The following is a 144,179-nucleotide window of genomic DNA, read 5'->3' as shown; positions in this document are numbered from 1 at the left end:
ATCTTAAATAATTAAACTGCATCAGAATAAACAGTTTAATGCAGTCAGCCTTGTAAATCTCTTCTAGCCTAAATATAAATAGCAGGCAAATCCATCCTGCAGTCATTACACCACTGTTGGGATGTAACATTTGTAACTGAACACTTAGTATATAAGCAACATAATAGGTAAAATTCAAGACACATAATACAGGAACTGAAGGTTAATTAATAACCCCAACAAATAACATACTTTACACTCACAGACAAATGTGCTTTCCATAATGTAAGTAATAGTTGTAGTGTTTTTCTAAATAGTGTTTAAAAATACTGATCTGTAAATTAAACTGTAGTGGTCCAGGACTGCAAGGCTTGAAGTAGTTCCATGGCTTTCCGACCAGGCTGGGTCAGACAGAGTAATGTCTCTCTCTCTCTCTCTCTCTCTCTCTCTCTCTCTCTCTCTCTCTCTCTCTCTCTCTCTCCCCCTCCCTCTCCCCTCTCTCTCTCCCCCTCCTCCCTCTCCCCAAGTCATTCCTATCATCTATCATCACATCTTTTTAATATTTGAATATTTTTTGTGTTTTTTTTCCAATTTCTAACGTATTTTTAATGCATTATTACTTCCATTGTAATTGTGAAAAATTGGTGTTTGTAATGTGGAATATGTTTTGTAATCTACATGAAAAACTGTAAAATGAATGACCTGTTATAAAATGTAAGGCAACAGGTATCTAAATGAGAAAAAAAATCAAATCAAATCTTGTTAAATCTCTTACTGAATGCAGTTTACAGGAGAACTGCTCAGATCCATGTATGTCCTATGGTGAAAACCTGGTAGTGCTGTTTTACATTGACGATAGACTGGCTATCGGCTCTATTGATGCAACAGCTAAATTTATTGAACTGTTGGGTAAAGATTTTCTGATCATTGTAGAAAAGGTTTGTTATTTCCTAGGCTTACAAATGAAGAAATCTGACAACTGCATTCAATTAACTTAGTCTGTAGATGTGAAGAGAATTTTAGAGAAATATGGTATGATGAATGCAAACCAATTATCCACACTGGTTAAGCCAGGATGCATACCAGTTGGCATGAAGTTTGAGAAGAATGAAGACTCTAATATTGAAGCATATAGTGATAATTGTCATGGTAGGGATACATGTATAATACAATCAACAAGTGGCACTCTACACAAGTATCACGGAGATTCAGTTACGTGGAAAAATAAATTACAGCTCGTTCTCCAATTGGGTGGCTGCAGGTAAAGCTTTCAAATCATTTGTGTGGTAAGATTGAGTTCTAAAATGAATTACAGCTGTCGACTTAGTCTCAGTTCTTATTTTACAAAGAAACAGATGGTGGAGTTAGTTTGTGTTGTGTCTACCTCACGATGTATATATAACATTATGGGAGATTGCAGTGTGCAGTTTTTCCTTTTAGCATTGGATAGGATGCCCTAGTGATATGTATGTGGCAGTTTACCTGTATGTAATTTCTGATTACCTCCTTGATGTATCTTAAAAGCAAATTAGAGATAGAGTGTATTTACAGAATAATACTACTGCATATACTTGCATTTCAGCTTATAGCATTTGGTTGAATACACAGTACAGATGATACTGCTCCTGCTGCTGAGACTTGATCCATTTATCTGCATTGAAGCAATAGGTCCATCTATTGAAATAAAAAGTAGGTTTGAAAGTGTCGCAATCTCTAAATGATTTCTCTGATCAGTCAGTGTTAAAGTCATAGAACATTCATGTTCATCCATAGATATAGGTATAATATAGACTGCTTTTACAATTTGTTTCACAGAAGTGGGAATGTATTCCGGATTTTCTTTACAGATTTGAAAATCTTCAACTAGTCATGCATATACGCTTGTACTGAAATTAAAATCCACTGATCCATGGGGGAGTTGCTGCGCCAGTGATTCTCTTATATAGCAGGGGCAGTAATCCCATTCATTCTGGCATGCACATTTTCTCGTTGGTTTTCCTCTTCTGGCCACTATTTAAGTGTGGTGCTTCTGGCAATGATTCGATTGATTTTCCTCTCTGGGGCCCTAGTGATCATGCTTGCCCGTTGCTTAAGCATATGTTGTGTTGGCGAGTCATGGAGTGAGCGTTACAGAGGAGCATTGGTTGCTTGCGGCACTGTGCTATGATATGTGGAGTGTGTCGGCAACGGGCTGGTGGTGATGGCCTCCAATGCACTAGCAAGTGTGTATATTGTAGTACCTGATGCTGGATGCCTATGTATGCTATGTGGATTCTCGTTGTTTGCTGCTACTAACGGTGGCCATCTGCTATTTCTTTGAAGTTGTGTATTGTGATAATCTGATTGTAATTTGTGTTCACAGCCAGAAACAGTAATTTGTATGTGGTTATCCCTGCCTTGGCGGGAATAAGGAATTCACCCTTGGTTCCGGTGTATGTCAAGTACCGGTGTTAAGAGTGTAAAACGCTGCTCAGTGATGGGAGCACTAAGCATGAGTAGCATGAAGGCTGCACGAGCCATTCTAGGACAGCATGCCAGATATGTTTAGTGTTAAGACAGTGTGCTTTTAATGTTACTTGAATAACTTATGATTTATTCTGTGGTCTTCATTTGAAGGGGCCATGACTTTGGTGTCTTGTATTACGAGTTTTTATGCTCTTGATTCAGCAGACCATTAACTTCTCCAGACTTTATACTTGTTATTGGGGTCTACCTGTAAGCGTAAAGAATTATGAGCTGTAAGAAGTGAATAATTTTCTATTCTAATGCTTTGAGGTCTTGCATGTATTAAGTATATTAAATTTAAGGAGGGGGGTGGGGTGGGGGAGGCATAACTCTGAAATACGAGGGTTTGAGGTGTGTCCTTTGGTTTCATTGTCTGTAATTTGTCTTTTTTTAAATGTTACAGTGTACTACAAGTTGTGGGCACAGTCATTTCCAGATTGACCAATACAAGGGGCGGAGCCTTGATTGAAATATGTTTGGACACCTTTAGCTCATCCCACTACATTCTGGTGATGCTCATCACTACTTGGCTGTATCCCTTCAGAGTTGCTGCTCGCCCCAGTAGTTGACAGAAGTTGAGTATTCTCTCTTGTAATTATTTTGAGATTCCTCTCGTTAATGTGTTCGGGCTGCGCCAAGGTGCGTCCCCTGTTCCAAGTACTTTGATCATTCTTGTATTAGGGTGGGTCATCCGTTGGGGTGTGCCTGCTGTTGCATGGAACTTAAACTGACTATTAAGATAAGTGTCTTTTCTGCCTAAATATTGTTGTTATACTTGAAAGGGATTTCACGAGTAAGTTAAGTGGAATAACTCACTACATAATTGGTGGAATTTCATTGTTCTGTTATCTGTTTATTGGTCCAAGGTTCCCGTTGGAGAATTTGCTCTTTTACTTAAAATTTGTTATTTAATATTCTGTACTGTTGCTTGTTTTACTAATGGGAATTTAGTCCCGGTAAATTCCTGTTAATTTTTTGGGCTATTATGCTTGTCATCTATATTTATCTTGGGCTGTTTGTTATACAGTTAAAAGGAAGGATCTTAACTTGTTTCATTCCATATATTCTTGTAAAGACTGTGTAAGGTTTTTAATTATATTTGTAATTGGTGGCTATTGGAAGGCTGGTTTTGTAAAAGATTTTGTAGAACTGTTTTTGGGGATATGTGAAATAAATCTTTGTAAACTACAAGCCTGTGTTTGTATTTTCTTGAGGTTGCCCTTTGTGACCAGTTTCAGGATTGTAAATTTCATGTCCCATCCACCTTTCACATAAATAAGAAATTCACAAGTCACCATAAAATACAGGTTGATACTTGTCTCAAGGCCTTGTGTCTGAATTTGATACAGCTGTATTAAAAAAAAGTCTTTGAAGTCTTTTTATATTATGTACCGAAGACTGGAAAAGTTTGAAATTTGTTATACTCATTGTAAGATGGTTCTTTAATTGTGACTCGTCTGACTATGCATTCTTCCTCCAACTGATGTACTGTGATCCTGCTGTGTGACAAGTCATTTGTTTACAGTGTTTCAAGAGGTTTTACAGCCGTGTCAATTTCTTGCTTTGTTTTAGGGCTGGAGAGTTACTGTTTTGCATTAAAAATAATAATACCCACAGAATGTGTGGGCCCTCATGATGAACAACTAATTCCAATATAAGCAACAACTTTGTGAGATATTTTAGCAGCCCTTCAAATTTAGATTTCTCAAGAGTTGACTGGGAACCATCATGACTAAGTCATTCAAAAAGATAGATAAAAGTACGGGGACTCTCAAGAAGAGGCCAAGCAGCATTAAATGATGATACACTCAATGGCATGGGCTAGTTTTAATAGCTGAGAGGAGAATTACTGTGAAATGTCTTGCAATTGTCTTTGCTTTTTGGGACTTTGAGAAAACACAGAATACAAGGACTCTAAAACAAGTCTGCCACGTCATTCAGAACATTATGGACAGTTAGATCCATTTTGTGGTTCATGCAATGCACAGCAATTAAATCCTTCTATGAGTAATTATGCAGTAGAGTGGATATGCCTTTGTAAAGTGCAACAATGTTGATGCACCATCTGTTACGATACATACAAGGTGGTTTTTTTAGTGCATTGTATCTAACACTATACTTTTCAAGAGCAGCTAACAGTGTACTGCAAATATCTTCTCCTCCCTGCATTCTAACTCAACTATATCAAAAAAAATTGCAAACAACTGTATCAAAGGACAAATTACATGTTTTCTCATTGTCATTATTGTTGTTGTGGTCTTCAGTCCAAAGACTGGTTTGATGCTACTCTCCATGCTTCTCTATCCTGTGCAAGCCTCTTCATCTCCTAGTAAATACTGCAACCTTCTGAATCTGCTTAGTGTACCCTTATCTTGGTCTCCCTATATGATTTTTACCCTGAGCGCCTTCCTCCAGTACTAACTTTGTGATTCCTTGATGCCTTTGAATGTGTCCTACCAACCGATCTCTTCTTCTAGTCAAGTTGGGCCACAAATTCCTCTTCTCCCCAATTCTATTCAGTACCTCCTCATTAGTTACATGATCTACCCTTCTAAATGTCAGCATTCTTCTGTAGCATCACATTTCAAAGGCTTCTTTTCTCTTCAAGTATAAACTGTTTATCATCCATGTTTCACTTCCACACATGGCTACACTACATACAAATACTTTCAGAAAAGACTTCTTGACACTTAAATCTATACCCAATCTTAACAAATTTCTCCTCTTTTGAAACACTTTTCTTGCCATCAGCAGTCCACTTTTTATATCCTCTGTACTTCGACTATCATCAGTTATTTTGCTGCACAAATAGCAAAACTCATCTGCTACTTTAAATGTCTCATTTCCTAATCTGATTACCTCAGAATCACCTTATTTAATTTGAGTCCATTCCATTACTCTTATTTTGCTTTTGTTGATGTTCATCTTATATCCTCCTTGCAAGGCACTGTCCATTTCATTCAACTGTTATTCGAAGTGCTTTGCTGTCTTTGACAGAATTACAATGTAATTGGCAAATCTCAAGGTTCTTTATTTCTTTTCCTTGGATTTAAATTCCTACTCCAAATTTTTATTTTGTTTCCTTTACTGCTTGCTCAATATACAGATTGAATAACATCGGGGAGAGGCTGCAAGTCTGTCTTACTCCCTTCTCAACCACTACTGTCCTTCCGTGCCCCTCAACTCTTTTAACTACCATCTGGTTTCTGTAAAAATTGTAAATAACCTTTTACTCCCTGTATTTTACACCTGCCATCTTCAGAATTTCAAAGTGAGTATTCCAGTTACCATTGTCAAAACTTTTCTCTTAGTGTACAAATGCTATCAACATAGGTTTGCCTTTCTTTAACCAATCTTCTAAGATAAGTCATAGGGGCAGTATTGCCTTGTGTGTTCTTACATTGCTACAGAATTCAAACTGATCTTTCCTAAGGTTGGCTGCTACCAGTTTTTCCAGTCATCTGTAAAGAATTCGTGTCAGTATTTTGTAAATGTGACTTATTAAACTGTTAATTCGTTAATTTTCACAGCATCTGCTTTCTTTGAAATTGGATGTCTGAAGGTAATTTCACTTGTCTCGTACATCTTGTTCATCAGATGAAGGAGTTTTGTCATGGCTGTCTCTCACAAAGGTATCAGTAGTTACAGCGGAATGTTTTCTACTCCCACTGACTTACTTTGACTTAGGTCTTTCATTGCTCTGTCAAATTCTGCACGCAGTATCATATGCCATCTCATATTTATCTATGTCCTCTTCCAATTTCATAATATTGCCCTCAAGTACATCACACTTGTATAGAGACACTATATACTCCTTCCACCTTTCTGCTTTCCCTTTTATGCTTAGGACTGGTTTTCCATCTGAGCTCTTGATGTTTATACAGGTGGTCTCTTTCATTTTCTGTAGGCAGCATCTATCTTACTCCTAGTGATATATGCTTCTACATTCTTACATTTGCACTCTAACCATTCCTGCTTAGACCTTTCGCACTACCTGTCAATCTCATTTTTGAGATATTTTTGTTCCTTTTCGCTTGCATCATTTACTGCATTTTTATATTTTCTCCTTTCATCAATTAAATTCAGCATGCCTTGTGTTGCCCAATGTTTTCTACTAGCCCTCATCTTTTTTATTTACTTGATCCTCTGCTACCTTCACTATGTCATCTCTCAAAGCTATCCATTCTTCTTCTACTGTATTCCTTTCCCCTATTCTTGCCAGTAGTTCCCTAATGCTCTCTCTGAAACTCTCTACAACCTCTGGTTCTTTCAGTTTATCCAGATTCCATATCCCTAAATTCCTACGTTTTAGGGAGTTTCTTCAGTTTTAATCTACAGTTCATAACAAATAAATTCCGGTCAGAGTCCACATCTGCCCCTGGAAATGTCTTACAATTTAAAACCTGGTTCCTAAAACTCTGTCTTACCATTATATAATGAATCTCAAATCTTTCAATGTCTCCAGGTCTCCTCCACTTACACAACCTTCTTTCATGATTCTTAAACCAAGTGTTAGCTATGATTAAGTTATGCTCTGTGCAAAATTCTACCAGGCAGCTTCCTCTTTCATTCTTTACCCCCAGTCCATATTCACCTACTACTTTACCTTCTCTTCCTTTCCCTACTATCAAATTCCAGTCCTCAATGACTACTAAATTTTTGTCTCCCTTAACTGCCTGAATAATTTCTTGTATCTTATCATACATGTATTGTTAAACAGATTTTATAGGAAATTATTGCACTTTTATCCATCATGATACTAAAGTTCGTATCCTATTCCATAAGGAAATGAGCAACACTCTTTTTCATTTTTTCTCTCATAAACACAATATATATCAGTGTGCATGTCCAGAATGATGCATATTAATGCTTATAAACCATTAAATTTTTCCAGTTTGATTACTGCAGGATATGATTTGAATGATAATTTCTGATCAGCTGTTACATATGCACATCTGAACAACAAAACAGTTGTGATTACTTTTTCTGACATCACTTTCCCCACAACATTACACTTTCACTCACACATTTTTTTATACTTTGCTTTTATTTGCAACATATTGTTATGCCCCATGATACTATCGATGGCGGTCACTAAAAATTTGTGCAAGTTCTACCACGGCAGCTCTCAGATGGTGACCAGCAGACTGCCAGCTATGGGGAAATGCTGACTGAGTTGCTGCAACACAGAAGCTATCACAACAAGGGGGAATGACTGAGTGTTGGTCTGCAAGGGTAGCTTAATAAAATCACGGAAGCTGAGAGATACCATCGTACTGGAGACAAAACAGAGTCTCGTAAGGAAGGCTAGATGTAATGCAACACTAAGTTGAAAAGAGCCTCTGAAAGATGAATTTGCGAAAGTTTGAAGTCATTAGGAGAACTGACAGCAAGGGAAAACCAGGACACATGACGTCTGGCCATCCCCACTGCTGCAGAGTGCGCAGAAAGCACCAACATAAATACCCCACTCATCTTAACAAATGTCTGATTGCTGAGTGCTGAGCATATTCTCAGCACTTGAGTCAGTGCCCGGTATCCAGTGAGAGGGAGGCTATGGAGGTTGACCCTAGGCACACCTAGCTATCTTTGATCACCTATGGAACCATGAGCCCAGCTGGAAGGACACTGCTGCTGCCAGCTGCACTACCAACTTCCAGGGCAATACTGATAGGGTGCAGAGGCCACTGTCACTCTACAGGCCTACAGTAGGTTTGACATGCTTGACCTGGATGCTGCCCATCATCCATCTTTGAGAGGGGGGAGCACTGTAACTGCTCATCCCATTCCTGTGGCAGATGCTGATGCTGCTAGCTCGCGTCTCCTAAATTTGGGCTGAGAGCTGACACCTGTGAGCCAGTGAGTGCTTCAGGTGGACCTGGGATGACACTCCTGAGTGCAAATCTTTGACATCAATGAGTCCACTTTGAAGATTGATATATAGAACTGGAGGCTGCTGGAGTCTGCTGGAGTCTGCGGGTCGGTGGCTGCCCCCTGAGGTAACAGCTATCACCAGACGCTTTGCTGCCCTGGTGGTACTAAAAGTTGAGTGCGTGCCAGCATTCTATTGCTGATGAGGTGCTGCTCCAACAGCCCGGCGGCGCAGTGCTTTCTCAGACAGTCCTGTATTATTGCCTAATAAATGTGTTATTGTCAATTTTTTCTCGGCGCTCTCAAGTGTAACAAGGTCCTTACTACTGCATTCCGCCTGGCTCTCTCCTCACGAGGAGTCTGGGACTGGACTCCTATAGTATGATTTTTTGAACTTCATGTGTGATTTGCACTTTGCATTATCGCCAATTTTATAATTTAGTTATTTTTGGTGTATGCAGCAGAAACGCCAGCTATAAATGCGTTAGCGATAAGCAAAGATCCCATGCTTTCCACATTAGTTCATGAACTTTTGAGCATACTATGTGTATCACAACAGTTTTGTAATCCACAGACAGTTATGGTTCAGTCTTCTGTCAGTTTTGAAAACGTGGTAACTCAGTACAATGTTGTTGTGGTCTTCAGTCCAGAGACTTATTTGATGCAGCTCTCCATGCAACTCTATGCTGTGAAAGCTTCTTTACCTCCCAGTTCCTACTGCAACCTACATCCTTCTGTATGTGCTTAGATTATTCATCTCTTGGTCTCCCTCTACGATTTTTATCCTCCACGCTTCCCTCCAAAACTAGATTGGTGATCACTTCTTCTAGTCAAGTTGTGCCACAAATTTTTCCCCAGTTCTACCGTATTCTGCACCTCCTCATTAGTTATGTGGTCTATCCATTTAATCTTCAGCATTCTTCCGTAGCACCACACTTCGAAAGCTTCTATTCTCTTCTTGTCCAAACTATTTATCGTCCATCTTTCACTTCCATACATGGCTACACTCCATACAAATACTTTCAGAAACGACTTCCTGACACTTAAATCTATACTCGATGTTAACAAATTTCTCTTCTTCAGAAATGCTTTCCTTGCCATTGCCAGTCTACATTTTATATCCTTTCTACTTCGACCATCATCAGTTATTTTGCTCCCTAAATAGCAAAACTCATTTACTACTTTAAGCGTCTCATTTCCTAATCTAATTCCGTCAGGATCACCCGATTTAATTCGACTACATCCCATTATCCTAGTTTTGCTTTTGTTGATGTTCATCTTATATCCGCCTTTCAAGACACTGTCCATTCCGTTCAACTGCTCTTCCAGGTCCTGTGCTGTCTCTGAAAGAATTACAATGTCATCGGCGAACCTCAAAGTTTTTATTTCTTCTCCGTGGATTTTAATTCCTACTCCAAATTTTTCTTTTGTTTCCTTTACTGCTTGCTCAATATACAGATTGAATAACAACGGGGATAAGCTACAACCCTGTCTCACTCCCTTCCCCACTACTGCTTCCCTCTCTTGGCTCTCGACTCTTATAACTACCATCTGTTGTCTGTACAAATTGTAAATAGCCTTTCGGTCCCTGTATTTTACCCCTGCCACCTTCAGAATTTGAAAGAGAGTATTCCAGTCAACATTGTCAAAAGCTTTTTCTAAGCCTACAAAAGTTAGAAACGTAGGTTTGCCTTTCCTTAATCTATTTTCTAAGATAAGTCGTAGGGTCAGTATTGCCTTACATGTTCCAACATTTCTACGGAATCCAAACTGATCTTCTCAGAGGTTGGCTTCTACTAGTTTTTCCATTCGTCTGTAAAGAATTCGTGTTAGTATTTTGCAGCTGTGGATTATTAAACTGATAATTCGGTAATTTTCACATCTGTCAACACCTGCTTTCTTTGGGATTGGAATCATTGTATTCTTCTTGAAGTCTGAGGGTATTTCGCCGTCTCATACATGCTTCGTTAGGGCAGGCTCTCCCAAAGCTATCAGTAGTTCTAATGGAATGTTGTCTACTCCCGGGGCCTTGTTTCGACTTAGGTGTTTCAGTGCTCTGTCAAACTCTTCACGCAGTATCATATCTCCCATTTCATCTTCATCTACACCCTCTTCCATTTCCATAATATTGTCCTCAAGAACGTCACCATTGTATAGGCCCTCTATATACTCCTTCCACCTTTCTACTTTCCCTTCTTTGCTTAGAACTGGGTTTCCATCTGAACTCTTGATATTCGTGCAAGTGGTCCCCTATTCTCCAAAGGTCTCTTTAATTTTCCTGTAGGCAGTATCTATCTTACCCCTAGTGATATATGCCTCTACATCCTTACATTTGTCCTCTAGCCATCCCTGCTTAGCCACTTTGCACTTCCTGTCGATCTCATTTTTGAGAGGTTTGTATTCCATTTTGCCTGCTTCATTTACTGCATTTTTATATATTCTTCTTTCATCAATTCAATTCAATATCTCTTCTGTTGCCATAGGATTTCTACTAGCCCTCGTCTTTTTACCTACTTGATCATCTGCTGCCTTCATTATTTCGTCTCTGAAAGCTACCCATTCTTCTTCTACTGTATTTCTTTCCCTCCTTCTAGTCAATCGTTCCCTAATGCTCTTCCTGAAACTCTCTACAACCTCTGGTTCTGTCAGTTTATCCAAGCCCCATCTCCTTGAATTCCCACCTTTTTGCAGTTTCTTCGGTTTTAATTTACAGTTCATAACCAATAGATTGTGGTCAGAGTCCACATCTGCCCCTGGAAATGTCTTACAATTTAAAACCTGGTTCCTGAATCTAATATAATTTCAATCCTAATGTTTCTCCCATTCCTACCCTGAGACTTCTCACAATATTTAGTACCCGAAGATTTATCTTTTTTAGCACCATTGTTACCATTTTCGTTTTTAGACTCAACGTCTACAGAGGGGTCCAAAAAAATGTACCCACTGTTTAAGAGTCCATAACTTGCAAATTGACGTAGTTGACTCATTTTTGGTGAAAGCGTAGCTTAGAGTCCAACTTAAAGATAAGACTGTATGTGTTCGAAATGGTCACCATTAACATCAACACACAAACGATGCCGCCGAACTGCAGCACGAACTACTGACTGCAACGTGCTGAGTTGGATATTTGCACATGAATGTACGATGGATTCTCGAAGTTTATCCAATGTGCGTGGCTTTTGTCGATAAACGACGTCCCTTAGTGTTCCCCACACGTAAAAGTCCAGAGGAGTTAGGTCTGGGGAACGTGGTGGATACCCCACAGCACCTCTACAGCATATCCATCTTCCTGGTAGATTTTCGTCGAGATACGCCCTAACACGATTTTGGTCATAGGCTGGGGCACCATCTTGTTGAAAGCAAACTCTTCCGCCTCCATACAAGTCTCGGATGGCAGGTAAATGGATGTCTGAAGCTTCTGAAGCTACACCTCACCAGTAACAGTGCCGTCAAAGAAGAATGGCCCAACCAAGCCCGGGTAAGACAACCCACACCACACACATTTTACAGCACTAGGACAAACAGCTCTATCTATACGCCACAAATTATTTAACAAACTTCCACAAGCTATACAAAATTTACCAGAGCAACAATACAAACAAATACTTTATGACTGGTTAGTTGTAAACCCATTCTACAATATAAAGGATTTCATGGCCTGTGATATTAAACTGTAAAGTTCTTAACGATTCTGTTCTTTTATAGCATGTACTGTACTGTATTGTATTATGTGTATGACTTTGTTGATTGCTGTAATGGCTTAAAGACAATAAAATTATTATTATTATTATCATTTACTTCTGGCAAATTCATGGCCTTGTCTACATGGACGTTCGGATTTTCGGCGGCCCAGTAGATGAAATTGTGGCGATTTACTGTACCATTGAGTTTGAACTGTGCCTCATCAGACCAAACAATCATCTCTGCAAACTCTTCATCATTGCACACCATGTTAGTAAACCATTCGCAGTACTCCATTCTACGATCTGGGTCGTCCTCGTTCATTGCGTGTAGCAATTGTGGGATGTACAACGCTTGTGTGGTGATTGCCGGAACTACAAACTATTACACTGCCAAAGATGAGACAACTCCGTCAATTAGTTTGCCAGTTATGGACTTTTAAACAGTGGATACATTTTTTTGGACCCCTCAGTATGTTAACTCTTGTACCATCACTGTTAGTATTGTGACTGTTAATATTTACATACATTTCTGGGAGTGAACTGCTCTTAAGGAATGGAGAAATTGACTTTTGCAAACAGACAATAATTACATTCTTCGACAAGAATAATATTATTTCTGGATGTCAACATGGCTTCAGACCACAGAGATCAATTGAAACTGCCACTTTCAATCTGATAAACCATGTCTTAAATGCAGTGGACAACCACAGAAATATCTCAGGTTTATTCTTGGACCTAACAAAAGCTTTTGATGTGATTGATAATTCTATACTCCTGAAGAAGTTCGAATGGTATGGTGTAAGAGGTGTGCCAAATCAGTGGATCAAATCATATTTGGAATATCGCTCTCAGGTAACTGAAATTAAGTACTCGGAAGGAAATGAACTCCAGGTACACCTTTCAGAACCGTGTGGACTAACTCATGGTGTTCCACAGGGCTCCATTTTAGGTCCCTTTCTTTTTTTGTCTACATTAATGATTTCCCATCACACGTTATGGATTCTGAATCAGTACTGTTTGCAGATGACACCAGTCTATTGATTGAAGGGAATAATGAAGAAAATCTTACTGCATCTGCAAAAGATATTACAAAAGGAGTGTCTGAATGGTTTACCAGAAATAGGCTAATAGTTAATCCCCAAAAAACGGTACTCATGAATTTCCACACTGATCAAAATAAAAATCCGGCACAACCTGTAATATGTATAGATAACCAAAACATTAGTTCTGTCAATGAAACTAAATTTCTTGGGATTCAAATCCAGGGAAATCTTAAATGGAACACTCATACCACAGCCTTAAGTTCAAAACTAGCAAAAATGAGCTATGTGGTAAGAATTCTCTGCAACAGTACTAGTGCAGAAACAGTTAGGGCTGTATACTTTGCTCGTGTACATTCAATACTGAAGTAAGGTATCATTTTCTGGGGAAATGTACATCAGGCCATAACAGTTTTCAGGAAACAAAAGGCAATTATAAGAATAATGAAACAGGTGAGCAGCAGAAAATCATGCAATCCTTTCTTTAAAGATCTAAAGATCCTACCCCTTTCCTGCATTTATATACTGGAAGTAGTCATGCATGTCAAAAAAAGCATACTGAGAAAAGAAAACCTTTTTCCTCAAAACAAAAGTGTCCATGATTACAGTACTAGGTCAGACAGTGGCATACATGTCAATCATTGTAACACCACATTATGCCAAAAAGGTGTATATCATGCAGGAACAAAACTTTACAACAGATTACCAAGACATATAAAATCTCTTACTCAACTACAAAGCTTTAAAAAGTCTGTGACATCCTACCTTCTGAAAAACTGCTACTATTCAATCTCACAGTATCTTATGCCAGAAAAAATGTAATTTGTATCTTTAATTGTAGAAATAATTTATAAATATACAGTATTTCAAAAATTTGTAATTATTAACTGTATAGATCCAATTTGTCATAAAAATTTATAAAATTTATGTTTGACATTTGAAAATCCAGTAGCTAAAAAGGTTTTCTGTCCAATATCCTGTGTACAATATATGTACTTAAAAAGAGATTTATGTGGACAAATAAATAAATAAAGACATGCTGAAATTCCGTAGTTCCTGCATGCCTGTGCAAGTCCAATTAATAATGCTACTTACCTCGCAATTAATGGATGTTGGAACTTACGTTGGATTAAAACAACAATGACAACACGAGAAATGATGGTGCCCTTTGAAATGCTTTTAGATGTGTAGTTATGAGGGTCATTCCAAATGTCCTGCATACTGCGTATGCGCAACCATTCCGGTGGCATGATCAAGTTGGAATTCATGTCAGTTGTCAGCGAGACTTTAGGCAAGACGCTTTTATATGTGTTTATTGGTTTGCATGGCCACGCCGTGATAAATTAAGTTTTAAAATGGAAACTGAAATCGAGTTACGTAGTGACAAGCATTCCTACATCAATGTCGAATCCCCATGTGGAAAGAATCCATGCACTTCTGATATGAGCCCACCAGACATTGATTTGTTTCTCAAATGAAGGAACAAGTCAGTGGAAAACAACTGATGTAACTACTTTGTGAGGTCATTCAAGTAATGAGACAGCTCAACAGTGAAGGAGCCCTATTTGGAATATGGAAATTGCCAAAATGTTGGGAAGCTGTTATACAGCAAGAATAGAGTTTCTACTGAAGGCCTGTTAAGGTATTTTGAAAAATAAACTATTTTATTCTGTTCTGTCTCACAGAATTTTTGTAATGACCCTGATACACAATGAATTTTCCGAAACTCACAAGCAAATGTATTAATGTTTAAGCAGTAATAGTAAGGTTCATGCTGTAAATTTCAGTAGCTATATTAGCACGCTGGGCAATATCTTAGGATCTAATCTAATGTGAGAACTTTCCAGTTAACGTTAATTTCATTTTGATAACCACAGCTTTATGGGAAGAACATTGTTAGTTGCTGGAGGAGTTGCTCACAGCTTTAAGAAGGGTATATTGATGTTGAAGTTAGAAAAGTTTGAATTCATAATGGCCAAGAATCCATTCCTCGGGCACAAACTTAACGCAGAATGGAATACTAACAATGACGAGAATTTTAGAGCAATAATAGAATGCAGATAACCTCTACATGAAAGCAGTTTAGGTCATTCATGGGCTTACGCAGGTTCCTACGCAAAATCCTTAACTCTAGTAATCTCTGCGAGACGTTTAAAAATGTGTATTATGGGAGTGGGCCAGTGAATGTGAATGAGATTTCAGGATAATAGATGACGTCTGTGCAACAGTCCACTATTGTACTACCCTGATACATCTTGACATTCTGTCTCAGTTCTGGCTTGGAGCTGCAGCCGAATTTTTACAAAAGAAAATTGTGGGTAAGAGAATAGAGTGCCAAAGTGTGGCATTTGCTAGCCACATGTATCTAAATATGAGTTCTGTTATGGTATTTCAGAGAGGAAGCTGCTGGTTGTCATCTTTAGTTCTGAAAAGCTTCAAATTTATTTTAAGGGGAGTTGTACCGCCAAAAATGACAAAATTTGACAGTTTTACTTTTATGGAAATTATGAAAATATGGATGTTTATGCTTAATTTGGTGTTGGTTTTATTGAAATATTCGATTATTTACTATTTTAAATAAATATTTGAAAATAATCATGCAATGACATTTCCGAGAATTTTGTTTTTTACCATTTTGCATATTGGCATTTTTCTCTCTGGAACTATATAGTCTAGAAGGCTGTGGTTTCTTTGTAGACTCAAACAACAGTTGGGAAGTACCACGTTATCTGATGGTCTAAGACGTCGACTGACTGATAAACAAATTGATCAGATTACACAATATTATGGTATGGCTATTAGAAGTAACAGAGATAATCTAGATGGTATGAGGACAGCTGTTTGAGTAATTTATTTTCACAAGCTGTCTACAGATGCTGAACCAAAACACAACCTGTGTTCCACTGAATGGTGTAAATACTTGAAGGCAAAAGAGGAGGGTAAAGTAGACACTTTCTTGCACAAAATTAATATACCAAATGCTGTTATGCTTGCCATGAAACCTGTGTTTCAGGATCTTGCCCAACCAGGGCTGTTGTAGAAACGTCTCAAAGGCAAAACACAAAATACGAATGAATCATTTAACAATGTTGTATGGTCAAGGATACCAAAAAATGTGTTTGTTGGAAGGTCAGTCTTTGAACTTGGTGTTTTGGATGTTGTTCTTACTTTTAATGATCGGTATTCTGGAAGACTACATGTTTTGGAATATCTTGGCATTCATAAAGGTTGCAACACCACTAAAAGTGTGATGGACTTGGACCAACTTCGAATCATTGCAACAAACAATATGTTAAAAGAAGCCAGATCCAAGAGAAGGAGGGCAGCACTGGGTGAGGAAGATGAAGGAGGAGATGAAGACTACCATCCAGGAGGATTCTAACATATTTTTTATGTATCAGTTGGCTGCATATTAAAATTTTTTCTTTAAACGCAATTTTCTCAACATGACATTTTTCAGTATAAAAGCCCCTTTTTCTCAGAAACTTCTGAATCTACATCAATGAATTATTTACCACATAACATAGATAGTACAATGATGTTGTAGCTCTACTTTAATAGTATTTACTGTAATTAAAATTCAAGAAATTAAAATTGTGAAAATTTACACCAAAAAATTGGATGTTTAGGGAAAAAATCATAACTTTTTTCCAGTTGTCATTTTAAGGTGATCATGAGATAAAAACGCCACATTTATATAGTCAACAGTTCCTGAGAAAACGGGGCATTTATATAGCTAATTTAACATTGTCGAGATAGGGTGGTACGACTCCCCTTAAGTGGCAAAAGATATTGGTGATCTCCGACCGCAAAATTCTCGGCTAGCTATGTGCTGCTGAAGTAAATCATAGTCGCCTTCATGGATGTCAATTGCGTCGGCAGTATCACAGTGCAGACGTAGCTCAGATCAAGGAAAAAGTGGCGGAAGTAAAAGAAGGGTGGCGAGACTTCCGGAAGTTGGATAGGTGCTGAGAAAGAGTGTGGTGCAAGGGTCACCAGCAATAGGCTGGTAAGGCACCTGGGACTACGGCGCCACAACGTCATGTTAGAGTCAATGAATGAAGAGGGCTACTGCTCTGTCAGGCAAATGATACAGGCCTAAACCGCCTCTGCACCGCGGGAGAGTGAGGGTTCGTACCTCATCTTGAACAGCATGCTGTGGCAAATAAACGAGCCCAGTGCCGCTCGTATGCGCTGGACCATTGATGGCGGAATAGGAAGTGTCAGTGCCACGTGGGGGATATGTGACGCCAAATATACATTTACGTATTGTGTGCGTTGCAGAAGATCGAGTGCTCGTAAACGGTGATTTAAGAGCCCAGCTCGTAGGTGGGAAAGTAGACGTCGGCAGTTGAGGGCAATTGTCCGCCTCAGACCACTTAAGAAGTCGAGTCCTAAGCATGGGAGAGTATCAGCTACACGCAAAGGAGCAGCACTGTCCACAGGAAGTCCCGCACCTATAGTCATGGCGCTCAATTTGCGGACGTTAAGGCAGATACCACAAGCTTCGCCGTAATTAGTGACCCATGCCAGTGAATCCCTGACTTCAGCACCGCTACGAAGAACGATGACAAGATCGTCTGCATATGCAGTGCAGCTGAGTACATGGTCACCGAGAGACATCTGAAAGAGGCGTTGACAGAGGCCGCATAGCAACGGTTCTGTGGCGAATGCATAGAACAGTGGAGAGAGTGGACAGCCTTGACGCACTGAGCAACAGATCGAGATGGATGGGAGGAGTAAGGCGGCCATTGTAGAGTACACGAGACGTAGCTCCAAGTAGGAGATACATTCCGATGGCGACGGTAGCCCGTATGGAGGAGCGTCCCTTCCAGGAAGTCGTGATCGACTTGATCGAATGCCTGGCTGAAGTCAAGAGCTGCCAAAAGTAGATGTTATTGGTAACACCCAGAGATTTTTGATCGGTGGATACCACGTACTGAGCTGTCCGTTTAAGCCATGCAGCCAACAACGGTGTAAAATCACTGCTGAGTAATATCAAGGGGCGGTAATCGCGTATCTGTGAGGTACTCCAGGGCTTCTGGATGAGAATGAGGAAACCATCGAGGAAACTGTCTGAAATCAACACGAAAGGTGACATAAGATCTTGACAAATTTTCGTCCACACTGGCGCCAGAATGCGACGAAATGTCTGATGAAACTCCGGTGGGAGGCCATCAGGGCCAGGCGACCTGTTCGTAGAATCCACTTGGATAGCGTCATGGGCTTTGTCCTCTGTGACGTTAGCAATCAGATCCATCGTCGCATCCGCGGGAACCAAGCCTGAGGAGAGTCTGGAGGCCGCCATAATGTTAGTAGTGCAGTAACGTTGTTCAGAGCACAGCGTAATGTATTGTGCATGGAGGGCAGACCCAAAATCCTGTTGGGCATCAAAACGCTGCCCATCATCAGTAGTATGAACGTTAATCACATTCCTCCGACAGTGGCGACGTTCTGCTGTAACGTGATACATAGATGGACGCTCTTCCACTAACTCATTGTGTGTGCGCACACTGAACATAGCTCCTTCAAGGTGGCGGCGAGAGTGGGATGGGAGCTGTGACTTGGCACGATTCGCCATCGCCCGGCGCTCTGGCGGATGAGGCATAATAGTATATTCCCGGAAAATGGTGAAACAGAATTCCTGAGTCCGTCGCCGCCACGCCGCAACCTCCCTTCCGTAATCAATCAAGGTCTTGCGGAGAGCAGGCTTTGCACAGAGCATTCACCAAGACAGGGCAAACTGAAAGGTGTCATTCCGTCGACTACAAGCTGTTCACGTAGTCTCGATGAGCTGCCGGCGCAGATTGATGGCGAAGACATGTCATGGTCAGAGAACGCAGTGGGCCAGACTTCAGCAGCCTGCACCCCATTGACAATGTCGGAGGTTCGAGTCCTCCCTCGGGCATGGGTGTGTGTGTTTGTCCTTAGGATAATTTAGGTTAAGTACTGTGTAAGCTTAGGGACTGATGGCCTTAGCAGTTAAGTTCCATAAGATTTCACACACATTTGAATATTTTTGAACATATGACAACGTCGAGGAAATGCAAACACGATTGAGTCAGCTGGAAGAACGTCTAGTGAAATGTGTAAGCCCCGGGAATTGCTCCCAAGAATCCTCTAGTCTGAAGTGCTGGAGAATTGTCGCTAGCGCCGTGAACGGAGAGTGATCTGGTAGTTGGTCTTTGGGTGCCTGGATACAGTTGAAATCGCGTCTCATGATCAATGCATCCTGCCGACCGAGGAAAAGAGGCGTGACTGTCTCGGAGAAGAAGGTGGAATTCTCACGGCGGCTACACGAACCAGATGGTGCATAGACATTGACGATCCTGGCGCCACTGAACGTGAAAGACGTACCTCTGGCGTTAGGGAGATGGGCAACTGGATCAGTGAGATTACAGCCACGTAAGAGGATCGCCACTCCACTACCAGGATGGAAGTATGAGAGACATGGGCTGTAAAACCATGGGGAGCACAGAAAGTTGCAACATGCACCTCCTCAAGGGAAGCTACGTCAACGTCACTATGGAGCAGCAGTACATCCGTGGACTGTTTGAGCAGTGTTGACATTGACCGTGGCTATGCGATAAGTCTGGAAAACTGCCATCGCCGGGGAACTCCCTGTTAGACCCCCACAGAAGGGCACATCAAGTGGGGTCCATCGTTGTGTACACGTCCAGAATGTTCATCCTCAGCAGTGACGTCATCCGCCCAGGAGACAGGCGTGCCACCGGGCCAGTTCAGCGGAACATTATCAGAGGTGCGCTCACGGGTGGCGTCAGACGCAGAATGGGAGGAGACCGCATCATACACAGGGGGGGGGGGGGGGGAGGTCGGTGTCTGGAGGTGGATGTTGACTGGAAATGGAGGCATGGATGGACGTCGCGTCGTCAAGTGTCAGGGCATCAGAGGACAATGCACCATCAGTAGTAGGGTCGTCACCCTGTGCAGACTTCCGATAGACGCAGTCATCAGAAGGGGTACGGCGTTGTCTCTACCGTTTCCTCGGCGACCGTTGCTTCCTAACATGCTGTTCCCTGTCGGATGGCGGGCAGCTGTCATCCGACATGTGACCAGATGACAGACCGGTGGAGGTAGGTACAGCTCCATGATCAACAACCATGGGGTCGGGACAGACAGCTTGTGCCTGCAGACAGTCGTCGTTCATTTGTATTGCTTCCGGCAGGGGTGTAGGAGAGACAGACGGAACGTCCATTGCATCGTCGATGGTTCAAATGGCTCTAAGCACATCTGAAGTGATCAGTCCCCTAGACTTAGAACCACTTAAACCTAACTAACTTAAGGACATCACACACATCCACGCCCAAGGCAGGATTCGAACCTGCGACCGTAGCAGTCGCGCGGTTCAGGACTAAAGCGCCTAGAACCGCTCGGCCACCGCGGCCGGAACGGTTTTGGTCTTCTGACCATATGCAATTTGCACATTCATCGTCAGGAGCTGAGAATTATGGATGGTTAGGTTCTGGTAGCGGAGCGTTCTTAGTATCAAAGGGGATAGATTCGTGCATGTGCTTTCTAACTTCCAGGAGGCAGGGAAGACAGGAGTAAAAGAACGGAAGTTCAAAAAAAAAAAAAAAAAAAAAAAAAAAAAAGAAAAAATCTGAACAGTTACTTGCTCAGACTAGTTAATTTGAAACTAGTTCGTTCATTAACTACACGTCTTTAGTGTTATTGATCCAGATGAAGAAAACTGAATAGCAGCAATAGAAAAAAAGAAGTCATCTGAACAAAATGACACATGGTAGTTGATGAATCCAAAGAAGGCAAAACGGAAAGAGTTGTTTTCAAGTCAATGGATTTTGAAGTCAGAGAAGATGGTGAACATAAGGCCAGGCTGGATGTCATGAAAAGTTTATATATTTCAAGGAATTATTCAGCCCAATATTAGATATCTGTTGAAAGAGTGCTGTCTCAGTTGAGATACCTGAAGCATACAAAGCTGGAAAAAGTTGAGTTTTGAAGAAAACACTGTATGGCCTTAGACAGACTCCACCCACATGGAATAAAACTGTGACTGATGTCCTAAAAAACAAAAGGACTAATCCAGCTGAAGGCAGATGAATGCACATATAAATGTGTAACCGAAGAAATGTTCAAGACTGTACATGTTGTCACGCGTAGTGGCTGCGCGGTTAGAGGCGCCATGTCACTAATCGTGCGGCCCCTCCCGCCGGTGGTTCGAGTCGTCCCTCGGGCATAGGTGTGTGTTTTGTCCTTAGCTTAAGTTAGTGTAAGTAGTGTGTAAGTCCAGGGACCGATGACCTCAGCAGTGTGGACCCTTAGGAATTCACACATATTTTGACTTATACATGTTGACAAAGTAATAAGTATAGGAAAAGACCTGGAGAAAATTGAAAACATGCTGTAGAAACCTGAGAAGATTTCTGAGATGCCTGTGGCAGAAAATCCAGATACGTACCTAGCGACACAAATAATGAAAACAGAGAATGGACTATTTCTATGTCAGGAACAGTATGTGAGGGAAGTGCTGGAAAAATTCAGTATGACAGACTGTAAGGCCTAGACACATTATCATGAAGCTGTAGGAATTTTTCTTTATTTTCATGTGACACCAGATCAGATCATAGACTCACAGTCAAGTGTCAGAAGTGGTTCACAGAAGATAAAAAAATTGTTACCAAAGTATTAGAAGAACTCTTAGACGACCTTTTCTATAAGACTGCACATTGTTTTGGTGAATGGGGAAGCCATGCTGGCGGACCTCGTCAACCAATCCACCGCCCTTGAAGTCATACAGTGAGGTACTGTCGCGTGATCGTAGAAAATGGGGTGGCGCCCCATCGCTTATAAACAACAGCCATTGTCTTTATGCAAGAGTAACGTTTTGCAAAAGCACTGATAATTCATCCCGCAGAAATCTGTTAATATCTTTGGTAAAATGTCTGACCCTACGAGTTTGTCACTGACAATTCCTGCCCATACATTGATAGTGAAGAGATTCTGATGCCTCACCAACTTGTTTGCTTGAGTATTTGCGTCTGTCACATGTGAATAATGTGGTCATTTACTGTGCCATCTCTTGTGAATCCTGCCTACAGCATCGAATACTACATATTACTCCTCACAAGTAAACCAGCCCATATCTTAACAGACATTAGTTTCCGAACACACATTTCTAGGAACTTTTCTCCTAGATTTGACCAATGTTACCTCTTACAGCAATACATGGTACATTTTTGTAAACACAATGTATGCGGTGTAGCGGCTCCGGTCACAGAAAACCATCATTACGGCCGGGAGTGCGGTGTGCTGACCACACGCCCCTCCTATCTGCATCCTCACCTTACGATGACACGACAGTCGGATGGTCCCGATGGGCAACTTGTGGCCTGAAGACGGAGTAAACGTATGCCGTAAGCATGGGAGGCAACTACCTGTTAGCTTGGTGTCAGCGAGATGTGCGTTTCGGCCTAAGTGTCTATCATTTGTATAGTACTGTATAAAACGAGAAAACTAAGTACTCTGCACAGCAATAAAATTGACAAACATTATCAGAAATCTAAACAATAGAAAGTCCAGGTCAATTAATATACAATAATAGTTACAGTTTATGTCTGCTTTTTTCAAAATTCAATTTCTGTTAAGGTACTTGTTAAGTTTTCTGAATTAAATTTCACTGCCACGCTTAATTCTTACAGTTGAGAAATTTATTCAGAATAATTTCCAACAAATCTAACTTATGCTAATCGTTCTTTTAGTTTCCACCGGGGAGGACAATTGATCCGTAACTAAGGGGACGCGAATTCGTTTGTACTTCAGCTAGTAAAATACTGTCATAGTTTGACAACTAAGTCTGTACACATTACCATCCTGCGCAAAATCTGGAGATGCATAGACTCCGAAGTGAGGTACTTGGGTGTACTGATGGGCAGTTGAGGTTTTCAGCAGCCCGCGAAAGGCAAAGGTCCCGATTTCGAGTCTCGGTCCGGCACACAGTTTTAATCTGCCAGGAAGTTTCATATCAGCGCACGCTCCGCTGCAGAGTGAAAATCTCATTCTAGGTCAAATACGATAGCGTATATAATACAGTTTCTACGATTCACAGGCATGGCGTACACGTTTTTTCTCCATTAGAGCGTCAAAGTAATAGGGGTAAACGCCAGAAACTAGGCCAACCCTTCGCCAGTAATCGTGAGTTTGTACTCCTGAATCCAATAGAATACCTTCTGAGTGAGTTAGAACGCCGACTTTGTTCCTGATCCCAGCATAAGACATCACTATTGTCTTCTCCAGTTTGAACTCTTGAAGAAGATGATTGGGCTGCCATTCCTCCACAGACATTCAGACACCTTACCGAAAGTGTCCCCAGCAGAGTCCACACCGCCATAAAGGCGAAGGCTGGGTATACCTCATATCAATGTCCACTAATAGGTGTCCAGATACTTTTTTGATCAGATAGCGTCTAGCGATCCATGCACACTTGCTGATAAAATATTGATCCATCGATATTTTCTGCAAGGGATGAAGGTATGTATCGGCGATATTAATTACACTTGCGTATGGATAAATCGAATTCGAAAGGGCAATTTATGGCGTCGATATTTTCGCAAGTCGCCGAAGTGGCGTCAAAAAAAAAAGACTTGCAACACGGCGGCCGAACTTCCCCGTGTGGGGCCTCCCGGCCAACAATGCCATACGATCATTTCATTTTTTTTATTTTACATTATATTTTTTTCGCAATTGTTGTTAAATATTTGAAGCTGTTCTTTTGAAATTGTAGTAGAGCGTAATTTTACATATGCTTGTCTTACTACTTTTTTTAGCTTTCATCACTTCCAGTCTTTCTCTTTGACTGTGTGAAGCAGTCCGTTTGCACTGGGGGGTTGGAAGTGTGAATGGAATAACAAGACATCCGATGTGAAGAAACAGCACATAAGCTGCGTGAAAAAAAAAAAAAAAAAAAAAACTTATAATGCAAGTAACGTTCCACTTCTCATCACCATTCTTCAAAAATAGGAAAATGACGAATAAAAGTGTAAATGACAAGACTGGTCTTTGCGGTGGTCGGAGACGTGTGAGGGGAAATGCCGACGTAATCGGCGCTCGGTGCTACCAACAGAAACTGCAACGTTCAACTACAAATGGTTCAAATGGCTCTGAGCACTATGGGACTTAACATCTGAGGTCATCAGTCCCCTAGAACTTAGAACTACTTGAACCTAACTAAACTAAGGACAGTACACACATCCATGCCCGAGGCAGGAATCGAACCTGCGACCGTAGCAGTCGCGCGGTTCCAGACTGAAGCGCCTAGAACCGCTCGTCCACCGCGGCTGGGTGTTCAACTTCGCTACGCAATTTGGACACAACAGCTGTTACGTCGCTGGTGTCTGCAAAAATTAAAAAAAAAAAAAAAAAAAAAACAAGGAAGTCGACTTTCCAGATAAATCAGATATATGACGAAACCGAACGATGGACCCATCGGAAAGCTTTTATTGTACCATTTAGCTCCAGTTAGCATTGTTGGGGAAGTGGTTATCGACAAGCGTGAATCTGCATCATTTTCCTTTCAGTTCTTGCTCTAAGCAGGCTGCTAGCTTCTTGATGTACAGAATATCCAATAATAAATCAATACTTAAATATACAGCTCTAAATTGGCAATATATGTACAATGAGCAGCCGATATTTTTTTGGGCGATACATCGATATTTTTCCCGTCGATATATCAATAAATTTCTTTGGAATGTCGAAGACCTATAATGATCCTTTTACATATTGATATATCGTATGCCCGATATTTTTATAAATATCAACAGTCCTAATCTAGACGCTTTAAACTGAAGTATTTACGAGAGTCTTTGATCGCAAGTTCCTTCGGTTTGCTCGTGTCTTAGCTTAAGTGCAGTACACCAACAATGGTCCCACCGTACGGCTCACGCATAATATTCATCATCACTGATACGCAAGTCGCCGAAGCGGCGTGAACTAAAAAGACTTGCAATACGGCGGCCGAACCCCGAAGGGGATATCCCGGCCAATAAATGCCATACGATCATTTCATTTTACCCTTCAGTTTGATAGTCCTTTTTACGTTCTGAAGGTGACAATTTTGCCGTGAATTTTATGATTTTTAAAATTACCATCCCATTAACACCAGTTTTTGTCATACGACAATATTATTCTGTTTGTCTCCTTGTAGTCCTTTCAGGCTGTTGATAGCTGCGATTGTTAACAATTATTAGTCACTGTGATCTGCTTTCACTTCCATTTTGTGTTTCCTTGACTGACTTGAAGAAGTTCGCTTTTGATCGAAACTGACTAGCAACCAAATCATGAAAAAGCTCTTGTGGTCATTGTCTAGGATATATTACAAAAAATAATCTCAAGTACCACGAAAAGCCGAAAATAAAAGTACAATGCCTAGAGTATGAGGGGTGAGATTGGTTATGGGCTGCTGTGTTGATTGACTGCGTAGACTGGCGCCTTAACTGAAAGGTGCGGACTTCCATATTGACATTTACGTCTATCCTCCGCAAGATCCTTTACAACGCATGGCGGAGGGTACTTTGCACCATTGCTAGTTATGTCCTCTCCTCTCCCACCCGTGAATGAAGCAATGGAAAAACGTTTGCGTGTATGACTCTGTATGGGCTCTGAGCTCACGCTCTCCTTACGATTCGTCGCTCTGCTGTCTGTCGCAAAACCTGGTTCTCTAGAGTTCCTCTAGATTCTCTACTTACCATCTAGGCTCACGGGGCATTTTCGCAACCATCTAGTATGGTTCGAAACGACCAGTAACAAATATAGCAGCACGTCTCTGAACTGATTCATTATCTTCTCGTAATACGACGTGGTAGGTATCCCAGTACGCAAGAGCTGGTTGCACACTCGATCTGTACGTGATCTGCCTTATATGTGCGGTAAATTTACCGAAAATCCTTCCAATGATCCGTATTCGACCATTCGTCCTCCCTAGCTCGTTCCATTTCGTATCCTTTCTCAAAGTTACACTCTTGACGTGACTCAGTCAAGCATCATACTTTAATAATGTGTTCTAACATTATGCAATATTCCTCTACTCATCTGCATTAACTTACATTTTTTAATTTTAACGTAAGTTTCAGACATCGGAACCAATAGAAATTTTGTGTATTATGTAACCATGTAAAAACAAATATTTTGATTTACCCTGCAATATTTTGTTCAGCTGACATGTTCTACAACTGCTGAACACAGAGCTAACTAATCAACTAACTGTCCAACTCATTCTCACTCTCTCACCAGTCACTCAACGACGACACATTCCTATATACAACAGCGTCGCCAGTAAAACCTACCGTCTCATACCGCTTTCCAACCTATCTGATAGTTCGTTTATGTACACGGAGAACAGAAGCGGTCCTGTCACGCTTCCCCGGTGCACTTTCTCTTTCTTCAAAACGTCTTAGAGCCAGGTACCTACTTGAGAACCTGTTCCTCACCTTTTTTAACTATCTACTGCAGTAATGCGCAGAGTCGAAAGCATTCAGGGCATCTAGGAACATAGAGACTGTTGAAGGATTGAGTATTAATCAGCCGAAGCATAAAAAAGTGCGAGTACTAGACGTGTATATCTGACTTTCGACATCGTATTTCAACATCAACGACCTCGGGGAAGATCAGTTTGGATTCCATAGAAATGTTGGAACACGTGAGGCAATACTGACCCTACGACTTATCTTAGAAGAAAGATTAAGGAAAGGCAAACCTACGTTTCTAGCTTTTGTAGACTTAGAGAAAGCTTTTGACAATGTTGACTGGAATACTCTCTTTCAATTCTGAAGGTGGCAGGGGTAAAATACAGGGAGCGACAGGCTATTTACAGTTTGTACAGAAACCAGATGGCAGTTATAAGAGTCGAGGGACATGAAAGGGAAGCAGTGGTTGGGAAGGGAGCGAGACTGGGTTGTAGCCTCTCCCCGATGTTATTCAATCTGTATATTGAGCAAGCAGTAAAGGAAACAAAAGAAAAATTTGGAGTAGGTATTAAAATCCAGGAAGAAGAAATAAAAACTTTGAGGTTCGCCGATGACATTGTAATTCTGTCAGAGACAGCAAAGGACTTGCAAGAGCAGTTGAACGGAATGGACAGTGTCTTGAAAGGCGGGTGTAAGATGAACATCAACAAAAGCAAAACGAGGATACTGGACTGTAGTCGAATTAAGTCGGGTGATGCTGAGGGAATTAGATAAGGAAATGAGACACTTAAAGTAGTAAAGGAGTTTTGCTATTTGGGGAGCAAAATAACTGATGATGGTCGAAGTAGAGAGGATATAAAATGTAGACTGGCAATGGCAAGGAAAGCGTTTCTGAGGAAGAGAAATTTGTTAACATCGAGTATTGATTTAAGTGTAAGGAAGTCGTTTCTGAAAGTATTTGTATGGAGTGTAGCCATGTATGGAAGTGAAACATGGACGATAAATAGTTTAGACAAGAAGAGAATAGAAACATTCGAAATTTTGTGCTATAGAAGAATGCTGAAGATTAGATCGGTAAATCACATAACTAATGATGAGGTATTGAATAGAATTGGGGAGAAGAGGAGTTTGTGGTACAACTTGACTAGAAGAAGGGATCGGTTGGTAGAACATGTTCTGAGGCAGCAAGGGATCACCAATTTAGTACTGGAGGGCAGCGTGGAGGATAAAAATCGTAGAGGGAGACCAAGAGATGAATACACTAAGCAGATTCAGAAGGATGTAGGCTGCAGTAGGTACTGGAAGATGAAGAAGCTTGCACAGGATAGAGTAGCATGGAGAGCTGCATCAAACCAGTCTCAGGACTGAAGACCACAACAATTTCAACATCACATTCATCTGAAGCGTAGTGAGGGTTTACAACTAATTGTACTAGGAATCGCACTAGAACTACTGCGATGGTCTCATGTCACATCTTGATCGTAGATCTGCACATAGAGCCATCTTGCCACCAGCCAGTGCAACAAATACTACTACTGGGATTAGGAAATTTAGTTGCATTTCCCCTTATTATCAATTTTGCAAATTAGATTAGATAAATTTTTTGTTCAATAGATCCATAGTGAGGAGATCCTCGAGGGTGTAGAACGTGTTATAAAATGGCGATACACAATAAATTTTTACAGAGGAAAAGATGTACTAACTTACCTTCTACAGAAGCCTAATGAGATGGTCATCGTGGATGTGGAATAAGTCAAAAATCTTAAACTTATTCCCATTTCAAAGGTAATAAGAGACTTGTCAGAAAACATGCAATCGTACAATATATTGAGCTGCATCATTAAAGAGAAAATCAGCTTATAACACGTATTTACAGTTGTACAGAAGTCAGATTTTACGTTGTACATTATCTGATGTTAAAAATACATGCACGTCAATTGGTTCTACTAAGAAATTCGTCAATGGAGTAGAAGGAGTTGGAGAGTAGGAGAAGTTGGAATCCTTTAGGCTTCACTTCAGATGAACTTTATTGGTAGCTGATCTTTTTACGGCTGCTGGAAAGTTATTGAAAATACGTTTTCCTGAAAATGTACACTTTCTGGGCCAAAATAAATACTTAAAATCTTTGTGAAAATTGATCTTACTTCTAGCATTGATTTGATGAACTGAGCTGAGGAACAATAATACTCTTATTGATGGGTCCTGTAAACCAGAATGCACTCGCCGTTATTGAAGTGAACTAAATCTGACATGCGGCTCTGGGCCCTCAAAAATCTGTCATGTTTGTTGTGATTATTGATAACTCCCTCCAAGATTCAAGTATAGATGTCACGTTGTTCTGAAATTTGCTTCTAGGGAGCAATAAATCTGATCTTTATGTTCTTTCTGTGGACTGGCTGTACATAGTCATTCCGAGATGAAATAATAGTAGGTACCATGTGGTTTCACTTTACCATGAAAACCTGTTACATGGGTAGCTTAAAAAATCACAATAAGATGTTTGTATTCGATATAATATAAAAATTCTTGCTACACTTTTATTATACGTATAAAATTAATGCATTAGCTGCATATATACAAAAATTGTTATGGGACATAGTTGTTATCCGCATAAACATTGAAAAATGCTATTGCTACCATTTACAATGAACAATAAATATTACACTTTTTTACAATACTTCACTTATTGTTAGGCGTGCCAGTGGTTTATAACATATGTTATCTCCCTGACATTACTTCCATCGCCTGTTACAGGGGAAACAACTGCTGATTTAAGGTGGTTACACTAGTAATTGTAAGGTAGATTACCAAGAATGATAAAACATACCACACACGCAAATCTTTCACCTCGTCACAGTCCAAGCGTGCTTCTTTAAAGACCAATTTATGACTGAGGTACGTAGAGCTGTAAAGACAACTGTGCACATGCTTTGCTCTTGTGATGCAAAAAAAAAAAAAAAAAAAAGAAGAAACTGGACACATATGCTGTAAGAAATACTTAATGAAGAGAAGAACTTATTCCCTATTAACTTTATGAGTTGAAAATATATCCACGTGACTGGCGTAATTACCCAGGGACTAATAAAAAAAAGTATCTGACTCTGTTCTATAACTCCTTCGAGTACAGAGGAGGATACAATTACGAATCTATAACACCACCAGTCACCAATTATTGTTACCAGAAAGTCCTATGAAGATTTCAAACGTAAGGCTGCCGGAGTCATGGCTTGTATAGGTGCATCTTTCTTTATGTTATCGCTTTCGAATTAGTGCTCAGGAGACTAAACTGAATTTTACACTTTCGAATAAATTCTTCCAGCAACTTTTCTGCATATCTTTCCACGCGATACTGCTGCTGCTGCTGCTGCGAATAATGCCCCACAATTGACGTTTGTGACTACAAGCCTACAAAGAATTGGTTTCCGGGTGCAAACATGTGCTTGTCGGCAAGCTTTCACAAATTTTCATAACGGAATATCAAGCACGCGTTCAGATAATTGTGTAAGATTACCTGTATCGACTCAAGCATGCTTGCACCAAATACATTAAGAAGTACGCTTGTGAAGTCTGAAATTGCATGTGTGTCCACCTTTACACGCTACACTGCTACAGTACACGTCCCCATAACATGTGGCAGCTTAGCTTAGGCACGACCACCCATTCACAACGAATTAGTTGTTGTCACATAGAAGATGTTTTCCTTATGAGATTTTCAATTCTGAAAAGCGCTGATTTGCTGAATTGGCCAGAGGTGGGGCTGCTCGCTTCATCCTTCTGCAACTGGTCGTGGGGACTGTTGATTGCCTGTAAAAGAATTTGTCAGTGTTACTTCCTGAAAATTTCTAAGAAAGTTATTAGTAGTGTCAGACACTGAACAAGTTTTTTTCAGACTCTATATGCAAAAGGAAAGTAAGGTAATTTAAAGCACACCTTTCTGTTTTTAAGCATAAACTCTGTGTTTCACATCGTATTTTGTGTGTATGTGATTTAAAAAATGACTATCTCTGGTTATAGTACGTTAGTTTTACGTATTTTCTGCTTAAAAAGGCGAAAAACTTACTACCACAGAACGAGAGAAGTTTTCGTTAAGCAAGACAAATCCCGTTTTTATGTTATTGAGGAATCATTAACAGTGTAGTCCGCCAAAAGGAAATTCGCTGAGGGCATGAAAATAATATAACTGCAGCAGACGCCTTTCTGAAAAGTATGTTCTTAGCCTTTTTTAATTTGAAATATGTTGGTGTGGGTGAATTAACGCTTTCCCATGTAAATAATGGCATCGTTTATTGTGTTTGGTTACATTGTATCTAACTGTCTTCGATGTTTGTTTTACTTTGTAAAGCTATCTTGAAAGAGTCATACGCACTTCAGAAGTAAGTTACTCGAAAATTTTCGTTCATTATTTTTAGAAATCATTTTACGTATAGCAACGAAACTGTTGATTCTGAACACCGAGAAAACAATAACTGAGACTAATACCGTCATTTTAAAGCATTGAAACTACCACAAGTAAGGAGACAAGCGATCTCTATGAGAGTCTTTTTCAATGTCCTGGCGTCTGTAAGTGAGAGAGATTTGTATGAAAAGTGGAGAAACACTCAGTTTTCCCGAATAGTCATTTTATTTGGGATTTTAAATGTTTATAGACATACAACTATTGATGTACCCTTCTGAATTTGGATGAACCGAAAATTCGATTGTTGAAAATAAAGTTGTTGTTGTTGTGGTCTTCAGTCCTGAGACTGGTTTGATGCAGCTTTCCATGCTGCTCTATCCTGTGCAAGCTTCTTCATCTCCCAGTACCTACTGCAACCTGCATCCTTCTGAATCTGCTTGGTGTATTCATCTCTTGGTCTCCCATTACGATTTTTACCCTCCACGCTGGCCTCCAATACTAAATTGGTGATCCCTTGATGCCTCAGAACATGTCCTACCAACCGATCCCTTCTTCTAGTCAAGTTGTGCCAGAAACTTCTCTTCTTCCCAATCCTATTCAATACTTCCTCATTAGTTATGTGATCGAAAATAAAGTGCACTGAAAAAAACATAAATAAAGAACCTGCAAAAACAAAAAATACATAAAATAAGGAATAACCATTTATATGAAAATGAAGTAACCGGAGTAAAATTTCTGTATAAAATAAACTACCTGGAAATTAAAGTGCGTTGTGAGTTTTGTCACAAGTACACTGATAATTTTTGTTGCTAAGTACCAAAGATGAGTTAGTTGAATGACTATCACTGGCACAGTCTACAATGTTTTAAATGTTTAAAGGTGACTGGTCAATCAGTTTTTGATAATCTGTGAGCTTGAAATAGATGGTCAGAAGACCAAAATGTAGAAACTAAGAACGAATTGTTTGACAACTGATGAACTCTGAGACAATCCAAACACATTTTTAATTATAAATGGATGCTGATCACTTAATTTTTCATAAGTTATGAAAGCTTGAAAAACATCTTCAGATTACCAAAACGGAAAAAACAATGGTAGTTCAGATAAATCTTTACTTACATGTATAATTGCACGCAATCCTTTTTTTTACATAATATTTTTTAACTTCTCGCCCATTTCTTTTCCCCTCTTTTCTTATACTGAGGTGAGAGAAGTCATGGGATAGCGATTTGCACATATACAGGTGGCGATAGTATCGTGTACACAAGATGTAAAACGGCAATGTGTTGGCGGAGCTGTCACTTAGGCGATTCATGAGAAGAGGATGTGGCCGCATGACGGGAATTAACATACTCTGAACGTGGAATGGTATTTGGGACATGGGACGTTCCACTTGGGAAGTCGGTGGGGAATTCAATATTCCGAGATCCACAGTATCAAGAATATGCAGAGAATATCACATCTGAGGCATTACCTCTCACTACACAGTGGCCACGGTCTTCACTTAACGACCAAGAGCAGTGATGTTTGCATACATCTGTCAATGCCAACAGACAAGCAACACTGCGCGAAATAACCGCAGAACGTGGGACGTACGATGAACCTATTCGTTAGGACAGAGCGGCGAAATCTGGCGTTAATGAAATGGGAGTGCCTTTGCTAACAGTACGACATCGACAGCTCCACCTCTTCTGGGCTCCGAACCGTATCAGTTGGATCTTAGACGACTGGAAAACCATTACCTGGTCAGATGAGTCCCGATTTCCGTTGCAAGAGCTGATGTTAGGGTTCGAGTGTGGCGCAGACCCCGCGAAGCCATGGATGCAAGTTGTGACAAAAAATAAAAACACCTACGCTTCATTGCGTTGAAGCTGGTAGCGACAAAATAAAATAAAATCACAAGGATGGCTGTAGGTTTTTTATTTTTTGTCTCGATAGTAAACGGCCGTCGTCCCAGAGACCTCCTGCTTAAAGGATGGACGTACAAAAATGGATGCAAGTTGTCAACAAGCCAAAATGCAAGCTGCTGGTGGCTCCATAATGATGTGGGCCATATTTACCTAGAATGGCTAGGGTCCTCTGGTCCAACTGAATCGATCCATGGTTATGTTCTGCTACTTGCAGACCATTTGCAGCCATTCACTGATTTCATGTTCCCAAACAACAATGGAATTTTTATGGACGGCAATCTCCTATGCCAACAGGCCACAATTTTTCGCCATTGGTTTGAAGAACATTCTGGACAATTGTCGCGACAGATATGGCCAGCCAGATCGCCCGACATCAATCTCATCGAACATTCATGGGACGTAATCGAGAAGTCAGGTCGTGCATAAAATCTTGCACTGGCAACAGTTTCGAAATTATGGACGGCTATAGAGGCAGCATTACTCAATATTTCTGCAGGGGGACTTAACAGCCACTTGTTGAGTCCATGCCACGTCGAGCTGCTTCACTACTCCGGGCAAAAGGATGTCTCACATGATATTAATAGGTATCCCATGACTTTTGTCACCTCACTGTGAAGTTTCCAATGTGAAGGACGTGACTACAAATTCTGGGTTAAATTAAACTTACGCATTGAGAAACCGGGTAAGTGAGAATCCTCTGTAGGCGAGAAAAATTTCTTGACAGTATTATATCGATAATTCTTGCATTCATGTACTTAAGTTTAACGAAGGGAAGTACAGTTATAGCTGCTACTGATGTACTTGAAAACGAAAAGGGCGATAAATGTGGGTTCAGTTTGAGTGGTGTCCAGATCAAAGCAGGAGAGAAAGAAAGCTAGTATGAAGAATCAGTCACTAGAAGCTAGTAATTTCTCCAAATGCCTGGCAGTCCATAACTAGGAGCATTAACGCCATAGAAGCCCAGCGGACCTGTGATTCGCCCGCGGCATTGTGTGCACTGGACGCCGCAGACCGGGATCTCCTGGTGCGTCTCCTGCGATAATTGCCTTGCTCGAACATGTCGGCCGCCGCTGGGTCCAGCGTCCAGTAGCTGCCTGCGGGAGAAAAATTTGGAAATCTGTGGTAAGTTCCTTTAGGACCAAACTGCTGAGGTCTTTGGTCCCTACGCTTACAAACTACTTAATCTAACTTAAACTAACTTACGCTAAGGACAATACACACACACACACACACACACACACACACACACACACACACACACATACACACCATGCCCAAGGGAGGACTCGGACCTCTGACGGGGGAGCCGCGCGAACCATGGCATGGCAAGGCCGCGTGGCTGCCCAGTGCGACTTCCGCGCGCGGCTCTGCGTCAGTTTCGGAGCCACAATCTCACCTCTATTTGCACCGCTCCGACGCTGTCAAAGTGAAGTCCTCGACTGTGTTTTTTAAGTTTTGGAAACAGATGAAAAGCGGATGGAGCAAAGTCGGCACTGTATGGAGGATGATCGACGACAGTAAACACAAGGCGTAGGATTTTTGCAGATGCCGCAGAGGTCGTGTGATGGTGTGGCATTGTCATGCCAAAGGAGAAGGTGCTCTCTGTGTGGGCGAACTCTTAGAATTCGGAACTCGATTACAGTACGCTATGTCTCACGCACCGACATACCGTACACACCGCCATGTTACACACTACAATTCGGAGCCCTCTTGCGGCCGAAGGCTGCAAAAATGTAGACTTGAATAACAAAGATGTTTTATTTAAAAAGAATTAAGAGTTTTCACATAAAAAGTTGGAGGCATTACTTTTTAGTAAGCCCTCGTATTTACGCTTGCCAACGGTCTTGCCGCAGTGGTAACAGCGGTTTCCGCCAAATCACCGAAGTTAAGCGCTGTCGAGCTTGGAAGAGTCACCGTCCGGATCTGCTAAGTGCTGTTGGCAAGCGGGGTGCACGTAGCCCTTGTGAGGCCAAATGAGGAGCTACTTGATTGGGAAGTAGCGGCACCGGTCACGGAAACTGACAACGGCCGCGAGAGCGATGTGCTGACCACATGCTCGTCCGCATCCGGTGTCGCCTTAGGTGTGACGATGACATGGCGGTCGGTCAGACCGTTGGGCCTTCAACATCCGTTTGGACGGTGTCTGTCTGTTTATTCATATTTAGGCTCAAGTCAGTTAAATTGTGGGTCATAAAGTCATAAAGTATCAATTATTACCCAGAAAAAATAAATTTAAGTGATTAAGTTTTTGTTTGTGTGTAGTCTTGGTACAAATTGAAATCAACGCCTCACAGTACAGTAGCATGCCGCCAGATGTGCAGTCCATCTCCTCTAGCGGCGTACTACGGTTCCCAGGCACGGGCATTTCAGCGTGCACCAGGATTGCAGAGATATAGCTACAAACAAACAAATGATAACGTACGTAACTTTATTCTTTTGAGATGATGGTTATAACTTTACGAATGTCCCTCATACTGTAGGGAGAATACAGGAAGTTTAGACCGAAATGGCTGCTACAGCGTAAGATATATTCGTTGTTAGAGTATGCAGTCAATTACTGTGAGAAGCGTACGGAACCCTGGATTGTTTCCTGGTCTGTAATGTCTCATTTGCCCATAAAGGTTTTGGAACAGCCGACAAAAATATCATTATTTTCTAAAAAGAACGCAGTAATAAAAAGGGTAAGTGAAAATCACTGTATCTTCCCAACAGAGAGATATTTGATCTGCTGACGCGCTAAGGTAATTAATTTGCAACAAAACTGCCACAGAATAGTATCAGCAAATTATCTGGGATAATTTAATATAAATTGTGTACTGGAATATCATACAGTCCGGAATTACCGCAACGTGTTGTAGTAGAGAGGCAGTTGATTGAGAGAAATTTAATTTTATCCGTTTTTCAAAGCCATTCTGCTTGAAATAATGAACGAAACTAAGAAAATGACGATAACAAAATTTTGTCTTCTACGTTCATACGGACACAGTCGATCATTTTCTGAACTAACGTGAATTCCAGCAGCGGGACTTCGGCCTATAATGAAGAGAGTGTTTAATTCCAGCAGATTGCAACAGACGTAATTAAATATACTTCTCATAATATTTGTACAGCATCAGTACATCCACTGTATGTCTGAATGTGCGGTCTGTTGGCTTGACTGTGTGGAGGATCTATGTAATTTAAAGTGAAAGCTGTAACGGAGTTATATTGTGCGAACGCATCCTTACGGTAGTTCATGTATAACTTCAGTGTTTCCGGGCAGCTCAAATTAATTTATACACTCAAAGAAATGTAATAGTAATACAAGACAGGACATAAAATGATAGAAACCGGTGTTAATCAATGTAGACATTAACACTGATGTACGTTATCTTTTTCTCCCATAAATAATTACGGAGAGTACAGGATGATTACGAACGGATCGTGTTCGATTTAGTTTTATACTCACTATTTACAGAATTTAGACTTTGTAATCTATCTGGAACACTGTTTTAGTCTGCCCGGAACTCTGTTGTACGGTGTATCGACCAACAGCGTTCAAGTTGGCGATAACTTTGTTGGGGCATTGTTTAGTGTTTATTCTGTGAAGTAACACTGGCATTAGCGATTCATTTTTTCAGATCAGGCTATGGGTGAAATACACTTCTGGTCATCAAAATTCCAACTGCTTATGGCACGTATACAGTATAGCAGAAGAATAAATGATTAAATTTGTAAGTGATCGTACGATACACATTGCGCGCAATTTAGTATGTAGACTTTTAAATGAACACATCGCCATTCGAATGTTTTGTTGCTTATTTAATTTATAACTAAGGTTTCGGCATTTTATGCAATTTTCAAGTGATTGAGATAATGTCATTAACATATAATGCACAACCCAAGCTCAAAATTGGCCACAAATTAAGAAAAATATTGGTTCTTCATGAAATATGGGGAGCCAATATTGTTCTTAATTTATGGCCAATTTTGTGTTTGATGTCCTGCATATATGTTAATGACACAAACTCAGTCGCTTGAAAATGGCATAAAAGGCCGAAACCCGGGTCGTAATTAAATAAACAAGAAAACAGTCAAATGGCGGTGCGTTCATTAAAAAAAATGGTTCAAATGGCTCTGAGCACTATGGGACTTAACATCTATGGTCATCAGTCCCCTAGAACTTAGAACTACTTAAATCTTACTAACCTAAGGACAGCACACAACACCCAGCCATCACGAGGCAGAGAAAATTCCTGACCCCGGTTCATTAAAAAATTATTGCACGACTGTTGCTCAGTAAGATCAAAAACTGTTTAGTACCTACAGCTGGCCCTCCTCCCGGCAAGCACAACGCCTCTAACCCAGCTAGGCATCGGGTCGAAAGGCGGCTGGATGACAGATACGGGTTCATCACTCCATGCTGTTTCCGCTCTATGCCAGTTTACATCAATCATTGTGCCTTATGAATGGTGGCATACAACTCTCTCGACAACCCATGACCACATGCTTTCCATGGGTGAGACATCTACAGAAGGTGCTGGCCATGACAAAAGTCGAAACCTTGTGTATTAAGCTAGGACTGGACAGTACGGGGAAAATGCGGTCTCGTGCTGTCTTCTTGAAAGATGTCAAGGAGACAGGAAAAAAAGGGTGCAGCCACTGGCCTTAACACGCCAGAAAAAAGGCTGAAAAGACGATGTGGTGACACTCATTTTTTTAGCGTTGTCGTTGGGCGTGCTTGTCTGCTGCTGCGTCGACGGTAGCTGTACCGATGGTTAATGTAGTGCTCCGGACATTGTCTTATGTTTTCTGTGTATGCTTGTCGTGCTGTAGACAAGACCGTTTCCTGACGCAAGATACGTGACGTGCCTGTACAAGCTGCACGCATGGCTGAGTGAGCAATGTGTCCTCTCGAGTGATAGTCGCTTGGGGTCCTCAACTATGGCGCTCCTCAAACCATCGGTTCCATATTGGCATGACATTTACTGGTCCCCCAACCACATATTGGGATAACATTTACGGGTCCCCCAACCAACACGAGAAACAATATCGCAGAATGATAAAAAACAGCAGTCTCGGTAAGACACGCTCCAGCCATTGTTGGATTACGACATGTACTGGGACGTTTCTCCTTCTTACTCGGGGCGCGAAATGATACTGTTACATTCAAACAACATTCAAATTTGATTTCCGAAAGAGAAATGTTCTGCGTAATCTTTAGCAATGTACGAAATGTAGATGCTGCTATTCCTGCTTGCTTTAAGGTGTTATGCTGAAATGCTACTCATTTGCATACCTATAATACACTACTAGTCCACCTTTGTAGCCGACAAGGAGACACACGGCTGTCGGATTTTTGTAATTTTTTATATTTATGGTACGTAAAAATCAGAATTCAAATAAAGGTGCAGAAAATTAGTTCGATGAGACTCTCAAAAATTCTGGAGAAAAGTGACTTATAAGTTCCGCGACCATGCTTAATATGCTAAAATGAGATGGATTTTTTCGACAAGCAGTGTGGCTTTGTGGTAGAGTGCTGCGTGGAGGGCCGGAGTTCGATTCCAGGCGGTATCAAATTTTTAAACAAAGGCGCATGTTCAACGAGCATTTCCGTGAAGCGTAGAATACATAAGACGCAGGAGACTGGTATTTGCTAAATCGACGCTCATTGCGGTCATTTTTTTTGTTTTTTTTTTGTTTCGGTTCGAATACCTACACAATTAAAATGTAAAATTCATCAATACATGCTAATTGACAGATCCAACTCTCATTTCTATGAAAAATTCACATCTTCTTATTTCTAATTATCCACTGCATCCAAATTTCAGCCCTTATTGCAAACAGAAATTCTTAATAGCGCAACTTTTATAAAAGATTGATGACTTAAAAAATTATAAATTACATTTTGTTTATATCTTACGCTTGAGATAAATGCTCATTGAACGTGTACCTTCGGTCAACAATTTGATTCTACATGGACTCGAACCCTGGCTCCTCCTCTCAGCGACCAAGCACTATATCACAGAGCCACACTGCATCTTGAATAAAAATTTACCTTATATTGGCATGTTAATCATGACTGGAAAACTTTACAGTCTTTCTTTTTAAAGAATTTTTTGGAGTTACATCGATCTGCTTTGGGGGAGATGTGTTTGAGTTCTGAACTTCACTTACCCTAAGTATAAAGAACTACAAAAATCCAGTTACGGTGTGATCCCCTTGTGAGAGTCAGCGCGGCTGCCTGCCTTGCGGAGGATCCGTCTTCGATTTCCGATACTGCCAGGGATTTTTCCTCACTCGGCGTTGTGGTGCTAACTGAGGAGCTACTCGACAGATTAGCAGCGGTCCCAAGCTCAAGAAACCCAACTACGACAGGGAGAGCGGTGTGGTGACCACTGCCCCTCCATACCGCATCAAATGGTGCCTTGCCCAGGATGACACGGCGGCCGGTCGGACCGATCGGCCCGTACAGGGCTTAAACTCAGATTTTTTTTACTTTTTAGTACACTTCATATCAGTTTACGTTTGTTGCATTCCGTTTTCCTAGTGTTACAATTATAACGGTCAGCAGTGTAAGTTCCACCGATGAGATCTATTAGGTAATACCCTTGGCTGCTCATTTATAGAACATGAATAAATCTAAATGATTTTTCAGAAGCCATTACGTCAGTGTGTGAAGCGATACTCCCATTGCATAGCAAACATGAACAAATGCTAATACGCACCTTTGCCACTGCTTGCACCCGCCTCCATGTCCCGGTCGCGTGGAACCTTGATGAAGCAGTCGTTTAGGCTTAAATTATGACGGATGGAGTTCTGCCAGCCTTGTCGGTTGTCCCGGTAGTACGGAAATCGCTCCATGATGAAGCGGTAAATGCCGCTCAAAGTGAGTTTTCGGCCCGGGGAAGAACTGATGGCCATAGCTATGAGTGCGATGTACGAGTATGGCGGCTTCTCTGGCTTTGGTTGTCGGCTTTCCGCTCTTGGCACAACGGGAAGACAGCTCCACTGCAACAGCAAGTGACGTGCATGAATATTTGCTGGATTTCGATATGTTTCTTACTTTGACATTAAACAAGACTCTACAGGAACAAAAAATTAAAAAATACTCCATGATTACGTGTGAGCAATAATGAAATATAGTTACATTTTGGCTTAAAAAAGGGCCATTCTACTGTGAGAGCTACTTATCCGTTCACAGGACACAAGATGAAAACGTTCTACATGATACAATGTCGCCAGTTTCGCTTACCAGCAAGTTATCCAAGATACCTAATTGTGACTCAAGCTTAGCATTCTCTGAGATCCTTCATGTTTCCGTAGAAAATATGGACCATCTCTTGCATGGTTTACTTTAAGCGGCGTCTTTCAGCCATATGAATATATGCCAACTTTAAAGGAAATAAAAATCAATAGTGCACACATATTGATGCTCGTAGCGATAGCAACAAACAGAAATCATGCACTCAATGAATCTAAACATGGTGGATATATAGTGTATCCCAGGAGGAACGATCAGTACAGGGATATGACAGGAACGCCCTTTTGAAGCAAGAAACGTCATGAGGACATAAGCCCATTCTGAGCGGTTTCAGAAATAGAAAACGTTTAATGTATATTTATTATATGTGGCGCCCACGCGTGTGTGTTATCCACCCAACCTCTCTGACGTTTTATTCTAGCCCAACCTACCTCGTTGCTTTCAACCTCTTTGCTCAGAATGTCTTTCTGCCATTAACTAGCCCGATGAACGTGCAGTTGTCCATGGTGTGTTAGTAGGGCGAGGAACTGAGAGTGTATCAGAGAGAAGCAGCAGTTATCTGTGTTTATATATGAGCTGGCTAAAATACCAGACTTCTATACTTTTGAAAAATATGCAAATATTTTCGGCTTCTGCGATGTTATTGTTCCTGCTGCTGCCGAATAATACCGGGACGATTTCTGACAGGTCGAATTCCTTATCGTAGAGTGTGTACCAAAGTTTACAGCACATTGATTGAAACAGGTATTCTTACAAGATGACATTTTTCTTCTGAATGTGTAGTTCAGCAACCGGTGCAGGAACAGCAACAATAGTTGAAACGGTGCAGCGTAGTCCTACACGCGGAAAACTTGTACCCATTTCACATACAGTATGTCCACTATATCCACAGTGGCAACAGTACCACACGACTTGAATTTTGTCACTGGTTAATGGACAATCATCATTTCTTTCCATTAATAGCATTCACTGATGAAGCCTTGTTCACGCGGAATAGAAACAACAACACTCCTAATAACCATCGAAGGTCGCAGGAAAACATACACGCTACAGTAGAAACAAATTTCCAAGTTCGTTCTTCGACCGATGTTTGGTGCGGTACGATTGGTATCATGTTGATAAGTCCCGTCGTCTTAGAAGAGCGAGTGAAGGGATAGAAGTATTTGCATTTTTTTTTTTTTTTGAAAATTCGTTTGTTGAACACCCTGAGGAAGTTCCTTTGGCCACACTCACTGCAACGTACATCCAGCCTGACGGAGCCCCTCCACATTTTACCAGATGAGTGAGGGAACATCACAGCCACACCCTAATCTCTCGATTGCTCGTGGTAGTACAGTTAACTAGCCACCAAGATCGCCAGACCTTACGACATTAGATTTTAGTTTATGGGGTTGGATGAACTCTGAAGTGTACAAACGAAAGGTGAATACCCTGTACCTTCCACAGATCGAAGTGACATGATCCTCATGGATATGAAGTAACTCAGAAATATCTTAACCATGTTTTCATTTAACGGGTAATAACAAACTTGACACAAAACATGTAAATATACAATATACGAAGATACGTATGACAATTTTTGAAGCCGTTGTAGCCACACAGCACCAAAGAGAAAATCAGTTTACAGTACTTATTTAAATAGGTAACATTACTATGCTCAAGACGTACAGAAGTCAGATTTTACGTAACATTCACATTATCTCGTATTATATCGATATACAAGTAGTCCCACCTAAACATTTCACCGCCAATATCTCTGACAGCGCAATAGATGTTAACAAACGGCTTTCACGGGTATGAATGTACGGCAGCGGCTCACGAAAGTAAATACTAGGAGACATTCTAAACCGTATGCAAATATAGGTCTCAACGCAAACTTATGTTTTTTTTAAAATTGGACAACCCATATTAGTCCATACGCAATCAATAACGCGAGGAATCAAAATAATAAGGTGTTAGTTGCATCGTAATACGAGAGTTGTCCAGAAAGTAAGTTCCGATCGGTCCTGAAATGGAAGCTACAGTGAAAACCAGAAACGTTTTGTTTGCAGCAGTTAGGTACACCTTCCACCTACTTCTCTACATAGCCGCCGCACCAACTTCGATTGCTGTCGTAGTGTTGTATCAACTTTCCAATATCTTCGTCATAGAAAGCAGCCCCTGTGCTTTCGGCCAGTTATCTGCACTGGTCTGCAGCTCGTTGTTTGCGGAAAAATTTTGTCTTCATAGCCAGCTGTTCTTGTGAGTAGAGATGAGACTCAGGGGGAGCCAATTACGGACTGTATTGTGGGTGATCAAACACATGTCATCGGAAACGCTGCAGGAGCGTCTTCATTGCCCCTACAATGTGCGGCCGAGAACTGGCATGAAGAAGGAACTGCTCGACAGTTGTGTTATGTGGGCTGCATGACACAGGCGAAATCTCTAACCAGGCCCTCGTACTTGGCGGAAGACACTATTCCATACGCATCTTTACGTGCTCACTGTTCACTCAAAACTGAAAAGAGCGACGCGACACGATCGACGGGCATACTAGAGACACTGCCCAACACATCTGTGCAAAGCTTTACCCGATTTTCCCAGTGGTTTCCATTTCACGACCGATCGGAACTTACTTTCTGGACAACCCTCGTACATCAGTTACATCCCGAGAAACTGGAACGCGAAGTTGATGCGTGAAATGAACGAAACGCGCCGCAATTGCGCTTCCCACGATGCAAGCGTGACCCCCATGTTGCTTCTGATTGACGGGCTAAGATGCGACAAACGCTGTATTTACATATTGCTATGCTCACTGTTAGTACGTGGCCTGAGAAACATACACATCTCCTGTCACCCGTCATGAAAACAAGGACGCTGCTTACTCATACGTGCTTTATTGAACTTTTCGACAGTACTAAACCGGGCCTAACGGTAACGAAATACCGATAACCACCGACCAGAGTAAACAAAATTAATGGCTGTCAAAGGGTCGCACAGAAGGATACACAATGGTACAAGCCAGGTACAGGACATGTCACTCAGTATGTTTAATGACTACGATACAATTGAAAAGTTGCAGATGGTGCAACGCATACATAAACGCACAGTAGTACCAACAAAACCAATATACGTCTTCTCAGTAATGCGCAAAATGTATGCCGGTGTACAATCTCATGTTTCACAGCCGAAACGCTACAACGTATGCTCGAAGAGATCGGCCATTTACTTGGCGACATCGCTGTGCGCGCTCCATCACGGATCCAGTCACGGCTGTCAGTGTTCGTGGTGTCATTGCAGCATGTGCAGCGGTAATCCAGCTTTCACTTGTCGCCAGCAAAAAGACTCCAAGGGGGTGAGGTCTGGCAACCATGCTCGAAATCCCTGAATGGGGCTGCCCCGTCCAATCTACCGATGTCAGGATTGTTGGTTTAGTGCCTGTCGTGCCACCATAGTATTATGCGCAGGCCCTCCATCACGTTGATACCACATTATCTGACACAAATGAAGGTGTAGGTCTTCCGTCAGTCCAAATAAGGTATATCTCAGGAACCGCTCGCACTGCCGACCATTAAGAGTGCCATCAATGAAATACAGGTCAGTGATGTGCTGTCTTACAGTACCACACCACACACTGACACTCCACTGACTTTGAAGTTCAATCTGGTGAATCCAGTGGGGGTTTCCTGGCGACCAGTAGTGCACATTGTAGAAGATGACTTTCCCATGGTTCGTAAACGTGGGACCATTGGTAAACAGTACCCTATGCAGAAAGTTATGCCCTTGCCGTGGAACTTACTGACAATATTCCAGGCAAATGCGAACGCCGTTGTCATGGCGACCTTGATGTAGCGCCACGTGGTATGGGTGGACCTCCGCGTTTGCAAGATACGCATCACGCTGGTTTGAGGGATTCCTATCAGTCTCTCCATTTCTCGAATACTTGCATGAGGGTTTACTGCAGTGGCCGCCACAACAGCTGTCTCTGGTTCTTCAACTGTTATGCCTTCACCCCGGATCCACCGCCCTGTCTCGCGAAGCCTTCTAACAATATTCATGAAGATAGCACAGATCGGATGACGTCTGTTAGTGTAGCGCTGGGCATACAACCGTGCTGCACGTCAGCCATTTTGGTGACATTCTCAGTACAATAATATCATATCAACCATTTACTCATCTGTGAATACCATGTTATTCACAATATACATAAATGACCTTGTGGATGACATCAGAAGTTCACTGAGGCTTTTTGCAGCTGATGCTGTGGTATATCGAGAGGTTGTAACAATGGAAAATTGTACTGAAATGCAGGAGGATCTGCAGCGAATTGACGCATGGTGCAGGGAATGGCAATTGAATCTCAATGTAGACAAGTGTAATGTGCTGCGAATACATAGAAAGAAAGATCCCTTATCATTTAGCTACAAAATAGCAGGTCAGCAACTGGAAGCAGTTAATTCCATAAATTATCTGGGAGTACGCATTAGGAGTGATTTAAAATGGAATGATCATATAAAGTTGATCGTCGGTAAAGCAGATGCCAGACTGAGATTAATTGGAAGAATCCTAAGGAAATGCAATCCGAAAACAAAGGACGTAGGTTACTGTACGCTTGTTCGCCCACTGCTTGAATACTGCTCAGCAGTGTGGGATCCGTACCAGATAGGGTTGACAGAAGAGATAGAGAAGATCCAACGGAGAGCAGCGCGCTTCGTTACAGGATCATTTAGTAATCGCGGAAGCGTTACGGAGATGATATAGAAAAACTCCAGTGGAAGACTCTGCAGGAGAGACGCTCAGTAGCTCGGTACTTCACCGAGGAGTCAAACAGTATATTGCTCCCTCTTGCGTATATCTCGCGAAGAGACCATGAGGATAAAATCAGAGAGATTAGAGCCCACACAGATGCATACCGACAATCCTTCTTTCCACGAACGATACGAGACTGGAATAGAAGGGAGAACCGATAGAGGTACTCAGGGTACCCTCCGCCACACACCGTCAGGTGGCTTGCGGAGTATGGATGTAGATGTACATGTAAATGTAGAATGCCTAGAACGGATGGACACAAATTACAATATACAGTATGTCGGTGCCATGCATCTAAATGTATTTGCACACAGAACAGCCTGCTTCGTAGTAAGCCATTTCCACACACAGCGCCGATTGTGGCCCGTTCCTGCACACAACTGCAGAGGCGAAGTGTTGACCCCGGCAGCGTAATGGGGCGGCGTACACCAACTGACAGTGTTCCGTAGTCTGCATGCATTGTGGCAGGAATCCCTATTATTACTTTCTGCCCTCGGGATAACAGTGAAAGTAAGAATGTGTACGTCAATCATATCGCGATTACGAGCAACGTGCGGGTCCCGCTTGCATCGCGAGAAGTTCAATAGTGGTGCGTTTCGTTCATTTCACATGTCAGTTTCGTGTTCCAATTTTTGGGGATGTAATTGATGTATTACCATGCAACAAACGCCATTATTATTGAGAGTTCTCAAGTTATTGACTGCGTATGGAATAAAATGGGTTTTCCATTTTAAAAAAAATGGTAAGTTTCTCACATGTGTGAGACTGGTTCTGCTCTGTCTTCCTACCACAGTTGCGCAAGGATGCTCTATGAGTGTTTTAGAAATTTATGATGAACAGAGTTCAGAAGAGTACGGCAGTACGGAAAGTGTAATCAGACAATGATCTCATGTTGGTTCCACTACACTCCCTGTATACGAAACATTAATGCTAACAGAAATAAGTGTATGGGTTCAAATGATTCAAATGGCTCTGAGCATTATGCGACTTAACTTCTGAGGTCATCAGTCGCCTAGAACTTAGAACTACTTAAACCTAACTAACCTAAGAACATCACACACATTCATGCTCGAGGCAGGATTGGAGCCTGCGACCAAGTGTATGGGGTCGGGCATAAATGTATGTTAGCAACAATGAAAATGTTAGATTTTGATTATCCAGGTTTACGTTTTACTCTAATGGTTGAAGCGTTGTCTAATTCAGTCAAAAATTACACTTTTTTTCAAGCATTGAATATTGGTCAGCCACTTGACGTAGTCCTTATTCTATTTATTTCTACTGGTTTGTATACTTTAATTTTTAACATGGTTAACTTTCTTAGTTATTTGTCTCCCTTAAGTGAAAAAGAAGGGGTACCCGTGGTCTAGAGGTAGCGTCTTTGATTCATAATCAAAAACGTCTTCGGTCCCGGGTTCGATCCCCGCCACTGCCTAAATTTTGATAAATAATCAGCATTGGCGGCCGAAGACTTTCGGCATAAGAAGTCAGCCTCATTCTGCCAACGGCCTTGTCAAAGAGGGCGGAGGAGCGGATAGAGGTTCAGGGCACTCTCTTGTCCTAGGGGTGGGAAATTGCTCCTAAAGGCGGAAGAATCAGCAATGATCAACGACATGAGGATGCAGAAGGCAATGGAAACCACTGCATTAAAGACACTTAACGTGTATCCACAGGACATGTGGCCTGTATTTGAAGAAGTGTTATGATGATCTCTCGATTGGCAAAAGATTCCGAAATAGTCCCCCATTCGGATCTCCGGGAGGGGACTGCCAAGAGGGAGGTTACCATGAGAAAAAGATTGAATAATCAACGAAAGGATAACGTTCTACGAGTCGGGGCGTGGAATGTCAGAAGCTTGAACGTGGTAGGGAAACTAGAAAATCTGAAAAGGGAAATGCAAAGGCTCAATCTAGACTTGGTAGGGGTCAGTGAAGTGAAGTGGAAGGAAGACAAGGATTTCTGGTCAGATGAGTATCGGGTAATATCAACAGCAGCAGAAAATGGTATCACAGGTGTAGGATTCGTTATGAATAGGAAAGTACGGCAGAGGGTGTGTTACTGTGAACAGTTCAGTGACCGGGTTGTTCTAATCAGAATCGACAGCAGACCAACACCGACAACGATAGTTCAGGTATACATGCCGACGTCGCAAGCTGAAGATGAACAGATAGAGAAAGTGTATGAGGATATTGAAAGGGTAATGCAGTATGTAAAGGGGGACGAAAATCTAATAGTCATGGGCGACTGGAATGCAGTTGTAGGGGACGGAGAAGAAGAAAAGGTTACAGGAGAATATGGGCTTGGGACAAGGAATGAAAGAGGAGAAAGACTAATTGAGTTCTGTAACAAGTTTCAGCTAGTAATAGCGAATACCCTGTTCAAGAATCACAAGAGGAGGAGGTATACTTGGAAAAGGCCGGGAGATACGGGAAGATTTCAATTAGATTACATCATGGTCAGACAGAGATTCCGAAATGAGATACTGGATTGTAAGGCGTACCCAGGAGCAGATATAGACTCAGATCACAATATAGTAGTGATGAAGAGTAGGCTGAAGTTCAAGACATTAGTCAGGAAGAATAAATACGCAAAGAAGTGGGATACGGAAGTAATAAGGAATGACGAAATACGTTTGAAGTTCTCTAACGCTATAGATACAGCAATAAGGAATAGCGCAGTAGGCAGTACAGTTGAAGAGGAATGGGCATATCTAAAAAGGGCCATCACAGAAGTTGGGAAGGAAAACATAGGTACAAAGAAGGTAGCTGTGAAGAAACCATGGGTAACAGAAGAAATACTGCAGTTGATTGATGAAAGGAGGAAGTACAAACATGTTCCGGGAAAATCAGGAATACAGAAATACAAGTCGCTGAGGAATGAAATAAATAGGAAGTGCAGGGAAGCTAAGACGAAATGGCTGCAGGAAAAATGTGAAGACATCGAAAAAGATATGATTATCGCAAGGACAGACTCAGCATACAGGAAAGTCAAAACAACCCTTGGTGACATTAAAAGCAACGGTGGTAACATTAAGAGTGCAACGGGAATTCCAGTGTTAAATGCAGAGGAGAGAGCAGATAGGTGGAAAGAATACATTGAAAGCCTCAATGTGGGTGAAGATTTGTCTGATGTGATAGAAGAAGAAACAGGAGTCGATTTAGAAGAGATAGGGGATCCAGTATTAGAATCGGAATTTAAAAGAGCTTTGGAGGACTTACGGTCAAATAAGGCAGAAGGGATAGATAACATTCCATCAGAATTTCTAAAATCATTGGGGGAAGTGGCAACAAAACGATTATTCACGTTGGTGTGTAGAATATATGAGTCTGGCGACATACCATCTGACTTTCGGAAAAGCATCATCCACACAATTCCGAAGACGGCAAGAGCTGACAAGTTCGAGAATTATCGCACAATCAGCTTAACAGCTCATGCATCGAAGCTGCTTACAAGAATAATATACAGAAGAATGGAAAAGAAAATTGAGAATGCGCTAGGTGACGATCAGTTTGGCTTTAGGAAAGGTAAAGGGACGAGAGAGGCAATTCTGACGTTACGGCTAACAATGGAAGCAAGGCTAAAGAAAATCAAGACACTTTCATAGGATTTGTCGACCTGGAAAAAGCGTTCGACAATACAAAATGGTGCAAGCTGTTCGAGATTCCGAAAAAAGTAGGGGTAAGCTAAAGGGAGAGACGGGTCATATACAATATGTACAACAACCAAGAGGGAATAATAAGAGTGGACGATCAAGAACGAAGTGCTCGTATTAAGAAGGGTGTAAGACAAGGCTGTAGCCTTTCGCCCCTACTCTTCAATCTGTACATCGAGGAAGCAATGATGGAAATAAAAGAAAGGTTCAGGAGTGGAATTAAAATACAAGGTGAAAGGATATCAATGATACGATTCGCTGATGACATTGCTATCCTGAGTGAAAGTGAAGAAGAATTAAATGATCTGCTGAACGGAATGAACAGTCTAATGAGTACACAGTATGGTTTGAGAGTAAATCGGAAAAGACGAAGGTAATGAGAAGTAGTAGAAATGAGAACAGCGAGAAACTTAACATCAGGATTGATGGTCACGAAGTCAATGAAGTTATGGAATTCTGCTACCTAGGCAGTAAAATAACCAATGACGGTCGGAGCAAGGAGGGCATCAAAAGCAGACTCGCTATGGCGAAAAAGGCATTTCTGGCCAAGAGAAGTATACTAATATCAAATACCGGCCTTAATTTGAGGAAGAAATTTCTGAGGATGTACGTCTGGAGAACAGCATTGTATGGTAGTGAAACATGGACTGTGGGAAACCCGGAACAGAAGAGAATCGAAGCATTTGAGATGTGGTGCTATAGACGAATGTTGAAAATTAGGTGGACTGATAAGGTAAGGAATGAGGAGGTTCTACGCAGAATCGGAGAGGAAAGGAATATGTGGAAAACAGTGATAAGGAGAAGGGACAGGATGATAGGACATCTGCTAAGACATGTGGGAATGACTCCCATGGTACTAGAGGGAGCTGTAGAGGGCAAAAACTGTAGAGGAAGACAGAGATGGGAATACGTTAAGCAAATAATTGAGGGCGTAGGTTGCAAGTGCTACTCTGAGATGAAGAGGTTAGCACAGGAAAGGAATTCGTGGCGGGCCCATCAAACCAGTCAGTAGACTGATGAAAAAAAAAAAAAAAATAGTTCAAATGGCTCTGAGTACTGCGGGACTTAACAGCTGAGGTCATCAGTCCCCTAGAACTTAGAACTACTTAAACCTAACTAAACTAAGGACATCACACACATCCATGCTCGAGGCAGGATTCGAGCCTGTGACCGTAGCGGTCGCGCGGTTCCAGACTGGAGCTCCTAGAACCGCTCGGCCACTCTGGCCGGCTCCCTTAAGTGAAGACTATAATTTTTTAAATACTGATATTAATTTCTTTTTCTTATTTATTTAAATGTATTGTTTGGATTTTACACTTTGTACCGAAGATGAGGAGCTTTTCATATCAATCCTTTAATATTAATCTGAACCTTTTAGCTAATGACTTTACATTGTAATTTTCTTTCCGATCTATACATTTTCCTAAAATTTTAAATGGCTTTACACATAATACAAACAATGCAATGTCTATATTCAATTATTGCAAATAGTACTAGCATAAAAATATTCTTTTAGTAAATCTTACTGATATAAAATTTTTTAAAAAAATTCTCCAGTAATAAACCACACAAATTTCAGAAATATTATAGCCACAAACAATGTTACATTTATTATTCTAAAAAAATATTATTCTAGTAGACAAAGTGGTTTTTAGGAAATATTGCGTTGATAATCATGCATGAATAAAACGTTAAAGTATTATGCTCATCGACAATAAATTAACTTTACAAAAATGTTGCTTATATATAGGTTTTTTTAAACATTGAAAGGTGGCTACACTGAGCCACAGCGCCAGAGATTGCGCCAAAGAGTATTATTCAGCCGCCTCCACTGGCAGTGCTTGCTGAGAAGTCGTAGTGGAGAGTGCTTATTGAGAAGTAGCAGGAGGCAGTGCTTGTTGAGATGTGGTAGTGGAGAGTGCTTATCGAGAAGTCGTGGTGGAGAGTGCTTGTTGAGATGTGGCAGTAGCGAGTCGTAGTTGAGAAGTTGCGCTAGTGAGTGCTTGTTCAGAAGTTGTAGTATTGTTTTGATGGGCTAGACACCAGATGTTGTTGGATTGGGGATGCTGTAATGATCAGAGTGTACCTTTTCGTCAATATATATGAAGGTAAAAAAAATTCCTTTTTTTTCATTATTTCAATGTCTTAAACAATAATGCCTATTTGTCACAGGTTCAGTCAACAAAGCATCTGGCTCGTGTTCTTGTATTAGACTGTATTTCTGGTTTCTATGTGCAATTATAGTATTTCTGTTTATTTTTTTTATTACTTCAGTATAAATGATGTTTAAAATATCTGGTCTTATTGAGGAAGAACCGTGCCAGATGTGTACGTTGAATCACACTTCCACACACAGAACAGCTACACTTGTGTTTTGTTGTTTCGTAGGTTTTATAGTTGCTGGGGACTTAATTAATTAATTGTGTTAACGGAAGTTTTCTTTCATTCTTTGTTGTTGTTCTATGCAGTCAGATTGCGTACAAATACTGGTCAGGGCCAACCGGTTACGAGACTTCGTAATCGGACATTCAGCTACTAAAATTATAAAAGTATTTGCATGCATAAAATTTAATTAAGCCCCCATGCAACATATTATTCTAACTAAGACTATAAGTACATAAAACATTACTTTACAGAAGACTCATGAAACGAAGGTTAGGAAAAACTGTTATACACTTCTTACTCAGACACATATACATACTGTATAGAGAGATGTAAATTGCATCAAATCGGTATAAATAATCAAAGTCCTATGTTAATGGTTGTGTTTTTTTCAATTTTTCAGTGTCTGACGCAGATCTTTACCTAATTTTGACCAGTATTTTCATACGATGTCTACGAATGTTCTTGCGTGAGGCTGGCGACGAATGTGTTTGCATGAAGCTGAAGAACTTGTGTGAAATGTTTGTCGGTAAACGTTCGGGTGGGCAGCGTTATTCTTCGTCGATTTGTAACAGAATGTTGCCATAGTTTGGTGTTACAAATCACCATCCATCTCTTGGCCTTTGCGGCGCCTCCGCATCGTAGAACATCGTTGATCTCGTCCATTCACGTCCCACATACATTTTCAGTTGTCGTCCGCCGCATCGTCATGGGCAGTTGACTGTTTCTTGCAGGAGGTTTGAGTACAAAAATCTTTTCTTAGAATTTACTTTATGCCTAATTTACGCCCCTTAAGAAATTCTTTACATGATTCGAAGTCCTATCTCTGCGTTACAGTTCTAGTTTCTCTATCAGATTACAATTTGATCCTGATCTCTTAAGCTAATGAGACTCCTTATGTTCATTATGTGTGGTATCGTGGTGTGGCATGTTAGTATGTCATGCTATTAGGTCATGATTTATGCGTTTCACCTCTGCAAACTCTACATGCCACTAGAAGTTGCTGCATATAAAAATTTAAGGTACTTCTCATTTCTCTCTCTCTTCTTTTCCTCAGATTCCTGGTCACAACCTGTCTGAAACATACTTGAAGGCTTTATTGATATTATTTACTAATGCCTATAAGAGATTATTCATCATGCCTTTATAGGTTTTACATGATGAAATCCTAAACTTTTACCTATTCACAGTTCATTCTGTCTATACCAATTTGTTTGAGTGGTGGAACATCGTTCCTTAGGTCTCGAAGGTTCTTGCTCTTCCACTTACATTTGACACTGTACAGCCGTGGCTCAAAGAGAAATGTAGTTCTCTTAAAGGTGGCACTACCTTTTCCCACGTTTATCACAGCTTGTCTTTGGTTCACCTGTTATGATGTTCACTGTTAATTTCAGTATAGTAACGAAATTGGCTTCGGTCTTTTGACCTTGGTAAGAAAGAGTTAACCTTGTTTGTTTATTGACATACCCAGCATGAGTTTTGATGAGACGCTTCACTTTAATCTTTTACATTTTCAAGATCGGTAATTCTTCATTAGCATTGCATTGGTTAAACAAGTTATCTGAAATCGCTGTTTGCTCGTTTCCGCTGTCTGTGACTACATTAAATGGGATTTCTGCTACCATGGCCTTCATAACAGGTTGAATTTCTATCGGTTGCTCTGTTCTTCCTCATCTCCCTGCATTGAAGCATCCTCTATTGAATCATACGTGAGTAGCTTCAAGATCTTTACCTTCAAATTCGAATCTTCTGCCTCTACCAGTATCTCTCTCTCTTCTACAGCTTCTTTTCCACATTTAATTTCGTCTTCCCTCAGCTCAACTACATCTGCCTCTTCTTTCTTCGTGGAAACTCTCAAATAATCCCATCTAAATGCCCTTATTACATCCCTGTATCTTCCATCATGGTACACATTCGGACCTGCGCCCAATTGTAATATATTTTCAACTTCCGTCAACTGTACATTATCCTCCTAAAGTTCGTCTTCCCTGATCTTAGCCTCAAATAACTCCAAAATTATAATCACTCCGCCCCTATTCTCTTTTCCCGTTGTGCCTGCCTCTGGTAGTTTGTTTTCTTCGTGTTGTTGTTTTCCTGCCTTTACCTGATCCCTGCTTTCCTGTTTCCTGATTTACTGCCTGTCGTGACAGAATATTTATCTTTCTCGACGGTACGTTATCCTCTTGGTATCGGCTCTCCCTAGTTTCAGTATTAAATAACTATGAAATGCTAATTACTTTGCTTTTAACTCGACTTTCGTTATGCCTGCTTCATTTTGTCCTGGTAGTCCGTTGTTTGCGAAATATTCCCAATTAATTCCCGTCCAACCTGATGTTTGCGGTATCTCGACTTCTTTCGGTCCCTGCGGGTCTGTTCCTTCATCTTTCACCTCTCGTGTCAAAGTGTTTGTATTTTTCTTGTTACGCTGCTGGAGCATGCCAGGGTAGGTGTGCTGTTCTTCTTGGCTTGGGCGCTCTATCGTCAGTTCGAACATTTATCGAGGTTTGGTGGCTTTATCTCCACGTCTTCTTTCCGTCATTCCTGTTGTTGTTCGACTTGTGGATACGGGTTTCGTTGTTGTAAATTTGTAGGTCTGTTTGTCTTCCAATAACCATTGCGATTGCCCTTATTCCCTCTGTAATAGTTATTGTCATTCCTGGGTGCATAACCGTTGCCATTTCTTGTCCTGTAAACGTAACCGTTTCTTTGTTGGAATCTATTGTCACTTCTTGGCGCGAAGTTATCACGCGGTACGTAATAGCTGACATTCCTTCATGTGGTATCCGGTGCATTTCGCTGGCTTTCATTCACGTTTTCACGAAGGTTTCGCTTTTTTCTTGCCTCATTTTCTGAGAATATGAATTATAGTTCTCTTAAAATTCTTTTGAAGGCTTCCACGTCATTGCCTCCTCGCCCTACCAGTGACTGTTAGTATTTTAGTGGCAGCTTCAGGGTACACAATTTAATCAATTTTCCGTCGCTGTATGGCACATCCAAACACTGGTTTTTCTTTGCCATTGCTTCGAAAAATTGAACAGGCTCTTCTCTCCTGAATTTTCAAAGTATGGATTTTGTAACATATGTCACCCTATTTTGCGCTTCACTCGACCGATAGCGTGAGAGAAACTTATCTCTGAAATCTTCATATGATCGACATGTAGCTACTACGTTTCGCGTCGTTTCTGCTACTGTTCCAGACATATGGGCACACATAAAGTCTAGTGTTTGTGTTCTGCTAGTCCTACTCTGAATTGACCAATGAAGGTTCATGTTTGCAGTGAGTTTCCTTCACGGAAATGTTGAAGCTTCCTTACAGTGAGGAACTAATCGTTGTCCCTGTCACGTATTGGCTTGGTGTGTTGCCTGGCTAATCTTGCCACTTCATCATGTGGTCCGAATTGCTCCAAAAAGTATGCTTGTGGTACCTGACGTCTTTGTGTTGCCGACTGATATTCAAAGCTTCCGAAACGTGCCTGTTCTGTTACCAGTGACCGGATATCACGTAATTCCTCTTCCGCCTTTGACTGGAATCGTATTTGCGTGAAATTCTTTTTCGTTCCTTTGGAAACTTCTTGCTTTTCCGATGGCGCTATTGACTCGGCATTTGTTAGAGAATCAGAGCTTGTATGATCTTCATCACTTCGCTCTTGTATAGTTGGCAACAGTTCTTCTCTGACTTTTTCGAATTAATTCTTCGTTTTCGCTTCTGTTCTCAAGATTCGAGTACCGTACCTCTTGAGAATCGCTTTCATGGTGCATTTTTGCAACACATTATCTTCAACTAATTGTCGTGCTGTGCCCGCTGCTCGGCGTGTAATTACATTAACTTGTTTGGTTACCTTCGCAGTTTCACCGTGAGTATCGTCACGTAATGCTTTGTTGTCATCATGTGATGTTTTGAAGTTGTCACGTAATGCTTTAATTTTTATTTCGGTTTGGGCGTCATCCCGCAGTGTCTGCACGTCCACTTGGACCTTGTCAGTATCTGTTCTTAACTGCGAGTGACCTATTATTAAATTTTCCATCACATCTCGGAATTCTTTTGCCTCTCCTTCAACGTGATGTAATTGTTCTTTGATCTCTATGCTTTATATTTTAATTTCACGCAGTTGTTTTGTTGTTCCTGCGTTCGGCTCACATATCTGTTGTTGCAGTTATTTCACTGTTCCAGCACTTTGCTGACATATCTGTTGTTTTATCCCTCTGTTTTGTACCGTTATGGTGCGCGTTAATTGCTGGAGAATTTCTGACAAATTAACGGGTCCTAGTACCTCTCCTTCCTACGTGCTTCGTTCTGTGTTTACATTCTCGTGTCTGTTCAGGAGCTGCCTGCAGTGAACTGTGCGGTGACACATTGCGACTTGTATTGCTTGCACTCGGTTTTGATAGAGGTCTTATTAGTTATTACATGTACAATGGGTTCTCCATATTCAAGACTTTCCCCATCTTAGTGCTCCTCTGCAATATGTTGATCGCCATTTGCGGCGCCTTGTTGCTCGGTATTTACTTCCTGCTGCACTCCCTGTTCTATTTCTGGCGGTGTTGGAGTCGTCTGTTGTTCTGTCCTGTGGTTTCAGAACGCTATATTGCTGAGTGTCTACCTCTATTCAGTCAATGTCTCGATATACCATTACCAATTTCTCTGATTCCCAACTTTGCAAATTTGACTGACGCTCCCTACTTCGCGTAACCATACGATCATACGACCTTACTCGCTTCATAAATTTATTACATTCACTCTTTCTCTAGCGTTTCTAGTTCCTTTGACACAACAACAAGACTGTACGACTGTCACCAGTTGGGACAGAACCAACTTAACAACGCTTCGTCTGCCACCTGTGCGCTTGTAAGAAACAGAGAACCGACTCGTGGAGATAACATTTTGGACCTACTGATAACAAACAGACCCGAACTTTTCGACTCTGTATGTGCAGAACAGGGAATCAGTGATCATAAGGCCGTTGCAGCATCCCTGAATATGGAAGTTAATACGAATATAAAAAAAGGGAGGAAGGTTTTTCTGTTTAGCAAGAGTAATAGAAGGCAGATTTCAGACTACCTAACAGATCAAAACGAAAATTTCTGTTCCGACACTGACAATATTGAGTATTTATGGAAAAAGTTCAAGGCAATCGTAAAATGCGTTTTAGACAGGTACGTGCCGAGTAAAACTGTGAGGGACGGGAAAAACCCACCGTGGTACAACAACAAAATTAGGAAACTACTGCGAAAGCAAAGAGAGCTTCACTCCAAGTTTAAACGCAGCCAAAACCTCTCAGACAAACAGAAGCTAAACGATGTCAAAGTTAGCGTAAGGAGGGCTATGCGTGAAGCGTTCAGTGAATTCGAAAGTAAAATTCTATGTACCGACTTGACAGAAAATCCTAGGAAGTTCTGGTCTTACGTTAAATCAGTAAGTGGCTCGAAACAGCATATCCAGACACTCCGGGATGATGATGGCATTGAAACAGAGGATGACACGCAAAAAAAAAAGCTGAAATACTAAACACCTTTTTCCAAAGCTGTTTCACAGAGGAAGACCGCACTGCAGTTCCTTCTCTAAATCCTCGCACAAACGAAAAAATGGCTGACATCGAAATAAGTGTCCAAGGAATAGAAAAGCAAGTGGAATCACTCACTCAACAGAGGAAAGTCCGCTGGACCTGACGGGATACCAATTCGATTCTACACAGAGTACGCGAAAGAACTTTCCCCCCTTCTAACAGCCGTGTACCGCAAGTCTCTAGAGGAACGGAAGGTTCCAAATGATTGGAAAAGAGCACAGGTAGTCCCAGTCTTCAAGAAGGGTCGTCGATCAGATGCACAAAACTATAGGTCTATATCTCTGACGTCGATCTGTTGAAGAATTTTAGAACATGTTTTTTGCTCGAGTATCATATCGTTTTTGGAAACCCAGAATCTACTATGTAGGAATCAACATGGATTCCGGAAACAGCGATCGTCTGAGACCCAACTCGCTTTATTTGTTCATGAGACCCAGAAAATATTAGATACAGGCTCCCAGGTAGATGCTATTTTTCTTGACTTCCGGAAGGCGTTCGATACAGTTCCGCACTGTCGCCTGATAAACAAAGTAAGAGCCTACGGAGTATCAGACCAGCTGTGCGGCTGGAATGAAGAGTTTTTAGCAAACAGAACACAGCATGTTGTTATCAATGGAGAGACGTCTACAGACGTTAAAGTAACCTCTGGCGTGCCACAGGGGAGTGTTATGGGACCATTGCTTTTCACAATATATATAAATGACCTAGTAGATAGTGTCGGAAGTTCCATGCGGCTTTTCGCGGATGATGCTGTAGTATACAGAGAAGTTGCAGCATTAGAAAATTCTAGAGAAATGCAGGAAGATCTGCAGCGGATAGGCACTTGGTGCAGGGAGTGGCAACTGACCCTTAACATAGACAAATGTAATGTATTGCGAATACATAGAAAGAAGGATCCTTTATTGTATGATTATATGATAGCGGAACAAACACTGGTAGCAGTTACTTCTGTAAAATATCTGGGAGTATGCGTGCGGAACGATTTGAAGTGGAATGATCATGTAAAATCAATTGTTGGTAAGGCGGGTACCAGGTTGAGATTCATTGGGAGAGTCCTTAGAAAATGTAGTCCATCAACAAAGGAGGTGGCTTACAAAACACTCGTTCGACCTATACTTGAGTATTGCTCATCAGTATGGGATCCGTACCAGATCGGGTTGACGGAAGAGATCAAGAAGATCCAAAGAAGAGCGGCGCGTTTCGTCACAGGGTTATTTGGTAACCGTGATAGCGTTACGGAGATGTTTAGCAAACTCAAGTGGCAGACTCTGCAAGAGAGGCGCTCTGCATCGCGGTGTAGCTTGCTCGCCAGGTTTCGAGAGGGTGCGTTTCTGGATGAGGTATCGAATATATTGCTTCCCCCTGCTTATACCTCCCGAGGAGATCACGAATGTAAAATTAGAGAGATTAGAGCGCGCACGGAGGCTTTCAGACAGTCGTTCTTCCCGCGAACCATACGCGACTGGAACAGGAAAGGGAGGTAATGACAGTGGCACGTAAAGGGCCCTCCGCCACACACCGTTGGGTGGCTTGCGGAGTATAAATGTAGAATGTAGAATGTAAGCTAACAATGGTCTTACAACTATACTGCCGGCCGGGTAGCCGAGCGGCTGTAGGCGCTTCAAACTGGATCTGCGCGACCGCTACGGTCGCAGGTTCGAATCCTGCCTCGGGCATGGATGTGTGTGACGTCCTTAGGTTAATTAGGTTTAAGTATTTCTAATTTCTAGGGGACTGATGACCTCAGAAGTTAAGTCCCATAGTGCTCAGAGCCATTTTTGACAACTATACTATGGGGATGCTGCGTACACCTCTCAGTGCATTGCACCTCTCTGTATCCTTATTGACTTGTCAGTAGCCACTGATATTTACCAATGGTTGATACAACACAAAAATGTAATTCGATATTTTTCTGGTCTACTAATTACATATAGCCGGCCACCTTACCAAGGCATCCTGGCAGAGTATCCATTGTCTAACATGTGCTAGTAAGATGTATTATTTGTCTGACACCTTATAAGTTATCTAGGCGCTCAGCCCGGAACCGCGCGACTGCTACGGTCGCAGGTTCGAATCCTGCCTCGGGCATGGATGTGTGTGATGTCCTTAGGTTAGTTAGGTTAAACTAGTTAAGTTCTAGGGGACTTATGACCACAGATGTTAAGTCCCATAGTGCTCAGAGCCATTTGAACCATTTGAACCTTACAAGTTACTGTTGAAATCAATATTTGCGCTCGGTTTTGAATGTCTTGTAGTACTTACTGTCGTGAGCACCTGCCGTATATTCATACCGTGAAACGGTTTGTCGATATCTCTTGTGGTTCCGGAAATAGTGGCGGTGAAAAGTTTAGGTGGAACACCCTGTGTGCGCATCAGTCGGTTCTCCTAAGAAGGCTCATAGGATTACTAAAGCGCAAGGTGTTGAAGAAACAATACATTGTAACAGACAACTGTAACTACAAGATTCACAATGCGGGTAAATGAGGTATTTTTAGTCAAGAAGGCGATCGTTTGCACGAAAAAATATACAATGCCTGACAAAAAAAGCGAAGCACACAGTAGGGCAGGAGACAACGGTATGAAACTTCGCAAAGGAGAGGGTATGTGATGTTACTGCAGTGGTTACAAAATCGAGCCAAATTTACAAAGATCGCGGCAGTGTGAGCACAGTTATCAGTAGCATGCTGTGACCCCTGTGACCTGGATTCGTGCACTGACTCGGTTAGGAAGGGTGCCATAAACACGTTGTTCCCTCTCCTGAGCCAAGCTGACCCGCAATTGTTGTAATTCGTCCTTGATATCCTGGGAAATGGCATTGGGGAAGAGTTGACATCCAAGTCGATATCACACATGTTGTGTCATGGACGGATGTGGAGATCTTGCTGGCCACTGGAGTAGCTCTGCATCGTGCAGAAAGTTCATAGAGATAGGTGCCATGTATGGACGAGAATTGTCTTGTCGAATAATGACACAATGATGCTGAAGCGTGAGAGCTAATACATGTGGACGCAGGATCTACACGGCGTACCGTTGTGCCTTCCGAGTTTCCTCAGTCACTGCCAGCCATACCCAATGGTTCCGCACTCCATACTGCCAGGAGTAACACCGCCTCTCCAAAACGTTGGAACAATGGCCCCTCTTCACAGTTCGCCGCCATACCCGCCGACAATGGTCATATGGGATAGGACAGAGAGAAACGCGATTCATTGATGAACACAATGTGGGGTCATCGATCAGCAGTCCATGCTTCCAGGTCACGGCACCATTCCACACGCAGCCATTCGTGTTGAGCTGTTAACTATAGCCTGCACACCGAACGGCAATAGCCTAGTCCGGCTGCTGCTACATTCCGACCAATGGTGGGATGGCACAAAATGTTGCATCAATGCTAGTTCATTACTCATACTAGGATACCAGACGCAGATGTGAAATGGTTATGAAGTACTTGGTGCACAATATGGCGAACAACGCTTAGCCGGCCGTTGTGACCGAGCGGTTCTAGGCGCTTCAGTCCGGAACCACGCTGCTGCTACGGACGCAGGTTCGAATCCTGCCTCGGACATGGATGTGTGTGATGTCCTTAGGTTAGTTAGGTTTAAGTAGTTCTAAGTCTAGAGGACTGATGACCTCAGATGCTAAGTCCCATAGTGCTCAGAACCATTCGAAAAACGCTTGTGGTGATCAGACGTTGTCAACTGTAACACTGACAACTAGTTTGCCTGCTCTCAAGTTCCCAGCAGTCCAACATCAGGCCACTGTCACATACGAATGCTCCATAAATATGGATACTGCGTGGTTCGACCAGCCGACCAAATAGAGGCCCTTTTCAAACGCTGTCAGGTGCTGATAACGCTGTCTCAGACGGGTACGCGACATCTCTTCGTCCTTCACAGTGATTATGCCACATCTGACGCTGTTTGGTTCCCTTTTATACCATACGATGGCTGGTAACAGTAATAAACAGGAACAACACTAATGCTCTCGGTGAGTGATCTCTCTGTCACACAGAGAACTGATACGCTCGCCGATGGTGTGTTCGTGTACGGAAGTTATATTGACACAGACTATGTCTTCGGGGTGCTTCACTTTTTTTGTCAGGGAGTGTATTTCGTTAGTACATAAGTTACTTACAGAATCAAATTTCCCGAAACAGATTGGTTGGTTTTGGGGAAGGAGACCAGACAGCGTGGTCATCGGTCTCATCGGATTAGGGAAGGATGGGGAAGGAAGTCGGCCGTGCCCTTTCAGAGGAACCATCCCGGCATTTGCCTGGAGAGATTTAGGGAAATCACGGAAAACCTAAATCAGGATGGCCGGACGCGGGATTGAACCGTCGTCCTCCCGAATGCGAGTCCAGTGTCTAACCACGGCGCCACCTCGCTCGGTCCCGAAACAGAAATTACTATTTTGTATGTTCTTCTCTTATTCTTCATCGAAGTGCAAATAGCGATTTGTCAGTGAAGTAATTAAAACACGTGACAAAGATCTGCATAATGTGGTCACTGTGGTTTTTGATATTGGACTGCTTCAGTGAGTATGCGTCAAAATTGGTGTATCATTTCCATATGTTGACCTTGACAAAATGTGCATGCTGTTTTGTTCTTTTCCCTTAAGCAAATATAATTTATTCATACGGAAGCAGTATGTAGGATTACTTTATGGCGTCGCCACATGCATTGGGTAAACATCTGTTTAGGTGGTAGGGAATATTACTATAGTCTAAAGCAATTATTTAATTTGTTTACAGCAATTACTTGGGGTTTGAATGTACGGTTGTCAGATACTACGTTTTTTCCGGATTTATCTGTTTTTTTTGTCGGTACTCCGTTTTTTGTTTCTCTTGAGCCCCTAATAATCAGTTTGTTTAAGTTCATATTCATGCAAATACTTTCCTGAATTTCATAACATCTTTACGCTCTAAGAAACCGTAATGTGGTCGTTTGCTTGGTTATATGTGTAGTAAGTCTTCGTGGTGGTTACAGGTATGAGTTGGTAACACCTACAACCAGTCACTTCTTGAGAATAACTGCATAGTGACCTTACTCTGCTTGAGACTTATCGGTACAATTTGGTAGGCTTCCTGACTACAACGTATTGTTTTCAGCTGTTGTTGTCCATAGCGATCTAACAGTTATAATATTACAAAAAATTTATTTAATCATATTCCTTACTACTCATAAGTACCACACATACATAAACGTTCCTATAATGCAATTTTCGGAAAACATTGGTACGTCCGTGTGTCATTTCTGCAGTAGAAGGCGATCAGTTAAATGGAATAGGTGCCGTGAGCAGTGTACAAGAGAGAGAGAGAGAGAGAGAGAGAGAGAGAAATATTTCCTCCTTGTCATTCTCCTCGTCGCCTTGCAGCAATAATCACTATGTCCCTTTCTTTCCGCACGTCTTGGGCGGAGATATACTCAGAGAGTGCAGCAGCCATAAACTATTGTTGCATAGCCTATTATAACTGTTTAGCGTTATTGTCAGTATTATCAGTTCCTGTTTAGCTGTAGACAGAACAAGACGCATTTCCGAATCACTGATTTTCTTGCGAGACCAACTGGTAAATACACATTCTCGTATTTTCATCATCAGTATGAAACAAACATTTTACGTACATGTGGCTGTATTAGTTTTAGAATGAGTGAATGTGGAACTGTAGATTCTCCCAAGACTCCGCCAAAGAAAGGAAAATGATATCTAAGCACTCTCAAGTGTATCTCAAGATTTTGGAAAATACGTTTTCTTGGGTTTAACCGGGATCGAACGAATATCGGATGTTTTTTGTTTTACGCAGAAAGGATTTTAGCATTTCCTACGGCAGACAAAACGGCTGGGACATACATTAAAAGAAAAATGTAGCGTTGAATCAAAGAAACTGCAGAATTATTCCGTAAGTAAAAAGAATACAGCGGAACATCGTAATGTCGCTTCAGGAGAACTGGCCCCAGTGTATCATGCAGTAAAACACAGTCACAGTCACTCCAGTTTGCACTGCGGCGGCTTCAAAGATTTCTCGTGGACGAACGTGTTGGTCCTTAAAGTGTGAATGACTTTTTAGAAATTAAGAGGCTCAGAAAAATGTCAGTTTTTTTTTTACTGGCACAGACGCATCAAGTAAGAGCAAAGAAAAATTTTTCCTGTTTGTTTTCATTATTTGATCCACTGAAAGGAGTAAAAAACGAACTTCTGGGTTTCATTGAAAATGCTGATGAAACCTCTTCTGGAGTGACTGATTTGCTACTGTGAAGTTTGGATACCAGCAAGTTGTGTGTAAATAAGGTTTCTTCACACAGTGCTGATAATGAAAGCGTAAGTTTTGGCACAAACAAATCAGTTTTTCAGTCACTTCTCGAATAAAAATATCATAAAGTGTATTGCACTAATCGTGTACGCCACGATGCAATTAAGAATGCAACTGATAAATTGGAAATCGATGTGGAAAGCATAGTTCTAAAAATTTATAATCACTTCACTGTTTCTGTAAAAAGAAGGGAGGAACTGAAATCATATTTCCAGTTCGTGGAACTGGAATGGACAGAGATGCTGAGACATGTTCCCACGAGACGGTTTTCTTTGACTAAAACTGGAAACAGGATTTCACTGAACTGGAACACGATTAAGAGCTGTTTCCAAGATATTGATGAGTGTCCAAAATTTTTGAGTCAGTTTTTTCTGAATGAAAACCCTGAGTAACATGTCATGCCAGAAATATGTTACCTCCGTTTTGTGAGCAATGTTATAGATCTGTTGGATACAGTACAAAGACCATTAGAAGGTTGTGATCTGAGTATCTTGGAGACATTTTAACAAATGCGTCTTTTAACTGATAAGCTTAAACAGAAGCAGAAGGATGGTTTTTATGACTACAAGGCAAAGGAACTATTGGATGGCTTATATTCTTACGTGTAAAAAAGTTTCAGCAGATTTAAATGGCTTTTATAGTATTTTACGTATCTGGAAAAAAGATATTATACCACCGCCAATAATCGATATATCTGCTCAGCTGGTTTTTCTTAGAGGATGAAACTGAATTTAAAGACTTTGAAACTGTAGTGAAAATTCTTAACCTAAGAGATTACATTTGTATTGATAGCTTGTGTGAAGAACTCTCTGAATTCAAGTCTAGCTTACTTGAAACTCTGAATAAAGTCGGTAGTGGTGTATCGAAGTGATTACATTTCTTTTCAGCTGTAGCAGAACATAAAGTGCCAAATATTTAAGATAGTGGGATTCTCGTTTGGTATACCAAGATCTAATGCTTTTGTGGAAAGATTGTTCTAATTAATGAAAAACAACTGGACCGAACCAAGAAATAGCTGTAGTACAGAATTGATCGAGTCAGAGCTCCAATTGTGTGAATTTTAATCAGTCATGTAAAGAATTTTTTGAATATGTTAAGAAAGATCTTACATTATTGAAAGATACGAAAACATCTACAAAATATGAATAAAAGCTAGATATATTTGTACAAATGTTTTTCGTATTTGTAAATGAATCTCATTATAATAATATGTGGAAACATTTCCAAAAAATTCGAAAATACTCCAGTTTTTCTTTCTCGAAAAACGGAGTAGCTTCGAAAATGCTTCGTTTTTCCTTCAAAAAATTTGGCAGCTTTTGGGCATTTACCCGACTTATGATTTGTTTTGGAATGCCAGGTCGCCCTACAGTTCCTTGATTATGGCGCTCCCTTTGTGTTGATTTGGTGCCGACAGGGTTCTGCAGTGATTTTTGCAGATGTCGTTCCCTTAAGTTTTGTCACAAGTCTCTTCAATGGCAGCGTGTCACGATCACTCAAACACACTTGCATCCTCTTTATGACTTAGCGGATGAAGTTTTTACATTTTCCACCGCACGAGCACCAACAGTTTGCTCACGTTCGAATTCACCCACAACTACACAGAACACTGTTCTGACTACGATTGAAACTCGCAACGTATTAAAGACAATGCACAGATGCCTTTCGCGGTCAAATAAAACAGCGCTTAGCTAGCCTCTGCAGTTTATATTCAACGCAGCGCAGCGTAACGAATTTTGTTCTTAACAGTTATTTCTCAGCAAAACCTACGCTGCAACACCCTTACCCACTTTTTACACTGTTTCTGACCACACTGTATATATTACCATAGTTGGGTAACGGTACAAAAAGTTAACTTAGCTAATCGTTAATCTGTCGCTAAACAGTTAACTTCATCAAACTTGTAAAAAACTTTGTAGAGAAATTAATGTTGAATTCGAGTGAAACACTATATAAAAAATTGTTGGTAATTTTGAGAAGTTTTTTACAAAGTTATTAATATTATTATAATTTTAAATTTGGTAAAAGCGTTACTTCACAGGAGGTTGATCGGAAGTTAAAGTGAATCGTTAATCATTAACTGCTGAGAGTAAACTTTATGTTGTGGGTGTAGTGAAATGAGCAAGTGAATCAAATGTGTGACTGTAGCTATAGTGACAATGTTTTGGTAGGGAAAGTTTAGGCAGGACGTCGAAGACAAATAAAAAACAGTTTAATCATCTAGTTTTATAGTTATTTAGCTATCAACGTTAAATCACTGGAGAATCAAAACACAGCAGAATCAGATCTTATCAGTCATAAGATGAATATTCCTCTTCATGAACACCAAAATGTTAAAGTTTTCATCCGAGTAATCATCTTATGAATGTCGCAATTCTTTTTATTTCAGTGATTGCTACGGAAATTGGAGAGGAATTTCACCTTATGCCAGACACATTTGCAGTCTTGTTTCAGCGTTTTTTGTACTATATTCAGTGGGTTTATTTCTTTCTTTTTCTTCTCACATGAACCTACTAGGGGTTTGTGCTAGTAGCTCTTGGTCTACTGCACAGTGTACAGCTTGTTTTTAATGTTGTGATGTTTTTACTTTGTTTCTGTCGAGGAAAGGGGGTTATTTCTTGTGCGTTTGTCGATACATATGCATTTCTTTCGATAATGTCTGCTGATTTGTTGTGAGATGTGTTGTGTCTGTGTGTGTATGTTTGGTTATTATGTGTTGCCTGCTTCTGTCATACCCACTCACCTGTGCAATTTGTTTTATTTTGTTCACTTCTTCGTGTAATCATGTTTGTTCAGGGGTTTCTATTCAGTCTGTCGTAAAATATCTGAAGCTTGCTTCTTTATGTGTTATGGGGTGACTGGATCGGCTATTTATTATGGTTTTGGTGATTGAGGGCTTCCTATAAGTTGTGTACTCGTGTTTGTTGTTTATTTTGTGTATGGTGAGATCTAAGAAACTGAATTTTTCATCTGTTCGGTTTCAATGGTGGACTGTATTTGTGGGTGGACGGTGTTTATGTCTTCATCGAATTCTTTCACACATGATTATGATTCGTCTATTAGGCAAATTATATCATCCTCATATCTGTGCCAATATTTTATTTTGTACTGCTTTGGTTTTACTATTTTGTCAAGGTTTAAATTTTCTATCTGATTGACGCAAATGTCAACTAAGAGGCCAGTAGCTGGGGATCCCAAAGGTAGTCCTTCTTGTCGAGAGTAAAATTTGTTTTTGAATGTGAAGTTGTTTTACTCTGTGATGAGCTTGAGTACAGCCGATATTCGCCGGCCGGAATGGCCGAGCGGTTGGTTCTACGCGCTACAGTCTGGAACCACGCGACCGCTACAGTCGCAGGTTCGAATCCTGCCTCGGGCATGGATGTGTGTGATGTCCTTAGGTTAGTTAGGTTTAAGTAGTTCTAAGTTCTAGGTGACTGATGACCTCAGAAGTTAAGTCCCATAGTGCTCAGAGCCATTTGAACAGCCGATATTCCTTGTGCGATTGTTGCGGGTATGTTTCCTTGCAGCTGGAGGTTTCTTCATAGAAATTACGTCAAATGAAATTAATGTACCTGTGCTTGGCATGTCTTCGTTTCTTATCTTTTCTATTAAGTTACTTGAGTTCTTTAGACTTCTGTTTTCGGAATGTTTGTATATTTTCTGTAGCAGTGTGTGTGTCTGTTTGGCTAAGTAATAAGTTTGTGCTTAGGTAAAGTTAATCAGGGGGTGCATACGGATTCCTGGTTTGTGAATTTTAGGCAACGATTTTAGAGTGGGATTTTTCTGTATCATTCTTTCTAATCTGTGTGCCTGTAAAAATTATTTCTGTTTTCCGGAGTTATCTGTAAGTCACTTTGGTATCGCTTTGTTGGATCACTTGTTAATTCTGTAATATTGTTGCTTTGGCTGGATTCCAATGTTTTGTCAATGTGTTCCTTTTCTTTTATGAGTACAATCGAATTGCCTTTCTCAGATTTTGTGATGATAACATTTTCTTGTGTTAATTTTTTGATCTAGCTTTCTGTGGGTTTTTTTCTTCAGCTTTCATTCTGTTTTCATTTATGAAGGTTTCGTTCTATTTGATTGTTTTATTTCCTCGGCGACTGGTTCTCCTGTTACGCTTCCATTGATTTCAGGTGTGTCCGGTCTTTCTTGTTTCTTTATGATGTGTTCAGTTTCTGTTATACTCTATTATCTTGGGTGACACCAGTGTGTTTATGTTGCATTTGGGACCCTTTTCAGGCAGGTTGCTTTCTTGTACAGACAGATTTATGTCTGTGAGGTGAATCACTCTTTTGTGAAAGGTGTGCTTGTTGTACTGATGTTGTGATTGGTGGATATTTGTGTGATTTATCATTTTCGTTAGTTTCTTTTGTTGGATTGTCTGTTTTCTTTATGTTTGGTATGTAGATAATGTAGATGCATGTGTTATGACCCTGCGCATTAATTCGTCAAAGAATTTCTACGGGATTCAAGGTCAGTGGCCGCCTAGCTCTCATTTCCGCAAACGAAATAGAAAGTCTTATCATTGATAAAATAGTAAAATGAAAGCTACACAAAATAAAATGTTGGTACATGTATATAACGATACGGGATCCAAAGTCAGTGGCCTCCTACCTGTATTTTCGTAAATCAGACACAAAATCTTATGTTTGACAAAATAGTAAAACCAAAGCAGTACAATATAAAATATTAACCTCAATCTTGCATAAAAGAATCTCATGAGGACATAAACACTATCCACACGTAAATACAGTTCACCACTGAAACACAAACAAATGAAAAGATCATTTTCTTAGATCTCACCACACACACGAGAAACAATAAACATGAGTTCACAATTTATAGGAAACCCACAATCATGAGCACCATAATTAATAGCCAATCCAATCACCCCAAAACTCTTAAAGAAGCCAGCTTCAGATGTGTATCACACGGAGTGAACAAAATACCAATGGAGAAACATAATTACACGAAGAACTGAACAAAATAAAACAAACTGCACACGAAAATGGGTGTGACAAAAACTGGCAACACATAATCATAAAACATGCACTCACACAGACACAAAACATCTCACAACAAATCAGCAAACATTATGATAAGAAAGTATATATAACGACAAACGCGCAAGAAATAAGTCTCTTACCTTGAAAGAAACAAAGTAAAAACACCACAACATCAAAAACTATCACAAGGTGTAGACTGTGCATTAGACCTAGAGCTACTAGCGTAGACATCTAGTAGTTTAATGTGAGAAGAAAAATAAACAAATAAACCCACTGAAGATGATACGAAAAGTGCTGAAACAAAACTACAAAAGTGTCTGGCATAAGGCAGAATTTCTCTCCATTTTTCATACGAGCGAGGCTCGTTTAAGAGACAAAACATCTTTGTCCACAGAAAAATGTCGTTCGACTATCGCACTCGAGGGTACAGTGGTATTATATTTAATAAATGAATTTACTAAAACGCGCGTCCTCCTAGAAATTTAACTTTTGCTGGGGTTTAAATTTTTTTATCAGCTTCTCTAACGACTTCGGTTCGAAGACATGTAAAGAAATCATGTTCGCAACAAAAAAGTTTACTATCCATTGGTCTATGCTAGCTTGAGACACACTGCTGCTAAAAAATGTTCAAATGGCTCTGAGCTCTATGGGACTTAACATCTAAGGTCATCAGTCCCCTAGAACTTAGAACTACTTAAACCTAACTAACCTAAGGACATCACACACATCCATGCCCGAGGCAGGATTCGAACCTGCGACCGTAGCGGTCGCGCGGTTCCAGACTGTAGCGCCTTTAACCGCTTGGCCACCACGGCCGGCCACACTGCTGCCATTTGCTGTAATGTCAAAAGACGCTCCAGTGTTTCTCTGTCGCATAATTTTTACCGGATTACAGCTACTGGCTCCGCTGTCGAAGTCTGAACGCTCAGGAGTGTTTTTTCTTTATGGCTTACCTCGACTGGACCGTGCGTTCACTGTTTCTGCAAACTGTACATACCGCAATTCATGTGTTCTCCTTATGTGGTGTTTCATTTTGTTTAGGCTCGAATTGTGGGCCCTAGTTGTTGATTTTTTAGGCAAACACAATTTACAGTCGAAAAATATTTGTTTTCCCGATATGGGAACAAAATTAAAGTTACCACTTAAAAGCGCCCACGAGTTTCATCAGTTGTAGAGCTCGAATCCGATTCCATGCTTTAGCCTCCACAGTCAATCAACTAACGAAAAACAGGAATTAACGCGAACTCAGTGTATAAACAACAATAAACAGCCAACATCTAGTTATTGCCGGCCGCATGACCGAGCGGTTCTAGGCGCTGCAATCCGGAACCGCGCGACTGCTACGGTCGCAGGTTCGAATCCTGCCTCGGGCATGGATGTGTGTGTTGTCCTTAGGTTAGTTAGGTTTAAGTAGTTCTAAGTTCTAGGGGACTGATGACCTCCGATGTTAAGTCCCATAGTGCTCAGAGCCATTTGAACCATTTTCTAGTTATTCTCGCTCCCACTAGACTGTTTACATAATTGGTCGTCAATTTTTTTTGTTCAAGAGTCAGTACTGACATTGTGAGGTGCCACCTCGGGCCTCTTATGTGCCGATATTATTAGTAATTGCTGACCTACGTAAATTAGTGTTTTATGAGCCCCCAACAGACCAGCTATAGTAAGAGCACGACAAAATTGGAGCCGGCCTGAAATTACTAATGCCGTTAAAAGTCGACATAATTCGGAACACTTCGTGTCGACTGTTTTCTGTTCTGTTTCAGATTGCTGCCAAAAAAAAAAAAAAAAAGAAAAAAAAAGAAAAAAGGTTCAAATGGATCTGAGCACTATGGGACTTAACATCTTAGGTCATCAGTCCCCTAGAACTTAGAACTACTTAAACCTAATCAACCTAAGGACATCACACACATCCATGCCCGAGGCGACCGTAGCAGCCCCGCGGTTCCGGACTGCAGCGCTAAAACCGCACGGCCACCGCGGCCACAGGGGCTGCCATCCTCGGCGATCCCAAAGTCGTGTCACCATAATAGCCTGACAAAGTGTTGTGATGTTGTCCATATGAACGGATGATTAATTGCCACACATGTTTACCAAATTTTGTGATATGATTTGTATAATACAGCCAACCGGTTGGCTCTATTATACGGACCATATTCTTGTGCGGTTGCTGTGTCACAGGCACGCTTAAAATTGTGAAATGTCTTAATGTCATTTTTCTTCTACCAGTTGCGTGGTATTACAACAGCCTTGATTTAATTGCATACACCTTACTACAAATATATACCGCATTTGGAGATGACAATGCCTGTAATGCGCATTTGCGATTCCATGTTACTTCCGTATCAAAATTTATACCATATCAACTGATCGGCAAGCGCCGCTTACGCTCCTAAGCTTTCAGAATTGCAAGGCAAACAATAAGAATTCCCTCTTCCACATCCTCTCTACCCTTAATGTAAGCGGACAACTTTACTTAGATCACCATCGAATTAATCAGTGTCAATTAAAATTAGCCACATATTAAAATATTACTGTCTCTGGGCAGCAAAATTAATCTCGTAAGAATCTCTTAACGTTAGTTGACGTTTTCCAGTTCGGCTGTTAAGTGCTAGGAGCATATTATTATAAAATAAAGCTGAGAACCGCGGACCACACGAATGCTTGATTCTAGATGAGTTCTAGATGAGTTGTATATCTTTCAGTTTTTATATTTTCACAACTCTCTAGTAAATCTCTTTCCTGTGACACTTTCTCAATTTTCCTAAAACACGTGTCAGAAGTGTGACGGATCTCTCTCCTGTGAGATTCTCCCAGTTTTCCTAAAATAGTGTCAATACTGTAGCCTGGGTATGGGAAAAGAGGAATGGTACCCGCTACCTACACCAACTACTGCACTGTGTACGACAACGATATACCTTATTGAGTAATGTAAGTGATAGTATTAATTTTTGTAATTGCCTATACCGCATACGGTATTGTGCATGACGCCGATATATCTGATGGGCAATGTAAGTGACTTTATTCATTTCCTTAATAAATCCCAGTGAGTAAAAAAAGTACTGTTACTCTCTCGTTTTTATAATGAATATCTCTTTTCAGTACGTTCACCTTTTGTCGATTCGCTTGTCAACCTATCGAGAGTCGCGCGTTCGATTTACGCTGGTATCCAAAATTAAAGCAACAAACAGAAATTTTGCGAAGTTGCGTTTATTTTGCCACAAAACAATATAAACAGGTGATAGTAAAGCAGAAACAATGTAAATGATACAGAACGTAAACAATTGCAACATACGTAATGGTTTTTTCCAACTTAACGGATTTAGACACACATTCCGACAACTGGTTAATGTGCTCAGTATGGGGTGTGACCGCCTCTGGCATCAGTACAGGCCTGACGACGATGGGGCGTGCTGTAAATGATGTCATCAATCTCATGTTGAGGCATAACGCACACCCTTCCTGCAGAGCTTCTCGCAAGTCTTGGAGAGTGGTTGGTGGATAATAACGTGATACAACCCACGTCCTTAGTGCATCCCAAGCTTACTCTATGGGATTCAAATCAGATGAGCGAGCAGGTCACGCCATGCGTGCAAATTCTGCCGCTTCCAAGAAAATATCAATCACCCGCGCTCAGTACGAAGTCTGGGCCCACAGCATCTCCCAAAAATCCCACATGAAGTCCGCAGATCTTGACACAATACCTGACAGCAGTTAAACCTTGCTGATTCAACCGCATAAGTTCATGAAGAGCTGTTGGAGTGGTCAACATAATACCTGGTCACACCATTAGGGACCCTTCTCGGTACTGGTCTCTTTCTACAATGTTTGGTCCCGAAATGGTGTTACACTTCCCTCCAGACGCGAATACGTCGAGAATGACTCTCCAGACCAAATCAGGATTAATCCGTGGAAAGAATATTGGCCCACTGTTCGACCGTCCAGGTGGGACTCTAGACGTTCCCTTGACGCGTCAGAGGTACGCAAACAGCAGATCTCCGGCAATAAAGGCCACTCTGCCGAAGCCTTCTGTACACAGTCTGCCTCGATAGCGGTTTCTTGCTTTAATTTTGGACGCGAGTGTATATTGCTTGCAGTGAGACCGCGACTTCGATGTGAGCCGTTCCTTGGAAATTACCGGGAACTATTCGTTGTAATATTCTGCGCTATCGCCACACGACAAAGCAATTACATGCTCAGTGAGCTAAATACTACGAAATTCAAATTACGCATGAATGCGCAACTCAAGCAAGACTGAAGATTAGAGACAAAAGAAGACAGCGGCACGGTGACATTCATCGTAGAGTGAAACAGAAAACGTATTTCCTACTGGGAGCAACATTCAAACTAAACGCCCATCGTTGATTTGCCTTTGCGAAGAGGTTTACCTTTAATCGGACTGTGCTGTACGCATGGGAAGTGGTAGTAGCAATAAATGAAACAAAAAAGCGAACCCCCAACGTACCTAATGGTCTACACACAAATCAAACGTCTAGTTTAATTGACTTGCATCAGATACCAGACGGAATACACGAGTCGTTCAGTGTAGCACAGCCGTGAAGCAAGCCTCATTCATAGCCCTTAATCGGCTATCACGGATCGTTAATCACAGTTCAGACGTGGCTTTCATTTCCATATTTGTTTGGAGTCTTGCAATTCGAAGCTCTGATACAAGAAAGATCGTTACAGAAAATGTTGCGTCGGAGTAAAGTACATTGCTACATGTGTTGGCACACTAGGAATTTGGTACGATGCTAAACAACGTTCGGAATCGTGTTTTATTTCGTGACCGGAAAGCTTATCTGATCCACTACTTTAGGCATGTAATCAAAAAGTAAACATCATGGAGGGAAACAAAGCTTCAGCTTTGGTCATGAAGATGCTTAGGCACTTTTTAAGAATATTTTAATTGTTTCGGTCTACTTCTCGCGATATGAAGGAAGACTGTGTCCTCTCTCCACAGCGAAAGGACAATCGACGTAGGACAAACAGAAGAGACGGACGATTGAACAAATCCACTGATCTCAGCATTCACTATGGTGAAAGGCACTAGAACACAAAACAGTCTTAAGCATTTGTCCGGTAGACGACTATTCACATCACTTCGTTTTTTCAGATAACTGCAATGATCATCATTTTCCATTAATGTATTTCATAATATTCCATAATTCCCTAAAACCAGAACAAAAGAAGCTAGCTTTACTACCACCCTCTTTTATTCCATGTACAGTTTTTGCGCTATTCACACAATAAACAACGTCGCATTTTATTTTCTGGTATATATTTTCAAGAAGTCAGGCACTTTGCTATTATTCGAATAACTAGTTCCAAACAGTTCTCCCCATTCTAATTTTGGATAATGCCGATACCTTGTGTAACTACATTTGAATTTATGACCTTCGTAATAGCAAAGTACTTACCCAGATAAAATGTGCTTACTCTATTTTAGTCAGACTTTGAAGGAGCTAGGCATTGTACTTCATAACCACTAGTAATTGGTTTCTGTGGAAAGTATCCCTTAAAACATACTCTGACGAATGGCAAAGTTGCAGCACCAATACGTCACATGTAACTGAAATTAGACTTTGTACCACAGATTAGGTAAAAAAAGCTTGACCTGTACGCCGCGCTGACTTACGTAGTGGGTGTATCGTTCGATCTTTTGAACTGCCTAACCCATCCAGTTAACCTATATGTTAACGTGGACCGAATGGGAGCCGGCCGGAGTGGCCGAGCGGTTAAAGGCTCTACAGTCTGGAACCGCACGACCGCTACGGTCGCAGGTTCGAATCCTGCCTCGGGCATGGATGTGTGTGATGTCCTTAGGTTAGTTAGGTTTAAGTAGTTCTAAGTTCTAGGGGACTTATGACCACAGCAGTTGAGTCCCATAGTGCTCAGAGCCATTTGAACCATTTGACTGAATGGGGACGCAACTTTGAAATTTTTACAAATATAGATTACTGCCGGAACTGAAAGAAATTATAAGTGACAGAAAAAGGACTGACTGAAGACCAAACAAAACGCAACCCAATCCAGTTAAAGCGAAGCCAACGCAACCCGACCCAACCACATTCAACCTACTCCAATCTAACCCAATCGTCGTTGGATACACGCCCACAAAGCGAGGGGGTAAAATAAAAGTGACTAAAATGTATAAAACTGTACAAAATGCCAGACACTAACATCCAGCATACTGTGAAGATTCCTTGTAATTAGAGTCTCTTGGACGTCATTGCATTGAGTCAAAGAGGAACTGGACACGTTTCCGGGAAATTTCCCTCCACGCGATTCGTGCGCGGATCCATAATGCATTAGTAATGGTTGCTAGAGGACTGTGACGAAAAGATGCAGACAAGACATAGTCCAAACGTATTCGGTGGGCTACAAGTATGGCAAACGCGCAGACTCGGCAACCAGTCGACGAGTAGTTCTTGGAGGGAAGATTTCAACATCCCTGCCGTGGCAAAGACGACGTTGATTTTCCTGTACAGGAGACACTGCTTCCAGCTCTAAAACATTCTTAATGTAGGATCAGCTTTCTAGACTGCTCTCCGTATGTAGAATTCGGGATCATGTGTAGTTTTTGATTGTGGCCCGAACAATCGCATTTGGTGATTGCCCACTGAGACGCTCAACAATGCTGGCTGCCGTTTTCAGTCACCACGGTAAGGTATAACATCTATTAGTCGATCACCTTGTCGTAATAGATGTTGAAGGGGAGTTCGACAGTAGATACTATTTTTGCCAGCCGAAAAACCCACGAGGGCTTTCTCGTATAATTGCCGCCTCGGCCGTTTGTGATTTGTGGGCAATAGAAGCCGAAGCAATGGTGTGTGTGCTACCAGTTAAGCCCACAGCACACGGTGTCGAACCATCAAAGCAGACAAGTTCTCATCCATCGCATCGATGGAGCGTTCGGACAACGAAGTGGTCGTACATTGACGCACCTCCTCGGCTTCGACGTAAATAAAAAATGGTTCAAATGGCTCTGAGCACTATGGGACTTAACATCTGAGGTCATCAGTCCCCTAGAACGTAGAACTACTTAAACCTAACTAACCTAAGGACATCACACATATCCATGCCCGAGGCAGGATTCGAACCTGCGACCGTAGCGGTCGCGCGGTTCCGGACTGAAGCACCTAGAACCACTCGGCCATACCAGCCGGTGACATAAATCATTCCGACTAAAAACGTGATATTTATCATCTGCACTTTTGTTAATTTTTTCTCTTATGCAATCAATTAGGAAGTTCTTGTGACTTTTAATTTCGGTCGCGAAACTCGAAATATCACATTACACGAAGGTGAAGGCAGTAGACTGTCATGTACGCTTTTGTTTCGACAATAGCTGCGTATAAGCGTGCATTTTAAAATATGACTTCATTTTTATTAAGGCTAATGATTTACAAAATGTCACAAATTCCTACAGGAGGTAGTAAAGGTCAAAATTAGAAGAAAAGTTTCTATCGGTACGCAAGCGATAGCATGCTTCGTAATATGATCCAAAACGACGCGTATAGAAACGACATTCTTCCCGGGCTAACACCTCGGTTTCTGCAGGTGATAGATGGTAGGATGTAGCGTTCTGGATAGCCCTTGGGCTAGGAACCATTTGTATACTCAACAGTAGAATCGTCTTAGCGTAGCTACCCTACAGTAAAGAGTCAAAGTATGAATATTACACGCTTCCTCCTGCTTAGGCAAATAGAGCAAATTGGTTGGTTCTTTTTGCATTTTGTCATGGCCTGCGTTGGACATTAACGGGCTTACGGAGGCACGGTTAGTTTACGGGCGTTTTTTTTAAAAAAACGCCGAAAAAGGGTTTTCTTTTCTATTTTTCCATGTCAAAACCGAGCTGCGGATTACAAGACGGCTATGCACAGAAAATAGCTGAAACTTTTACGATATACTGCTAAGATCCCCGCCTTGAACAGCTTCGGAAATTATCTTGATATCTCTATCCGTTTCCTAGATACGGACGTTCAAAGTTATCCTACTTCTACACGTAAAATACGCACATAAAGTCCGGTATGAGCCTAAATCTAGGTAATATATAACTGCAGCAAATTACTCAGATGACTGACTAGGCGTTTATCTAGAGATGCCAGCTTCTCGTTTTCAGAAATCTGTGTTAGCTGTTGGGTGGTTACTTACAGAGTCCCGAAAATTCGATTTTTCACAATTTTTTCGTACCAAACCGAGCCAAGGTGGCTTTATGATATATTCCTAAGAACGCGATCTCGAAAAGCCTTAAAAATTGTATTGATATCCTTATCCGTTTCCAATATACAGAGGTTACATTACGCAAAAAATACGCACGTAAATTCTGATGTGAGGCGAAATCTAAATAACAGGTAACTGCAGCAAACTGCTCAAATTATAACGTTGTATTCTCTATCTCTAGGCATTCACCAAGAAGTGCCACCTTTCCGTTGTCAAAAATCTTTATCCGTTATCGAGAAACACCACAAACACCACAAGAACACGGTTTTTGGATATCAAAACTGACTCGCAGCAAATAGGTGCAACTCTTACGATACGTTACTAAGATCTCGATCTCGAACAACCTTGAAAAGTTTCTTGAGATCTTTATTCGTTTCAGAAACATTGAGGCTCAAAGTTAGCCTACTTCTACACGTAAATCCGATGTGAGGAGAAAATTTTGTTTAAAATGTGAGGTAGCACGGGGAAATATGCTGTAAAATGTCTCGGATATCATCAGAAGGGTGGGAAACCAGCTGCGTCAGTCTACCTTCCGCAGCATCTTTACAAATGTTACCGAAAATTTTGGCATACGAACATATTCGTTTTTTTTTTATGCTGAGAGAGGACGCAGTGGTGTAGAAAGAGCGACAGTGACAGTGACAGAATAGTGCTAGGAAAAGAGCGAAGAAAACTATGCCAGTGGGAGAGGAATAAAGAGAAAGAGAAAGTGGAAGTGGGTGAGAGCCAGTGATAATGAGAGACAGAGTCTATGAGAAGAGACAGCAACAGTGGGAAGGAATGAATGAGGTAGTAGCAGTAAGAGAGAACAAGAGGGAGATAGTGAGATTGAGAGAAGATAGTAGTAGTAGGACAGAACGAAGGAGTCTGTGGCTGTGAGGCAGAAGACAGTGACAGTTAGAGACACACAAAGAGATCATGACAATAAAATGGTTTGAATGAGTGTGTGAGAATGGGCAAGTGGGAGTGGAGGGGTATGAGGGACTTACAGTGGTGGACTAGCGGGAGTGAGCGAGCTACATTTGGAGGATCTTGTACAAGTGAGAGGTGATCTGCATGTTAGAAAGAGGGCAAATATGTTCGCATGCCAACATTTTTGGGAAAATTTTTCATGGTTCTGAGGAAGATAGAATAAAACAACTGGTACCCCACTTTTCAATCAGTCTTTTAAACAGTTAAATATTGGCCTTGTTTGTGATTCGATAGCACCATTTTTTCGTTGGTTAATGATATGTCGGGAAACCATTGCCTGCTAAGATATGGGCCGATTAGAAGCAGACACTAGGCAATGCTGCATATGTTTCCACGCATCCTGAAACAGCATTCAGCCGTTCTTTGCAGTGAATCACGCATTCCTTCATTCAGGTTACGTCACATGCATACTTCACATGCTCCTGTAATATCTGCACATTGTTGATAATGTGGCCATGCATCAGTGCCTTTAAATGTCCGATTAGCAAGAGATCCAAATGATTCAGGTCCGCCTAACGGGAGGCCACGCTGCCTGACCTCCGTGACCAAGCTAGCGCCCATGAAACGTGGGACGCATAAACCACAGTCGCTGTCCTTCTGCAAAGGTGAAATTCTACAACAGCGCCGATAATTCATCGAAGAAAAAATAAATGTCGTGTGATTGGGGCCTCCCGTCGGGTAGACCGTTCGCCGGCTTTCGATTTGATGCCACTTCGGCGACTTGCGCGTCGATGGAGATGAAATGATGATGATTAGGACAACACAACACCCAGTCCCTGAGCGAAGCAAATCTCCGACCCAGCCGAGAATCGAACCCGGGTCCTTGGACCATTTTTTTTAAAAATCTCATTTTGCTCTATATTGGTCGATGAATTTGTTCGTGGCGGACGTCCGGTGACGTCCATTCAGGTTCTTTGTTGATCTGTTCACTCAGTTTTTTTTATTACAGAGGGTACCTAACCCTCTGACCGAGCACGCTGAGCTACCGTGCCGGCAGCCATTCAGCTACCGGGGGCGGACTCATCGTAGAATGGACTGCAACAGCAAGACGGCCTAAAGCACCATTCAGTACAAAGTATTCTTCAGAAATAAAAAAGCCTCAACATTTATTAATTTCAGGACATATAATTATAGGAACTTTCTTCTTGTTATGACCAATATTCTCTCCCGTAGGGATATGTGACACTTTTTTTCAAACAACATGTATAAGCAAAGAACTGTGTAAATATTATGGGTAACAGAAACGGCAAAAACATCATTTACGTCGTTACATATCAAACAGCAGCATCTCACTAATCCACAGCTCTCTGGATGAATACATTGGTTTGTATTTGTGTACGCGAGAGGGAAAGAAAGATCTGTGAAAGACGAACATATCGGTCCGACAAGAAGGCAATCATTCTGTGCTGGCACTAATATTTCATGGTCCATCGTTTCCTCTTTTGTTCATAGGTTTTACGCACTCATAATTTCCGTAATAACATGGTTTGCAAGAAGCGAAATGCCACTAAATGACAAACCAATTTCCTGGTGAGCGACCATTCTGTTCATTTCAAGCTCAGTCACCTGTTAATAATGCCCTATCCTCACGGAGCGAGCCCGATAGGTCACTAACGCTTCCAGTCACACAAGAGAGCACGATGCTGGGGCACCGTGCACAGTACTCCACATCTACAGATCCATAATACCACCAGTTCTCTGTTTTGTCGATGACACCTGTATTTGAGCTCCATAAAAATTTTATCATTCCCTCAGAATCCTTGAACGCCACATACATCGCCTCACCTACCGTATCCGTCCACCTTGCACCACTCGTATCTTGTATCACCTCATTAATCCCCTCCCTCTCCTCTCAGGATTTAATACACTTCCTGCAAACTTGACACGAAACACTCTACCAATTCATCTCTGATTTTCAACCGTTGTACTCTGCTGCGCTTGTACTAACACATCCCCGTTTCCAAATGTAACACCTACGCACTTTCCACACCCTGTCCCAGAGATCTACCCATCATATTAGCTTGAGCAGAACATTCCCTTTCCTCCCCATGTCAAGACTCTCCCCCCATTCTTCCCTTTTCAGAAGGTTGGTTCGAGATGCTCCTATTCATCTTTTCTAATCAAATCCTTTCCAAAACGCTCCCTCTCAGCAATACTCCTCACTACTGCTCATTCCCTATAACTCGGTGCGGAAGTGAAGTGTTCCAGTAATAAACATTATTGTAAATTGTTAGCATCTTAAAAGGAAATATTATTTATAATCTTGTGTACACTATCAAGCGTTTTAATATAATTAAAAAAAACACACACACACATTTATGCATTTTGTAAATGCTCTCAGCAAAAGAGCGGCAATGTATCGTTTCCAGACAAGTCTCGTTCTGGCAGGTGAGGAAATAAGAAGAAAGAAAAAATGGTCTACGTGTGAGCCGTATCTTCGCAATGTTAATCACTTGTTCCTGGTATACTTTCCAACGCATCCTACAGAAAATTCTTTGTGGATGTTACGATTTTCAAACTCGTTAGTGGATATCGACCAACCTAAAAACTGAGAGGGTTGCAAACTTTAGAGAGATTGCTGGACAGAGCTTCTATGATTTTTGACAGTCACTTTTTACAATGTTTATGCCGTGCTCTGGGACCCACGATTCCATATCCTGTCCGACCGGGTCGTCTTACCTTTGCTTAATCTGTGTGCCTCCGCTCGTGATGCCATAATTTCTTGTTTCAGATCTCATCTTCCCTTTCCAAGCAGCAGTTTGCAAGTCCTGATCAAGAGCCGTGTATGTAAATAGTTTGCAGCATAAAGCAAGGTGAACGAAGTGACATCCTTTCATAATGCCTAAATTCAATTAAAAGGCTGTTGTAGTTTCTGAGGACATTAAACAAAGCTCTAATAATAAAGTAGATTTTCAAGGAAGAGAAATTCATGTTAGGAAGAGAGCTAACTGGAGTCGTATCCTACAGCCACTGTTGGTTAACTTGTGGAGCGAATAAGCAATGGAGAAAACAAAAGACATTTGCGGAAAGGAAATAAAAAATGTAGATTTTTCGTGAACTCTGAAATAATTTCCGCTACGGTCGCAGGTTCGAATCCTGCCTCGGGCACGGATGTGAGTGATCCTTCGGTTAGTTAGGTTTAAGTAGTTCTAAGTTCTAGGGGACTGATGACCTCAGATATTAAGTCCCATAGTGCTCAAAGCCATTTGAACCATTTGAAATAATTTCAGTTCTTTTTATGTTTTACACATTTCGATCTCCAAGAACTTATAGAAATAATTGAGCTTACCTTTCAACAATTTTGCAACTCATTTAGATGGAGATTCCAAGTACTCATTATTTCAATTTTCTGTAGGCCTCTGCTTTGTGATAATAACAGATGGAGATGGAAAGTTTTTTTTTGTATGTAAGAAAAGAGAATTTAAACAACGTGTACTGTATTGCCAATAAGGCTGCTACAACTTCCATCTTTCTAAGTCACTCTTAATAGTTGTTTTGTAGATTTCTAAGTGTATGTGAAAATATGTATGAGTCACAAAATATACCGGGTGGCTATAATTAAACTTTCCTATTTATCACGTTGTAACACGGAAACTAATTACCGCAAGAGGACCAAACTCGGCAGCATTAATGTCAAGGATATAGCGAAGAGAAATAATGCAGATTCAATTCACCTGAAACAATTTTAATGTGCTCCTACGGTACATCATACCATCAGATAGCGGTACCATTACTGTTACGACAGGAGCTCAACACCGTGCACAATACAGAGAAACTTCATGCACAGTGACTGGAGATGAAGATTCTCACGCTCGGCAATTATATGTGTTCACTTCACCTGTCAGAGAAAAATAAGCTTCTTCTGTACAGGATGGTCCAGGACCAGCCCTTGTCAACTTCAGTCCTTGTGAGAAAGAGAGCGAAGTCAACACGTCTTTGTGCGTCCTGTGGTGCAAGCTGCTGTACGATTTGGAGCTTGTACGGATACCATTTGAGAATGGTTGGAAGCTCCTTCCGTACGGGATGTTCAACCGTAGTCACACAGCACGCGCACTGCCTGACCATCGGGAATAGCGAGCAGCGTTGTCTGCCGTAGCAACAGCGATTTTGTCAACCATCTGTGATGCAACCGGTCGCCCAGTTCTCCAGTTGATTCGAACTTCTTCATCACGTCAACAAGTGCACTGGGACTGGTCAGGTGTGTGAGACTATGAATCACGATGACTGATCACGGCATCTGGTGGCCATAATTGGAACTGGACGATGGCGCTGTGACGCTTAGAAATCATGCACCCCATACACTGGACATTAATGCTACCAAGCTTGGTACTCGTATGATGATTAGTTTCCGTATTATAACGTGTTAAACAAGGAAAGTTTAATTTAACCACTCACTACTGCAACCAGAGCATCCACTATAATATCGAAAATGGAAAATGCCATGTGGCTAGGGTCTCCCGACGGGTAGACCGTTCGCCTGGTGCTAGTCTTTCGAGTTGACGCCACTTCGGCGACTTGCGTGACGATAGGAATGAAATGATGACGATAAGGACAACACACCATTTAGTCGCTGAGCGAAGAAAATCCACGACCCAGCCGGGAATCGAACCCGGGCCGTTAGGTATGACAGCCCTTCGCGCTGACCACTCGGCTACCAGGAGCGGACAAATATCGAAATATTAAATATAAAGTAAAGAGTAGAAAAACCAATGCTTTCAAGGCTGGAGTCATTTAACGTAAGAGTTTTCTGGTCATGACGACGTGGCATATTGTGAAGTAAGTTTCACTGGATAATACCGATCCAGAGGAAGGTCACTGAAAACGTCGGTGTTATCCAGTGACAGTTATTTTACAATACGTCGCTGTACCATATCCATAAAACTCTTCTGTTGACAAAATCAGTATCAAGAAGTCTGAATGTACAAATTTCAGAGAGACTGTAAAGAACCGTGCAAAGAGAACTGATGGCTGCTGGCCGATAGTAAGGAATACTTAAATAAATTTTGTAAAAGAGGTAGACAGAATGAGAACACAATGAAATTTGAATTACGAATAAACTAAGTTGACACGAAAGTGACTGAGAGTAGCAGAAATATAATTGCAACTTGCTAAATTTTAAAATAGAGATAAAAGAAAACCGGAAAGAAATCTATCTGTCTTCAATAAAAGAGTTAAACTTATATTAAACACTGCCGAAACGGTTTGTCTCTAGCATAGCACTGCGTAAAAATTAAACGCGAATTGTAGAACAATCAAAGAAAGAGTTACCGAAAGTATTTGTAATTTGGTGCCGGAAAAGGATGTCAACAATTCAATGGGCAGGTTAAGTACGAAATGAAAGGGTGCTACGGAGACTGAAAGAAGAAAGGAGTTTACTGTGAACAGTTGCCAGAAGAAAGGACAGATTTATGAAACAAACACTATTGGGCTGGAAGTAGCTGTAGAGCTGAACTATTTTTTAGGTTTGAAGTTGATTTGCTTACATGTTTCTCAAAGACAATTTCGCGTAAGTTTGCTATTTTAGCTGGCATATTATGTACAGGAACACGTTCTGTGTGTTGAATAAAAAGAGCTGAATGACTGGAGGAGAGAAGAATTCAAATGTTGATTGGAATATGTTCTTAGAAATTCTGATTACAGCAGGGATGAAATACAGCGAGTGAAAGGTTATTCACAACTTTTAAAGAAACCAGGCTGCAATTATGAGAGTAGAAGAACATAAAATGGAGGGAGACATTGAGAAGGGAATGGGACGGGGTTTCAGCCATGCCTCCACGTTATATTATCTGTGCTTTGAGCAAACAATAGAGTAAACCAAACAGAAATTTTGAAAGGGAATTGCAATTTAGGCAGAAAAATAATAACTTTAGGGCTTACCGATTGTGTGGTGATTCAGGGAGAGACGGACGGCAAAGTAGTTGGAAGACCAGCTGAACAGAATGCACAGTGCCATGAAAATAGTTTATAAGATGGACATCAACAAAAGTAAAACAAGGCTAATGGATGAAGTTAAATTAAATTAGGTGACGATGAGGGAATTATATTACGAAATGAGGCACTAAAAGCAGTTGATGACTTTTGCTGCAAACTATTTGACGACTAAAAAAGTAAAGAGGATGTAAATTGCAGACTTGTAACAGCAAATAAAGCTCTTTCAGAATAATAACTATTTTCACCTCTAAAATAAATTTAAGTATCAGGGAGTCTTATCTTAAAGCATTGGTCTGGAGTGTAGTCTTTTATGGAAGTGAAACGTGGACGACAAACGGTAGAGGCAAGAAGAGAATAGAAGCGTTTGAAATGTAGTGCAACAGAAGACTGAGCGTCTATTTATTTTAATTATTGTATGGCATTTTGACGCATTAATATATGTATTAATGTGTCAAATTTTGGTTTTGGACAAAGTCGTAGGAGAGTCGGAAAAAGAATTTAAAAACCAAAGCCATTGGAAACTCAGACGACTTGGAAGATTTAAGAATGGCATCCAAATTTCTTGGCTAGTTTTTGCAGATGATCCGGAAAACGAAGAGACGACAGCAATTAAACAGAAACTGACAGGGATTGCGATGAAAGAGTTGGTCACCAAATATCCTCCAAAAATCATCAAAAACTGCTCGCAAAAATGGACAAATCGAGGGATTTCCATACTTCAAGTATTTCGGTGAAATCCTTGAACCTGCAGAGAGAGAAAAAATGACAAAGAAAATTCGTATGCAGAAGCTTTGGAGATCTTATGGTAGAATCTACAGTATCTGTAACAAAAAAATGTATGTCCACACAAACGAAAATCATGCACCATACACAGTTAACAAGCTCGATGTTTTGTACGTTAGCGAAACGCTTACACTCCACATCAAAGATGATTTAATAGTTATCCTGAAAGAAGAACCCAAAATTCTAAGAAAGATACTCGGCTCTGAAAGGAAGAAGATGCGCACACACTACAATCCACAAACAACAACCAAAAAGCTATCGCCTTTTCAGAAAAAGAAGACTGAGTTGTCCATGTCTCGCGTTTTCAGAAAAAGAAGACTGATATTTATGGTGACATCCATAGACTCCCAACAAAGAGATTCACTGACAAAATGTCGAAGTGCAGAACAATTCAAAACCGTACTCTGGATACAGTAGCTCAAAAATTATCTAGATAAGGCTCCTATAAGTTAATGAGACATTTTTAACTGAAAAGTTTGCAAATGGGAAGTGCTGCCAGATAATGCAGTCACCACCTGACCAGGGACGAAGTGGACTGAAGGAATAAAAAGGACCCAAGGAGAAAAATTGAGAGCTACTAGGAAGCTCCGAAGATTGAAACATAACAGCTTTGTGCGATGTGGTAGGGTCCAGTCGGACCTAATTATTATTTATACAGAATGCAGATTAAAATACATATGTGCAGTATTTATGTTATGCAGCAGGGAGTCTTCTGGTCTGCCATCGTATTATGTTATGGGACATTCTCCTGCGGTGTATGACGAGTTGTGGTCCTCCGCAATCAAGAAGTGGAGAGGGCAGCGTGACCAATTTGTGTAGAAGGATATACACATCTGCCATGTTTGCTTCCCGTTTCTGTTTAGCACTGACCATGCTGTGCGCGGCACGTCAAAACCTGGTGGTTTTTCGGTGATGCGCGGTATATGATTACTTTGTTGTCCAGTGCATTCTCGAGTCCACGCGTTGGTACGGTTGATCTAATCTTCCACAACGATTCCTGCTGTTTTTGTTGGTTGTCGCCTAGGGAGGCTCAGTTATCGTTGACATCATTAGTATCTTAAAGGATTGTTAGGTATCTTATAAAAGATGTTTTTGCACTCGCTCGAGAGAACGTTTGCGCTTCTATGAATGTGAAAGGACAAAACTGAATCATTTCTTTTATTTGTCCTCCAATGAGGCGTTTCGCCTTACACAAGGCAATTTCAGATTAGCCTCCGAGAAAAAATACAATCTTTCACGTAAATGTCACTACGCCGGTTTAGCATAATTGGACAAGCAAGAAACAATAAAACAACTCAGAGGCAAAATATGGTGTTAAGCACATAGGACGCCGCTCATAAATAAAACAACTCATGCAAAATATGATGTTAAGGACAGGATGCCACGCACACAAATTTTCCAGCTGGAAACCGCCATGGTCAGAATTTGAAAAAAATAATGTGCAATATCCTATAAAACAAGAGTAAAATATATCGGAGTATATCCGATAAAATGTTCAAACGCCAGTAAACAGTCTAATGCACTATAAGTCCAAAACACAGTAAGACAAAATTTAAAAATATATAAATAACTTACTGGTTTAGAAGATGTTAAATAAGCGAGAAATTGTGCCTAAAACAGCCACAACAGGCAGTTGCCCTTGTCAATTTTTTTTTTAAAAGGCGTTGTTCGGGTCCTATAAAACACTTATCTCGAGAACAGCCAAAAGTATTCAAAAGCAAATGACCGGCTTAGTCTCACAAAAGGTATAAATAAGCAGCGGATTAGATTTGTCAGGTGTGCAGTGCCGTCCACATCCACTAAAACGGGATCAGACCTACATAGATGCATCACACAGTAAAAATGTAGGACGCGGAGTCGGTCATGCTCCTGGCTGTGTACATAGCGCTGGGCATAGGAATTTGTAAGAAGTATACGGCTAGCATACGTAACCCATAGCAGATGACCTATGTAGGCCCATGGGTTGCAGTAGCTATTACGTTACCAAATATTATGAAACATGATAAACAATAAAGCCTGATAGAAGTTCTAGCTTAAAACTCCTGGTAAAATGTTTATACAAATAAGTCGTAATAAACAATAGCAAACAAATTTTAAAAAAATCAAAAAGTATAAATGTATATACTGCAGTGGCGCAAACGAATAAAACCTTCACGAAGGAATCAAGACAACTAATTTCTCAGAGGGCCAGGCAGTATTACAGCTATAAATTACTTGGTAAACTTTCATCCCTTCAGTCAAAATTAGACCACAGACGCGCTAAGTATCGTCATATGGTACTCAGTAACTTCAAAAAAATGGCTCTGAGCACTATGGGACTCAACTGCTGTGGTTATCAGTCCCCTAGAACTTAGAACTACTTAAACCTAACTAACCTAAGGACATCACACACATCCATGCCCGAGGCAGGATTCGAACCTGCGACCGTAGCAGTCGCACGGTTCTGGACTGCACGCCTAGAACCGCGAGACCACCGCGGCCGGCAACTTCAAAAAGAAAAGTAAGAGAGAATCAATACGCTTCTAGTTGAGGTTGTAGCCAATGGGTAGAATTTGTTTTGAGAAAACCAGTAATAACTGTCATAGTGTTATTTAGATGTTATTTTTTGTGCATGCGAGCTGTTTCCAAACCTGGGGTACAATATTCAGCGTTTGAGAAGACACAGGAAAGAAGAACGCAAAGTGGTTGTCGACAGTACCCAGGTTCCACCACACTTTCTTGTCTTAGCTTTTGGGATGTTTTTGTTAGGTGCTCTCCGCAATATATTCTGTCAACTGCTACCATCAGGTACCTCGGTGTTTTGTTGTAAGTAAGTACGGCGTTTTCAATGGAAACAGGATACCTCCGTTTTCGTGGCAAAAGATTAAATGGGTAGATGAGGTAACAACTGAATAGGTACTAAATGTAATCTGGGAAAAAAATTATTGCACAACTTGCCTAAGAGAAGGCATCGGTTGATGGGACACACCACGAGACATCAGAAATCACCAAGTTTGTAATAGAGGGAATTGTGTGTGTTGTAAAGCGGGAGGAGAGAGAGGGGAAGAAGGAGAAATTTGTAAAAGGCGACCAAACCTTGTTTACAGTTAGCTAGTTCAAGTGGGTGTGGCTTTGTATCACCGAAATGCAGATAAAGTACCTTCTACACCATTCCAAATTTTTCGACGTTTAATATCTGGTGGTAAACTGTAATATACTGGTAAATGGAAATGAGCGTATGGCATCGTTGGCCGGGAGGCCCCTATTCGGAGAAGTTCGACCACCAAGTGCAAGTCTGATTTCATTCGACGCCACTTTGGGCGACTTGAGGATGAAATGATCTACATCTACATCTACATCCATACTCCGCAAGCCACCTGACGGTGTGTGGTGGAGGGTACCTTGAGTACCTCTATCGGTTCTCCCTTCTATTCCAGTCTCGTATTGTTCGTGGAAAGAAGGATTGTCGGTATGCCTCTGTGTGGGCTCTAATCTCTCTGATTTTATCCTCATGGTCTCTTCGCGAGATATACGTAGGAGGGAGCAATATACTGCTTGACTCTTCGGTGAAGTTATGTTCTCGAAACTTTGACAAAAGCCCGTACCGAGCTACTGAGCGTCTCTCCTGCAGAGTCTTCCACTGGAGTTTATCTATCATCTCCGTAACGCTTTCGCGATTACTAAATGATCCTGTAACGAAGCGCGCTGCTCTCCGTTGGATCTTCTCTATATCTTCTATCAACCCTATCTGGTACGGATCCCACACTGTTGAGCAGTATTCAAGCAGTGGGCGTGCAAGCGTACTGTAACCTACTTCCTTTGTTTTCGGATTGCATTTCCTTAGGATTCTTCCAATGAATCTCAGTCTGGCGTCTGCTTTACCGACGATCAACATTATATGATCATTCCATTTTAAATCACACCTAATGCGTACTCCCAGATAATTTTTGGTATTAACTGCTTCCAGTTGCTGACCTGCTATTTTGTAGCTAAATGATAAAGGATCTATCTTTCTGTGTATTCGCAGCAGATTACACTTGTCTACATTGAGATTCAATTGCCATTCCCTGCACCATGCGTCAATTCGCTGCAGATCCTCCTGCATTTCAGTACAATTTTCCATTGTTACAACCTCTCGATACACCACAGCATCATCTGCAAAAAGCCTCAGTGAACTTCCGATGTCATCCACAAGGTCATTTATGTATATTGTGAATAGCAACGGTCCTATGACACTCCCCTGCGGCACACCTGAAATCACTCTTACTTCGGAAGACTTCTCTCCATTGAGAATGACATGCTGCGTCCTGTTATCTAGGAACTCCTCAATCCAATCACACAATTGGTCTGATAGTCCATATGCTCTTACTTTGTTCATTAAACGACTGTGGGGAACTGTATCGAACGCCTTGCGGAAGTCAAGAAACACGGCATCTACCTGTGAACCCGTGTCTATGGCCCTCTGAGTCTCGTGGACGAATAGCGTGAGCTGGGTTTCACATGACGGTCTTTTTCGAAACCCATGCTGATTCCTACAGAGGAGATTTCTAGTCTCCAGAAAAGTCATTATACTCGAACACAATAAGTGTTCCAAAATTCTACAACTGATCGACGTTAGAGATATAGGTCTATGAGGATGAGGACAATACAACACACAGTCCCTGAGCAGAGAAAATCTCCATTCCAGCCGCGAAGCGAACCCGGGCACGCTTGCGTGGGAAGCGAGCACGTTACCATCCAGCTAAGCAGGCGGACAATATACTGGTAATTCTGAATCTGTAAGCATTATGACAGAAACTATAAAACGTAATGGATACAATTGTGTATTTACTTGTCAATGCATATAACTGGTTGTAATTGTAATGCAAATATTGTAAATTGCTGGGTAACAGCCTAGTGAACTTTATTTGGATGTATCGACAGCAACGGCGAAAATGCAGTAGCCGTGCCGTCGCTTATCTTTGCATATGGAGAGTCTGTCGCGTTCCGAGCAGAGAGGAAGCAGAGCAGCGAGAGTCATGAAAGAGTGCAGAGTGTTTGCTGGTCGCTCCGGCAGACGCGGTGTGCAGCTGTGATCGCGCCAGTGTAGGCGCACCCACTTCGTTAACTCGCGGGTACTGAGTGCACGGTCGGAGTGGACAGGCGGAGGAAGCTGCACCTCCAGCTATTGGCTGTCCCAGAGTTATCCGTGGCTACAGAAACGACTCGTGGTTCGCAACCATCACCAACAGCAGCAGCTCAATGTTGTCATCGGCTACATTTTCTGTCGCCCGCACAGCTACAACATCGTAAAACTGGTAACTGACAACGTGTAACTAGTATTGCACAGGCATTACCCAGTAGCATTTCTTTCACAAACTGTAATTATCTTTTTTGACTAATAACCTGCAGTGCACCTGTGCTGTCATTGTCCTCCGACATTACCAAGCAGTGTCCCTTTCCTCTCCATGCGCCGGCCGGAGTGGCCGTGCGGTTCTAGGCGCTACAGTCTGAAGCCGCGTGACCGCTACGGTCGCAGGTTCGAATCCTGCCTCGGGCATGGATGTGTGTGATGTCCTTAGGTTAGTTAGGTTTAAGTAGTTCTAAGTTCTAGCGGACTGATGACCACAGCAGTTAAGTCCCATAGTGCTCAGAGCCATTTGAACCATGTGAACCTCTCCAGGCAATCACCGAGTGTTGTAAAAACATGAAAATTGATTAACTGTCTACTGCCACTTTTGTTTGTTTACTAATGGCTAGTTTCTGTTTAAATTTTGCTGCCTCAATAACTTTCATTATTATATTGCATAACAGAGGCTTAACGAACTTGCGATTTTGAGTATTAACTTCACTCAAAGTAACGTAAAATTTGACTGGCAAGACACATAGGTAAAGATACAGCACAAATTGAAATTGCGCAATTTCATTTATTCCGTATTTAGCTTAGCGAGGGACTTCCGATGGCTTGGTATGTATTTCATTGTTCTTATGTTAAATCAATTGCTCATTTGCTTAAAGTGAATCAATTCAGTCTCTGAATAATGAAAAGTAAATTGCTTGCCCTTATCCAAATATTGCGTTACGTTAAGCTGAGTTTAATGAAAGTCATTTTTCGTAACAAAATTTCAGTCATAGTTAGCCACTGATTTAACCAGCAACTTCATTTAACTTTGCTTTCACAATTTAGTATTTCAGAGTAAGTAACTGCAAACTCAGAGCTTTCTGATTCATTTATTTTCTTCTGAACTGTTGTGTTGTGGAAAAGCGTGACAGCCTTCTGTTCCAACGCCAGTGGTTGTTTGCTTAATGTCCTTTGCCATTACGTTTCTTAGGATTCTGGATATTCATTGCCCTAGTGGACTGGTGACCTTTTAATTATCTCTTTTTTGCTAATCAGTATTTTTTGTATTATATATTACGTGAGTGATTTGACTAAATTCTATCCACTTCAAAATTATTGTCGGTATGTAGATTATGTTTGGAATAGATTTTTCCTTCAGAAGGGTCTGCTGTAGACTTTCCTCCTAGTAAACGGTACTATTTTCCTCCGGTAACGGTAGCCTCACTCATTGTAAAATTTCCCTAGGCGTTAGCAACCACCGTGATTCATATCACAATCTGATAGGCTGATTAGGAAGGATGATGTTACTGTTTGTGAAAGTTATGCAAAGTTTTGTGTATGATAGACTGGGGTGGAGAGTTGCATCAAACTAGTCGACGGACTCAAGACGACAACAGCAGAACTGAAGAGCCTTGAAAGTTTCATTTTAGAATATGACAGCTTTTTCAGGCGGCTACGTACTGCTCCCGTAGGGACCGTGGAGAAATTATTCGTCAAATTGCAGCAGGCACAGAGGAATTTATTTAATAGTCATTCTTCTCAGATTCGACTGGAATGAAAAGAAACGCTAGGATACTAAGATAAGTAACTTTTGCGTTGCAATTCGTAGTGGTTTGCTGAATACGTACGCAAATGTAGATTCGATACTTTTACGAGTCGTCGGGAATTCGACCATCACGGCTTGCCTAAAATGCATATCACCTGTGGCGATCGAAAGGCGCTGCGTTATTACGTTAAATGATGGGCCGCCCGGATTAAGGCGCAGATGAAAGTACCCGTAGCATAACGAAACGTGGAAGACACGAGGCCGGCGTCGCCATAGCAACAGTACCTGCGAGAGGGCGACGAGGCGCTGCGAGGCGGAGAGCGCGGCCAGCAGGTGCAGGCGGCGGTGGTGCTCGCGCAGCAGCAGCAGCTCGTGGTCGCGCGCGCAGTCCATGGCGGCGGGACAGCACGCCGGCAGCGGCAGCCGCAGCATCTCTGCCCGTGCCGGCCTCTGCTCCGCTCGGGTCCGCGTGGTCGCCGGCCGAGGCGCGCCGGGCGGCCAGTGCGCATGCGCCGCGCGCGCCGCTGTTTAAACGAGCCGCAACACGTGGTCGCCCACGCGACTCCTGTTCGCTGACAGGCAAGCATTACGGCAGGGGAAAGGAGGGGGAGACTCTTCAAGACACCGAGGTGCCAATACAGCAAACAGACGTCGTCCACATAACTTGTCTCGCAATTTGAGAGCGTCGGCTTCGTATCTTGACAGGGCACATCACATAGTTCGCATAAAAAGATGTACAAATTAATTGTATGAATGCGTGGTGTCTCTTCATTCGGACATATCCGAAAGAACATCGGACATATCCGAAAGAACAGACGCCACGCATTCATATAATTGATTCGCCTAGATGGGCAATGGATCCACCACCTTCAATGCGGATGCATAAGTACGTCCGAAATCCTGAGGGAATCTCAGAGTAGCGAGCACGGAGAAATGGACAGGGACTGCCGATAGGTGGAGCTCGGTGGGAACGTGGGTCGGCCGTGAAGCGTCGCGAGATAGTTCGTGCAGTTGCACTAACGCTGTGTTCCCGATGACGCAGTGCTAACACACCTGCCTCTTAACTAGGTGATCCCAGGTTCAAATCCCGGTCCAGCAAACATTATCGCTCGGCGTCGTTGATTCGGCGCAATGTCCCGAGTCAGCTGACGTCAGTTATCCCTTCCCTTTCCTTTTTCCCTTCCCCCACCCCCCGCCGCCAACCATCAATCTACGTACAAATTAATGCTCTTGTCGGTGATTCGACGCACAATATGAGTACACTACTGGCCATTAAAATTGCTACACCGTGAAGATGACGTGCTACGGACGCGAAATTTAACCGACAGGAAGAAGATGCCTGTGATATGCAAATGATTAGCTTTTCAGAGCATTAACACAAGGCTGGCGCCGGTGGCGACACCTACAACGTGTTGATGTGAGGAACGTATCCTAAAGATTTCTCATACAAAAAGAGCAGTTGACCGGCGTTGTCTGGTGAAACGTTGTTGTGATGCCTCGTGTAAGGAGGAGAAATGGGTACCATCACGTTTCCGACTTTGATAAAGGTCGGATTGTAGCCCATCGCGATTGCGCTTTATCGTACCGCGACATTGCTGCTCGCGTTGCTCGAGATCCAATGACTGTTAGCAGAATATGGAATCGGTGGGTTCAGGAGGGTAATACGGAACGCCGTGCTGGATCCCAACGGCCTCGTATCACTAGCAGTCGAGATGACAGGCATCTTATCCGCATGGCTGTAACGGATCGTGCAGCCACGTGTCGATCAAATGGTTCAAATGGCTCTGAGCACTATGGGACATAACTTCTGAGGTCATCAGTCCCCTAGAACTTAGAACTACTTAAACCTAACTAACCTAAGGACATCACACACATCCATGCCCGAGGCAGAATTCGAATCTGCGACCGAAGTGGTCACGCGGTTCCAGACTGTAGCGCCTAGAACCGCTCGGCCGCGTCTCGATCAACAGATGGGGATGTTTGCAAGACAACAACCATATGCACGGACAATTCGATGACATTTGCAGCAGCGTGGACTATCAGCTCGGAGACCATGGCTGCGGTTACCCTTGACGCTGCATCACAGACAGCAGCGCCTGCGATGGTGTACTCAACGACGAACCTGGGAGCACGAATGGCAAAACGTCATTTTTTCGGATGAATCCAGGTTCTGTTTACAGCATCATGGTGGTCGCACCCGTGTTTGGCCACATCGCGGTGAACGCACATTGGAAGCGTGTATTCGTCATCGCCATGCTGGCGTATCACCCATTGGCTACACGTCTCGGTCACCTCTTGTTCGCATTGACGGCACTTTGAACAGTGGACATTACATTTCACATGTGTTACGACCCGTGGCTCTACCCTCCATTCGATCCCTGCGAAACCCTACATTTTAGCAGGATAGTGCACGACCGCATATTGCAGGTCCTGTACGGGCTTTTCTGGATACAGAAAATGTTCTACTGCTGCCCTGGCCAGCACGTTCTCCAGATCTCTCACCAATTGAAAACGTCTGGTCAATGGTGGCTGAGCAATTGGCTCGTCATAATACACGAGTCACTACTCTGGCTGAACTGAGGTATCGTGTTGAAGCTGCATGGGCAGCTGTACCTGTACACGCCATCCAAGCTCTGTTTGACTCAATGCTCAGGCGTATCAAGGCCGTTATTGCGGCCAGTGGTGGTTGTTCTGTGTACTGATTTCTCAGGATCTACACTCCTGGAAATTGAAATAAGAACACCGTGAATTCATTGTCCCAAGAAGGGGAAACTTTATTGACACATTCCTGGGGTCAGATACATCACATGATCACACTGACAGAACCACAGGCACATAGACACAGGCAACAGAGCATGCACAATGTCGGCACTAGTACAGTGTATATCCACATTTCGCAGCAATGCAGGCTGCTATTCTCCCATGGAGACGATCGTAGAGATGCTGGATGTAGTCCTGTGGAGCGGCTTGCCATGCCATTTCCACCTGGCGCCTCAGTTGGACCAGCGTTCGTGCTGGACGTGCAGACCGCGTGAGACGACGCTTCATCCAGTACCAAACATGCTCAATGGGGGACAGATCCGGAGATCTTGCTGGCCAGGGTAGTTGACTTACACCTTCTAGAGCACGTTGGGTGGCACGGGATACATGCGGACGTGCATTGTCCTGTTGGAACAGCAAGTTCCCTTGCCGGTCTAGGAATGGTAGAACGATGGGTTCGATGACGGTTTGGATGTACCGTGCACTATTCAGTGTCCCCTCGACGATCACCAGTGGTGTACGGCCAGTGTAGGAGATCGCTCCCCACACCATGATGCCGGGTGTTGGCCCTGTGTGCCTCGGTCGTATGCAGTCCTGATTGTGGCGCTCACCTGCACGGCGCCAAACACGCATACGACCATCATTGGCACCAAGGCAGAAGCGACTCTCATCGCTGAAGACGACACGTCTCCATTCGTCCCTCCATTCACGCCTGTCGCGACACCACTGGAGGCGGGCTGCACGATGTTGGGGCGTGAGCGGAAGACGGCCTAACGGTGTGCGGGACCGTAGCCCAGCTTCATGGAGACGGTTGCGAATGGTCCTCGCCGATACCCCAGGAGCAACAGTGTCCCTAATTTGCTGGGAAGTGGCGGTGCGGTCCCCTACGGCACTGCGTAGGATCCTACGGTCTTAGCGTGCATCCGTGCGTCGCTGCGGTCCGGTCCCAGGTCGACGGGCTCGTGCACCTTCCGCCGACCACTGGCGACAACATCGATGTACTGTGGAGACCTCACGCCCCACGTGTTGAGCAATTCGGTGATACGTCCACCCGGCCTCCCGCATGCCCACTATATGCCCTCGCTCAAAGTCCGTCAACTGCACATACGGTTCACGTCCACGCTGTCGCGCAATGCTACCAGTGTTAAAGACTGCGATGGAGCTCCGTATGCTACGGCAAACTGGCTGACACTGACGGCGGCGGTGCACAAATGCTGCGCAGCTAGCGCCATTCGACGGCCAACACCGTGGTTCCTGGTGTGTCCGCTGTGCCGTGCGTGTGATCATTGCTTGTACAGCCCTCTCGCAGTGTCCGGAGCAAGTATGGTGGGTCTGACACACCGGTGTCAATGTGTTCTTTTTTCCATTTCCAGGAGTGTATACACCCAAACTGCGTGAAAATGTAATCACATTTCAGTTCTAGTATAATATATTTGTCCAATGAATACCCGTTTATCATCTGCATTTCTTCTTGGTGTAGCAATTCCAATGGCCAGTAGTGTAGTACCGTGTACACCAACACACAGCTATAACCACAGAGGGCGCCAACAGCCGGCATTGTGAAGAGTGGCGCCATGTGTAGTTCCGATCAGCCGTCACATTGATGGTGCAGACAACAGGAAACTAATTAAGCTTCTGCCACAAAAAATCCGCTCCAACTGCCTGTAGTTATATCAGCCGCCACAGAGGGCGCTGGCAACAGAAACTACACTGGTGCGCAAAGATTTCGGACGAATGTAAGTTTCCCACGATGTGTCACTGCCATCGGCCGAAGAGCGGCATAGATGGGTCGCTGCCGGCCTACCTTTCCTGTAAAGGTGTTTAAATAACAATAAAGAAAAGGAAAAAAAAACGTCACTGCCAACTAACATAGCTCCACGAAAATTGGACCATGAATAGAAAGAACTGCTACAGTACAGCACAGATGATAACTGAAAGAAATAAGCAACAGTAATGATACTTTTATTCAAAGACAATAATCACACTGAAATAAGCGGTATTCGGCGTGGTCCCCTGGATATTACTGACGCTGGCGCATGTTTCTTGCTACAGAGTGTGATCACCACGGACGTGCTCTCAAGATGGCTACGAAACTGGTAAGGTGTTGTTGTGGTAGGTCGTTCCATTCCTCCAGCAGCGCGGTTGACAACTGGTGCGTAGTCGCTGGCGTGTGGGACGTGCTGCAGTACGTATCCCCAACGTATCCTACACGTGGTCGTTGCGATTTAAGTCGGGGGAATGGACAGGCCAGTCCATTCGCCGAATGTCCTCTCGTTCCAAGAGCTTGTCCACTTGGCCTCTTCGAGACGGTCGCCCATTGTCATTCACAAAAATCAAGTCAGGAACCAATGCGCCTCTGACGAGACGTATATGCTCCACGACAAACTGGGTTAGAATTTAGTAGAGGAAATGGTGTGAAACGATAAACTTAAATGAGGTGGCTGTGTGAGACGTAAGGCTGGGTTTACCCCATGTAATATTACTAGGCTCAAAAGAAGAAATTAATATTTTTACGGTGGTAATATTAAACTCGTTGTTATTGAACTAATGTGTGTAGTTCTCTACTTCTATGTCTGTGAAGAACAATATCAATTTCCAGAGCGGAGTCGGCTACTCCCACAGCGTATCCAATTTCGTGCACGTAGACAAGTTACTCTTGTGGTGTAGAAGCAACTGCCGACTCCGACGGTCGCCTGTAAAATTCTTGAAATGTAAGAGAGAGAAAACTTCTATAGGATCGTCTCAAATTCGGATAATACCATTCGCATTTCGTCATTAGATGATTGTCTGCGATTGAAATGAGTTCATTTTAGCAGGGAAAACTTTCTCTATGTTTTTGACCGTGCTATTGAAGCAAGTTCTACACCAAGCACCGACCATCAAATGTTGGAAGTCCTATTCAAGCTTCTCGTACATTACAGTTCATTACAGAACCTTTTTGATCAAAAATAAATAAGCGACATTACCTCTGAAATGCACCAGACTGTATTATGGCTGTTACTAAACTCCACATTAACGTTACATATCGCTTGTGAATCTCAGAAAACACAAACTGTACAATATGGCGGCTAACAAAGACTGTTTCGTTGCACAGACTTCATACACGTCCTCTCGTTATCCTGTATTGCAACAAAGTCCGTCACATAGTCTACCGACTTTCTTACATTTCTTCGTCTTCCATGGAACAAGTAAAGGAATAAATATTTGCCCCGCGCAGGTGAAACGCACTACTCCGCAATATATATATTAACTTTGAACAATCAGCAATAGGACGGACGTTGAAAGTATCACGACTCTGAACGACAATACAGCCTTCAGGATATTATATCTTATAAGAATCATGAACGAGATCGTGAATGAGAGAAGCACGGGTGGCCCAGGGAAGCCTGCCCTTTAGCTAGCGAATAAGAAGCACGGATGGCCTAGTGAAGTCTGCCCTTTAGTTAGCGAGAAGGGGCACAGAGGCTTGACAAAAATATGGAAACACCGCGATGACAGATGCTACATAATCCTTCATTTGCACCTGTGCATTGTCCTCAACACGCGAAAAGTATCAGTCGTCGCCAGAACAGTGTGCGCCCGCTTAGCTGGGTGCCAACGCTCCTACCTCCCCGTGCAGCGGGTCCGGGTTCGACTCCCGGCCGGGTCGGAGATTTTCTCCGCTCGTGGACTGGGTGCTATGTTGCCCTCATTGTCATTTCATCCTCCCCGGATGGGGCCTCCCGGCGAACGATGCCCTCCGCTCATTTCATTTTGTGAATGCGTTACGCTGGAGCTAAGTGAATTCGAATGTGGGCAAATTGCTGGTGCCTGTATGGTGGGTGCTTCCGCAGCCAAGGAGCAGAAGTGTTTGATATTTCAAGGGCTATCGCATCGCAGATTAATACCGAACACAGGGAAAGCAGAAGAACATCACCACTATGTCATAACGTGGACGAAACTCTGTGCTGAATGATTGTGACGGACGACCATTGAAAAGGATTGTGACAAATCAGAGGAGGACAGCTGCAAAAGTCACTGCAGAACTGAATGCCGCACTAGCGAACCCTGTCAGTGCCAGAACAGCAAGAACGGAACTCCAGAAGCAGGGAACTGCAGGACGAGCTGGATAGACAAAACCACACAGCAGTGACGCAGATGCCGATAACAGAAAAGTCTGGTTCCAAAGGCATAAAACCTGGACCAGTGGAAGAAAGCCTTTTGGTCGAATGTGTCTCGTTTCACACTTTTTCCAGCTTCTGATCGAGTTTGCGTTCCGAGAGTGTAACATGGTGGGGATTGTATGGGCAGCCATTTCGTGGTATTCCTTGGGTTTCAAGGTTAGTCTGCAAGGTCGTATTGCTGCTAAACGTTACGTGACCATTTTGGCTGATCAGGTCCATCTCATGGGACAATGTTTGTTCTTCAATGGTGACGACATGGTCCCTGTTCACATGGCTTGCGTCGTTGACGAATGGTTTTGTGAGCACTAGGATGAACGGTCACATCTCCTCTTGCCACCACAGTAACCAGATCTCAATATTATTGAGCGGTTGTGGTCTACTTCTCAGAGAAGGGCTCGAGATTGCTGTCCACCTTCACTTGCCAGTGTTTCGAGGAAAAAACTGTATAAGATTCCCCTGAGAACCATGCAAGACTGGAAGCTGTTTTGAATGTCAATGGTTTTTATGTATCGTACTGGACATGGCGATGCTCTGTGTTTATGATGTTTCCATATTTCTGTCCACTGCCTGTGTAACGGAGTAGGGGTAACCTGACAACGAAGTGTAAAGTGTGTAGGAGTGTAGGGTTCCGTACGAGAACAGAGGAACTCTGAAAGGTAAAGTACATCTTAAAAAACGGAATAAGAAGGAATTTTCCGTTATATCTGTCTTAAGATTAAGTAATTGCAGTGGTTTTAAACAAGACGTGATTTAACAGCTTTACAGCGATTAAAATTCACGTATCATTCCGTGTAGATTCAAATTAACAAGTGAGAGCTCTATTTGCTATAGAGGTAGGTCAGTGAAGAAACAGGAAAGGGATTGTAGCTTGATATTCCAAACAGACTGCTACCATGTTCAGACACGAGGCTTGTTTGTTACACAGTTTGCTGTGGACAAGCATAGAGTAGTTACGCTTCAACGACCCATCGAAACCGAGACCTAAGACTTCTACTGTGTCTTCTCCTACAGTTTCTGCATCTACGGCTCACTCTAATAACACCCGTAGTTGTTCAGTGACATCTTAACAAACGTTCTGTCGTTCCGTCCTTTCTTCTCGTTCTAAATTATCCACGTATCATTCCGTTCCTAGCCTATTCTGTGAAGAGTCTCATTTCTAATCAGTCTACTTGACCTCGATCATTCTTCAGTTCCGGTTTCCCGGTGTCCTTTATTTTTTCCGTGCATGTTCCTCCCTTCACCTGGAAATGTAACTAATCTTACACGACGGTTTACCATAAGTGATATTGGCTGCATGTTGACATTTTTTTGAAACCAGCCTGTGTGATGATAAAGAGAAATGATGTTACTGGCTACTAACTTTTTCTGAAGACTAGCCCTAGAATAGGTATAAGATAAAAGCTACTGTCGAAAATGTTGTGGATCTGAATATACGGGCGGAATTCCTACACGGAATATGTGATTGTGGCTGGCAGCAGCTTGTGGCGGCAGTGTGTTTGTGTCTTCTACCCTTGTATCGTTTTCTGTTTAGCCCTCTCCCGGGAAAACCCGTAAAACGCGACATCACACGGTGTCCTCGGAAACCGTCCCCAGCCGCCGAGCTGTTTGTTTCTGGACCCGCGCAACGACTCTAGACCAGTGGCCTCGTCCAGCACGGTGCACCATGACTATTACGGGCCTGCAACGCAGTGAGGCGTACTGCAGTCTCTGAGCATAAACGGCTCAAAGAGGTTTTGCATCACATGCATGTTCTAACCTACGCTTTTCAGTGGGATAAAAGCAATATTTAAAAATGTTCTGCAAACCTCAGTGATGAGCATCTGTGTTGTTTGCGTAAATAATTCTCAGTACCTATAGAACATAAGAAACTGGTCGGGATTACCGTTGTGTGGCTTAATAATTCACAGAACTTATTAAATTGTTTATTATTTACCTATGTCTCTTCTTTGTAGTTTTCTGGACTTTTTCAATGATATAGTAAATCTAAAAGTATGTCTACTGCTTGAAGAGGAGAGATCAAGAGTCGTAAACTTAGTTACGCGTCTACATTACAATGAATTGTTGCGGAGCTTTTTCTCTTGGTTATTACCATAACTCAGTTTTTTGTTTGCATATCATAAAAAATCTAGACTTACAAAGAAATTATGTATAAAAACGTCTGTCTTAACACCACATTGGCTATCAACACACCTTTCTCAACAAGAACTGCCTAATGTGATCCAAAAAGACAAAGAGATCAACGATGTATTTTTCTATAAAAATGATGTTGTTAAAACTCGATCCACACAAGCAAAGACAGTTTTTCGTGTAATTAATACTTTTGGTAACTGACATTGCAAATATTATAAGTAATCATATGAAATCAATTGTAGGAATAATAATAATAATCATTCTGGATGTTTTTCAAAACTAGAAAATATGTTTGACACGTTTTTAGTACCACAGTCATCTGTGTGAAAGAAGTTTTCATTACATACTTTTACGTTTGAATATGTAGAAATAATACTTCTCATCTGTCTAATCATAATGAAAATCAAAATTTTGTGTTGAATGAAAAAAATATTGGAAGATCTGGTAATTTTATTGAATTTATGGAGTTGTATACTAAAAATAAAAGTGAGTGACCTGACCAGTTTAATTATAATAACTATGAGTGTGCTACGCTTAAATACAGTATGTCTTGGAAATGGAAAACAATACCCAATATAAAGGCAATCTGTTTCAAAGTGCACATCTTTGCCCATACCTGAGGTAAAAACCTCCTGCCAGATTACGTTTAGTACCAAACTGTTCCATCCAAGAATCGTAACATGTTTGGCTGCCCCTTGGAAAGTTGCCCACAAGGTAGAGGAAACGTTTCTGTTCAAGCGTATCCCAGTCTCCAACGGCGGTCCTGCTATGGTTATCCAGTGCGAAGAGGATTTCTGCGGCGACGCCCCTCAAGCTTCAACTGGCCCCACGCATGGTCAGTCCTGTTCGTGTCAGCAGATGCCGCAAGCCACTGCATTCTGTTTTCAACAGATCGGGGCGGTATGCTCGCACATTACCGCCTTGAAAGACGAAATAGTCGCCTAAATGTTGACTTAAGGGCAGTGCGATAGGTTGGAGGATTCGGTTGTGATGCTGCACAGAACTCAAATTACCCTTGAAAGTAATAAGAGGCAAACCCTCATAAATTGTACCACTTTCAGCATTTTTCTGATTTTACTGAACTCTAAAATACATTAAATGCAATACCAATAATGTGTAGAACTGTCTCCCTGCAGGTTTCTAAAATAAACTTAATACAATCTAAAAGATATAACACAATAGGCGGAGTGGCACGGAGAGGTACAATTTATAAGACGTCTTCTAAATTGTACCACTGGTATTATAAACTGCACCACTAAAGATTTGCTCAACTGGAGCAAGAAATACAGAATTTTTTGAGCATGTACAATCTTTATTTTAATTTTCAAGACATTAGCAAACAATTTTGAAGTCTTACTACATATTCAGGAAAATACACTCCTGGAAATTGAAATAAGAACACCTTGAATTCATTGTCCCAGGAAGGGGAAACTTTATTGACACATTCCTGGGGTCAGATACATCACATGATCACACTGACAGAACCACAGGCACATAGACACAGGCAACAGAGCATGCACAATGTCGGCACTAGTACAGTGTATATCCACCTTTCGCAGCAATGCAGGCTGCTATTCTCCCATGGAGACGATCGTAGAGATGCTGGATGTAGTCCTGTGGAACGGCTTGCCATGCCATTTCCACCTGGCGCCTCAGTTGGACCAGCGTTCGTGCTGGACGTGCAGACCGCGTGAGACGACGCTTCATCCAGTACCAAACATGCTCAATGGGGGACAGATCCGGAGATCTTGCTGGCCAGGGTAGTTGACTTACACCTTCTAGAGCACGTTGGGTGGCACGGGATACATGCGGACGTGCATTGTCCTGTTGGAACAGCAAGTTCCCTTGCCGGTCTAGGAATGGTAGAACGATGGGTTCGATGACGGTTTGGATGTACCGTGCACTATTCAGTGTCCCCTCGACGATCACCAGTGGTGTACGGCCAGTGTAGGAGATCGCTCCCCACACCATGATGCTGGGTGTTGGCCCTGTGTGCCTCGGTCGTATGCAGTCCTGATTGTAGCGCTCACCTGCACGGCGCCAAACACGCATACGACCATCATTGGTACCAAGGCAGAAGCGACTCTCATCGCTGAAGACGACACGTCTCCATTCGTCCCTCCATTCACGCCTGTCGCGACACCACTGGAGGCGGGCTGCACGATGTTGGGGCGTGAGCGGAAGACGGCCTAACGGTGTGCGGGACCGTAGCCCAGATTCATGGAGACGGTTGCGAATGGTCCTCGCCGATACCCCAGGAGCAACAGTGTCCCTAATTTGCTGGGAAGTGGCGGTGCGGTCCCCTACGGCACTGCGTAGGATCGTACGGTCTTGGCGTGCATCCGTGCGTCGCTGCGGTCCGGTCCCAGGTCGACGGGCACGTGCACCTTCCGCCGACCACTGGCGACAACATCGATGTACTGTGGAGACCTCACGCCCCACGTGTTGAGCAATTCGGCGGTACGTCCACCCGGCCTCCCGCATGCCCACTGTACGCCCTCGCTCAAAGTCCGTCAACTGCACATACGGTTCACGTCCACGCTGTCGCGGCATGCTACCAGTGTTAAAGACTGCGATGGAGCTCCGTATGCCACGGCAAACTGGCTGACACTGACGGCGGCGGTGCACAAATGCTGCGCAGCTAGCGCCATTCGACGGCCAACACCGCGGTTCCTGGTGTGTCCGCTGTGCCGTGCGTGTGATCATTGCTTGTACAGCTCTCTCGCAGCGTCCGGAGCAAGTATGGTGGGTCTGACACACCGGTGTCAATGTGTTCTTTTTTCCATTTCCAGGAGTGTATTTGGGTACTTTAGCACTTACACAGAACGCTTTCAACACTAGCTATTGTAGTATTATCCTCTTCACCCCGAACGTTCATGTAAATAAACTGTATCTAATAGCGGCCAAAGACGATAATTAATATTTTACAAGTAAAGAATGCAAACTCTGTCTTTTATTGCTGCTTGATTTCAACTATTTTCAACACTCATCTAATTTTTCCTATTGCAGTGCACGGCGAGTTCAATTAATCTTTCTCTTCTCTTTCAGCCATGATGTAGTATACAAGTACGTACATGGTATCCTTGGTTATATATATTAAATAATCTTTTTGTTGTATTGAACTGTAAAATCGGCCATGGTTAGCAGCTTCTGTATATGAAAATTGGTATGTCCATCAAGGGAGAATAAATTCTCCATTAAAAATGCAAAGGTAAAGTTCGACGCCAAAGTCTTTTTATTGTAATTGTTATTGAACGTCCTTCACTAAACAATTTTTTATTATTTATATTATATGTTTCTACGATAAACAAGAGCTACTATTTTAACCTGCATTCATGGTAAGAGATCCAAGCCGATTCCAGGCAAACAGGAAAATATTTAAGCACATGAAAGTATGTATAAATTATAGTAAATAAAAAGTAATAAGATACTACACTAATCGTTCAACTTTGCAGTTCTCAAACCAGCTTGAAGAAGTATTTGAACTTAATGTTTTGACAGTTTAATTTTTTTACCCCTGCTTTTCTTTCCTTTGTCAAAGAGAAGCTTCTTGTAAGAACTACCGGCCGCCTCAACAGCAGGTGATGTTCTTTTTTGGTGGAGATAAAAAAAGGAAAAGGAAAAGGTCAAATGTGTGTGAAATCTTATTTGACTTAACTGCTAAGGTCATCAGTCCCTAAGCTTACACACTACCTTACCTAAATTATCCCAAGGGAGGACTCGAACCTCCGCCGGGACCAGCTGCACAGTCCATGACTGCAGCGCCTAAGACCGCTCGGCAAATCCCGCGCGGCCTCTAGATGTTCCTGGGAGTTCTTGACTTGCTTGTCCATCAATTTCTTCTACCACATTTCTAGCTCCAAACTCTGATTTGGATTTAGTCACCACTAAACCCGAATTCTGAAAAAGTATGTGGATCCTGAGTCCAGATTCCAGATTCCAGTTTTGGAGAAGCCACTGGCAGCATTTTGTGTGGTCGCAACCTTCCTATGTGACTCTCCCAACAGCTGAACAATTCCTATCCGATGATATTGCAGTCAGGGATTTTGCGAAGCCATTAGTCAGCTGAATGGCTGTGGCTGTAACAAACTGAAAGAGGCTTAAAAATGCAGAGTCTAGTGACTAGCTTGTTACTTGTGTGTGGAAGTAGGCAGAGTACGATTAAACCATTATCGCAGCTACAATTATAGCTTGAAGATTTTTCGATGTGTTGCATATCCATTTAATACTAGAAACAGCTTTTTGGTAGAATCAAGTCCTATAGTGTTAATAAGTGCTCCATCCACTGAACAAATAATTCATTATTTGGCAACAGGTAGAGCCCCTGGTTTTAAATAATCAGAAAACCGTTTTCTCTTCAGTACTAGCTTTCGATGCACGTACACGCCAGAAATACTGAAGCAACAAATACGTTTGGTATTTGTCTCCTTTCCTGCATTAACTATAGCCCCCATATGGTGCTTCCCTCTCTGTAAAATGATCTTTTGATGTTTGTGTACTATGGACAGGATATTCTCGTCCATATTGAACACCTGCATAGTCTGAAAATCAGGTTTGTCCACCACATCAGAAAGAACTTGAAAACATTTCATGGCAGCTTCTTTGTTGAAGCCAAATGCACTAGTTGCCGAAGTAGGTTATTGGCTCAGAGATAATTCAGGATGCAGAGACATGAAGCTAGGAAGCTATAAACCCTTTGTTTACCTGCTGTTACATTTTTAAATCTGCATGCAATCCCACTTGCTTCTGCCAAATCAAGGGCTGGCTCCTGCAAGTCGAGAGCATTCAAACATGTGGGATTCGGGTGGCAGAATACGACCCACCACTGCGTCCTTGTAAGTAAGGGACCACGTTTATATTTCGACTAACGATGGATGTCAACTCCAGTCTTTTTTAATTACATGACTGTCAGCTGGCCAGAGTGGCCGTGCGGTTCTAGGCCCTTCAGTCTGGAACCGCGCGCCCGCTACGGTCGCAGGTTCGAATCCTACCTCGGGCATGGATGTGAGTGATGTCCTTAGGTTAGTTAGTTTTAAGTAGTTCTAAGGGACTGATGACCTCAGCTGTTAAGTCCCATAGTGCTCAGAGGCATTTGAACCATGACTGTCAACTAACATGTTTTAAGATTACTTGTTTCAATCTAATGCTGCAGCACATGAAATAAAGTAAGACGATATTTGACAACTGTATTTACGTTTAAAATAATCTGCTTCGTTCCAATGTTAAATTAGATGAAGCAGAAAGATGTGTGAAATTCAAAATTCGAAATATAACCCGTTAATTGGCCTCCTGTATTTATAGTTTTGCACTCGGCGACATGTATAGTTACACAATTATTAGATGAAGTCTATTATTGAAAAATATACACGGTCTAGTCACATTAATGTGAGTATGGCTATGTTCGACATCAACGTGCAGTAACCGGTCACAGACAACAGATGGCAGCACTGGCAGTGGGGGGGGGGGGGGGTGGGGGGGGGTGGGGTGGGGGGGACGTGTAAAGCGTGAGTCTTCTTACGTGTTTACCTTGGTAACATAAAGACAAGCTATTCTTTACATGTGTACAAAGCACAGTATTTAGATTTATGTCACAGTCTGCATTACCCGTTATGAAGTGATACTATAGCAGCCACTGCATATATACACTACTGGCCATTAAAATTGCTACACCACGAAGAAATGCAGATGATAAACGGGTATTCATTGGACAAATATATTATACTAGAACTGACATGTGATTACATTTTCACGCAATTTGGGTGCATAGATCCTGAGAAATCAGTACACAGAACAACCACCTCTGGCCGTAATAACGGCCGTGATACGCCTGGGCATTAAGTCAAACAGAGCTTGGATGGCGTGTACAGGTACAGCTGCCCATGCAGCTTCAACACGATACCACAGTTCATCAAGAGTAGTGACTGGCGTATTGTGACGAGCCAGTTGCTCGGCCACCATTGACCAGTCGTTTTCAATTGGTGAGAGATCTGGAGAACGGGCTGGCCAGGGCAGCAGTCGAACATTTTCTGTATGCGGAAAGGCCCGTACAGGACCTGCAATATACGGTCAAGCATTGTCCAGCTGAAATGTAGGGTTTCGCAGGGATCGAATGAAGGGTAGAGCCACGGGTCGTATCACATCTGAAATGTAACGTCCACTGTTCAAAGTGCACTCACTGTGAACAAGAGGTGACCGAGACGTGCAACCAATGGCAACCCATACCATCACGCCGGATGATACGCCAGTATGGCGAAGACGAATACACGCTTCCAATGTGCGTTCACCGCGATGTCGCCAAACACGGATACGACCATCATGACGCTGTAAACAGAACCTAGATTAATCCGAAAAAATGACGTTTTGCCATTCGTGCACCCAGGTTCGTCGTTGAGCACACCATCGCAGGCGCTCCTGTCTGTGATGCAGCGTCAACGGTGACCGCAGCCATGGTCTCCGAGCTGATAGGCCATGCTGCTGCAAACGTCGTCGAACTGTTCGTGCAGATGATTGTGTCTTGCCGACGTCACCATCTGTTGACAAAGGAATCGAGACGTGGCTGCACGATCCGTTACAGCCATGGATAAGATGCCTGTCATCTCGAGTACTAGTGATACGAGGCCGTTGAGATCCAGCACGGCGTTCCGTATTACCCTCCTGAACCCACCGATTCCATATTCTGCTAACAGTCATTGGATCTCGACCAACGCGAGCAGCAATGTCGCCATACGATAAACCGCAATCGCAATAGGCTACAGTCCGACCTTTATCAAAGTGGGAAACGTAATGGTACGCATTTCTCCTCCTTACACGAGGCATCACAATAACGTTTCACCAGACAACGCCGGTCAACTGCTGTTTGTGTATGAGAAATCGGTTGGAAACTTTCCCCGTGTCAGCACGTTGTAGGTGTCGCCACCGGCGCCAACCTTGAGTGAATGCTCTGAAAAGCTAATCACTTGCATATCACAGCATCTTCGTCCAGTCGGTTAAATTTCGCGTCTGTAGCACGTCATCTTCGTGGTGTAGCAATTTTAATAGCCAGTAGTGTATCACGAAGCAATTACCGTCCGCACTGCGGAATGTTACGTTATACCACGTACTTATACGTTTGTGACTATTACAAAGCGAAAAAAGTGGTCCAACTAAGACATTCATATTTCTGTACGTACTACACGAATATGCAATAAAAAATGGGGGTTCCTATTTTAAAAAAACGCAGTTGATATCCGTTTGACCTATTGCAGCGCCATCTAGTGTGCCAACCATGGCGCCATCTGGTTTCCCCGTTCAAGCTAGACGAGTTTCGTTCTTTGTAGTTTTTTCGTTTGATGCCTATTTCGTGAGATATTTGGCCCATTCACTATCAATGGACCACCCTGTATAAGTAGCTGTACGACTGAGGCTCCAGGACCAGAGCGGTCGGCACTAGATTACGCAAGTGAAGCAGGTAGAACGTTACTCGGGCCTCACACGTGAGCAGCGGGGTGGCTGGTGTGAGCGCAGCGGAGGGCGCAGACTGGCGGCTTCCGGCGGCCCCCGTTGCGCTGAGAGGCGGCAGCCGCTGTCCGCACACTTAGCGCCGCCTGTTTACAAAACACACGCCGCCGCCCGCGCCCGCCGCTGCCCGCACCTCACACGTCGCAGCCGTGCCACGCCTAGCCACACGACTTTCGCCCCCATTTATTTTCGTAATCTGATCGCCGTGGCTACAGTTTTGTTCAAAATTCCTGAATACCCAGTGCCTCGTGTGTTCTTCTATTTTTTCCGCCGTTCCCTGCCTGTCAGCTTATGTATGCTAGCGCCAAGTATAATACATCTGATCTCTCGTTCTCAAATCGCAGTTCAAATTAGATGCATGGTGTTTTTCGAGACATATTTTCCTTTCTGCCTGTCACATCGCCTGCGAAACATTTGTCAGCAATCTTGGCACACGCATCCAGTTTCTATCACTGTCTGTTAAGAAGATGGCAACACACTGGATAAGTGCCATAAACTAGCAGCTGTAATGTATATTATTTCTCAAGTCAGCATCCTTTCTTCTCAACACATACTAACAGTACAGGCATGAATGAGGTATCGACAGAAACGTTTCTTAAGGGACTTCTGACACTGAATCCCGACTGACACGTCGCGTGGCTGGCACCAATACGTCTTACTTGTAGTGTCATCCTTGCCACCGATTTCGCTTTTGTCAGTCGCGAGTCAGTTCATCACGGATTCGGCTATTAAGCCTGCAGCATCGAGGCAGCAGTGCTCACCGAGTGGTCTGTCTGTTGCGGTAAGTTACGACGAGGTCGGAAGGTTGGCCCTTACTTGGTGCGCATGCTCATTGCGCGTGGTATTAATGGAGTGTTGCTGCCGCAGACGGTGAAAAGGTTTGGAGTGGCTGGTTCAAATGGCTCTGAGCGCTATGGGACTTAACGTCTGAGGTCATCAGTCCCCTAGAACTTAGAACTACTTAAACCTAACTAACCTAAGGACATCACACACATCTATGCCCGAGGCAGGATTCGAACCTGCGACCGTAGCGGTCACACGGTTCCAGACTGTAGCGCCTAGAACCGAGTTTGGATTCCGGCACGAGCCATGGTATTTGGTTTTTCTTGTCACGCAGTGCATGTTGAGAAGAACAGCTTCCCGGAGCGTCGCCTAGCATTAACCGTACGCCTGGACATATGGTGTGTGGTTCATTTAAATAGGTGCAGTTGTGTACTGACCTATATTTGTTAATGGCTAACTAATGTTGTCTTCAGTCTGAATTTGGTGACCAGTCTGATATGTCAAACTTATGTCACATGTGACATGAAAACGGGACTCAGGCATTCCACCTTGTTTTCCTACCACCTGATGAACGATCTGCAGCTATATGTAAGGTAGCCCGGTAACCTGTTCATTACTGAGTGATTATATGTCTAAAGTCGTTGTAACTTTGGTGATCAAGTACCAAAATTTGCACCTTAGTTTACGAGTAACGAAATACTATACTGCCTCGTAAAACTACATCGGATTTAAATGGTTCAAATGGCTCTAATCACTATGGGACTTAACCTCTGAGGTCATCAGTCCCCTAACTTAGAACTACCTAAACCTAACTAACCTAAGGACATCACACACATCCATGTCCGAGGCAGGATTCGAACCTGCGACCGTAGCAGCAGCGCGGCTCCGGACTGAAGCGCCTAGAACCGCTCGGCCACAACGGCTGGCACATCAGATTCCATAAAGTGTAGTTCTGGTGGGCTCTTGCCCGCTTAAAATTATACGCAGTTGTTACCATCACGTTTCAAGGAACAATCTTACCTACATCTACATCTACATTTATACTCCGCAAGCCACCCAACGGTGTGTGGCGGAGGGCACTTTACGTGCCACTATCATTACCTCCCCTTTCTGTTCCAGTCGCGTATGGTTCGCGGGAAGAACGACTGTCTGAAAGCCTCCGTGCGCGCTCGAATCTCTCTAATTTTACATTCGTGATCTCCTCGGGAGGTATAAGTAGGGGGAAGCAATATATTCGATACCTCATCCAGAAACGCACCCTCTCGAAACCTGGCGAGCAAGCTACACCGCGATGCAGAGCGCCTCTCTTGCAGAGTCTGCCACCTGAGTTTGCTAAAAATCTCCGTAACGCTATCACGGTTACCAAATAACCCTGTGACGAAACGCGCCGCTCTTCTTTGGATCTTCTCTAACTCCTCCGTCAACCCGATCTGGTACGGATCCCATACTGACGAGCAATACGCAAGTATAGGTCGAACGAGTGTTTTGTAAGCCACCTCCTTTGTTGATGGACTACATTTTCTATGGACTCTCCCAATGAATCTCAACCTGGTACCCGCCTTACCAACAATTGATTTTATATGATCATTCCACTTCAAATCGTTCCGCACGCATACTCCCAGATGTTTTACAGAAGTAACTGCTACCAGTGTTTGTTCCGCTATCATATAATCATACAATAAAGGATCCTTCTTTCTATGTATTCGCAATACATTACATTTGTCTATGTTAAGGGTCAGTTGCCACTCCCTGCACCAAGTGCCTATCCGCTGCAGATCTTCCTGCATTTCGCTACAATTTTCTAATGCTGCAACTTCTCTGTATACTACAGCATCATCCGCGAAAAGCCGCATGGAACCTACTCGTGTATTGTAGTTTTTAAATGAATTCTCAGGTGTTGAGTGTAAAATTTTTTTAGCGAGCTTCCTGTTTTAATGTTAAGCTTTATTCTTTTATGTAATATGGATATGCAATTGCAAGTGTGTTGTTGTAGATGATTTATGTTTCAGTTGTGCGGAGCGCAGTGTATTTCGTCCGGTACGGTGGGCGCGGCACCGGGGCTAGACGATTTGGCCGTTGCCAGGGGAACTGTGAATCGTTAGATTGGGATCCATGTTGCTGGCCTTCAGTCTCGCTCTCGTCCTTGAGTATTGAGGTTCCCTTTGTTCCTGACTTTGTCAGTACGTTAAGCTTTGTAGCTCATTCCTCCGCAGCTTTGGCGAATGCAATTTTCGATCGAATGAATTTAAACCTGTAAAACTGGGTTTCACTCTGTAATCAGTGCCCGGTCAGATTTCTGGAAACTCCGCCTTATTAATCCTGTATTCCCTCATCAGCAATTTGTTTCTTATATTTGTAACTTATGTGCTGGTTGTGAAATTTAATTTTTATAAAGGAAGTTTTAATGTCCGTATGTTGTCAGGGAATGTTTAGATGTTGAAACGCTGTTTTTTTATTAATTGTTTGTTATTTTAATTAGTGCCTACCTGTAGTGGCATCAACTGGATTATTCCTTAGTCAGAAGTTCGTGTGCCCGATGTCTTCATTGCAGAGCGTTGAAATTTTAGAAGTTGCTTTTATTATTACTTGTGTGCCTTATGGTAAGCCTTAATGCTATACCTTGGTATGAATTTATATTGCAAAAGAGAAGTCATTGTACAGGATAGTCTTGCGGGTTCAGAGTTGGGCAAGTTTTGATTTTATTAAGTATTTACACCGACAGAAATTTTCTTAATGCTTTATGCATTTGTTATGCAGATTTTAACAGGGGTTTAAGAAAAATTTTATTGAGCTCCTGTGAGGTTGGTAGTTTATCTCTTTTATTGTATAAAAATTGCGCAAGGTAATAAACATTGTTTAACAGAAGCTATGTATTTTTGGTAATTATGGCCCTGCTGCTTCCTGTGTTATTATTGGACGCAAATAGCACTATCACCGATTTTGCCATAAAACTTACTATTTGTGGAAAATTTTAACACAAAAGAGACTTTTAACTATAATAGGCAAAAGGGCATCACGGATGCCCAGCTTCCTTCCTATATTTTACGAAGCTTACTCATTAAACACGAATAAGAGACTCCCTTTTCATATTCTCTTACTACGCACCATTGTATTTGTTTACAGCATTGTCATAGATAATAACCGTGACCATTGTGGTAAGCCATTATCTCTGCCTGTCGTGCAAGCTGAATTTTCTAAATAGATATACTTTCCGAAACGACAACATATTTGTCATTGTCGCCTTGAATTGTGATGTACCTATTTGCTACTGCTGCCTTACATACTCACATAAAATAGAAAGTGCAATTAAAACCTCAAAATCCAGTTCGAGGTTATTACGACCTTAGTGATAAACGAGGTAAGGAGCGAACACTACGGCCTAACCTACTGCGCAGTCTCGATATTACATTACTGCACTTGACCTCTCGTGGCCGGTAGCGGAAACACGCGGGGACGTTCCCGTAAACAACTACAGTGGTATCTAAGGAAAACGCATCGCGCTGTGAATGTCCCCAGTACAGTTCCGCATGTACTATAAAGTGGCTCAGCGTGGCCTCATCATGTATCACAATAAAAACTTGTATACATTTCGCATTTATTTACTTCTCTGTGTTTTTTATTCGTATTTCTCATTGAACCTCTCTTCAACAACAGGTAAAAGTAAATATTAGGGTCGGAAGTTAGAAATTACAAGCAATAATTCATGGAAATGTATACAAAAGGATGTATCATAAATTCGTGATCATTATTTCACGTCGTTCGGGTCATTTTTAAACGCGTTTTCTCTTCATTCCCACAACTACCCTTATCCCAACGGCTACACTTATCCCAAATAATATAATTATTTAAAACTGTATAAGTACGAGAATTCCGCACCGATACCTTGGTTCCAAATATGTTACCAGCAAGTGTAACATTGCACAGTATCGATAAAGCAAATTAAACGGCATTTCCAATTTGCTTACTAACAATTCTCTCATTTACGTAGGTCCACGAGACCCAGAAAGCGGTAAATACCGGTGGTCAGACTGATGGCAAGTTGGTTGACTTGCAGACAGCCCTCGATTAAGTTCCTCATTGCCGCCTAATGAACAAACTACGAGCGTACGGAATGTAATTCCAGCTGTCTGGTTGGACAGAAGAGTTTCTAGCAAACACAACACAGCATGTCATTCTTAATGAAGAGAAAACTTCAGACGTAAAAGTAACATCGCGCATACCCCGAGAGAGTGTTATGGGACCATCACTTTTCACAATTTAAATAAATGGCCAAATGAATAACGTCGGAAGCTCCATGAGGATTTTCGCGGATGATGCTGATGTATATAGGGAAGTCGCAACGCTAGAAAATTTCAACTAAATGCAGGAAGACCTGCAGAAAGTCGATGCTTCATGTAGACATAGCCAGTTGACCCTAAACATAAACAAATGTAATCTGTTTCGTGTAAGTAGACAAAGACCCGCATTATCATTTGATTATACGCTGCAAGCAATCATTGGAAACAGCAACAGTTTTTTGTTACAGACAAATTATGAAAAATAGAAATACATTGCGCATCTCATTGGGTCGAGGAAGATTCGAAGTTTAATGTTCATGCAGACCCTATACCGTATGCCAAACATGAGCATCATGCATTGCTCGAGAAACATCGAAACAGTAGTCCATTTCATTCCGTACTCGAATCTACAGGTCTATGTTTATTGAAGTGACGGTTTCAACAAATCGATTTCTCAGCTCTCGAAGAGTTGCTGCCATATGTGGGACAAAGTCTCTTTCTTCTATGTACCGCCACAGACGAAATCAAAGTGTGTGAGGTCTGTTGACCTGGTAGGTCAAAAACAATGAACAAGATCTCTTTGTCCACCTCTTCCAATCCAACGTTGTGGGGTGGTGTTGTTAAGGTACCGCCGCATGTCATGATGAAAGGGAGGTGGGGCGCGTAATTGGAGACCTCGTGAAGTTGAGGAAAAAATCAATTTTGCAGTATGTCCAGGTGTGACATTCCTGTGACGATTTCGATCGGACAAAATAAGGGTCAGTAAACTTTGTGAACAGAAACGGCGAAAAGCACACTCAGTTTCGGTGAGTCTCTTTCATGTTCGCTGACGACGCCACGATTTTGTGACCCCCAAATTCTTACATTATGGCGGTTTGCTTTACCCGATAGATGAAACATCGATTCGTCCGAGAAGATGAGTCGTTCAACGAAAGTGTCCTTTGCCAAACCCTGGAGAACTGAAATGCAAAATTTGTACCTTCTGTTATGGCCACCGGGACGCAGTTGCTGCAGTTAACTGCAACTTATAAGGCTTCACAAGCAACAGTCACTCCAGAGCACGCCACATCGTTGTCTGAGGAAGTTGAAGTTCCCGCACTGCCCGTCTTGTGGACTTCCGAGTTTTCCGCGCGAACGCATCTCGGATACGCTCGGTATTTTCGTTTTCATCAGACGTGCGTGGCTGACCAATGATATTCCCTTTAAACGAGCAACCAACTTCCAAGAATTTCGTACGCCAGTCATAAATTTACTTGTGCAGAGGCGGCTTCCTGCTGAATCGACGGCGGAATGCACTTTGCACGTGAACAATGGATGGACTTTGCGCGAATTCCAACATTCAAGATAATTTCTGTTATGGGGTAGTCGCTGTGTTGCTATAAACACACAACAGCGCAGCTTTGTCAGAACTTTGAACCTTCCTCTGACCAGTGACGTGCACAATGTGTTTCTATCTTTTATAGTTTGTCTGTAATAAACTGCTGAAATCTGTTGTGTCTTTTCGAATTACACGGTATGTAGAAGTATGCGTGCGGAACTACTTAAAGTGGAAAGACCATGAGAAACCACTCGCAGGCAGGTGATACAGTGAGAAATCGTCAGGAAGCGTAGTTCATCCACGAAGGGCAGAGCTTACAAAGCCCGCTTTCTACAAATACTTGGATATTGCTAGTCAGTGTCGCATTCGCACCAGACAGGATTGATGTAGAAATAGGAGAACATCCAAAAAAGAGCAGCGCGTTTCGTTAACAGTGTCTCGCAGATGCTCAGCTAACTCCACCGGCAGATGCTGCAACAGGTGCGTTGTGCATGACGTTGTGATTTCTTGTTAAAATTTCGAGAGGCTGCGATCCAAAAAGAGTCAGCCAATATATTGCCTCCTCCTACGTACATCTCGCAAAAAGATCACGAAGGTACAAGTAGAGATATTCGAGGCCACACGGAAGCTTACTGACAACCGTTCTTCCCGCGAACCATTCGAGACTGGAACAGGAAAAGGGAGGAAGTGACGGTACACGAACTACCTTGTGCGTAAGGTAGCTTGCAGTGAGTAGGATGCAGAAGTACGACGCAAGCGTTGTCAGTGTCGTTACGCGGCAACCAGTACCGCGTAAACGGGCTCCGATCACCGCAAGACGGTCCGACATACTGCTCAAACGGTATAGCAGATGGCGTACCAGATTTAGCCGAGATTAAACTAAGCCATATAGGAGCAGCCTCGAACACAAATCGTTGCGCCATTTAGCAGCTCAGACTCGTGCGTCAACAGCACAGAGCTGGGAACAGACTCAAACTGAAACCTTTCAAAGCAAACGTAGTGCACCGACCCACCAAATTATTGCTCCTTGACATTGGTTCTAAATGTGACTATTGCAGTCTGTGTATATTAAAAAGACTGATATTGAATATTTTATGATGAAGCATGACAACATTGATCGGGGTTACGAGAACCCGTAGAAATCCTCATCATTTACATCAAGAGCCTCTGCAAGGTGTAAACAATTCTTCAATCAAAAATACCCGAATATTGTCACATTTGTGAGAACTTATGGTTTGGTCGAAAAAGTTGGAGCCGGCCGGGGTGGCCGAGCGGTTCTAGGCGCTACAGTCTGGAACCGCGAGACCGCTACGGTCGCAGGTTCGAATCCTGCCTCGGGCATGGATGTGTGTGATGTCCTTAGGGTAGTTAGGTTTAACTAGTTCTAAGTTCTAGGGGACTGATGACCTTAGAAGTTAAGTCCCATAGTGCTCAGAGCCATTTGAACCATTTTTGAAAAAGTTGGTTTCTAGAATTTGATCTGCAGAGATGGCAGACCGATACTCTTGTCTTCAAATCAAGCAGAGTCTCTTGAAGTAACTGATGTGTATTATCAGTCTTCAACATTGACTGTCTGAGGGTTCACAAAAATTTGTGATACACTGGATCACCTGTGAGGTACACTGTGATATACAGAGTGAGTCGCGTAAGACGTAACACCCCCTTTATTCCGGGGGCTAGTGCACGTATCGACATGCGGTTTTCGGCGAATCATAGCGGACTGTGGGGCACATACGTTGATACATGCACAATAATCACAACGTTTATATTGTCCGAGATAATGAGGCAAGTATATGATGTTTTTTAAATGGGACGCTGTACTTTTTTTACCATCATTCGAACGCTCTGGAAAAGATGCGTATAGTGATGTAACGCGTGTTGCTATTGTGATTCAAACTTTGCTTAAAAGAGGGTGGATGAAGATTTACCTACGTAGCGCAGGCCGTGCATGCTGCATAGAGCACGGCAACTCGGCCCGCGGGTCGCGCGAGGCGTGTTTACAGTCTGCAGCCGCTTCCGACCGCCTCGACCTTCAATCGTACAGTATTTCCCAGCGACTTTTAAGCGAAGTTTGAATCACAATAGCAACATGCGTTACATCACTATACGCGTCTTTTCCAGAGCTTTCGAATGATGGTAAAAAAAGTATAGCGTCCCATTTAAAAAACATGTACTTGCCTCATTATCTCGGTCAATATAAACGATGTGATTATTGTGTATGTACCAAAGTATGTGCCCCATAGTCGGCTATGATTTGCCGAACACCGCTTGTCGATACATGCAATCGGCCCCGGAATAATGGGGGTGTTACGTCTTACACGATTCACCCTGTATATAGAACTGTACCAATTTGTGTACAAGCAGTGTCACTTAACTTACTTGTTTATGTGATGGAAAGAACATCCACTGCGAGATTGATATAAATATTTTACGGTTGCGCACTGCATGTGTAAGATAACTTTTAAAGGCAGCTGATTGACATTTTGCGGAAGCTAGTACGGTTTCTCATTTTGTAACAACAGGTTACTAACTGTGCAGTACAAAATCTATTTTTATGGAAGAAATAATTTGCCTGGGCATGACGGATGGTGTCAAATGTTATTTGTCAACTTTGTGGATACACTCGATCCAGTGATATTTGGTGAACCCCTATGTCATTTTTAAGACTAGATCAGCAGGGCTGTGAAGAGTGTACACTGACCAACGAAACTTGATGACCGCATGCTTAAAAGCGTGTAGGTCCAGCTCTGGAATGCAATACTCTACGTGGCATGGATTCGACAAGTTGTTGGTAGATTTCCGACGTATTTGGCACCAGATATTTACGCAGTGTCACGCAGTGCTGCTAAACTACGACTCGGTGATTTATGCACGCTAAATTGGCGCCCTATAGCGCCCCAGATGTGTTCCATCGCGTACAGGTTAGGACGACTTGGTGACCGAGAGATCAAGATAAATTCGTCGCCACGCTCCTCAAACCACTATACTATGATTCCGGCCTTGTGCAGGATAGTAATCGTGCTGGGAGATGCCATCGTCGTCCGGGAAGATATCAAGTAAGAAGGAACGCAGGTGGCCCGCAGTAGTTCCCATGGAAGCAAAGATGAGTGTCTCCCATAGCGTAATACTGTCCCCACCGACCTAGCCCCCTTGGTGTGGTCCATGTCTCGAGCCGCTGTTAGTCTGGGTATGTGTATGTCTGCACGCGGCCATAGATCTGGTGTTAACAAGAAACGTGGTTCGTCCGACCAGGCGACACATTTCGACTGATTTACAGTCCAATCTTGATGACCCCGTGCCCATTGCAATCGTAACGGACGATGTCGTTGGGTCAACAAAGGAACACGTGAGGTCGTCTAGTGGTCGTCTGCTGCGGAGGCGCATGGTCAAGAATGTGTGTGGAACAGTGTGCACCGACACACTTTTACCTCTGTTAGCGCAATACTGTGTCGTCAGATGTGCCACATAACACCGCCTATCCCGGTTTGCTGAAGTGGCAAGCCTGCGATCTCCACGTTCAGTGATGATGTGTGGACGTCGAACACCTTCTTGCCCACACATGGTTTCACTGTCCTTCAATCACTTTCTACAGATACTCACGACAGTAGAACTTGAGTAGCCAACCAGCTTCTCCATTTTCGAGCTGCACGTCTCCATGTACAACGTCATAGCAGTTCGCAATACTCCCATTTGCGACCAGTATCGTCACTAGAGTGATTCCTCATTCGCCTCTGCTTCGTCTATATACTTTCCTTATTGTTTCTCGTGCCCATAGCTTTAGTCGCGCAATATGCAGTGGTCATAATGTTATGGTTCATCAGTGTAGCCCCTAGTAGACGTAGTAACATGAACTTGTGATTGTGCACCGCTACTGGATAGTAATCATTTTTGATTAGTTAATAAATAGTGGAATTCTTGCAGAAGGAAACTGAAAGCGACCAAAAAACAGTGGTGAGCATTTGTGTTCCAGTAAGAAAATTCCAGTTGTGGAAAAAGTGCTCCCTCCGTAATTCATAATCGTCTTTTTATTGCAATGCAATTGCAATTTTTGTAGAAAAAATCTCGATAAATAGCAGTTTTTTCATTAGTTGATTATTTTTGAGCAATGTGCTACACCTAAAAGGGGCAAATACTTACTTATCAATGTTTTTTTTTTCATCGGCAAAAATACTCACAGGCAATAGTACACGGACTGACTTCCAGCGTAGTTAGACTGTGTGACAATAAACGGTTTTAGCTGCTGACACTGCCATAATTTTGAACTGACGGCTATGTGAATTGGAGCAGTTCTGCCTTTCCTAAGGTGCACTAACCGCACGAAATGAATTGCTTAAATAAAATCATATCAAATCATTAGTCACAAGCATCAACAGATACAATTGCTTTATACCCATTCTTTTTTTTTAAAAAAAAAAACAAAAACAAAGAAGAACGTTCCGGCCAGGGGCAAAACTTTCTTGCATGACTTTGCCACTGAGTTATTTTAGTAACTATAGAAGTTTCGTGACAAGATTCGCCTTTAACGAAACTCTAAGAAAAAAGCAACCGGCTATTTTAAATCTGGCTCTCTATAAGGAAAATTTATGGATCACCTGAATGGAGAAAACATTGCTTAAAAGTATTGCCCATATTCCTCCTGTCACGGAACTGGGCAATAGTTACACATGTATCGCACATAAAGAGACCCGGAAACGCTTAGGCAATCAAGCGAAGATTGTGATACATGAATGACACTTCTCAACTTCTTACCTGAGTGTTCGTCAGTTTCAAACAGGTTCAGAGTCGTGAGTTATACGTGGAATCGAGCTCTGATTCTTGTTATTTGCGGACAGTTAGGTACTTTTTTCATCTAGACTGACTTAAGTGAAATAACGGGCAGTTAGTGTCTCACCAACGAAACCTCATTATGCATTAAGCTTGTTAACGATGCCATTGTACAACATCCATCCAGTGCGGGCTTATCACACTTCAAAGATTATGGAGAAAGTAGATTACAAAAACGTTTTACGACCGATTCTTTAATTTTGCTCTTCAGCTTGGGACTAGTTAACTTAAAGAATTCAGTAGAAGGAATCTAATAAAGTAAAGTAACAAATGTGGAGTATTGCAAGACGGATCATTTGTAGTTCATGAATAAAACTGTAGAACGGAGCAATTAATATTAATCAGCACGCTTGTTGTTTGTTTGTTCACAACATACTCCACTGCATACTATTTGTAATACCACATTTATGTAATTTGTGAATGTGTGTGAGCCGTGGTAACAACTGCTGTTTTGAAGAGCGCCCCGCAGCGCGTAGTGTGAAGCAGTCGCCCTCCGTTTCTGGCGGTGGCGCCGCTGTGGCAATCGCAGCTTTGGTGTCTCCCTCTGGTGGGAAAGGGGAAAGGTTGCCTGTTCACATGCATTTAAGGGGCGCTATGGGCTCGCCAGTCGGCCAGTCTGGGTCAGTCTCTCGACCTCAGCTTGCTAGTCTGTCTCTCGCCCGCATTTGTTAGGCAGTTAGTTTCTGTCTGTCATTCGGAGTGCTAGTATATTTGTCGTTCGGATCAACCTTTAAATCCGGCAAAATGAGAGTCTTTCCACTCCGCCAGTAAAAGAACTCAGCGAGTGGGCGCCCGGTCGGGCTTAGTTCCTGCATCTGAGTCTGCACGTTAGGCCGCCAGTCTGCTCGAGTTTGCTCAGGCAACGGTCACTGGCGGCTGGATCGATCGGTTGGTCGGTCGCGCACTGAGACACAAGATGACTTGTCCGTCTTGAGCGTCGGCGCATGTGAGGTCGCCACGTGAGTCCAGTGGGCCGCGGCATATAGCGAGGGGTAGTGGCTTCGCGGTCGACACGAGAGCAACAGGAGTCAACCCCGATATCAGTCTGGCCGGTGCGAGCTGCGGCGCCGTGAGACGGGCGTCCGTTGAAACGGCTGGCAGCGGACGGTTCGGGAGAGCGATTTGGGGGTGCTGCGCCAGGTCTTCTCAAGAAATCGCGTTGTATTAGAAGTTAAGTGATTGGTGATTTGTCGTTTGATTTACTCTTGTTAAATTCTACTTGTTTTCTTGGTGAGTTCACCAGCCGTTTTACTTTGGGGCAGTCCCACCATTCTTCTCCGTTTACCCACCAGCGGGAAGGTGGTTGTTTATAAATTGGGTGGTCCGTTTTTCCCTTGTGGAGTAGGGGCGGGTTAGAGCAACCTGAGGTTCGGGTTGTTCGGTAATCTCCCTATCAATCTACCGTACGTTAGTAGCTGCCTCTGTCATGTTTGTCGGATTTGGTGTGTTAACGAATTTATTGCTTGGAGTGTAACGGCCTAATACCTGAAATATGTTTTGAACTTTGGAAACTTTGATATTATTGCCTATGAGCTTGAGAGGCGGTATCTGTGTACTGTAGAGCATCTTAACTATTGTTTGGCCAACCTTGTAGAATTTTGTATAAGATTGCATTTCATGGGCTTTGAGTATATAAAGTTGCCACCCTTTCACCATAAGACTTCTCTTAGAAGTTAAAATGAAGTGGCACCTTCGGTGGCAAGGTTAATATTTTAATTGTTAGTGTTTTGTACCATTTCCATCCCTCCTACAGGGGGGGGGGGGGGGGACATAGTTTGTGTGCTTCTGTAAATTGTTAAAACTCTTAGTTTAAAGTTATCTGGTGTGTTGCAGATTTGCACCAGTGTAGCCTTTCAGAGGCTGTTGTGAGCGGTCGTAACTGCGGTCGTGCCAAAAGGGAGCGGCAAGGTTCTCTGCTCGAAAGCTCATACAGTCAAAACCTGTTTCTTTCTGCCTCTGAATAAATTGTAACTTTGATATTAAGAGGGTGCTTTCTGATTATAATTTTAAATCTGTTTCTTTTAAAAAAAGCTTTTAGGCGCTATTAAAGTGAATAAAATTCCCATTTGTTAAAAGGAATTTGGGTATGATTTAATCAGTTACTCCCTGCAACTACTTCCATGCTTACATAGTGTGATTAAATGTGTTAATGTTCTTGATGAATCGGTAGTAAATAAAATAAATTCTTAAGAATATTCTTTGAAAATAAATCACGGTTCACTGCGTGTGCGTGTGTGTGTGTGTGTAGTGTAATGTTTGTGTTGTATGAAGATGATTATGCTGAGAGAAGGGAGACGGTGACACCTGATGGCGACACATAGCCTACTACTCGCGAATAGCACGAGGGGACCCGCCAAGCTTAACGTCCCCATCGTACGGACGGATCACCATGGACATCACGTGCCCTCACTACACGAGACACTGCGAGCAAGTTTGGTGCTTAGCCAGGACGTTGACGGGAAGTCTGGTAATCAGGAACTTTACGCGACCATCTCGCCTCCCCTTGCCGGTCTAATAATGACAGTGAAAATTCTTCCACCACCAGCACTCGAACCGAATTATCACTGTGTCGAGTGCCATCGCACAAGCGTGCGTTAACGACGGCGTCCACGTTATCTGGTAAGATACTGTTCTGATTAATTCTCCATTCATTTTGTCAATCTAATAAAGTGTCGTGGTTGCTGATATTCCGTCCATAGAACCCATCGTCTGAAGTAGTCAATTATATACATGGGGTGAAGAAAATATGCCGCATTTGACGGTCAGCTTGCGATCCTTAATCCCAATTCAAGAGAGAAGGGTATCTAACATTATTCTTGCCAGTAGGTTTAATAGAAATGCGATTTAAAAAACGCTGTAACTGCGTGCAGGGTAGCCAAGAACAGGTAGCACGAATCCTGCACTCTGTCAGAGATGTCACATTAGCTCACTGAGACGAGCCAATGCCGTGGAGAACGGATATGCAGATCCGCGGATGTTCGAGGCTGCCGGCACCATTGCTCATCGTGATCGTGTTGGGTCAGAGGGCTGGTTGCCCGCTGTAACAATAATAATAACAAAAAAAACTATGTAAAGGAATCAACGGCGAACTTGAACAGGGAGGACGTCCACCCAGACCATATGCCAATAAACAATAACGAACAAATTGAAAAGAAAAAAAAGTCTCGTTCGCGCCAAACTTTTTTTCAGTTGAAGCATCGAATTGTATCTATTTTACACCTCCACAACGCAGTATCTTGTGTATTTCTTTCGATTACTGTTACCTTCATTTAAACGTTAAGATACAATATGAACTTTTTAGAGAAGTAAACGACCACTTTCTTCCTTCCATGACACAAATAAAGCCAACAGGAAATAACAGTGAGTACATTAACATCGTCTGTAACCAACGAGGTACAAAAACCATAAGAGGTTGGCTACACTAGATTGCACATTATGTTGCGCACAATAACTACATTCTGTACGCTTGCCATCCAGACTTATCTTCACAGAGCCATGAGGTAGACGTACGAGCAAAGTTCACTTTAGATGAGACGTTCAAAGCGTTCACCTCGCATTTGCAAACACTGGATGATACTTTGCTGGACCCTGCACAAAACACCTGCATCCACCACTGCCGAAACGGCGCGCAAGCGAGCTATTAGACCGTGTACATCCAGGGATGGATTGCTATAAACTTGTTCCTTTCAGTGCCCCCACAAATAAAAATCTAGCGGATTGAGGTCTGGGAAACCCGGAGGCTAGAACATTGTACCTCCACAAACAATCCATTTCCTTCGAAACGCTTAATTTAAACAGTTACACTGAGAGGCACCCACATGCCTTGCTCATACTGTGGCATCAAGCAGTCAGGCATGCAAGATGAGTGGTCTGCCAAGCGAGTGGATTCATTCTTATTTATTGAGTAACATGAACTCTTGTACTCACAATTAAGTTACAAATTATCCTCCTATATGAATAATACGCAACGGAAACGCTCCTCTGACTATCAGTAATTTACAGAACTCTGACTGTTCACTACGCACTGGCAATACCACATTTTCTTTTTTTTATTTAACGGCTTTTATCAACACGTGGCCATCGCACTGAATATGAATGGCGCACACATTATAAATTCTGGATATCATGACAACATACAATTCGAAGGAAAAGTCCACCAATCTTTTTCTTTTCACTATCTTATTTATTCCGATAAATTCTATAACCTAAACACACAAATTCTATAACCTACAACAATAACACATGAGAAATTCCGCCCAGTGGGCATGGCTTTACATTGGTGAATCTCTATCTTATGGTCTCGTAATTATTTAACGCTACAGTGCACTTTCTGGATAGGATGGTGGATCTTTTATTATATCTCACACTTGGACTCTCACAATCCTCATCTCGAAACTTTCCTCCAGACCGAGCGGTACAAAAGGAACATGCATAACCGACTACCTCTGAAACTACCTTGCTACTCTCCCATGCAAACCACACATACCCAAATTACATGACATACACCACACTACAACATGGAATACAACACAATAAATAGTCACAACGCTATCACTTTCAGCTTTCCCACTTCAATTAGTATTTATCCCAGTTTCACACGACACTGCCCTACTTCGTAGTTCTTCTTTCCTACTATGAACTCTGGAGATATATGCACGTCCTCCTGTGCAATGCAAGCCAAGTGGCGTTGCTGGAGAGACGGCTGACTCACCTTGCTTCTCTCTCAGAGTATTATAGTTTGAATCAAGCGTCACACGGAAACATAACATACAAAGTAATATTAAGAGCATATTCATCACACACGCGAGTCCTCAACTGATACCATGGACGAGTACTTCTCTTTATCTTTTGTCTCACACACAGATTGAGACTCACACAGTACTCACCACGTGGAAGTACTCGTCTCTAATTTCAAGTCCTGCACACGCCTTTTCTTAAATATTTCAACTTATAGTACACACGCTAGTAATTCAGCTTAACTTACGCACACGGAAGTATTTCAACTTATTGCTACAGGTGGTTTCATTGTGACCGTTGGTCACTTCCAAAGATTACTACGATCCCATTAATATTACCTGCCTGACATTTAATTCTCCCCACAAAAGTTCCTGAAATAGAGAAATTATTATTTCAAACTACTCTTAAATATTCCACATGCATACCATGCCTCCACTCTTTTGTCTTTACGGAGCACACCCAAGACAGGCCTTAACAGCACAAGATCCAGCGGCAGAGGTTCTCTCGCACCTCTGCCGAAGTGGGGGAGCACCTTGTTACCGTATTGCTCAGCCACACTTCAGGCGCTCAAAGCTCAGGTAAATTTCGTCTCTTTGGTCCCACCAAAGGTGGCCAAAGGATCGACTCAAAGATGATCATATATTCACATTCTCTATCTGCGGTTTGCAGACGACCATACATTCATTCATTTCACAGATCTCACCAAACTGGATGTAGGGATTTACTTTGTGGGAGTGCACATGTGATCAATTAAATAAATAAAATCTCATTCTTTCCTACACTGGTATCCAGCTTCGCTGTATTAATTGAAATTGAGTTATTTTACAAAAAAATGTGTTATTCTGACAAAAATAATGAAGTAAGTTGTACCTATTTTCAATGTTGGGCGGTACTGTACCCTTTCAACACATTCATTCCAAAGTGTGGTTGTGTACCATAATGTTTAAACCGTAGCTATTGCCGAACACCAAGTGGAACGTTTTATAATGCGTCAGGAAAAGTATTACAAAAAATTATATTTTAACTTAAGTTCAGTCTTGATCACAACACTTATGTCTCAGTAACATAGATGACCGGTTTCGGTTATATTTATATAACAATCTTCAGACCCATAGCTTCCTTGGAGGATGGTAGGCGGAGCTCTCCTCAGCTGCTACGAAGTCAACTGATCAGTTGATACTCTATTGATCACTGTTTCCAAAAATCTTTACCAAAATTGTATTGCAAAAAACCTTCGATACAGTGGTCATTCCGACAACAGGTAAGGCCCAAAAAGCACTCCTCCCACGATTCCAGCCCACAGGTTTATGCCAAAGCGTGCCTCAAAGCCACTTTCACGGGTGACATGTGGGTTGCGTTCTGACCGATAACGGCTATTGTGGCGATCGAAAATACCTTCACGAATGAAGCTAGATTCGTCAGCCCATATTACGTTATTTATAAAATGTACTTTATCTTCCACTTGGTGCAAAAGTAATTCACAAAACTGTACTCGTCGAATGGGTCTTCTGTCCACTGGTGTCAAGTTAACGTGTAAAGATATGGATGTCGTTCTTCATCGTGCAACACTTCAACAACCCAGTCTTTGAGATATTTTGAATCGTCTTGCAATAGCAATGGTACTTCGCTGAGGTGATTGGTGAACGGTTTCAAGAATCATGTCCTCTATTTGTGAAGTATGTCTAGTCCTTGGATGACCTCTTTCCACCGCTCAAGGGGATGAAAAACATTCCTATCGGTATGGCGCCTTTGAGGGCACCGTGCAGCATACTCACAAGCAACAGCAGTTGCTTGCTTATCGGATGAACCCAACACCAACAGCATATCGACGTATTTGCCGGGAAGCCTTCCTACATGAACTTGACAGGACCAGTTATGGTTGTGATTTTGATATGCACATTTAGTAGATACATGCGTGCAGTTTAATGGATCCCACTGTCATGTGATAGGATATTGTCATGTGACAAAATGATGTCCGGCTTATAAGTGAAGAGAACTAGGCACGGAAGCATAAAAATTAGAAAAAAGGAACCAGCTAAGGATTAGAACCATAGCTCCATGGAGAATGTGGGTTTGATGTCCAAGCAGTCCACTCTGTGATCTTAGATGGCTTGTGCGGAGTCGACTTTGGAGACCGAGCGGTTCTAGGCGCTTCAGTCTGGAACCGCGCGACCGCTACGGTCGCAGGTTCGAATCCTGCCTCGGACATGGATGTGTGTGATGTCCTTAGGTTAGTTAGGTTTAAGTAGTTCTAAGTTCTAGGGGCGTGATGACCTCAGATGTTAAGTCCCATAGTGCTCAGAGCCATTTGAACCATTTGAACCATGGAAACAAAGTTTTTATTTTACTTTAGAGAGATCCGCACCTTATATTTTATCCTCTAGGCTATTTGATCTTTCTTTGCGATGAGGGTGCACGTATGGGAGATGGGACATTCAGAGTTTCTTGTTAGTTTAACCGCCTCCATTAAACTTTCTATCAGTCAAACGTATTCTGCTGGTGAGCGAAATCTCCTCCAGTGATTTTTCTTCAGGTAAATCCATGGTTTCTTTGTGGTACGAGCAGAGATTGTGCTGAAAAGTGTTTCACAGTTGCTCATGTCACTCTGTAAGTTCTACCAATACTTTCTTTCATTTAAAGTGAACTATACCTTTGCTAACTAATTTATTGAGGTTCCACCCCAATCTATTTTAGAAATGGTCTTAGGTTCCTTTATAGGCTCGAAGTACGTGAACAAGCTATATTCTTGCACACAATAGCATGTGGCGATCAGATATTTTTTACGCAATCATTTTGAAAATTCGTGTCGTGTCTATAGAGATTGCTCCCGTGAATTTGGAAACGATTTAATGTACAGTGCTTTTTTGCTCTGTTGTTGCGGTGGTATTACTCCATGTTTGTTGGACGAAGTGATTGCTCATTACAGTACCAGTAATTTGCTATTAACCCCTTTTTGGATGCCGGTTCAATACTGACAGCATGGTCGTTGCAGTTATTTCTGCGTTACTGGCGAAAGTATGAGTAGATACGAGAGTGAAACATTTAGGCAACGTTTTCGTTCGTTCACTCTTCCCTGCAGCCCAGTCGTAAGTGTTTTAAAGTCTCTTTCATGTGACTTAAGTGATTTTCTTTATACAGTTATGCTATTTAAATATAAATTTTCATTATGTGTAGTTTATATGTGTGCATGCATCATGACAAACAAAACGGAGAATTAATCGGATTTTTTCTGTCGTCAAATCTGTAGTTAAATTATCTTTCCCCCTGATATTTATTTATTTTGTAAAGCCAGCACCCACTCTTCATGCACGAGGGCTTCTCCCCCTCTTTTAAATCAGCTGCACAAACTTAAATTTTAACTTAGTGTTTGAATTAGTGGACAGCGTTCTGACTGTCTGGAGGTCCTGGCAGCACCAGCCTAAAAGACAGCAAGATTCATCAGCTCATGACCGGCCTCTTGCAGCTTATTCCTACTCTCATTTACCGAGCGAGGTGGCGCAGTGGTTAGACACTGGACTCGCATTCGGGAGGACGACGGTTCAATCCCGTGTCCGGCCATCCTGATTTAGGTTTTCCGTGATTTCCCTAAATCACTCCAGGCAAATGCCGGGATGGTTCCTCTGAAAGGGCACGGCCGACTTCCTTCCCCATCCTTTCCTAATCCGATGAGACCGATGGCCTCGCTGTCTGGTCTCCTTCCCCAAACAACCCAACCCAACCCTACTCTCATTTACCTGGACCACACTCTTTCATCGTAGTTTGCCATTGCGCAATCACCCTGGTACCCTATTTTCCTTATAAAACGTAGGTCTGATTGCTGAGTGTTGCCCTTTCCGGAAATTTGACAGTTCTAATATATTTTTGATCAGTGTTTCTCGCTGCATTTCCATCAGTTACTTGTATTTAGTTCATTTGGCGCCTTATCGACACTTTTCAATATGTCTTGTTAATTAGCCACTGAAATGGAAGACGAACAACGCACCCACTGCCTCTTCCAGACTTTCAGTCGTTTCTCAGTATCATTGTGCTTACTTAAAAATAATGACCGGCCTATTCTTGTATTGCCTGTCATCTTTCGAACTCTTAGAGTTTGTTTGCAGACCTTGTACTGAACAAATTGAATAGCACGTATTTTACTATTTCGTGCTTGTGGTTTTGATAATCACATACATACAGGATACATTTACCCATCACCCTTATAAGCAACTTACTTTATATATGCGCTGGTACACCTAATTTCTATTCTGTTGGCTTACCATTCCATGTCACCCGCCTGAGTGGCTGCGCGATTTGAGGTGCCATGTCACGGATTGCGCCGCCTGTCCTGCCGGAGGCTTGAGTCCTCCCTCGGGCATGGGTGTGTGTGTTGTTCTTAGCATAAGTTAGTTTAAATAGTGTGTACGTCTACGGGGCCGATGACCTCAGCAGTTTGGTCCCTTAGGAATTCGCACACACATCCCATGTTACAACATTTTTGTTGATTAGGTTGGTAAATTTTCACCTTGTTTCATCTTTATCAACTGTTCTATAGAAACTTGCGTATTCAAATCTCTAATGTTTAACATCTTGTGTAAGTGACTGATTAGTATCTCGATCAGATGGCCTTCATTAATCAGTTTGCCAAGTTACACAGCTTGATTCAAATGCCATTCTGAGAAGTTTCTATATCCGTCTCAGATATCTCGTGTATCGACTTAAGTAGTAGGGTAACCTATGTTCTGCATCAATTTTGATGTCAAACTGGTATGCAATTAATTAAATTGTGACAGCTGATTAATTTATGACCTTAACCTAGTGTGATTTTCCATGTAACCCCTCCCACTCCACTCTCTTTAACCTGTTGTGCTGTTAATTGATTTATGAACCCTCAGGATAACCCATCCCTCAGAGAAAGTTCCCCCCCCTCCTCCCGCCACCACCGCCACCCCTCTGGAAACCTCCAACCCTTCCCTCTACCCCACTGATGCAAGCACACTTTTAGGCCTGATTATTCGAATAGCCCCTTCCACTTTATCAATTTTATTGACTAAGTAATTAAATCAATAAATTAATTAACCCCTTCCTCTCTGGTAAGTCACCCAGTCCCCTTCCCTCTACCACTTGGAAATTGGTGGGAAAAGGACTCAGTATGTGCTGGAGAGGAAGAATCTCATGACAGGAAATTAAAATCACTGTCAATTACCTAGCAAAGGATATAGAGTTTATTCATGAAATTCAGTTCGCTGGGGTTGGATTTTTATTTGGTGGGGAAAGCTCATCATTCTCTGCTGTTTCGGAAAATGAAGGTATTCCAAAATACATTGAAAAGAAGTAATTAAATAGATCGCTTTCTTTCCGATCGTGGAAGAATACCACAATGAAATCATTGTCAACATAACTCACCACACGTGGCTGCAGTGTTAAATGATTTTCCAATCGTATCTTTGCGACGAAAGCAGGGTTGACATGCCGGCTGGGACATTGGGCACCCATGCGCAGGCTGCTTCACGGAGCTGTAACACGTGCCTTTGTCCAAGAGGCCGCTCTATGCCAGCTTGGGCCCACGACCGTTGTCGGCTGCCACACTGCCAGCCATCTCAAGGTATTAGTATGCCCCCAAGTGTCTGCTTCCTGTCGTGTGCCACTGCTTGGGAGAATTCCTGCCGATCTGTCCAAACCTGCAGACCATAGTGTCTCAGAACACTGCACTCCTTTTTTTTCCTTTGCGTTCGTCCAACAGTCAGGTTATCCTGCAGTCCCCTTTGGTCAAGGTGGTGTCCTTTGCCACCTCAAGTGGCTACTTGCAGTTGCAGTACATGTACAATCTGCTTCCAAACACAAGGTCAGTGGAAGCAGCTGCTCTATGAACTCGTCCTGCTGTGCAGATAATGACTGAGTTAGTTCACAATACCACCGGCAGATACCCCTCCTCCCTCCTAATCCCCCCTCTTCTCCTCCTCACCCGTCTGGTTACTTCCAGTGGGACAAAGCATCAGGTGGCGGAAGTTCTTTGATACAGGTGGTGGCAACTCTTTGATACTAATAAATGGGAAATTCCTGTCGAAACACATGGTCTTTCTCTTTCTCTCTCTATCAGGTGGCTACTTCCTGACCATTGAGCGTCTATTGTGTGTCGCACTAACCCATCATTTGTCCTGAACAAAGCAGTGGGTACTTGGTAAATCCCCAGCTGTGGATGTCTTGCAAATATTCCCCTACTCTATAAGACTGATTGACTAGTTAATTAAATCGATACCCATTTTGTGTGATACATCGCACCTAAGACTGGGATAACTTTAATGAAAAATACATGGAAGATGCACTCACATGTGTCTTCATTTGTTGTTTCATGGAATATACTTTATTGCACAACAACAACATTATAATTACAATTTGAGAAACCTTGTTAAAAAATAACAATGCTCACAATCATTTTAAAAACTTGAAGAGGCTCAATTCATTGATAACAAAATTTAACAATTTATACCATTGAGATCAGAGCCTGAAGCCAGGGCTATACAGTTCCCATGTACAAGAAAGAAGTCACACTAGCTAGTCGTCGCTGCAAGCAGGTTGAACAAATAATTTTATCAATAAAATGAATTAAAGTGACAGACACTTAATGTACTAACAATTTCGCTACACAAGCGAACAACGCTCATACAAAATAAAGAAGGGGTAACAAGTCACGTCACTGACTGTGCCTCTTGGAAAGCCCTTAAAGATGTATAAGCCATAACAAAAATCCCTTAAGTAATAAAATACGCCAATCCCCCAAATACAGTTAAAACTGCGAAGGCATACAATTTAAATGTGACTCCCTACTGACACACACCATCAAGCCCAGGAGCAGCAACGCTTTGTCCACTGCCAAAGCTACCCTGAAAATACTCGTCAGAAGGGAAGAGTAATCTGTGCAAATAAGGCTACAGGATGCCTAATAAGTTGGAAATCTCAATCTATTGTGAAAGCGACTACAGATACAAGTTACAAGCTTAACGCTCCTTAAAATGACTTGTAAGTTAAAGGGCGAAATATTAGCGCCAGCTGATGCAATAATTAAGACATACTCATCTAGAATGAGTGCTCTGACTCTGGCACAGATTATGTTACAAATTTAGTTTCGTCGATTCAGTTTGAACAGAGAATACTTCTACATTTGCTCGGAATATGGCTAATAATAACAAATTGCGGTCAGTTACATTGACCAGTGATCATTCAGACAATCGGCCACAGCTCGTGGTCGTGCGGTAGCGTTCTCGCTACCCGCGCCCGGGTTCCAGGGTTCGATTCCCAGCGGGGTCAGGGATTTCCTCTGCCTCGTAATGCCTGGGTGTTGTGTGATGTCTTTAGGTTAGTTAGGTTTAAGTAGTTCTAAGTTCTAGGGGACTGATGACCATAAATGTTAAGTCCCATAGTGCTCAGAGCCATTTGAACCAAGCCATACAGACAATCACTTGGAGGTGCATCTATATAAAAGGTCCAAATCCACATTAATACAGACGTGGCCTTGCAACATCAAGCAGCCGAAAAATAAGAAAACAATACTTAACTCCACTCGGATGTGAAGGAACTGTGACTTGAAGGATTCCAAGCTGGTGTGTTACTGCCTCCAATTCGTTCAGGCAGTCTTTAAGGCGCCGTAAAATTTAACTAGTCCTTATGCAAGCCGTAAAGGCTTGCCTCTGGCCAATTTAACCCCTTGTGGCTTCTTGAGGGCCATACCGGATAGCTGGAGTCCACTAAAAGCAACAACTTGTCAGCCACGTGCCGTCCTGCCAACTACCTACACCAGGACCCACCAAACCAACAGTATACACCTCGACCAAAGACCCTAGCTCGCGACGTATGACCAGATCGATATCAGCAAACCAAGTGGTTAGTGGCGCCAGCAGAGTGACATGCCACCAAAATTAAAGCCGACATGGCTCAGTGTGCTGGCAGTTTTTCCCTACATCTTATTGGTGGATATCAGAACTGGTATGTTTAGCGAGATCGATACGGCAGTTGCCCGGTTTCCAAACCCTTATGGATTTCTTTCCTCTTGCCTCCTATTGCTGGATACTGCCACATTTCGGTCTTTTATTTCAACCATCCTGTACGTTTCAGGGCTTAAACTCATAGAGCACAGATATTATGCAGCATCAGTTGTCAATCCCACCAGTGGGAAATCGAATGATTTGCATACCCCCAGGCGAACATGTATGTACCCTCATACCTCCACATTTTTTCTCATACTTACATAGTTTTACGTACTCTCCATCAATTTCCGTAATTTTACTAAGTTTTCCGTAATTTCAACGCATTTTACTCAATTCTCTGATGTCCAAACCATCACTCTCGACGAGTTGTCTCATGCGTCGATCTCATGATGTTACAAGTCAGTAATATTGCAGTATGATTCTCAGTTTCTGCATCTTTGCTAAACCACCCCCTCCATTATTTTGCGAAGGTCACATTCATGTGGACACACATGGCACAAATACTTAGTGTAGGAAATAGCCATCTGCAGAGAGGTGGTGCAGTAACTCTCCTCCTCACCCGAAACACTTTACAAATTTATTGAAGTTTTATTACGATTTGCCATCTCCCGCATGTGGATGGAGTCACAAAGTATTTTCGCAATCGTGGGATGAAGTCAGAGATGCAAAGCTCTAACACAAGCCGTCTATTTCGAAACGAGCTGCCCCTTCGTTGAACCTATAGGCTAAGGACCCTAAGCAAAACTCGATTGGCCTCTCTCTATGCATCTCGTAACTCTTCCTCTGTCTTTAACCAACTTTCCCTGCAACACTGCCTCCAATTTAATTTGACACTGATTAAAGGTAGGAGGGTAACATAACCAATGCATTCGACATCTTGTTAAGTAACAGAACGAGCTATGTTCCACACAATCAATACACTTCGATATTTCGCTTTCACAAACAGTATAACACCTGTTCCAAACTTGTACTGACCTGCGCTATTGGTATAGACCGGTTTTCTCATTCCAGTACTGTAACAGCCGTTCTACAAAGACAATTTCATACCAATCTTACTCACGTCTTCCGTCCAATTACACACGACCTCTCTAGATAATTGCTTGCTGAGTTGTTTAGTACTCCATATTGGTGTATAGTAGATACGAGCCTGATATATTTGAGAGTGTCGACAGAAGATTAAGAAGAAAAAGAAGAAGCATTTGAGTTATGCATGATGGAGCACAAGACGGAAGGAGTTTGAGACATTTTACGTAAATCACTTGTGGTGTCAGTTCTGTACAGCTGGGATGGTGTTCAAAACTGGAAACTTATGCATTATGCTCAGGATAGGGGTCTATGGTGAACCCACTGTATATTATGGCCATTAACAGGGTTCGGAAGTGGATCCCCATGAGTTTCGGGCCAGGATAGGGCTCGAAGGTGAGTCCACTCACAATGAGTCCAGGACGGTGTCTGAAGGTTGATTCACTGCCAGTAGGTTCGCTGTATAGTCTGGGGTTCCCAACATAAAACTGTTACAGGCACACGCACATACAGAAAAATAGTGCATTTGCGCTAGGTGTTGACAAGTCTACTACATTTACAAGCAATTTTAGAATACGTGGCGGGAATTGATTTCATGACTGCATGGGCAGAAGAGATATAAAATAGATAAAATTACGAAAATTGACGGAAAATACGTTTAAATTGAGGGAAAATACACCAAACTGCGGGGAAAATTGAGAGGCTATGAGGGAGTACTTGCATGTCTTCTTGTCGGTACAGGAAATTCCTTGTACATCGGAAGGAGTATGTGACAGCAAGGGGAATATGAGAAAAAGTTGATATGGAAGCACTGGGAAGCAGGAAAACAATCGTTTTTCGTGGGCAGCGATAAGACGGGTGGAACAGATTGTTTAATGTGGATGACCACCAAATATAGAGTAACAAAATTGTACATATTGGATCACAAGCCCAGGCGTGACCCCAAACTTATCAGTAACCATCTTATAGATTTTTATCTAGCTGAAGAGTGTTGTGTTACAGCTGGGGCACTGCAATATACAGCTACAGACTGGATCATGTGTTTGACCTGTGCAAGACTACTTAGGTGTTTTAAACCATAACAAACAGCATTTGCTATGCACTTCTCTGTACTCTGCACCAATCACAACCACGCAGTGTCAGCTAACAAATACCATACAGAACAGTTGCTGTGTGTTTTTTTAATGTCAGTTTGATGTATGTTTTTTAATCTAATAGTGATACATGTAAGCTGACTGCTGTCTTTAATGCTTACCCAGAAAGAGAACCATCTGCCTCTACAATGACATGGGTGTATGTTAAAGGATGATAGAAAGTAGATGGAGTAATTAGTTGAGAGGGTTTGTAATGAAGTATGATTTAATGATAGATTGATAATGCATTCTAGAGAGAGGGATATGTTGAGGCAGGTCATTTATCACGCATTTAACAATTTTGTCTATTCTTCTCTCAGGGTGCATCAGTTGTGTGGTATAACTTCGAGTCACATACAATTGCCTCTTTTGTAAGTGACCTAGAGCGCTATCTGCCTGCAACCGTTAACAGCAAACCGCTCCACACCACAGTCAGCAGAGGACTTCCAATGTATGCGTGATAAATCATGTTCATCAGTGGAAAACCTATTTCAACACCCTCCTCTAGACGAACGAAGCTGTATGCAAAGTAATCCATTTCTCTGCCACATTTTGGACATAAACCGAGTCTTCAGTTTCATTACCACAATGATTCTAAATAAGTTTGTGAGGTACTGTAACCCCTGTGTATACATTTGCTTGACAAATGCTGTGTCTGTGGAATACAGTGTGATTTGTTCACAGAGTTAGCGCAGCATGGTGTGCAATTTAACATATCGAACACTTCTGATATGCATATGTATTTATTTTCTACTATCATTCCTCTCTTCCCAGCACGTTCTTGGTATGGAAGCCAGACACTGCAACAATTCGGCAGAACTGGTAGCACAAGCGATGTAAAATGTCTCAAACTCCTTTCATCTCGTGCTTTATCTTGCAAAACTCAAATGTTTCTTCTTCTTCTTTTTCTTCTTAATCGTCTCAAATGTATCAGGCTCGTATCTACTATACACCAATATGGAGTACTAAACAATGATAATTTCCCACCAAATAAAAGAGAAATCCAGGTGCATGAATTGAATTTTATGAATAATCAGTACATTCTTTGCTATGTAATTGACATTGTTCTGAATTTCCTGTCATGAGATTCCTCCCCTCCAGCATATACTGAGTCTTTTTTCCGCCAATTTCCAGGTGGGGGAGGGGACTTGGTGACTTACCAGAAGGGGAGGGATTAATTAATTTATTGACTTAATTAATTAGTCAATAAAATTGATAAAGTGGAAGGGGCTATTCGAATAACTCAGGCCTGAAAGTGTGCTTGCATCAGTGAGAGGGAGGGAGAAGGGTTGGAGGTTTCCAGACAGCGGGCGCCGGCCGCTGTGGTCTAGTGGTTCTAGGCACTCAGTCCGGAACCGCGCGACTGCTACGGTCGCAGGTTCGAATCCTGCCTCGGGCATGGATGTGTGTGATGTCCTTAGGTTGGTTAGGTTTAAGTAGTTCTTAGTTCTAGGGGACTGATGACCACAGATGTTAAGTCCCATAGTGCTCAGAGCCATTTGAACCATTTTTTAGAGAGCTGGCCAAGGTGGAGGGGGAGGGGTGGAGAACCTTCTCAGAAGAATGGGTTATCCTCAGAGCTCATAAATCAATTAACAGAACAATTGGTTAAGGAGGGGGAGGGGTTACATGGAAAACCACAATAGGTTAAAGTCATGAATTAATCAGCCATCACATTTATAATTAATTTGCATTCCAGTTTGATATCAAAAGTGGCACAGAACATAGGTTACTCAACTACTGATACAGGATCAGCCTTTTAAATAGAGGGTTTTGGAGCTCATTAACATATTCTGCCATGCTGCAATTCTGTCCGTGTCACTAGAACCAGAGAGGATGACTTTTAGTGAAATCATGACATACTGATTGATGAAGACCAGCCTGCTACTTGCTTGGTGAAGTCAACACCGTGGGACAGCCAGCTGATGCATACCATAGCCATTGTCTGCCCTGCTGCCTACTGAGGCATTGCAGATGAGAAGACTGCTGAGCAGCCAGCCGCTCCTCCACTACTGGATCATCATGGCTGATATTCCATCTGCCATCTCTCTGACCTAGCGAGCTGTGTTCCTCCAATGTCCTGGCTGATTCATGAGCATCTTCTGCAGTCTTGGTCGATCCCTGGCAAGTGAACAGGCCTTATTCTTCAGGACAACTGGCACTGTGGACCACAGTCAGCAGTCTACATCTGAGTGCACGATAGGCTGTCTTCGAGAGCACTGCAGTGTCAGCTGCAGTGGGTCATGGCACTACGTCTGTACAAGCCGCATATTCCTCGCCCTGCTACGTTGACCACCGCAACACGCAGTCATGTCACTGACCTGCAACACTAACATCATGATTCGCCGGTGAGGAATCAGCATTCTTTTGTGGCACGTGCCCGTGGGCCCAGCTGCTGCCTGCTGCTCGACCATATTGTTACTGATAACGCTGTATCACTGGCGCCGCTGTGAGTGCATTGGACTTTTCAGCCTCACTTTTCACTTGACCTTCTGATCTCAGTGTGATCTCCACCTCAGGTCGCTACAGATCGCTACAGCTCTGACATATTCCTGTATCCCTGATTGGTCTTGGTTTCAGAAAACATACTCCAAAAAAAGGAAAGAAAAGACACACTACGAAGGGAATTATCTGAATGGGACGGAAATGTGATTTTCGTGTAAAGAAAAATAAATGAAAATCTGTATGATGTATTCGAGAGAAAGAGCTTCACAAATATATCAAACACGTTGGTCCTCCTGTGGCCCTTATGTAAATAGTTATTCCACTTGACATTAGTTAACAGAGTTGTTGGATGTCTTCCTGAGGAATATCACGCCAAAGTCTGTCCAACTGGCTGGAGAGTCCTGCCATAATACTCCAAACGTTCTCAATTGGGGAGATATCTGGGGTTTCTCCTGATATGTCTTTGCTGGTCATTGGAACTCAGTTCTAAGCAGTACTCAGCAGTGAAGACAGTTCTAGTCCAGTGAAAGTAATTATATGCTGAAGACGTGTCTGGAGACGGCCCTGACATTGGTGGGGTACCAACCTGGCTGTCGCCCACCATACGACTTGATGATCAGGAGCGATGGTCTCTGGTGCGATTTCTTTCAGGATATGTTTGGCTGTCATGCGTAGCAGCCTTACAGCACAGTGGTAGTCGGCGATAGTCTATGCCCCGTTTTGTTGCCCTTCATGGCAAGGCATTCTGAGTTTAGATTTCAGCAAGGTAGTGCCCGCTCAAGCTATAGTCTCTACTACTTGTCTTCATGCTTTCCAAAGCCTACCTTCGCCAGATAGGTCGTCAGATCCTCCCCAACTGAGAATGCTTGGAACATTATAGCCATGGTCCTCTAATCAGGACCGCATTTTGTCGATCTAACGCGCCAGTTGAACAGAATTTGGTATAGTATCCCTCAGGAAGACGTCCAATAACTCTATCAATCAATTTTGTACGCAGTACATTGTGCTCATGTGGGAGCGATCTAGATGCTTGGTAGCCAAGATCGCATAAATTCTTTTTATTCCATGATTATCGGTTTCGGCGAAACTAAAGCCACCATCATCGGATCTTAGTATCCAGTTGTGGAGGAGGGCTTGCTGCTCGCAAGTCTTTTCCTGCGATCTTGGCTACCAGTTTATTGTGTCTATCGATCAATGTCAAGCCGAAGAACTACTCACAAAAGGGGCAGAGGAAGACCAGGCTGTTATTGACTTGGCGCATTTGTGAAGATCTTTCTCTTGAATGAATCATTCCAAGATTCATTTCTTTATCTTCACATGCACATCTAGCGATTTCCGTCGCATTTGGATAATTCCTTCGTGGTGTGTCAATATTTTTGTATTTCTTTCTGCCTTAGAGTGCACAGTATTGTTATTGTACGGTCTGAATACCACCATTTGAAATAAAAACCAACCGCATTAACTGATCTTTTCCCTTTGTAGTCTAGTGGTTGGTCACATCTGTCACCGTCATTTCAATATATAGGAATCCTGCAATCAATTACCCGGAAGTGTACAATGTCTGAATTCTAGGATCGACTGCCCAACCTACAGCCCTGACCTCACACCCTGTAACCGTTGTCCTTCTTGCATTTGAAACAATGTCTTGATGAACAATGGTTTGAATATGGCGAAGAACTCAGGATCGTCTTTGTTAGCTGGTTTAATTCCTAGGCCGTCAACTCCATTGCAGACAGGTTGTAGAAGCCAGTGCAATATTAAGAATATTTTTACTAGTAAACTGCGATTACGTGGAAAAGTGAAATAGGTTTGAAAGAAACTACAGCTGCCAATAACAGCTTTTCCTAACGAATATATTTATATTATGAACCCACCACCCTTGCTTTTTGCACAGGCTTCCTAATACTTATCGTAAGTACTGTTGTATAACTCTCACGTCTACGGGGTGCTCCAGATATAACGTACACGCTCTTTGAAAGTGAGTCTCTCTTTTATTAAATCAGAAGGAAATAATTTTTGTGAATAATATTTCGGAAGGCAACGAAAAACTTAGCAACACTTCCATTTATTGCAGGAGTGCAGGAGTGGGGATCATGTCCAATTTCCTAGAAAGAGGCGTAGTTCAAGAACGAACATGCGCCATCTCCGCTCCTCCGTTTCTCCCCTCGCTACCCAACCTGCCCCTGCATGTAGACAATCGGGGCGAGTCACGTCAGAAGAACAGTTCTTTCTATGCTGCGACGCTAAGTGCAATTACTGTTAGCCAAAAGCCTCATAGGTATGCTGCTAATATCCATGAGAGTAATTAAATACACAACACACAGAACGACGCACACTAATATAATCTTTCGGAGCAGGGGCAATAATTCGACCCCCGTCGGAGGTTCGAGTCCTCCCTCGAGCATGGGTGTGTGTGTTGTCCTTAGCGTAAGTTAGTTTAATTTGGATTAAGTAGTGCGTAAGCCTAGGGACCGATGACCTCAGCAGTTTGGTCCCTTAGTCCTTAACACAAATTTTAAATTTAAATAATTCGAAATATAACCTCACGGGCAAACACGGAAACAATCTTTTCGCACTTCACAATTAGGCATCTGATAACTGCATCATGCTGCCGAAATGCGTCGTGTGGATAACTATTGGGAAACAAATGTGACAGGAGATGAAAAATTGTTGTTGTTGTGGTCTTCAGTCCAAACACTGTTTTTTTGCAGCTCCCCATGCTACTCTATCCTGTGCAAGCCTCTTCATCTCTAACTACTGCAACCTACATCCCTCTCAATCTGCTTACTGTTTTCATCTCTTGGTTTCCCTCTACGATTTTTACCCCACACGCTCCTAATCTGATTACCTCAGCATCACCTGATTTAATTCGGCCACACTCCATTACCTTTGTTTTGCTTTTGTTGATGTTCATCTTATATCCTCCTTTCAAGATACTGTCCATTCCGTTCAACTGCTCTTCCAAGTCCTTTGCTGTCTCTGCCAAAATTGCAATGTCATCGGCAAGCCTGCAAGTTTTTATTTCTTCTCCCTGGACTTTAATTCCGACTTCAGAATTTTCTTTTGTTTACTTTAACAGCTTGTTCAATATACAGATTGAATAACATTAGGGATAGGCTACAAACATGTCTCACTCCCTTCTCTACCACTGCTTCCCTTTCGTGCTCCTCCACTCTTATAACTGCCCTTTGGTTTCTGCACAAATTGTAAATAGTCTTTTGCTCCCTGTATTTTATCTCTACCACTTTTAGAATTTGAAAGAAAGTATTCCAGTCAACATTGTCAACCTTTCTCTAACTCTACAAATGCTATGAACGTAGGTTTGCCTTTCTTTAACATATCTTCTACGGGAAGTCGTAGGGTCAGCATTGCCTCGCGTGTTCCTACATTTCTCCGGAATCCAAACTGATCTTCCCCAAGGTCGGCTTCTACGAGTTTTTCCATTCGTCTGTAAATGATTCGTGCTAGTGTGTTGCAGTCGCAACTTATTAAACTGATAGTTCGGTAATTTTCACACCTGTCAGAACCTGCATTCTTTGGAACTGAGATTATTATATTCTTCTTGAAATCTGAGAGTATGTCGCCTGTCTCATACATCTTTCTCACCAGATGGAAGAGTTTTTTCATGGCTGGCTCTAACGAAACTCTAACAGTAACTCTAAAGGAACGTTGCCTACTCCCGCGGCCTTGTTTCGGCTTAGGTCTTTCAGTGCTTTGTCAAATTCTTCACGCAGTATCGTATCTCCCATTTCATCTTCATCTACATCCTCTTCCATTTCCATAACATTGCCCTCAAGTGCATATCCCTTTTATAGATCATCTACAAGTTCCTTCCAGCTGTCTGCTTTCCCTTCTTTGCTTAGGACTGGTTTTCCATCTGAGCTCCTGATATTCATTCACATTCAGGTGGTTCTGTTTTCTCCAAATGTCTCTTTAATTTTCCTGTAGGCAGATTCTATCTTACCCCCAGTGATATATACCTCTAAATCCTTTCATTTGTCCTCCAGCCATTCCTCCTTAGCCATTTCGCACTTACTGTCAGTCTCTTTTTTTAGACTTTTGTATTCCCTTTCGCCTGTTCCATTTATTGCTTTTGTATTTTTTCTCCTTTCATCGATTAAATTCAATATCTCCTCTCTTCCCTAAAAATTTCTCCTAACCCTCGTCTTTTTATCTACTTGATCCTATACTGCCTTCACTATTTCATCTCTCAAAGCTACCCATTCTTCTTCTATATTCCTTTCCTCTGTTCTTGTCAAGCGTTTCCTAATGTTACCCCTGAAACTCCCTACAACCTCTGGTCTTTCAGTTTATCCAGGTCCCATCTCCTTAAATTCCTGCCTTTATTGCAGTTACTTCAGTTTTAATCTACAGTTCGTAACCGATAAATTGTGGTCAGAGTCCACATTTGCCGCTGGAAATGTCTTACAATTTAAAATCTGGTTCGTAAATCTCTGTCTAACCATTATATAAGCAATCTGAAACCTTCCGGTGTCTCCAAGTCTCTTCCACGTATACAATCTTCTCTTAAACCAAGTGTTAGCTATGATTAATTTATGCTCTGTGCAAAATCCTACCAGGCGGCTTTATCTTTCATTCCTTGCCCCCAGTCCATATTCACTTACTACTTTTCCTTCTCTTCCTTTTCCTATTATCGAATTCCAGTCACCCATGACTATTAAAACTTCGGCTCCTTTAAGTACCTATATGAATAATTTCTTTTATCTCACCATACATTTCCTTAACTCCTCATGTGTGGAGCTAGTTGGCATATAAATTGTACTACTGTGGTAGGTGTGGGCTTCGTGTCAGTGTTGGCTACAATAATGCGTTCACTATGCTGTTCATAGTAGCTTATCTGCGTTCCTATTCTTTATTCATTATTAAACCTACTCTTGCATTACTCCTATCTGATTTTGTATTTATAACCCTGTATTCATCTGACCAGAAGTCCTGTTCGTCATACTACCGAACTTCACTAATTCCCACTATGTCTAATTGTAACCTATCCATTTCCCTTTTTAAATTTTCTAAACTACCTGCGCGATTAAGGGATCTGACATTCCACGCTCCGACCATAGAACGCCAGTTTTGTTTCTCCTGATGACGACGTCCTCCTGAAAAATTGTTACTTAATAAATTTTGTAACACAGTCCCAGATTTCAACCATTGTCACACAGCGAGTACAAATTTCAGTTTAAACTTCTCACTATCCTGGGAACATATAACTGAAGTTGTTGTATTGGCGAATATGGTTGAATCAGTGTCAACGGTAGTTTGTAGAAAGGCTGCTGAAATTTTATGAAACGCTTCCTCAGAACATATATAACCCAATGAAATATAGCTATGGTTACTTTCTGGCAATGGATCGAGTCCCGGTTAGTAGTTATTCACATCCACAGATCTTGTGGACATAAGTCTTATGTAGATGTCATTTCGTCTAGAGTTACAGGTCGTCGGCTTCATTTGATGTTTGTTTATTATTATTATTATTATTAGCCTCCAGGGCAAATGAAAGTATGTATCTGTTGCACTTAAATATGGCTACCATCAGTTTACCACACTTATCCAGAGACGAATATACGCTGTCAGTTGGGCCAGTCAGACCAAACCATCATCTGTTACTCCCGTAGCTCTTATAGTAATACCTGAAACTAACTAAAAAACTTCCCGTAACTGGCGGGGTAGCTACTTTAACAACCGTGACTTGTGATATCATTAGTATGGTATCAACCAAGCCATTATTCGGAATCACACAAGGTCTTTTCAATCAAATTATACAATTTGAAGTGACGCTGAAGGCCATGACCCGCCGGAATATTGTGCGTGTTAACACGTTCGGTGAGACGCCCCTTCAGGCGTGGTAGCTTGGAGTACGCCAGGTGGGTGGACGCCACTCCTACCGTGTTCTAACTATCGGCACCGTCTAGTCTGTGTTTCGTTTAATGTGTGGGCGGATTTGCCACAGTCTGTGCCCGGGCACTGTGCGCTTACGATTTAGCTGTTGGTCTACCTTTCAACCGTCCTGTGGTGAACTTTGTGCAAGTATGTGCATTTGTTTTCCATTTATCGTTCTTTATGTATAAAATAATTATTTTCGACCTAATTACATATAAATTTAATTTTTGTAGACGTCTCAAAACAGGCATGAACGCAAGAGGAAATTACATCTACCTACATCTACATGGTTTCATAGAACCATTTTCGTACTACTTCTCTACCATTCCAAACTCGAATGGCGCATAGGATAAAGGATCACTTAAATCTTTCGTTCGAGCTCTGATTCCTCTTATTTTATTATGATGATCATTTCTCCCTTCGTAGGTGGGTGTCAACAAAATATTTTCGCATGCGGAAGAGAACGTTGGCGATGGAAATTTCGTAAATAGATCTCCCCGCAAAGAAAATCGCCTTTCTTTCAGTGACTGCCACCCCAACTCGCGTATCATATCAGTGACACTCTCACTCCTTCTGCGTGATAACACAAAACGAGCTGCCTTCTTTGCTCTTTATCGATGTCCTCCGTCAATCTTACCTGGTAAGGATCCCATACCGCGCAGCAATATTCCAGCAGAGGGCGCACAAGTGTAATGTAGGCTGTCTCTTTAGTGGGTTTGTCGCATGTGTTCTGCCAGCAAAGCTCAGTCTTTGCTTCGCCTTCCCCACAATATTTATCTATGTGGTCTTTCCAATTTAAATTGTTCGTAACTGTAATTCCTAGGTATTTAGTCGAATTGACAGCCTTTAGATTTGTACGATTTATCATATACCCAAAATTTATTATTTGTGGTTGAAAGTAAATTTGTAATAAGCATAAATTAAAACGTATTTTTAGAGATGTCTATAAAATCAAATTTGTGTGTAATTACCCTGAAGATAATTATTTCATAGATAAAGAACGAGAAATTGAAATAAATGTACTAAAGCTGCTCAAGTGTCAACTCAGAATGTTATAAGATAAACCAACAGCTAAATCGCAACCGCGGCTCACTGCAGATTGTCCGGCGCTGACGGAGGCAAATGTTATCCGCGCAGTAAACGAAACACAGAGTAGATGGCACCTATTGAACACGCTAAGCGTGGCATCCTCCACCTGCCATTCCTGGAGCTATGACGCCTGGCGGGGCGATAGCTCCGAACGTGTTAAGGGGCTCCGGAACGCCCTATACTTGCAATGTTAAAATAACGCTTATAAATTACATCTTTCCTCACAAAGTATTGGAGGTAGGAAGTTGAACTTTTTACAGATTATTTATTGGAATATGGGCTACAACTTAACACAGGGATTTTTACAAAATTTTAGTTCAGTTATTAAAGATGATTTTTTTTCAATTGTAGTGAAAATTCACATTTTTTTGCAATTTTTTATTTATATATTCAAAAATATACAGTTTTTTGGAAAAAGGCTGTGTTAAATTATGCAGAAGGTACTGTGTAACATTTACTGAAAGTTTGAAACAAATATGTTTGGAAGATCCTTAGAAAATGTGTAATTAGTATGAGAAAATAAAAGTTTTGGGAATCGAGCGACAAAGATTGGATTAACTTTTTAGTGCATTCCAGGTCCATAGGATGGATTATCTTCATCCTCTGCAAACTCCTCCTCCAGCTTCCTCTTGTTCCTCCTCCTGTTTACTCTTGCTTGTATTTCTAGACTCTTTACAGCCCTGTCTGCAGCCCGAAGGCGTTCCTTGTCTAAAGCAAGCATCGCTCATTGTTGTGTTCGTAGATTTTGCTACCATTTTCTTCAGTTGCAGTTACTGCAACACTGTTCCAAAAGGTGGTCATGTATGAACACTTATCACATTTCAGTTGTATTTCACTAGCAAGTCCTACGTGCTTTATTATGGAGAGTTCCAGACCAACTTCACTACAATGAATACATCTTACACAGTTTGAAAAAATTCCTTTGAGAACCGACATATCAAATATTTCATTCACATCCGATTCGCCCATAAAACATTCATAGTTTTCACTCATTGAACCAAGCTTCTTCTGTGAAGTATTTTCTTTCCCACGTTGACTGCTATGGGCAGGTGTACTTGAGAGGTTAGGTTCACTCACTTGGTTATCGTCTTTATTGTTTACAGTAATAACACATACCTTTGGCTTTCCAACATTTCTCCTTTTCTTAAAAGCCTTCAGAGGATTTCTAATAACTTTACTTTTACTCATTATTATACTTCAACAAAACAGAGACTCAAGAAACAGAATTAATTACGAATATTGTCGAGATAACGACAGAGTAAATAAACATGAAACAATCGACAATCACACCAGCGATATATATTGAACCATCACAGGTTAGCCACAACACATACTTTATCTCACATCACTAAAATGTACCTGATGAACACGGACGTTAATAATAACACCATTTGACAGCAGTTTAACAGCGCCACAGTGGGTCACGCCCATGTAGAACACATTTCAAAAAAAATTTAAAAATAGTTGTAGTCTTCGGAATTTAATAAATTATATATCTATTAAAAGGTAATAGTCTGCAGATTCAGAAAACGTAGAAAAGTAAAAATTGAACTTTCCATGATTTTGAGCCTTTCCGGAGCCCCTTAAAGCGCGCTTCCGTGATGGGGAAGTGCACCGGATTGAGTGTC

The 144,179-nt window shown here is 42.3% G+C and overlaps 1 protein-coding gene across 1 annotated transcript; it reads right to left on the bottom strand.

Moving 5' to 3' along the window:
• Nucleotides 1–29,468: 29,468 nt before the first annotated feature.
• LOC126457367 (fork head domain-containing protein FD2-like) lies at nucleotides 29,469–90,927 on the bottom strand. The gene is made up of 4 exons (XM_050093615.1): nucleotides 90,799–90,927; nucleotides 39,531–39,813; nucleotides 33,793–33,917; nucleotides 29,469–30,321 (listed from the first exon to the last, which is right to left on the bottom strand). Exons 1-4 carry the CDS (start codon nucleotides 90,904–90,906, stop codon nucleotides 30,199–30,201), a joined length of 639 nt encoding a protein of 212 aa, XP_049949572.1. The 5' UTR covers nucleotides 90,907–90,927; the 3' UTR covers nucleotides 29,469–30,198.
• Between the last annotated feature and the right edge of the window lie 53,252 nt (nucleotides 90,928–144,179).

This window comes from Schistocerca serialis, chromosome 1 (assembly GCF_023864345.2).
Source record: "Schistocerca serialis cubense isolate TAMUIC-IGC-003099 chromosome 1, iqSchSeri2.2, whole genome shotgun sequence".
In the NCBI taxonomy this organism is placed as follows: Eukaryota; Metazoa; Arthropoda; class Insecta; order Orthoptera; family Acrididae; genus Schistocerca; species Schistocerca serialis.
The sequence above is the reverse complement of the archived record's forward strand: the minus strand, read 5'-3'. Positions and strand labels throughout refer to the sequence as shown.

Bases quoted from the DNA above. Each gene is read 5' to 3' on its own strand.
- LOC126457367 (XM_050093615.1), bottom strand. From the start codon at position 90,906: ATGGACTGCGCGCGCGACCACGAGCTGCTGCTGCTGCGCGAGCACCAC. The intron at 33,918-39,530 runs GTGCGTATTAGC...TTTCTCCCGCAG, and splicing joins GGGTGCAAGCAGTGGCAAAG to GCAGCTACTGGACGCTGGAC. The intron at 30,322-33,792 runs GTCCGCTGGGCT...ATTCTTTTACAG, and splicing joins ATGCCGCGGGCGAATCACAG to GCAATCAACAGTCCCCACGA.